The sequence below is a fragment of the Trachypithecus francoisi genome, unplaced genomic scaffold, assembly GCF_009764315.1.
Source record: "Trachypithecus francoisi isolate TF-2019V2 unplaced genomic scaffold, Tfra_2.0 Lachesis_group2, whole genome shotgun sequence".
In the NCBI taxonomy this organism is placed as follows: domain Eukaryota; kingdom Metazoa; phylum Chordata; class Mammalia; order Primates; family Cercopithecidae; genus Trachypithecus; species Trachypithecus francoisi.
The window spans coordinates 178,643,758-178,787,936 of record NW_022681465.1 but is presented as its reverse complement, the minus strand read 5'-3'; the positions used below and the strand labels follow the sequence as shown (position 1 = coordinate 178,787,936).

The 144,179-nt window shown below is 38.4% G+C and overlaps 1 long non-coding RNA gene across 1 annotated transcript; it reads left to right on the top strand.

Annotated features, from left to right (window-relative positions):
- The first annotated feature begins 130,727 nt into the window (after positions 1-130,727).
- Positions 130,728-133,420, top strand: LOC117064635. The gene is made up of 3 exons (XR_004429571.1): positions 130,728-130,738; positions 131,542-131,543; positions 133,282-133,420. It is a non-coding gene; the product is annotated as an uncharacterized LOC117064635 (long non-coding RNA).
- The last annotated feature ends 10,759 nt before the right edge of the window (positions 133,421-144,179 follow it).

Genomic DNA, 144,179 nt, shown 5'->3' with positions numbered 1-144,179 from the left:
TTCATTTCTCACACGAAGACTTATGCACAAATATACCTGGCAGCTTTAGTCATCGGAGTTTCAGACTGGAAACAACCCAAATGTCCATCAACAGCTGAGGGTTTGTGGTATACCCACGTCACTGAATACGACTAAGTAATAAAAGGAGCAACGTTCTGATACAACAGAATGGATGAGTCTCAAAGATGTTCTGCTCTGTTAGAGAAGCCAGACACAAAAGAATATATACTGTATGATTCCACAGATGTGAAATTCTAGAAAAAATAAAGCTAATATCTAGAGACAGAAAGCAGATCAGTGACTGCCTGAGACTCAAGGTGTGGCTGGGGCTTGTGGGAATTGTTGACTGCAAGGGGCGTGTGGGAATTTTTAAGGTGATGGAAATGTTTTAGGCCTTAATTTTAGTGATGGCTGCACAGGTGTATAAATTTGTCAAAACTCATCAAACTGTACACATTATGGTTCCATTTTATCATGTGCACATTTTGCCTCTGTAAAGTTGGTAATTTCCTCCCTTTAGTGAGCATCCATTTATGAATCTTCCCTGAATGACTGTTTATAATTCCACAAACTTCTACATAGGATTACCAAGGCAGTTTGGCCAAGGGTATTTGAATACTACAATGTGTTTCTCAGATATTTTCTTTTTGTTATTAAAAACAAACATCAGAGCTGGATGCGGGGTCTCATGCTGTAATCACAGCACTTCGGCAGACTGAGGCAGTAGGATCGCTTGAGTCCAGGAGTTTGAGGTTACAGTGAGCTATGATTGCACTCCAGCCTGGGTAACAGAGTTAGACCCTTTCTCAAAAGGAAAGGAAAGGGAAGAGAAGAGGAGGAGAGGGAAGGGGAGGGGGAATACGGAACAAACATCAATGAGTTAAATTTATGGTATTACAGATGTTTAATCAGAATCCAGTGAATTGTGGCTTGGCTGGAAGATCTTCAGGCAAGACCCTATCAGAACTCAATAGTGAGACAAAGACGAATTTTCCTAACATTTTAGTGCATTTTTTACCCTACAGAGTCAAGAGAATGACTGGTTTCTACAACAGAAAATAGATGAACCCCCAACACTTGGGGAGTCATTTAATACTACACTAAAAGAATCCAGGGGAATATACCACAGGAAACATTGCTGGGAGATAAGGAGGGCTTCTCCAGCTCTAATTTCTATTATTGAATAAAAGGAAGACAGGGATGCCCATTAAATAATTGGAATGGCTGTCTCAGCTTGCATTCCCATTGTAAAACCAAATTTATAGAATGGAAACTTCATATAGTATTTTCTTTGACTCATCCAACAAGCACACTGAAGACATTTTAATAGAAACTCATCATGATAATACTATTTTTTCTCTGTTTCTTTGCATTTTCCCCATTCTTATTTTTAATTTTTCAAGACAGTGGATTTTACTGGTTTTGTAAAAAGGATATAAACATTATAAGAAGTTAAATAATAAAGAAAAGGAAAGGAAATGGAATCACTCAAAGCCTGTTCAGTTACAAATAATGTTCTTAATATTTAGTGAACTTTATTCTAGAAATATTTTAACAGGTATATTTAGAAAAGATAGTTATACATTATTTATTTATTTATTAATTATTTTTCTTTTTGACACAGGATCTCACTCTGTCACCCAGGTAGGAGTGCAGTGGCATGATCATGGCTCACTGCAGCCTCAACTTCCTGGGCTCAAGCAATCCTCCCACCTTAACTTTCTGAGTAGCTGGGACTACAGGTGTGCACCACCACACCTGGCTAATTTTTGTAATTTTTCTAGAGATGGGGTTTTGCCATGTTGCCCAGGCTGGTCTTGAACTCCTGACCTCAAGCAATCTGCCCATCTCAGCCTCCCAAAGTGCTGGGATTACAGATATGAGCCACTGTGCCCTGCCGTTAGATAGAAATAATTTAGAAAAGTGAGATCATGTGATACATGCTAGTTTATTTTTTATTTTTTTCATGAAATTTAAATACTCTACAAGATACATGTCAGTTTAGGTCAAATATACCAAATAAAACTTTTCTTGACTTCACTTGATTTTACAAAAGAGACAGTAAATTTAAACTGAAGGAATTGCTGAAATCCAGTAAATATTTTTTATGCTGTAAGAGATTTGTTTTTTTCCTAAGAGATATGCTACAGTTAAGAAAAAAGATATAGAAACATTAAGATGTGAATGTATGTGCCCGCCTGTGTGTGTACGTGCCTGTGGTGTGTATGACGTTGTTTGCTTGTGCGCCTGTTTTGCATGTGCATGTATGTGCCAGTGTGCATCTGTTTTCCTTTGTGTGTCTGTGCATGTGTGTATGCAGGTGTGTGTGCAGGTGTGTTTGTTTGTAAAAATGACTCTTTGGAGCTGGAATTTTTAAAAATTTACATAAATTGCAAATGTCTATCTTGCAAGAGGAAGTCTTGAGTCAAAGTGTATTTCCCTTGGAAATCTGTAGACATCATTAGAATTTCTTTCTGATTATTGCTTTGAAGAAATCTGGGAGTAATCTGATTTTTTTTCACTTTATATGACTTTATTGGTGTAAGTGTCTGTATGGTTTTGAAGTATATTTTGTGCTTATTAACCTCATCGATATATATTTCAATGTTGATCATTCAGTATTTTCTGCAGCAGATGGCATAACCTTTTGAGTTGCAGATTCAAATCTTTTTTGATTTTAGGAAAAATACTAACATTATTTGATGTGTCAGTATTGACTTTGATAGGCGGTCTTTGTTATATTACAGGAGTTTTCTCCTATACTATTTTACTTGAAATTTTTATCTAAAATGACTATTGGGTTTAATACAATTTTTTCTTTAATTTGATAGTGTCTTATATTGATAAATTTCCTAAAGAAACTATCTTTGCATTCCTCTAAGAAAATACAACTTGGTCATGGTGTATTATTATTTCTATATACTGATGGATTTAATTTGTTAATACCTTGTTTTCAATTTTTGTAACTATATTAATGAGTGAAATTTGCATATGTTAATCAATACTGGTAGTGATGTTGTACTAACTTTATCAATAACTGTCCCTTCTTTACTGTGGTCTGAAATTATTATACTATATCAAAAGCATAATTATTATAGAAACGATCTGTTTTATAAAGTTTTATTTTAACATATTTACAAAGCCCATCCAGAAACCTACGTGGGACAAGTGTCTTTTTAATATAGCAGATTTGAAAAATTGCTTTGAAAATACCTAGTATGTTTATTGGTCCTTTCAGATTTTCTACCTTTTCTTGAACCAATATTGGCACCTTATATTGTGCTAGGAATTCATCTATTTCTTCCAGCTTTCCAAAAAATATTGATATAGAATTGCAGATGATATTCTCTTAGAAGTCTTTTAATCTCTTCTATACTTTATATCACCCTTTTCATACCTAATATTGTTAACTTTCGTTTTTCCCTTTTTGTTAATCAGGATTCCCAGGGTTGATCGATTTTACCTTTCTTTTTAGGAGCATGTTTTTATTTATTTAATCCTTTCTATTGTTCGTATTTTCTCTTTCATTAAATTTATATTTTAGCTTAATTTCCTCCTACTTGTTTGCTTTCTTTTTGCTTATTTTATAGCTCTAACTTCAATGTATTATTTTACATATTAAAATTATACCTTTTTAAATACATTTTTTCTTATCTATTCTAGTCTCACACTTGAATAATGAACACAAATTTTGATTATGTTAGATATGGTTTATGTGTAGTTTTTCTTTGTAATATTTTTACTTTTGTCTTTTTTTCAAATTCTACAGACAATTTTCATCCACTCATCATAACTCATAATTTCTCATTTGAACAACTGAATAATCTCTTCTGTGAACTTTTAAAAGCTTTCTGTATTTTTTAAGGCTATGCACTACTATTACTTTGGATTCTTTTAGTATTTCTTTTTCCTGTTTCAGTACCCCCCTCCCCCACTTCCCCTTTTTCTTTGGTGTTGAAATCGGTCTCTATAGGAACATTCTTCATTTCTCCAGGATGTTGTTCATATCCTTAGATCTCAGCAATTAATGACACATTCAGTAGCAGGGTGCTTGATGGCTGTAAACTTCTCTTTGAGGAAATTTGTATTCCATTCTAGGGATGGATGGGTGAGGGGTTTGCCCACTCCCTTGTCTTACTCAAGACTGCATAGGATTTTGCTGGTAAATGTCGGAGTTTATAGTTAGTGAGTCTGTGTTCTTTCCCACTGAATCTCTAGAGAGCAATGGAGAAAGCAGTTGAATGGACTTTCACTGTTTCCTTTCTAGTGGAAAAGCTGAAAAGAAAGTAGTAGTGGGGAGAAGGGAGAGAAGCTTGAGATCTGCCAACCATTTCATCAGTCCTTGAATTACTGAGAAATCTGGATTCATTGCAGAATAAAAAGACAGACAATTTATACTGGAAGAAAATAACTTATTGGGATAGATTTTGTTATACTTTGAAGTCTCTGAAAGCTATGGCCCAATTTATATTTATATTTTTGTCAGTTAAATATTTCTTCATATGATCAAGGTTGTGTTTATTCATCTTTGGCATCTGGCTCATTGCTTCTGCTAGTGGAGATTTAGTGGGTGACTTGTGTGATCTGTTTCAAGATAAATAACTAAAAGTCTATATTTGTTTCTGGAGGTAAACAAGTTGAATTCTTCAACTGAGCAGCCTTGAGTAGCCATCGAGCTGCAGGCAAATTGAACACATAGCTGATCCCTGAGACCAAGTGGGAGAGGGTGGGTGTGCCATTGTCACTCGGCTCCAGATCCACTTGTCTATACTCTGCTTCCTAATACTGGGGCTGTGATTCTGCAAAAACATATTTCTCTTTTTCCTGCTGGTTTTCTGTGAGGTCTGCTGATAGGAGGCAGTAGAGAGCAGACTAGAAGGCTGGAGGAGGGAGAAGGTCATACTGTCCAGTTTGTTTCCTGTTGTTAACAGCATGTTTCTAGCAATGCCCCTTCTTCTTAGCAATGCGGTTGGTTCAAGTCTCCAGCTTTTATTTTCACATTCTCAGAACCAGCCTCATTGCATGCCCTCAGATGTAGTAGCACTAGCCAGGGAGCACTGAGGTCTGAGGTGTAAGAAGTAAACTTGGCATTATTCATATGCACATGACATGTATTTTAAGTAAAGTTTATCACAGTTTGAGATCAATAATTTATCTTACATGGAAGTGAGTAGAAAACTCTAAAACAAAAATTAAATTAGTAAATATTAAGGGAAAAGGGTGAAGGGGGTTGTTGGATTCTGATATTAACATTCCTCTCTTTGGATGTTGTTCAGCTGGTCGTGGAACACACACACAAGCAACTCAAGCTTTTAATACATTTGTTTGCTGATAGCTGCTAACAACTGTACTGTTAGATTTCTTGGGTGTTATTTTATTATATTAAGAAACAAATGCAACATTATAGCTGAAAATGAGTACAACATACAGAGTGAGAGGAAGAGGTGGATCTAGATTCAGAGACAAAGTGCTTTGCCTTTGATGATAAAGTACTCGCCATCCTGTAACCCACATCCACGATGCCAGTGAGAGATCAGTGGAGGCACAAGAATCTTGGTCCCTCATGTGCTTGGGAGTTTACATTATTGTTGTTATTTTAAAAAATAGTTTAAGCATTATTCTTTACAAGTCAATTCCTTTTTTCATCTTTCTTTATGTGTGAATACTACAAGTCCACAAACCTGGACTTTGCCTAGTGCTTTTCCCTAATGACTGGGTACAGCTTATAATCACAGTGACGTTTGTCAGATGACAGCTTAAGGTTTTTATATAATTGGTGCATCTTGTTCTTCAGTATCTAGACTATTGTTGTGTTATCTAGTAGTATCTAGGCTACTGTTGTGTTCAAGTGTTTCAACTTGGAAATTCTTCAGTTTTGTACACCAACAAACATAAGTGTATATATATATATATATGTTTATTTAATGACCATTTGATGACTTTTCCAATTAATTTCCTTTCTACTTCTTTATACATTGCTATAATCTCATTTTCCTATAGAACATGGTATTTGCAGGATTCTTTAGAATAATTTCAATGTATTTCTTTGTAAATTAAACTTGGTGAAATTGATTATAAAATGTTCACTTTAACAAAAAACATCCAAATTCAATCTATGCCATTATAGAAAGGACCATTCTGTGTTAGTTTCTTGGATCAACTTGAAGAGTACAAACTGACTGCCATCATTTGGCTAACCAGGTTTTTTTGTGTGGCTTATTCAGTGATGTCAACATATTGGCTTACCTCTAGGTCTTGTTCCATTTCAGAGCCTGTTTCTGCGTACTGACTCATCTAAATAGCTCAGGCCATGTGATTACACTTGACATTTTTGGAAGACATGTTTTGACTAATCCCTACTCATGGAGAATGTCTTGCTTATATGGATTTATTCCTCAACTAATGCAACAAATGTGGTCAATTACTGCCATGTGCCAGGCACTAGGTGAAGTTCTGAGCAGCAGTCAACACTATAGATAGAATTCCTATGCCCATGGAGCTAACATTCTAGTGGAGAGGGATAAACGAGAAAGTAGTAAAAAGCATACTAAAAAGGTGAATGGTAATTGTAATACTTGCTTGGAAGGAAAATAGGGTCATGTGATAAAAACTGTGTGAGGGCAAGAAGTGGTCTGGGACATCTCTTTGAAGAGATGTCATTTGAGCTGACGCCTGAAAATAAGGAAATCAGTCATGTTGAAAACCCTGAAGGAAGAATGTTCTTATGTAGGCTGAAGAAAGAGCAAGCACTAAGGCACTGAGGCAGGGTAAGAGCTTGGGATGCTCCAACAACAGGAAGTAGGGTAGGAAGGTGGAGTAGAGGGAGAACAGTAAATCACAGTAAATAATAAATGTAAAGATTGTTTAGAAAGATACTGAATATTATCTGTGGTAACCATGAGGTGAGAGCAAAGATATCATCAAGAGAATGAGGCAGGGAACAATACTTTTCATCTTATGATATAGAGCTAATATTTTGTTATACAATTCCTTATGTAATTTCTCAGGGAGAATAGGACATATTTTCATAGACTTCAGTTCTATTAAATGACAGAAGGTGAGAATAGCTTGAAATGTGGTAATTTAATGTTCTAAAATAATGTTGGTAAAATTGACTTTAGCGTCTTAATTTCAAAACAACAAAAATTGTTCTATGAATACATTGATAAATAAATGCCATTCAATTGATGATATTAAACGAGATTTGGGGATATTCTGGAATGGTGAAATGGTGAAAATATGATGTGACACTTACTTAGTAGCTGGGTGACCTTGGACTTTAATTCTTCAATTTGGGGGGGAAAAAAGTCACTCATTCGTATAAATATGCATAATGCCTTCTATTTGGATACCTTTTCTTTAAAGGCCCTTAGTGAAAGTTATATGTTATCTCATTTCATAACTCATGAATATATATATAAGATGGAGAGAAATAGTCTCTCTCTATGTTTCAAGAGGAGGAATTAAAGGATTTACTGTCTTATTGACTTAACCAAGTTAAAGACACTATGGTAGACACAAATCTTATTGTATCCACCTGATCTTATCAAACTTCAGTTTTATCACTAAATTTTAAATTACTTAATTATTTTAATGGGTGCAGAGATTTAACTGATACAGAAATCCAGGTGAGAAATTTAAATTTTTCTTTGTTTTAAACTTGATAACAAAGTTTAAATAATGACACTAGATGATTGCTATTTCTGAGGTACTTACTTTATTCAAAGATTTAATCTTTTCTTTCTTAATAGGATAATTAGATTTGTAAATATAAAATATGAGATATCCTTTAGTCTAGTCAAGTTCAAGTTTTTCTGTTTCTAGTTGTTGCCTTATGGGAAACTTGGTTTTCCAGTATGGCAACACCTCTTTCTGAAGTCAGTGAAATCACATGGGACTTGATCTCTTGTGGGCTTGTTCATTCTGCTGTTGGCCTTTAAGAAACATCCCCACTGGCACTGCATAGCCTTGAGTGCCAGAGCCTTGCCTTATTCTGCGGAGATCTCCCTCTGTCCATGCTATTCCTCTCAACTCCTTTGGCTTCTCAACTAAGGCTTGTTTTATGAATGCATTCATATTTATTCAGTGCCCTGTTACCTTGACAGATGCTCCAGTTTCTTTCCTTCTGCCACACTCTTACCACCTGCCCCAGCTCTCATCCTTTTCTTTCCTCAGATCTAATGGTAACTTTTATCTCATGGCGTCTTCCAGTGATTGGGTAAAGGGAGTAGGAGTTCTCAGTACAGTAGCAAAGCTAGTCATTTATTCCTTAAATACTTATAGGTTCTTACCACATATTAAACATTCTGGGTCATTTAATGGCACATGAAACAAAGACAGTCTCTGCTGTCTGAGAGCCTGTAGATAATTGGGAAACCATACATTGAACAAGCACACACATAACATATATCATTACAAAGTATATGGGTGGGTGGAGGAGAGGATTACTCCAGAGGGAATAGCACAGATAACAGCTCTGAAGTGGGGTGGAGTATGACTTGGCCTAGAACAAGGACAGAGGCCAAGAAAGTGTGAGCAAGGGAGAGAGCTGTGTTGTGCTATAGATTGCCCCTGCATCCATTTCACCTCACTGTCAGCGAAGCAAACCTGGATCCGTAAGCAAGGAGGTACTGAAGAAGGGTCAGGTACCCTGTCCAATGTAGTGTGGCATTCTTGGTGAGCCCTTACCTGTGGCCCTACCATGCCTTTGTTTTCTGTGTGTGTGAGGCTTAACACAAATCTCCAACATGGGTATATCTGGTTTGTTTTGTACCTCAAGCACCAGTTCCATCTCTCCACTGCCTTGTTTGCCACCTTGATAGCCCAATTCTCCACATGTTGCTCTATCAGCCCAACCCACTTTCTGGACTCTCTTGGCTATGACCTTGTTTTTCTATACTCCTCTCACATATTTGTGTATTTCTTCTCTAGCTTGGCACCCTCGTGAACTGCCCTCAGAAGAGTACCACTCTCCCTCTAGATTGTTTCAAATGACATTTTGATATTGTCAGGAGAACCCTGACACTAACCTCACTCCAACTTTCCTGACATGTTACAAAGATAAACTCTCTCTCCCTCTCTCTCTCTCTCTTTCTCTCTCTCTCTCTCTATATATATCTGTCTGTTATCTATCTATCTATCTATCTATCTATCTATCTATCTATCTATCTATCTTTTTTCCTATCCATCCAGCTATCTATCTCCTACTGAGAACTTAGGCAGGTTACTTAACCTGTCTGGGCCTCAATTCTGCCATCTATAAAAAAGTGATAATTGTCATACCTCATGAAGCTTTTAGGAGTCAAAAAAAAGCATGTTATGTATTCAGTGAATTGAAGGTACGTGACAGGCATTTATCAAGGTATTTTTTTAAGGACTGGTCATTTGATAGGTTGTGTTTTGATTCCTGCTTTCCTTGCTCAACCAGGTATTCTTTAAAATAAGATTTTTATTTGTATTTTTTAAACTTTTATTTTAGGCTTGGGGTAAATGTGCAGATTTGTTATACAGGTAAACTGAATGTCATGAGGGTTTAGAGTACAGATTATTTCATCACCCAAGTGATAAGCATACTACCTGATAGGTAGTTTTTTAATCCTCATCATCTTCCTTCCCTCCACCTTCGAGTAGGCCGCAGTGTCTATTGTTCCCTTCTTTGTGTCCATGTGTGCCCAATGTTTAGCTCACACTTACAGATAAGAATATGTGGTATTTGGTTTTCTATTTCTGTGTTTGTTTGCTTAGGATAATGGCCTCTAACACCATACATGTTGGAGTTTCAAAGGGCATTCTCTCATTCTTTTTTATGGCTCTGTAGTATTCCATGGTGTGTATGTACCATATTTTCTTTATCCAGTCTACCACTGATGGGCATTTAGGTTGATTCCATGTCTTTGCTATTGTGAATAGTGCTGCAGTGAACATTTGTGTGCATGTGTCTTTATGAAAAAAAGAAAATGATATAAGTCACAAATGTGGATCTCTATAAATAAATGAAGAGTTTTAGAGATGGAATAAAGGTAAAATAAAATGTTTATTTTTCTTAATCATATCTGATCTAGTAGATAACTGTTCAAAATAATTCTAGCAATAATGTATTGGGGAAGTATAGCTGAGGGGTAAGGGAAAGAATGACAGCCATATTACAAGGGATTGGAGGATGAAATTGTGAATACTCTGTTATAAGGTACCACCCATGCAGTATTATTTGAAAGTGAACTTAGCTTACTTGCAAATGTATAATGCAAACTCTTGGGCAATGACTAGAACCAAACCAAGCCAAACAAAAAAGAAAGAAAAAGCAGTAAACATAATTCAAATGATTTAATTTTATTTGATACTCATATGTGAAAAATAGTTTTAAATTTAAACTTGAGTCCTTATAAGAGTGAGTCTACATTGGGTTGTGGGAATATGAGGCACCCAGCTTTGGAGGGCTGGGGTCTTGTCTGCACAGTTCTCTTAGTGTGCTGTGCTGGTGTTACTTAACCCAGCTGGGCTGTGTTTCCTCATTCACCCATACAGATATAGCATTACCTGCTTCACAGTGCTGTTGTCTGGCTTAAGTGAAATAACAGATATTTAAGGGTTTTGGAATTCTAGTACTCATTTCAATTCCCTTTTTCATTTTACAACCTTTTTTTTTAGGTCCGCTTGGTGCAGAATTGAGTTCAATTTCTATATATCCTTGTTAACTTTCTGTCTCATTGATCTGTCTAATGTTGACAGTGGGGTGTTAAAGTCTCCCACTATTATTGTGTGGGAGTCTAAGTCTCTTTGTAAGTCTCTAAGGACTTGTTTTATGAATCTGGCTGCTCCTGTATTGGGTGCATATATATTTAGGATAATTAGTTCTTCTTGTTGAATTGATCCCTTTACCATTATGTAATGGCCTTCTTTGTCCTTTTGATCTTTGTTGGTTTAAAGATTCAATGCCATCCCCATTAAGCTACCAATGACTTTCTTCACAGAATTGGAAAAAACTACTTTAAAGTTCATATGGAACCAAAAAAGAGCCCGCATTGCCAAGACAATCATAAGTCAAAAGAACAAAGCTGGAGGCATCATGCTACCTGACTTCAAACTATACTACAAAGCTACAGTAACCAAAACAGCATGGTACTGGTACCAAAACAGAGATATAGACCAATGGAACAGAACAGAGCCCTCAGAAATAATACCACACATCTACAACCATCTGATCTTTGACAAACCTGAGAGAAACAAGAAATGGGGAAAGGATTCCCTATTTAATAAATGGTGCTGGGAAAACTGACTAGCCATAAGTAGAAAGCTGAAACTGGAACCTTTCCTTACGCCTTATACAAAACTTAATTCAAGATGGATTAGAGACTTAAATGTTAGACCTAAAACCATAAAAACCCTAGAAGAAAACCTAGGCAATACCATTCAGGACATAGGCATGGGCAAGGACTTCATGTCTAAAACACCAAAAGCAATGGCAACACAAGCCAAAATGGACAAATGGGATCTAATTAAACTAAAGAGCTTCTGCACAGCAAAAGAAACTACCATCAGAGTGAACAGGCAACCTACGGAATGGGAGAACATTTTTGCAATCTACTCATCTGACAAAGGGCTAATATCCAGAACCTACAAAGAACTCAAACAAATTTACAAGAAAAAAACAACCCCATCAAAAAGTGGGCAAAGGAAATGAACAGACACTTCTCAAAAGAAGACATTTATGCAGCCAACAGACACATGAAAAAATGCTCATCATCACTAGCCATCAGAGAAATGCAAATCAAAACCACAATGAGATACCATCTTACACTAGTTAGAATGGCAATCATTAAAAAGTCAGGAAACAACAGGTGCCTGAGAGGATGTGGAGAAATAGGAACACTTTTACACTGTTGGTGGGACTGTAAACTAATTCAACCATTGTGGAAGACAGTGTGGCGATTCTGCAAGGATCTAGAACTAGAAATACCATTTGATCCAGCCATCCCATGACCGGGTATATACCCAAAGGATTATAAATCATGCTGCTATAAAGACACATGCACACATATGTTTATTGCGGCACTATTCACAATAGCAAAGACTTGGAACCAACCCAAATATCCATCAATGACAGACTGGATTAAGAAAATGTGGCATATATACACCATGGAATACTATGCAGCCATAAAAAAGGATGAGTTCATATCCTTTGTAGGGACATGGATGCAGCTGGAAGCCATCATTCTCAGCAAACTATTGTAGGAACAGAAAAGCAAACACCTGGCCGGGCGCGGTGGCTCAAGCCTGTAATCCCAGCACTTTGGGAGTCCGAGACGGGCGGATCACGAGGTCAGGAGATCGAAACCATCCTGGGTAACACCGTGAAACCCCGTCTCTACTAAAAAATACAAAAAACTAGCCGGGCGTGGTGGCGGCGCCTGTGGTCCCAGCTACTCGGGAGGCTGAGGCAGGAGAATGGCGGGAACCCGGGAGGCGGAGCTTGCAGTGAGCTGAGATCCGGCCACTGCACTCCAGCCCGGGCGGCAGAGCGAGACTCCGCCTCAAAAAAAAAAAAAAAAAAAAAAGAAATGCAAACACCGCATGTTCTCACTCATAGGTGGGAACTGAACAATGAGATCACTTGGACACAGGAAGGGGAACATCACACACGGGGGCCTGTTGTGGGGTGGGGGGAGGGGGAGGGATAGCATTAGGAGATATACCTAATGTAAATGACGAGTTAATGGGTGCAGCACACCAACATGGCACATGTATACATATGTAACAAACCCGCACATTGTGCACATGTATACTAGAACATAAAGTATAATAATTTAAAAAAAGTGTTTTTTCAGGCAATGGAAAGACCTTAATAAATAAGCACTAAACTTTATATCGTAAGTGTGCTAAGCAAATGTTAGTTTTTACCTTTAGAATGCTAAATATGGAAGCAATTTTAATGAGAGAAATGGAATATTTTGTCTGGAGGGTTTTTGTCATCCTTTACCCCCTGAGCTTTAGGTTATAAATACTAAGGCTCCTGGGGTCTAATATGCTACTTGTTGGCTTTACTTTAAAAGTGTTGCTTCTCATTTCCTCATGAAATATGTGATGAGAGTTCACATGGGCTCTAAAATATGTATTCACTGAGATTTCAAGGGTAAATTCTTCATTTCTCAAAGTGAATCGGTAATAACTATACTAGTTGTTTGGTTTGGTTTGGTTTCAACTGTTAATGGAAATAAAATCTTCCAAGGAGTACATATTAGTCGTAAACACACAGTCACCCTACCCCGTTAGATACGTACTTTGTTTCTTGATTATGGTGGTGACATCACTACGACATTCGGGTCCTTGCGGAAGATTCAAATTTGCATTTCCAAGCACTGACTATAAGCAGAAGGGACCATTCATTCAGAAGCTCACAGACTGCACCTAGAAGGCAGGGCACTGAGAGGGTGAAGGAGGACATGGTTTGGTAGGTAGGTTAAACTTGTTGCTTATCTAGTCAGTTTTAAAGTCAGAGCTCATGCTGCCCGCAACCATTACATTTCTTTCATCTCTGTCTTTTCAGTGAAGAAAATTAGGTAGGGTGTGACCTGGAGCAGGGCAGAGCTGATCTGCTGTTGCTATCAGATGTGAGCACACAGAGAACTGCCAAAGGAGGGAAGTCTAGAGATACCAGGAGATGATGCCGGTATTTTAGTCATAGTGTCAATGAAGGAATTTGATGTTATATGAAGGAAATGTGTATATGAAGCTGGCCCCACTCAAAAGCCAGGGGGTATTAAGGTATACTGAAGGAAATATTGTGAAAAATTGGGGAATGTCTATGGCCAATCTCATGGCTTTGAACAGAGTTCAAAGTGAACACAGATATGGAGCCTGTGAGAGTGAAAAGAGAGGGAAGATTTTAAATAATTCTATTTTGTAATTCTAAAGTTAAGAAGCTGTTGATGTTATTTTTAACGACATAGACACCTCATTTTATAAAATGCTAATGTGACTGAATTAAGTCCATGGGTTTTTTTTTTTTTTTTTTCGAGACAGAGTCTCACTCTGTCGCCCAGGCAAGAGTGCAGTGGCCTGATTTTGGCTCACTGCAAGCTCCACCTCCCAGGTTCACGCCATTCTCCTGCCTCAGCCTCCTGAGTAGCTGGGACTACAGGTGCCTGCCACCACACCCAGCTAAGTTTTTACATTTTGAGTAGAGACGGGTTTCACTGTATTAGCCAGATGATCTTGATCTCCTGACCTCGTGATCCACTCACCCAGGCCTCCCAAAGTGCCTACAGAGGGATTACAGGCCTGAGCCACCCTGCTCAGCCAAGTCTATGGTTTTTAATGTGCAATGACTTAAAGTTATAGGCATTGACTATAGGATAAACTAACAGCCAGAGTCAGGTAATTAAGAAGTAATTATAAAGCCCTGTTTAGGATAGTTTCTAAAATCAGTGCATGGAAACATGGTGTTCGTGGGATACATTCAACTTTTTGTTAACAGGGAAAGCATCCCATGTCATAAATGCAGACCTAAATGCTGGAGCATGGAGTAGTTAAAACTCTGCCCAAGGGCTGCGGGTCTGTAACGATTACAAAATTCCCTGGGTCCACACCATGATCCTACATGCTGGCTTCCTGATAAGATAATCTCCACAGTTTTTAAAGCAGCCTCCCATCCAACAGGAGAATTATCTGGACACAAGACGTAACCAGACTCAAGACATAGTCTCCTCTATTGACGATACGTCAACTTCCAAGGTGCAGAGTTCTTCTCTAGGCTTCAATGACAAGATTTTCTTCTGGGGGCAAACAGGAGTTCAAGGTCAGCTTATGTAGTTAGGCTCCTGTTGCTTCTTTACATCTGAATACTTGAAATATAAAATGGATTCAAGCAGCCAGTGGCAGGCAGCTGGTGCCTGTCCTCTTCCATGTGGTTTTCTCTTGGTGTGCTCTGATTCCGTGGGGACGAGGGGACAGCTTGCCCACTGGCTTCTCTGGGGCTTTCCTTCTCACTCCTCCCAGGAAATCATTATACTTCTGTCAATTAAAAGTAGTTTCAAAACCTTTTTAAAACCTATTCTGCTATTTTTTTTTTCCACCAAGACCCGAATAACCTCAAGTTGTCAAGCTGGCCAATGCTTTGTCATCCTCCTCTCATAATGCCTTCTTGCTTTCCTGTTTCTCCTCTCCTTTTAATCTCTTGTCAAAACTCAGGTCTGCCAATCAATTCCTCTCGAACTTATTCTGTCAGTCAGCTTTCTTCGTTAGTCTGGATGAAATCTAATTTGCGTTTGAATGTACATCTTGTAGAACTTGTATTTTTATACCCTCCCCACTATTCTTTTATAAACCAGATCTTGGAAAAGTCAATTATCTATACCAACTCAGTTATCTATTTACAGCCTAAATTAATATGAACCAATATGCTGAATCATAATTGTTTTTTAAAAAAATGATATATCAGTAGTTTGGTGGAATATTTTCTTTCCATCATGCCAGTTCAGGATTCTAATGAAGGCTTGGATTTATTTTTCCTGAACTGTAATCTACAGCTTTAATTACAAGTGAATCCTGTATCATTTTCTACTTGTGGCACAGTGATATTTGCTGTCTGCAGCAGCAGTAAAACCACAGGGGAATTTTTCTCTGTTTTGAACAGCAGCAAGATTAGGAAAGGAACCCATATGCTTCCCATATTTCAGGAAAAATAAAGAGAGACATTTTACTAGACCAAGTTTTTATATCAACATTGGTACAGTGTTGACTATAAAGAATTTTTGTAGTATTTTAAAGTTATTTTCTTTCTCAAATAATGTTAGAGAATATATCACGCACTCAGGAAGCTACCGTCTGTCTTCTCTGACTTTGTGAGCTGTGTTGGTTGCTCAGCTGTTCTCAACAACAGGTGATCACTCTCAGGTGACCTTAACAACATTCCCTCGCATATAAAGTCTTCGGTGGCATGGGAAATTGGCAACTAAGAGACTATTCATGGCGTAATGACCTTTCTGGTCATAGAGTGGAAAGAGCAAAAGACTGAGAAGGTAGGAAATGGAGTCCTTTATTGCACCTGTCACTAAAAAACTGTGTGACCTTGGGCAAGACATTCAGCTTTCTTGAGCCATGGGTTTCATATCTGTAAGAGATTCAAAATTCTCTAGAATTTCAAAATTGTTATGACATTCATTAGAAAGAGTTGATTTTGTTCTTCAGATCATGTACAGAGGATCTTTTGTTGAGTAGAAGACGTCAAAATGGCCTCATCTACTTTCCAATAGAAATGCCTTTCTAAATATATGCTGCCCAAATTTTGGTGAACTCTTTCCCTGTGTCAGACTGCTCCATTCTTTAAATCTTATTGAGAATGAAATTTATTTCTTAATAAGTGCAATGTCTAAACAATATTTAAATATTACCATATGGCTTTCAGCCTCTATCTCAGGTGGAGGGTTTCAATGCTCCCAGCCTGTAGCTCGGCCTCTACAGGGGATTTTCTGATTATGAATCCCAGTGGTCTGTTTTTATGATCTTTTCTGGGCATGAGAAGGCAGAATTGGTAGTTCAAAGTTAAAGTCTGTTTCCCTCCCCCTGCACTTAAACCCATTAGGCAAACACCATCCAAGACAGTCTTATTGACAAGCAAGGGGAATTCACTTCTCTCTAAATAGAGTAAGGGGAAAAATATTCACTAGGGCAATAATTTCAAACTTTTTTTCTCACATATTCAGTAAAAGAATTCTAAACATTTATGTAACTCCTTTCCCACCAACATGTTTAAGTTGACAACTCTTTTCTTTGATCTATTTATATAGTTGAAAAGAATTAGAATTTCTGGTGCCCTGTAAATGTTACATAGCTCTCTTAAATGTTTTTAGTGGAATCTAAATGCCTTAGAGATTTGATACTCTTCTTACAAGATTTATAAGAACTTTTCTTGTAAAGAAATTTTATATCACTCCATTTTTTCTCAGACTTGTGTTTTTATCATTTCCTTCAGAAAACTTTATCCCAATGTAATGTATTTTATGCTTTTATTGATCACTCTACTACATGTCTCTGCAACAAAAATATTTATATAATATTAAATTGTTTTTATAGTTTGCTCTTGCCGTGATATTCTTTTTAAATGATTAAAAATAAACTCTTCTGGACTGAGTTACTGTGATAATGTTTGTTTCTACATAATTAATCAAAATAGAATAAAAGATTAACAATTTTGATGAGTGACTTTAAACATAAAAGGTAAAATATTTTTAAGAAAATTTATCTCCTAATAAAATGAATGGGACCTTTTTGCTCAGTTAGTTTATGAATCCATAGACAAATACTGCTCATTACTAGAATAAAATAGGGCTATCACTTTAATTTATATTTTTATTTTCTCTATATAAGCCTCAAAAGTCATGTTTTCATGAATAAGTATGTAGGAATGCAAAGTTTTGTTATAGCAATGACACTGAATTTTTGAACTCCTAAATTATGAATCCAAATTACATAGTTACATATTATCAACAATCAGTTTTAATAACATACCAGCTGATAACCTGGTTAGGTCCTCCTTCAACTTCATCAAAATTAAGGAATGGAAAAGCACCTAATTTCCCAGTGGTTTGGTTATTCAGCCTTTAGAGCTTTCCTCCAAGAGCTTCTGTTTCAGAGCTCTGGGGTCTCCAGGACTAAGTGATTATAATGCATTCTTTTAAATGTAAATTTGATCATATGATACTCACATTTAACATCCTTAAGCTTCTCAGTGGCCCTTTAAAGTGTGTGCTCAGACCAACAGTTGTAGCATATGCACCTGGGAACTTGTTAGAAATGCAAGTGATCATAAATAATGCTACAGTGAACATGGTAGTGCAGCTATCTCTTTGATATACCTATCTCAATTTCTTTAGATATATACCCAGAAGTGGGATTGCTGAATCACATAGTAGTTCTATTTTCAATTTTTTGAGGAACTTCTGTACTGTTTTCCATGGTGGCTATACTAATTTGCTTGCCCACCAACAGTGTACCAGAGTTCCTTTTTCTCCACATCCTTACCAGCATTTGTTATCTTTTGTTTTTCTGATAAAAGCCATACTTACAGGTGGGAGGTAATATCTCATTATGATTTTAATTTGCATTTCCCTGATCACCTTTTCATATACCTGCTGGCTGTTTGTATGTCTTCTTTTGAGAAATATCTATTCAAGTCCTTTACCTATTTTTAAATTGAATTATTTGTTTCTTGCTATTGAGTTATTTGAGCTTCTTATATATTTTGGACACTAACTCTCTGTGATATGTATGATTTGCAAATATTTTCTCCCATTCCATAGGTTGTCTCTTCATTCTGTTGGTTATTTCTCTAGCTGTGTGGAAGCTTTGGCGTTTGATACAATCCCATTTATCTATTTTTGCTGCTGTTGTCTGTGCTTTTGGGGTCATATCCAAGAAATCTTTGCCCAGCCCCATATCAAGAAGTTTTCCTGCTATATTTTCTTCTAGTAGTTTTATAGTTTGAAGTTAAGGTTTAAGTCTTTAATCCACACATTCTGAGTTGATTATGGTATATGAGGTGAGATAAAGTCCCAATTTCATTGTTATGCATGCGGATACCTAGCTTTCCCAGTGTTATTTATTAAAGAGACTGTCCTTTTCCTATTGTGTGATCTTGGCACACTTGTTGAACAACAGCTGACTATAAATGTGTAGATTAATTTATGGGCTGTCTATTCTGTTCCATTGATCTGTGTGTCTATTTTTGTGCCAGTATGATGCTGTTTTTGTTACTATAGCTTTGTAGTATAGTTTGTAGTCAGGTCTTGTGACACATCCAGATTTGTTCTTTTTGCTCAAAATTGTTTTGGGTATTTGGGATGTTTTGTGTTTCCATAAGAATTTTAGGATTGTTTTTTCTACTTCTGTGAAAACTGTCATTGGAATTTTGATAGCATTTACACTGAAGCTATAGATCACTTTGAGTAGTACTCACAATAGCCAAGATATGAAACCAACCTGAGTGTCCATTAACGAATGAACAAATAAAGAAAAAGTAGTATCTGTACATAGTGGAATATTATTCAGCCTTATAAAAGAAGGAAATCCTGTCATTTGTGGCAACATAGATGAATTTGGAGGACTTATTAAAATAATCCAAACACAGAAAAACAAATACTGCATGATCTCACTTATACGTAGAATGTAAAATAATTAAACTCATAGAAACCCAGAATAGAATAGCAATTATGGGAGGTGGGGGGTGGGGGAGGGGGTGGGGAATGGGAAGATACTGATTAAGGGTACAAAGTTTCAGTTAGAAAGACTAAGCTCTGGAGATTTAGTGTACAACATGGTGACTATAATTAATAATATATAGTACACTAGAATATTGCTAAGGGACTTTATTTTAAATGTTCTTTTTATAAAAATGGTAAGTATGTGAGGTGTGGAATATGTTAATTAGTTTGATTTAATCATTGCATAATGTATACATATATCAAAACATCACATTATACACCATAAATATATGAAATTTATCATTTATCAATTAAAAATAAATAACTAGAGATGAAAATGATCTAGCTCAACCCCAGGTTTATGAAATCAGAATTTCTGGGAGTGGGACCCAGCAATGTGTGTTGACAAGCCCCCGAGGTGATTCTAATGCACAGGTATGCCTGAGAACCAGGGACTTTCGAGATAGAGTTCAAACTTGGGAACCTGGTATATAAGAATCTTCCCTGTCTGAATGTTGCCAGTCTCCCTAGGAATGAACTTGTTACTTTAGTCGTACTAATAGAGTATCCACTCTTCAGTCTCTCTTTTACAACAATAAGAATTTAGGTTTGTTACAAAATAATGCAAAGTCAGACTTTTTCCATGTTATTGCAGTTTTATATATCCACTCTTCTAGTGGTTTTCAAACTTTATTGAGTAAGAGTCTTTTGGAAAAACTGATTTTAAATGCAAATTCCTTAAGTCAGCTCCAGAGATTCTGATTAAGTCTGGGTGAAGCTCAGAAATGTATTTTAAAAACACCGCAGCTGGTTTCTGACTGTAGGCAAAACCACCACTCAGAATCACCGCTTAAAACCAATGAAGGGTGGAGCAAATTTAGCTCCTCATTCTTGAAGACCACGTGGGCACCTCTGCGAGTCAGTTTAAGAGACAACATCTGTGTACCACTCGCTCCCTGCGTGGGCAGAATACTAAGCCTAAAAAGATATCCTTCAGTATTCTAATAATTTGTGAAAATGCATGGTCATTCAAGAATATTGTCTGAACTTTATTTTATATGCATTATTTTAAAGCAACAGGGGAAAACATATGTGAAAAATACATTAAAAGTCAGGCAAGGTAAGGTCTAATTTAAATTTTTTTTTTTTGAAGGAAAAAAGATCTTTCTATTAAACTGTGTAAGAATTAACTTTAGGTAGTGAGAGTTGGTTCTTAAAGTCAACACTGGTTTGTTTTGGAAAGAAATTAATGAGGCTGTGGTAAGGACTAAAGCTCTTTATTTTTATTTTTGGCATATCCACTTGTCCCAGCATGCCTTCTGCACTGAATTACCTTGTTATCTTGGTCAAAACGAATTATTCATATATATGTAGGTCTATTTCTGAACTCTTTTTCACTGATCTATGTGCCAAATCTTTCCCGATGCCAAACTGTCTTGATTAATGTAGCTTTTTCATAATTCAGATAGTGTAAGTCCTTCAACTATGTGTGTGTGTTTTATTTTTCCAAAATTGTTTTGGCTATTCTAAGTCCTTTACATTTTCACATACATTTTGGAATCAACTTTTAAATTTCACAAAAAAAGCTTCCTGGGACTTTGATTGAAATGTTGAATCCACAGATCCATTTGTGGAGAATTGAACACTATGCTGAATCTCTCAATTCATGAACATAATATATCTCTCTATTTATTTAGGTCTTTAAAATTTCTTATAGAAATCTTTGCTTTTCAGGTATAAAGTTTTCATATATTTTGTTAAATAGAATCTCAAGTATTTCTTGTTTATTTTTTAAAAATGATCTTGCTTGTATTATAAACAGTATTTAAAAATTTTCCATTTTTAATCAATTTTTGCTAAAGTGTAGAAATACAATTGTTTTTTTGTATTGGTTTAGCATCTTGTGACTTTGCTAAACTCACATAATAGATGGAGAGAAAGTTTTTGTAGACTTATTGGTATTTCCATATGTCTTTATTTTTTCTTGCCTTATTACATTTACTGGAACCTCTAATACAATGTTAAATAGAAATGGTAAAAGCAGGCATCATCTTCTTCCTGCTCTTAGGGAAAGCATGTTCAGTCTTTTGCCATTAATTATGTTATTAACTGTAGTTTTTAAAAGTCAGTCTTTATGAAATAGAGGCAGTTCCTTTTCTATTCTTAGTTTGCTGAGAGATTTTTTTTTTTACCACAATGGGTATAAAATTTTGCCAAATACTTTTTCTGCATCTATTGAGAGGTTTCCATTGGTTTTACATTGTATATATATTTTATATTGGTGTTGATGATCTAGCAGCTTTGTTCGGGTAAGAGAAATCACTTTCTGATATGAGGGGAAATTTTAAAAACTGAGTTATCATTTATGATCTAAAAAAAGACCTACATGTTACATAGTATTTCTCTCTGATATGCTTCATGGCTTTGAAATATATTTATGCCAATGCTTTCCATTAGGAATCAATGAGATTGGCGTATCTAAATTTAGTGCTGGCATTCTTCTAGGCAAAGTAATGAACTGCAGTTTTTCTCTGCAGGAAAGGAAAGGAGAATTTAACTTGATTGAGAATTTGCTGTTCTTAGGTAGGCTCTTTGCATATAGTTTATCATTTATATTTGTTCATACAACATACCTGGTATCTAGGAAACAGCTTCAGTTTTCAAATGAGGAGGCAGACTAAGAAATGTACTTACTCATAAAATGAATCAAATTTATGCATTTTTTACTTTTAAAAACAATGTTAAAACATGATACATTATTTGACAAAATGAAGAAGTGAATCCCTTATCATCTCAGCACTCTTGTGCAGTCACTACTTTTAGAAATTGATGTTGATTTTTCTGTCTAAACATCTACAGTACCAATATGCAGAGCCATTTTAAGTGCTTATGTATAATCTTTTAATACCTACCATTTAATTTAGTGTGTGTAGGGGAGAAGTGTAGGTAAAATGTCTGGTACAATATGCACCAATAAATGACAGCTATCATTATCAGTATTATTGCCATTTTGTGTCTTGATCATAATAGGGTCTTCTCAAGGATGTAGACAATGTTCTCTACATCTTTTGTAATCTCCAATAGTAGTCATTTTAGTGCTGAACACCAGGAGCTAAGGGTTGTTTTTCATTGTTTGTTTGTTTGTTTTTTGTTGTTTTTGAGACGGAGTCTTGCTCTATTGCTCAGGCTGGAGTGCAGTGGCACAATCTCTGCTCACTGCAACCTCTGCCTCCCAGGTTCAAGTGATTCTCCTGCCTCGGCTTCCTGAGTAGCTACAGGCACGTGCCACCATACCTGGCCAATATTTTGTATTTTTTTTTAGTAGAGATGGGATTTTACCATGTTGGCCAGGCTGGTCTTGAACTCCTGACCTCAGGTGATCCTCCCACCTCGGCCTCCTAAAGTGCTGGGATTATAGGCGTGAGCCACTGCTCCCAGCCTGAGGTAAGGGTTTTTAAGAAATAATTGTTGGCTCATTGGCTAGTTGGTGAACTAGCCCAGGACCTTTGTTTGGCAGAGCAGGAACACAATCTGTCCAGGCTTGGCATGGAGGAGAAATGAGAAAGACTGAAATACTCTGTTGATAGCAACAAGCAGAATTTTGGAGCACATGACATTGCCTCTTGCTTAGAATATTTAGTTGCAGGACAGAGGAAATGCTCAGTTACTTGTAGAAACAGAGCATTATAGTTTGCGGCTTAGTGCAGAATATTGGGTGCATAATATATTCTAAAGGTTTAATTGACAATTTAAAAAACATATTCTCCATTTTAAAAACGTCATTTAGAGATAAAAGAGAAAAGTCCTTGTTAAAAAAAATCAGTTATTCTAGATTGTTATATTCTTCTTTCCTTACCTTTTCCAAAGTATTGATTCATATATTAGCACTTTTGCAAATAAAATTAAAATACATTTAGTTCTTCCATGATTTTAATGACTCTGTAAAATTTCCATTAATATCAGTGATAAACTACATGATGGATATTAGGATCAATAGTCCAAAAAAAGATTAGGTTCAGGGTCTAAGTATATCACATTATATGTTATGCAACTTCTTTAACATTTTGATTTTGTTAAAATTGTGGTTAATGATAAACATAAACATTTTTACTGGATACATTGCACTGGAGGGAAAATGAGCTTATATGGGTAATGCAGCAGGCTGCAGAATGTATACAGACAGAGAGTAGTGGAAATTATTCTGTTTCTTGTTATCAGAGAATATATGGCCTTATCTCTTGAGCTTTTTATATCAGCTGAAAGAGACATTTCTCTTCCCTATCCTCCAAATTATTATCCTAGCCCAGGCTTACTACCCCATTTCACATTTTCTCAGCTCTGGATCCTTTAAAAATATATAAATTATTCTTAGCCTGATGTTATATTTAATTTTGCAGCTACTTTATAGTACTTCCTGTTACTAGGCACATGTAGTAATAACTGCAACCATACTTAATTGACTGCCTATGCCAGGTTTGATGTTCAATGTTTAATTCACCTTAAAACGGTTTTCAAGTGAACTTACTCCCATTTTATAAATGAGGACACTGAGACTGAGAAACTTTAAATAACGTCCTCAAGCCAAGTGGTAGATGAATGATTTGAACCCAGACTTTAATGTGTCTACTCTCATTCAGATATATTCATTTGAGTATATTTCAGATGAGATCTTGGTGGGTCTCTGTGCTCTTGTATATTAAATTAAAGTTGAACAATATGATTTCCAAGATTTTTCCAAGTCTTGATAATTTATAAATTTTATGAATTCTAAGATTAATCACAATCTTGCAAAGAAATATGATTCTTGGCATCCATATTCTTGATTTAGATACACTCCATCCAGGTGGGTTATCTTTAAAATAAAAAGGGCTTTACTCATATGTGGATATGTATATATGTGTACATACAAATATAGGTAGATGTGATATCTTCTTTAGTGTTCAGTATTTACAAGCTTAACCAAGATTTTAGAAGTTGTGAGGTATAAAATCCCCTAGAAATATGCCACCAACAGGTTTCTTCGAAAATACAGAAAATGTTTTGATTATTGTGTGGTAATTGACATTACAGAAATTAGGTGTCTTTCCCAAGTGATTGAACAAATAGATGTACTGTCATTAATGATTATTTCTATTAACTGGATTGATAGTCTTTTCTAAGGGCCCACATTTAGATACTCTAATAAAAAAACTAATTTATTTCAACAAATCATTATTAAGTGAATCTCAAGTTTTCTAGAATTTGTGTTAAATAGAATCACGAACTATTGAGTTTACTTTGGTGGAGGAAGGCAATGTATCCTGGGAACTGAAGACTTTATTAATTTTGAGAAGTAGGTTGGTGAGCAAAGCCACATTTAATCTGGAATAACTTCTGTAGTCAATGAAACAGAAAATACAAATCCTGTTTCTGAGGAAAGTATATTCAGTGATGACTCAGACGAATGCTGGGGCCTGATAAGAGGGCTCCTTCAGGTTTTTAATTGAAATGTGACTACAACAAGGAGTTAACAGAAATCACCTCGATTTCCAGATAAATGCACAAATCCAATGTCATTGAAAGGCGATAAGACAGATTTCCAGAATGGGGATTTGAAAAGTTCCTCCCATCCTGCTTATTCTGAAATAGGGAACCTCCAATGCAACCTTGTTTATCTGACAACTGAATTTTTAATGGGTATCTGGGTGTCTTTGGCAGTAAAGTAGGATTATTTCCATTTCCTCAGACTTTTTTAAGCCCCTTTTCTCCCTGTAGCTAGATAAATGCAAAGTAATAAGATAATAATATCAACAGCTAGTATAAGGGCTTTCATGTTAGTTACTTGACTGGAACACTCACCTCGAAGGTTGCTTGGTTTCCTGTTGTGCTAAGCCATGTGTCTTTCTAAGCAAGATCGTAATACTGACAATCATCTCACCTTTACCCATATGCCTCAGGGCAGATGTTGCACAGCATAATATGTACGTGGGGAAGGAAGTAGAATGGGTGTCCCTCCTACTTCATTCCCCAGAAATCCAGCTTCTTAAATTTGATGCAAATCAGAACTACATGTTTGTATAGTATTCTGACACCTCCTCTCTTCAGTGTGGCTTAAACATTTGCTCCTCTTCTGATCAGTCATTGTATGCAGGCTGCCCCAGAAAGGAGCCCCAGGTAAGGAGCTCTTTCCAGCTGAAGCAGTTTCTGGAGAGACTTGATAGTTGGGAGCTGGCAGCCATAGTGCTTCCTCAGAGGTTCTCCTCCCTCAGCCATGTGGCTTTGAGGATCTGGGGAGCACACCCCAGTGTTCAGTTCCCCATGTGATGGTGGGGCTCCAGAGCCATTATTTGGGCTGAGCTTCGAGATGGGAGAAGTAGGTGACAAGGATTTATTTTTTTTTCTGCAATTTTACGAGAAAAATCTGGAGGGGCTCTTATATACTAATGTGTTTCAGTCCTATTTTGAGGTAAAATGGTAGAGCTGCTTTTCTGTTTCCTGAATGTCTGATTGCATATTGTCCTTTTATAACTTATTTACTTTTTAAAGTTTAACACTGATGTTTGTTTTAACCTGGGTTTACCTGTATGAATATATTGAGGAAATGCAGACACTTGTGCTGGACATCCCTCTATCCCCAGGGATATTCTGAGGCCTTTATGAAGATACTTGGAAGATCCTAGAACAATTTCTCATAGACTCATCATTAAGCCATCTGCAGCAGAAACTCCTAAAGGAGTTTAAATGTTGATTCTCAGGCTCACTTCATCACTAAAACATAATAAGAGTGGTGGACCAATAGATACTTACAGTTTCTAGGCCAGAGAATTGGCGTTTAGCGGATTTTCTGGGCGAATCCTATATGCAATAAAATTTAAAAATATCAGGCCTAGAGACATTATTATGTTCTTTAGGCATTCCTGGCTGGGCACTGTGACTCATGCCTGTAATCCCAGGACTGTGGGAGGCTGAGATGGGTAAACATCACTTGAGCCCAGGAGTGCAAGGCTGCAGTGAGCAGTGATTGCCACTGCACTCCAGCCTGGGTGACAACAACAAAAAGATATTCATGAAATATGCACAATTAATAGTGATGAAAGTGTGTTAGTCTACCCTTTCCAAGGGCCCAGACAATTTTTCATAGATCATGCAAACTTGCCTTTTTATCACTGACTTCTTTTTAAGGGTTTAGTAAATAATCATTTAAGTAAGTGAAGATATTAATTAGATGGTTTTATCTAAAGCATTTTTGAAACTTTGCTGTCTTGAGCAAACTTGTAGTAAAATCTCCATCTTTAATTATTCAAATATTCTTGGAGATGAACTGGAAAAATATCAAAGAAAGCACACAGCAAAAATAATTCTACACCCGCCATTAAAATTTTCCCACTTACAGGGTTTCAAATTTTTTAATTGTAGACTAGTGATGTGTCTCATCAAGGGTATAATGGTATAATATTTTTTAACTTACTTATTGTAAATATGCCAGATTGCACATTAGAATTGCCTTTAGACAGCTAATTCTTTAAGTCATAGTCTCTAGAGGATGAATATTGGAGATCACTCCTCTTAGGCTTGTGGAAGTCAAAACAAAATGTAGAAATGAATTTCTAAATGTAACATTTTATTTGGGAAGAAAAAAATTGCCCTTTGGGGCATACACCCAGACTGGATGGTCTTTAGTATGTCTGAAAAACAAAGAGGAGTTTGGAAGTTTTATAAAAAAAGAGAAATATTACCTACTGCTTTTCCAGAAAGTTAATTGGCCCTAGTGAAGTGTTGAGGAGGAGGCAAGCTCTGACTGATGAATAATAGCAGTGGGTAAAACTAGTCTTACAAGTAACTGCAGATAGTTTCAGAAGCCATTAGAGGGATACAACTGGTTTCAGGTTATAGCAAACAGTTCTTTGTTTTTTTTTTTGGGAAGGAGGCTTGCAGAGGATTACATTCTTGGAGCAATGTTACCTGCCCTGTGTGCTTTGACCCCTGGATTCTCGACTGTGTTTTAGTTGGGTGTGACAAGAATGACCCACTTTCTATGATCAACTTTCACAGCCTCGTTCTACCTGATTTACAAAGATTTACAAGATTTTGTCACTGTTGAGGAGCCATTTTAGTTAATTCTACCAATACACAAAGTTCATAAAAAGAGAGCCTTTTGTAACAATGCTGAAAAATGTATCAGGGAGTTGGGTTCAAGCACAAAGATGGAAAAATGCATTTATATTAGCCCTTCCATCTCTTTCAGTTTAAAATATTTCCGTTTGGCAAAGAGATGATACAGGAGATAGAAATAAATTATTTAGGCAGATAGTGAGGGCAAAAGAGTCCTTGGCAGAACTTCCCTTCTAACAAAAAGCAGCCCAAGAAATCACTTTTTTTCTAACAAAGAGCAGCCTGGAAGATCAGGCTTCAAACACAGATGAAGAAGCTGAAAGCTTGCACGTGGGGGATGCTGGCAGCTGCACAGATAGAAAGGGCTACCTGGGGCTAGACATGTTCACCGTGGAGGCTCCACCTTCCCTGTTTTGTTAGCACATGCACAATAGGAAAGAGATAAGCAACATGGAGTAGTTCAGACAGAGGACCCACCTGTATAATAAAAGACTGAGGTGGGAGCTGCCAGAGAGTCACATCCTCTGCAGATGGCACAGCTGGTCCTAACTGGTTTTTCACGCCCTATGTAGATCAGGTTCCATCTTCCCACTAGCTGTCTATAAAAACCCTTGCATGTTACCGCAGATTGGCAACCCATTTTTCCAGGATCCCTCTCTGTAGCAGAGAGTTATTCTCTTTTTTTCGCCTATTACATTTCTGCTCTAAACCTCACCCTTTGTGTATGTTCGCATACTTGACCTCCATGACTATGAGACCAAGAACCTCAGGTGTCACCCCTGACAATGAAGCTGCTTCATAGATGATTTTAATTCATTATAAGCTTCAAAAATGGAGCATTTTCTACAGTTGTCACCACGATTTATACCATATAAACTTGTTATCATTGTTTATTGTGACCAGACTTTCATGTATGGTAGGTTTGTCTTCATTAATGGTTAAGGAACACATTTTAGATGAGAATTTGTCAAAGTATGGCCAGAAAGGCTTTTTAAAGAAATTAATATAGTGCTTCTGAACCTTGCATTCCCATGAATTACAGAATTCATACAAATCCACAATTAGGTGCCTTTCATGAATGCCACCATTCATTTGCCAACCTCTTATCCTTTGTCTCTATTTGCCAATATAATATCTACTCTTGGAGTCACAGGGTCTTAACTGTCCAGCTAGTTGACTATATTTTCACTGTATAGTTTGGAAGGAGTATAGGATTACATAGTACAATGTTTTCTTGTAGGGTTTTGGAAACCCACTCTATATTTAGAGCTGCTCTGGGAAAAATTAAATCAATTTTCATAGCACTTATTAATGAAATTGTCAAGATATTATGTTTCATGATTTTGGTTGCTATACTTTTGCCATTTTATTGCTTGGCATTACTTATTTACAAGGGAAGATTAAAATGTTGAAATTTAAACCAATTATGAATGCTGGCTTAAAAAACATGAAAAGCACTTATAAGGGTGGATTTAACATCATGACAAATTTTCTGTATATTGAAACTTTCGTGTTGTCTCTGCCATTGATTATTGTGGGTAGAGTGCTGGCTATAGTAAGTATTCAAAATCTTCAAAATATTGTAGGATCTATAGATCCTACAACTTCTTAAGTTCCACAGTTTTAACTTTATGTGATTTCTCACCTTCAGTAAATTATGAGGGAGCCCTTTGGAAATGCTTTTTACTTTGTTTAAATATTTAATTGACAAATAAAAGTTGTATATATTTATGGAGTATAGCATGATGTTTTGATACATGTGTACATTGTGGAATGGCTAAATCAAACTAATTAACATATCCATTACCTCATATACTTTTGTGTTTGTATGGGAACATTTAAAATCTACTCTCTTGGCAATTTTCAAGTATGTAACACTTTTTTTTTTAAACCGTTGTTAAGTGTGTATTTCAGCAGCATTCAGTACATTCACATTATTGTTTAATCATTATCATTATCCAGACATTTTTCACCATACCATACCAAAACTCTGTACCTGTTAAACAATAACTCCCCATTTCAATTTCCCCTGCAACCCCTAGTAATCTATATTCTATTTTGTCTCTATGAATTTGACAATCTAGGCATTTCAGATAAGTGGAATCATATAGTATTTGTTCTTTTGCATCTTGCTATTTCACTTAGCATAAGTTTTCAAAGTTGATCCACATTGTAGCACGTTAGGTGTACAATACATGTTATTAACTGTAGTCAGTATTGTGTACTATAGATCGCAACTAATCCTCGTAACTGAAATTTTGTATCATTTGACCAATACCTCCCCAATTCTTCCCACTTCCCCCCAGCCCCAGCTGCCCACTGTCCTACTCTCAGCTGCTAGAAGTTCAATTTTTTAAATTCCCCATATAAGTAAGATTATGTAGCCTTTGTCTTTCTGTGCATTTGATTTTGAGAATTCAATGAATATTCACTGTTATTTTCTATGTCCTTTGCCACTGTTGAATATGTTTACTGGCCTCCATTATTAAAATAGAATTTATAGTGCTTAAAAATTAATATGACTATTATGATTTTTCTCTTTGATATTTTCTGCATGTAGAATATGACTTAAATTTGAATGTTAAAGCATGCTGAATTGGTTAATCACTATGAACCTATTAACCCATTGGTTCAACAAATATTTGTTGAGCACTTAATATTGTATGCTTCGGGTGCTTTAGGTATGCAAAGATGAAATATTAAAGAATGGAATACAGTGTGCAGAGGCAGAATAATAATCCATGTTGGGAGAAGTTATACCCCAGGAAAAAGAAGAATTTCCATGGAGAATGCCTCTTTCAAAGGCACAAAAGATAATACAAACTTAAAAAGCAAAAGATCAAACATAATATAACAAGATAACAGAAAGAGAGGGAAGGGGAGATGATGGTGCCAGATGAACAAATTGAGGATAATAACTACATCACTTACAAACTAAACAATTAATTAAGAATATGGGCAGGGCGTGGTGACTCATACCTGTAATCCCAACACTTTGGGAGGCTAAGGCAGGTGGATCACCTGAGGTCAGGAGTTCAAGACCAGCCTGGCCAACGTGGTGAAACCTCTTCTCCACTAAAAATACAAACATTAGCCAGGTATGATGGCAAGTGCCTGTAATCCCAGTTACCCAGGAGGCTGAGGTGGCAGAATTGCTTGAACCTAGGAGGCAGAGGTTGCAGTGAGTCGAGATTGCACCACTGCACTCCAGCCTGGGCGACAGAGTGAGATTCCATTGCAAACAAAAACAATAACAAAATAAACAAAAAACCAAAACAGAAAACAGTATGCAAAAGAAGAGAGCTGACGTAGCAGAAAATAATCATTATCAGGGAGGCCAGCTTTGAAAAGTTGTATAGTATTGAGAGGTGAAGCCCTCTGGGCTTCTGGATAGGGTGGGGACTTGGGGAACTTTTCTGTCTAGTTAAAGGATTGTAAACACACCAGTCAGCGCTCTGTGTCTAGCTAAAGGTTTGTAAATGCACCAACCAGCACTCTGTAAAAACGCAACAATCAGTACTCTTGTGTCTAGCTACAGGTTTGTAAATGCACCAATCAGTACTCTGTAAAAACGGACCAATCAGCACTCTGTAATCTGTAAAATGGACCAATCAGCGCTCTGTAAAATGGGCCAATCAGCAGGACGTGGGCGGGGCCAAATAAGGCAATAAAAGCTGGCCACCAAAGCCAGCAGGGGCAACGGCGTGGGGGCCTGTTGCAAGGTGTGCAAGGTTTCTTCTTGTGCTCTTCATAATGAATCTAGCTGCTGCTGGCTCTTCGGGCCTGCATTACGTTTATGAGCCGTAACACTGCCAAGGTCTGTGGTTTCATGCTGGAAGTCAGCCAGGCCACAAACCCAGTGGAAGGAACAAACGGCTCTCGGGTGCGCCACCTTTAAGAGCTGTAACACTCACTGCGAAGGTGTGTGGCTTCACTCCTGAAGTTAGACGAGACCACAAACCCACCAGAAGGAAGAAACTCTGGGTACAGCTGAACATCTGAAGGAACAAATGCCGGACACACCATCTTTAAGAACGATAGCACTCACCATGAGGGTCTGTGGCTTCAATTCTTGAAGTCAGGGAGACCAAGAACCCACTGGAAGGAACCAGTTCTGGACACTGTATTGTATTAGTCCATTTTCACATTGCTACAAAGAAGTATCGGAGACTAGGAAATTTATTTGTAAAAGGAGGTTTAATTGGCTCAGGGTTCTGCAGGCTGTACAGGAAACTCGATGCTGGCATCTGCTAGGCTTCTGTGGAGGCCTCAGGAAACGTACAGTCCTGACAAAGAGGGGACAGGCACATCTATCACATGGCCAGAGCAAGGGGAGAGGTGCTACACACTTTAAAATGGCCAGATATCACAAGAACTCATTAATTTTCTTGAAGACAATACCGAGAAAAGATGGTGCTAAACCGTTGAAAAATCTGCCCCCGTGATCCAGTCACCGCCCACCAGGCCTACCTCCAACATTTGGGACTACATTTCAGTATGAGATTTGGGTGGGGATACACATCCTAACTATATCAAGTATTTGAAATGGAAAGAAACAACAAAAAAAGTCGTGGAATGCTGCAGTAACAATCTATCATATGAAAAACTGTTCCCGAATCAAATAACAGACCAAATGGAAAAACAAACACTCAAAGATGTAATTGAATAAATCTTTTCCGAAATAAAGGAAGACTTGTATTATTGTACTGAAGTTTTTAATTTAATTTAAAATTTATCAGCATAGACAATATGGAGTTATTTATGTACCTGTTGCCTGTCAGTGCCGCAGTGAATGATGTACAGTCCAGACGTTATGTCTGAAGGATCTCACTCCAGAGGCATCTATCGCCAGCGCTTTGGCTTATCACAACTTGATCAACATCTGGAACTTTTCTAATTAGCATATTGAGTGTCAGAAAAGGGTTTTCATGGAGCACTTAGCAGCTAATGAGTTAAAATGTGGAAAGTTAAAAATGGGCTCTCATTGGTGAAATTAAAAATATTCAAGGTATGTGGGATGGTTAAAATATTTTAAAACACTCTTTACACTTAGGTGAACAGCGTATAAGACTCTAGTAAGTCCCATATTCTCTACCTTTGAGGATAACACACAAAGCTTTATCTGTAAACATTCTGGTGTTTAGGCATTGAAAGAAGATTCTTCATTGCCTGATGATAACCATATGGCTAAAAGGATCCCGTCTCTAAAATATTGTACTATCTTCTTTAAGTAAACCGTCTATGTGTGGTTGGGTCACTTAAAAGTACAGAGCACTGGGATTTCATGTACCTCAAAAGACTGAAATGTTGACTGAAATGTTTTATGCTGGCTTGTTATTTAAACGTCTGTAAGAGTGGCCTGAACCCTACCTTTGTTAAAATCTGCTAGCGAAGTTGGAGAAGAATAGCTAATTATTGCTCACTCCAAATATGTGGGAGGCGACTGTTATACATCAAAATAAGAATTGTCATGACAAACTTGACTTAGACCAACACACAACAATTTAAAACTATAAACTAAAAAGTTATATTCTATTCTGGAAAAAAATGATCCAGGATGATCAGCTTCTGAATGTGTCCTAGTGAAATTGCCGAACTACAAGAATAAATAATTCCTTGGGAATCTTGGGAAAAAATTCAGGACACCCAGAAGGCAATAGATGAGACTGGCAATAATCATGAGAAGAAAAAATGAAAGCAATGTCTACAGAATTTAAAAAAAAATAGAATGATACAATACTTTTATACATGGTGTAATACTTTTTGGTACAACATTTTTTACTCAGCCAAGTTGTCATTTACATAGAAATGAAACAGTAAGACATTCTTGTATATGCCAAGAATTCAGGGAGTAGTACCCATGAGGCTGGGGGGCAAAAAACTTGATGATTTTTCTGGTGATCTAGAGAGGTATCAAAATAAGAATTAGCTCAGAAAATGGAAAACCATTGTAGAAAAGTGTTGGTATTGGACATCAAATTTATTTAAATTTATACCTAGTACTAAGCATCAGTTATAATTATGGTAGCAGAAATTAGTTTAAATGTCGTAAATATTGAAAGAAAGACTTCACAATGGGTTGAGACAAATATACCTGAAATTTTTAACATAAACAACGTGCAAAAGACAAAGAGATAATTTTATTAAATAGAAAAATTTCTATGATGAATACTTCTTACACATGTATAAATTAAATATTACAGAAAAAGCTATAAAAGCAAAACAGGCAGAAGTAGTAGATAGGAAATTGATGGGCACTGAAGTTGATTCCACGTTTTTTACCTGTTGTGAATAGTACTGCAGTAAGAACAAGAATGCAGGTATCTTGTTGGAATATTGATTGCCTTTCTTTTGGATATATAGCCAATAGTGGAATCGCAGGATCATATGACAAGTCTATTTTTATTTTTTTGAGGAACTGCAATTCTGTTTTCCATAGTAGCTATACTAATTTTCTTTTTTTTTTATGATTTTTTTTTTTTTTTTGATGGAGTCTCGCTCTGTCACCCAGGTTGGAGGATGATCTTGGCTCACTGCAACCTCTGTCTCCTGGGTTCAAGCAATTCTCCTGCCTCAGCCTCCCGAGTAGTTGGGATTACAGGCACCCACCACCATGCCTGGCTAATTTTTTTGTGTTTTTAGTAGAGACGAGGTTTTGCGGTGTTAGCCAGGATGGTCTGGATCTCCTGACCTCGTGATCTGCCCGCCTCAGCCTCCGAAAGTGCTAAGATTACAGGCGTGAGCCACCACTCCCAGCTGTAGCTGTGCCAATTTCTATTCCCACCAATTGTGTATGAGGGTTCCCCGTTCTTTATATCCTTGCAGCAACCATTGTCTCTTTTTGATAAAAGCCATTTTAACAGTAGTAAAATGGTGCCTCACTGTAGTTTTTATTTATATTTTTCTGATGATTAGTGCTATTGAGCTTTTATTCATATACCTATTGGCCATTTGTATGTCTTCTTTGGAGAAATGTTGATTCAGATATTTATCCATTTTTCAATCGGATTAATTTTTTTTCTTTTTCTATTGAGTTGTTTGAGCCCTTTTTATATTCTGGTTATTAATCCCTTGTCACATGGGTAGTTTGCAAATCTTTTCTCCCATTCTGTGGGTTGTGTCTTCACTTTGTTGATTGTTTCCTTTGCTGTGCAGTGTTTTTAGCCTGATGTGATCTAATTTGCCCATTTTTACTTTGGTTGCTTGTGCTTTTGGGGTCTTACTCAATAAATCTTTGCCCAGGCCAATGTCCTGGAATATTTTCCCAATGTTTCCTTTTAGTAGTTTCATAGTTTCAGGACTTAGATTTAAGTCCATAATCTTTTTTTATTTGATTGTTGTATATAATGAGAGATGGGGTCTAGTTTCATTTTTCTGCATATGATTAGCCAATTTTCCCAGCACCGTTAATTGAAAAGACTACCCTTTACCCCATTGTATGTTCTTGGCAACTTTGCCAAAAATGACATTTGCACTGCAAATGTCTGGATTTATATCTGAGTTCTCTTTTATGTTCCATTGGTCTATATGCCTCTTTATATGCCAGTACCATGCTGATTTGGTTACTATAATTTTGTTGTATGTTTTGAAGTCAGGTTTGTTCCTTTTGCTCAGGATCACTTTGACTGTCCAGGGTCTTTTGTGATTCCATATAAATTTTAGAATTTTTTTTCTATTTCTGTGAAGAATGTCATTGGTATTTTGATAGAGATTGCATGGAATCTATACTATAGATTGCTTTGGGTACTATAGACAATGTAAAAGTATTCTTACAATTCACAAGCATGGAGTACCCTCTCATTTTTTGTGTCTGCTTGTTTCTTTCATCAGTGTTTTATAACTTTTCTTGTATAATTTTTTTACTTCTTTAAATGTATTCCTTGGTATTTTATATTCATTGTAGCTATTGCAAATGAGATTGCTTTCTTGACTTCTTTTTTGGATTGTTTGCTGTTGGCATAAAATTCTGCTAATGTATATTGATCTTATATCCTGAAAATTTACTGAATTTGATTATCAGTTCTAAGAGTTTTTTTGGTGGAATCTTTTGGTTTTTCTAAATATAAAATCACATCATCTGTGAATAAGGCCAGTCTGACTTCTTTCTTTCCAATGCGAGGAACTGTTATTTCTTTCTCCTCCTTAATTGCTCTGTTCGGGACTTGCAGTATTATGTTGATTAAAAGTGGTGAAAGGGGGCATCTTTGTCTTGTTCCATATCTTACGGGAAAGGATTTTGATTTTTTCCCCATTCAATACATTGTTAGCTGTGGATTTGGCATACATGGTCTTTATTATTCTGAGGTATCTTCTTTGTATACATAGTTTGTTTAGGGGTTTTTAAATAAATGGATGGTAAATTTTGTCAGATGTTTTTCACCATCTGTTGAAATGATCATATGGTTTCTGTTCTTGGTTCTGTTAATGTATCATGTTTATTGATTTGCATGTGTTGAACTATCCTTGCATCTCTGGGATGAATCCCACTTAATCATGGTGAATTATCTTTTTTATGTGTTATTGAATTTGGTTTGCTAATATTCTGTTGAGGATTTTTGCATTTATGTCCATCAGTGGTATGACCTGTAGTGTTCTTTTTCTGTTGTGTCCTTGTCTGGTTTTGGTATCAGGATAATGCTGGACTTGTAGAATGAGTCTGGAAATATTCCCTCCTCTTCCACTTTTTTTTGACAAGTTTGAGTAGAATTGGTATTAGTTCCTCTAAATGTTACTAATGTTACTATTTGTCACTATCAATTGAACAGTGAATTCCTCAGGTCCTGGGCTCTTCTTTGATGGGAGAATTTTTATGGCTTTGATCTTGGTACTTGTTCAGGTTTTCTATTTATTCATGGTTCAATCTTGGTAGATTTTAAGTGTCCATGAATTTATTTCTTCTAGGTTTTCCAATTTGTTTGCACACAGTCTCTCATTTTTGTGTGTGTATCTAACAATTCTTAGTTGTCTTAGTTGTTATGTCTCCTTTTTTGTTTCTGAGTTTCTTTATTTGGGTTTTCTCCCCTTTTTTTTTAACTTAGTCTAGCCAAAGGTTTGTTGATTTTGTTTATTTTTTCAAAAAATCATTTTTTTGTTTGATCATCTGTATTTTTATTTAAATTAATTAATTTATTATGTTTTGTAGAGATGGACTCTTACTTTGTTGCTTAGGCTGTTTTTGACCTCCTGGGCTCAAGTGATCCTCCTGTCTCAGCCTCCCAAAGTGCTGGGATTACAGGCATGAGCTGTTGCATCTGGCCCTCTGTACTTTTTGTAGTCTCAGTTTTATTGTTTTTGCTCCAATCTTTATTATTTCTTTCCTTCTGCTAATTTTGAATTTGGTTATTCTTGTTTTTCTAGTTCCTTGAGTAGCATCATCAGGTTGCTTATTTGAGGTCTTTCTACTTTTTTGATGTAAGCATTTTTTCTATAAACTTCCCTCTTTGGCTTGTATCCTGTTGATTTTTGTGTGTTGTATTTCCATTTTCATTTGTTTCAAGAAATTTTTAAATTTCTTTCTTAATTTTTTCATTGACCTATTGGTCATTCAGGAGCAAGTTGTTAATTTCCACATGTTTGTGCAGTTTCCAAGGTTCTTCTTGTTATTGATTTCTAATTTTATTATATTGTGGTTAGAAAAGATACTTGATATGATTTCTAATTTTTAAAATTTGTTGAGACTTGTTTTGTGACCTAAGATATAGTCTATGCTGGACAATGTCTCATGTGCTGATGAAAAGAATGTGTATTTTCTGGCCTGCATAGTCTTCATGGAGAAGTCTGTTGCCAGACAAGTTAGAGCTTTTTTATGTTATTTGCTTCTGCCTCTTGTTGCTTTTAGGATCCTCTCTTTGTCTTTCACTTGTAAGAGTTGAATTATTATGTACCTTGCCTTTAGGTAGCCTTGTTTGGATCAAATCTGTTTGGTTTTCTCTGACCTCCCTGTACCTGCATATTCATATGTTTTTCAAGTTTAGAAAAGTTTTCTGTTATTTGAATAAGCTTCCTATTCCTTGTTCTTGCTCGACTGTGTCTTGAATACTAAGAATCTTTAGGTTTGGTGTTTTGAAGTAATTTTCTATAAATTGTGCGTGATTTTCATTTCTTTTCATTATTTTGTTCTCTTCTGACTCTGAATTTTCAAATAGCCTGTCTTCTAGCTCACTGATTCTGTTTTCTGCTTGATTTATTATGCTGTTGAAAGTCTCTAATGTATTTTCAGGTCAGCAAATGTATTTCTCAGTTCTAAGATTTCTGTTTGATTTTTGAAAATTATTTCCAGTTTTTGTTGAATTTCTCTGATAAATTCCTGAATTGGCTTTCTGTGTTATCTGGGAGATCACCAAGTTTCCTTAAAACTACTATTTTAAAGTACTGGTCAGAGAGCTTACATATTGCTGTGTCATTAGGATCAGTCACTAGTTCCTGGTTTTGTCTGTTTGGGAAGGTCATAGTCCCTAGTTTGCTGGTGTTTCTTATGGATGTACATCTATGTCTTCATTTTGAAGGATTATTTATTTCAGTCTTTTGCTTCTGGCTTCTTTTGGTTTTTGTTAAATATCCTCACTTAGAGATTCTTTGCGATTTATCTGTTGAACAACTTTCTTTTCCCCCGGCTGCTTTTTTATTTTTGACAGTGTCCCTCTGTTGCCCAGGCTGGAGTGAAATGGTACGACCTTGGATCACTGCAACCTCCACCTCCCGGGTTCAAGCAATTCTCCTGCCTCTGCCTCACAAGTGGCTGGGATTACAGGCACCTGCCACCATGCCTGGCTAATTTTTTGTATTTTTAGTAGAGACAGGGTTTCACCATTTTAGCCAGGCTGGTCTTGAACTCCTGACCTCGTGATCCACCCACCTCGGCCCCCCAGAGTGCTGGGATTACAGGCATAAGCCACTGCACCCAGTCCCTGCTGCTTCCTTTTGGACACTAGATGGTGCCTTATGCCCAGGTTTGCCTCAACTCTATTAAAATATCAGAGTGCTACCTGTCCCAAATGAGGGAGGTCCCAAAGGGGATATCTGGGCAGTGTGGGAAAGCTGGGTAGGGGTTTGTGCCTAAGGGACCCGTGGGACATACCTCCTATAGCATGGTGGTACTGAACAGGTGCTTTGACTTGGCAACTCCTTTGGTTGAGCTACAGTGCAGAGTTTCCAGGGCAGGGGAATGATATTTCAGCATCCCCCCATTGTCTCTGACTGTCCTCAGAGATATTTCTCCTTTCAGGTACTCACGATGCTTCCAATGGGTTGATGCAGGGACAGGTCCCCTGCCAGGGAACCCTAGATGATCAGAAAACTGGTTGTCCACCTCAACCTTATTTTTCCTAGTGTAGAAACCATGAGTTGGGGGAAATTTTCTGTGTGCTTGGTGCTGGGAAGATTGGGAGGAGGGGTGTCACATATATGGAAGTTCAATTGTTTTAGTGTCTCCTCAGGGTTTTTTCATTTTTCTGTGCCCACCAGGAACTGTCTCATCCTCATATTTGAGTTCCAGGACATTGCTGGTGGTCATCTTAGTGGTGTATATTTGTTTCTGGTTTTCTGGGGTTGGGGGAGAGGAGGGAAGCCAGCTTGTTTCTTGGCCACCATTTTGGAAATAGAAACAATTTTTAAAAACAAGGTGGAGAACTTTACCTACCATTTGTCAACATTGAAAATAGAACATAGTGATTAAGGCAATGTAATAGGATAAATAGGCCCGGCGCGGTGGCTCAAGCCTGTAATCCCAGCACTTTGGGAGGCCGAGATGGGCGGATCACGAGGTCAGGAGATCGAGACCATCCTGGCTAACACAGTGAAACCCCGTCTCTACTAAAAAATACAAAAAATTAGCCGGGCGAGGTGGCGGCGCCTGTAGTCCCAGCTACTCGGGAGGCTGAGGCAGGAGAATGGCGGGAACCCGGGAGGCGGAGCTTGCAGTGAGCTGAGATCCGGCCACTGCGCTCCAGCCCTGGCGACAGAGCGAGACTCTGTTTCCAAAAAATAAAAAATAAACAAAAAAAATAAGATAAATAGGACACTGAAAAGAATATAAAGTATAGAAACAGCTATATGCAAATATGAAAACTTGGTAGACTATATGGCATTGCTGAACTATTCAAGAGATAATATTCAGACAATTGGTTACTTATGGGAAGAAAAGACCTATATGTTTATCTTATATGCTACCAATAAATAGATATATTTCAGATAGATTGAAGCCTAAATGAGTAAAAGAAAACAACACACATTTGTAAGAATATACAGGAGGATATTTTTTATATCAGGTGAATTACTTTTTAACAAGATGCTAATATCATAAATTATGAAGAAAAAGATAAACATTTTTGGCTGTACTGAGAGTCAAATTTCTTACAACAAAGAAAATCACAAAGTGAAAATTTAAGTTATTTGCTACGGCTTACCATCCACAATATGTAAATAACTATTTTAAATGAAGAAAAAGACAATTCAATAGCGAAAGGGCAGTATAAGAAAGAGCAGATCTCCAAAACGCTGACTCAATGACTGATAAACCTATCAAAAATGTTCGACCTCACTACTACTCTAGGGAATAGAAATTAAAACAACTACCAAATATAATTTCACACGTTTTGAGTTGGCAAAAAATTTGAAATCACGAAAAAACCTAATGTGAGTGATGGTATGAAGAAATAATTTGCTCACACTGCTGGGGGAAATTTAAATTGTTAAAATTCTTTTAATGAGGAATTTGTCAAAATCCAATGAAGTTAAGATCTATATATCTTATAATGTAGCAATTTTCTGTTTAACTAAATACCTCAAGAAAGACGGGTACATGTAACTACCTGGATATTGTAAGAATGTTTATTGCTACATTATTTGTAACAGCAAAATAATTAGAAGCTACTAAAATGTTTGTCAGTAGGATAAATAAATGGTCATCTATTACAAGAGTGGAGCACTGAAATAAATGAACCACAGCTACTTTTATCAACATGGGTAAAACTCTAAAAATATAGTACAGTATAAAAAACAAGCTATTGGAGAATTATTATATTACTGTACTATTTACTTAAAGTTAAAAAAACCCACATATAAAGGGTGTATAAATAATACTACTTGTTTATGGATATACATATAAAGCAAAAATATAGAAACATGGGCTGGAGGGATACATACAATCTTCAGTATAGTGATTAATTTTAGAAAGAGAAGACATGGAATAGGATAAGGGAGGCTTAATAGGCTGTGGATATGGCTTTTTGCAGCTATTTTTTAAAAAAAGTTTTAAAAACATAGCACTTTTGTCCCATTATTAGAATTTGGGTGGTGGATATATGAATGTTTATTTTTTGTTTATGATGAAATAGTTTTGTATCAGCTGTTAAGACACATAAAAAAGAATAATAGTCTTGCAAATGCTGATATTACACAATAATTACATGCTGAGGCAAAAGGTCCAAAGCATCTTTTTCTCCAAAAAACATCAAACTGCCTCAACATTGTATATTAATGCTTTTCCTGCTAATTTAATGTGCCACTTAATTTGCATGTTATGTTCTTATCTATATTCTCTGTTTGTTTTATTGTTATCTTTGTTGCTATGCCAACATCACAATTTCAGTGACTAGAGGGTAATAGTATATGTCGATATTTGGTAGAAGAAGTTCCCATCACTTTTCTTTTCAAAAACCTTTTAACAATTCTTGCATATTTGCTTTGCCAGTTGACCTTTTAAAATAACTTCCTTATATTATCACCAATATATATGTACTGGAAGGAAGATTTTGATTGCAAACGTCATTGAGTTTTTATATAGAATTTGGGGAATTTTTTATTTTTACAATAATGAATTTTATCACTTAGCAATCTGGTTCAGGCATACTTAGATACATGCCTATTTAGATTATGAGAGTTCAACTTTATGAGGTTTTTTAAAGTAATAACCCAATTTTGGCTTGTGAGATGTTTCTTCACATTTATGAAGAATAATTTGGATTTCGTGCATACAGAACGTGCATATCTTCCGTAAGTGGGAGCTTCCCTCTGGTGATCTTCACAGATGTATTATTGGCACCTATTCCTTTAACTTTTTCTCCCAAAGTGTTGTGGCTTATTTTTTGCCATGTATATTTTTTTTATTGATCTCTTCTGTTTTTATTTTTATGCTTGAAGGTCTTGGCAGGAAAGTACAAAAGGTAAACATTGAGTATCTTATATATGCTTTGGTAACTACTGAAATAATTTTGTGCAATTAATTTCAGTGTTAATTATATCTATTGATACAGAGAATTTGCCCATGAGAGATTTTTCAGAAATGAATAATTCTCTTAAGGTAGAGGAGGACTGAATCTCTACATTTTGCATTTTTCGTTACGTATCATGCATTACATTTATGAATATTCTTGCATAGATTTGTGCTGCATTTATTATTAGCTTATTCTTATCCCTTTTCATTTAAAATGTTTCTAGGGGCACCATAGTATAGCAGTTATGAATTTGGGCTTGAGTAAGACGGACCTGGGCCCAAATCAGCCTTGCCATTTTCTAACCGCTAAGTAATAAGCACATTATTTAATCTTTCTGAACCTTCTTTATCACATGTGTAAGAAAAACCAACTTCCTACAGTTGTTGTGAGATTCATTGATAAAAATGAATATAAGAAAGCACAGTGCCTGAAGAATAGTAATTATTTTATACTCTTTGGCTGCTATAATAATATTATTATTTAGTTGATATTATTGCAGATTTAATTAAGAGGGAAAGACTGAAAATATAACTAACGGGTAGGCAAATATTTGATGAAACAATTTTTTAGGCTCTTTCAGGGAGTAAGGGGGTGAAAAGAGTTATCCTTAAAAATAAAGAGGCATATATTTTCTTTTGAGAATGCAAGGAGGATAACAAGGTATGAGAAACAGGAAAAGCAAGAAGTCTAAATGTAAAGATAGTCATATCAGATAATGTGGATGTTCTTTCATTTTCCATCATGAAAGAAACAAGTAATCCACTAACAAAGAATGTGTAAGTGTGGAATTTGGGGAGCAAGTAGTTCCTTTATTCGTCCATCCATCCATCCATTCATCCATCCATTTATCTACTCAATTTCTTATTCTTTTGTGGCAACATGTTTTATCTGTTTATGTGGTAGGTAAAGTATGAAGTGCTTTATATTATTGTATAATTAATATTTTGAAATTTCAAAATATCTTTATGAAGTAGTTTTTTTTTAAGGCTGGCTGAAGTCAAATCAAATCAAATATTGCTTAATCATTTTTTCCTGCCCTGCCATCCTTTCTTCATTTACCAGGAAAACAATACCTTTAAATTAATTGTTCTTTCCTAAAGTGTCATCTTTCTATAACACCCACAAAATCCATATCAGCTCCACTTTACTGTTGTTGGCCTTATCCTCAGAGTTACAACACTTAGTACAATGAATGACAAGAAAGCCCAACTTCCTAAGTTAGCACTAATACTATGGTTGGAACTGTCATCAAACAGCTACTGGGTCAACCAGTAGGGGAACTCTGGGTTCTACCAATTCCTCTAACTGAGGTATACAGATGTAGTAAAAGGTCATATGGTTAACAATTTAGCTGCAGCTATCTAACTCCTATTACTCTGCCCTTAAGCCTTCTCCTAAACTGCCAAGAGCTAATTTTTAATTAGTCCAGTCTTTAAAAGTTTTAGTTTGAGCCTACTCTGCGCTAGCTTCTTCAGATAGGAAAACATGGAAAGTAAATAATATTGAGTGTTTAACTTGGACTAGGGACTTTTCTAAGTGTGGCAGCTGGAAAGCTGTCAAGTAATCAGCACTAAAAGAATATCGGTGACAGGAGAGAGATACAAGATTCATGGGGATATAATGCAGGGTGTTGTTCAGAGTGACCTTCGCAGAAAAGATGCCTCTAAAGAGCATATTGGAAAAATGTTACTGAGGAGCAGTCAAGCCTTTTGATAACATGACTTGGTGATGGACTGAGTAATTTCTTGACTTTCTGCATCAGTATTCCAAATATGCAGTGGGAAAAAATAGAGGCTTCAACAGAGTCAAGGATAGGGCAGTTCTTGGCACCAAAGAAGAAGTAATTGACTTATGAGGTTGCTATTCTTGCACATATGCCTACAGAAATGCAAGCAGACCATCTACAAAGCAAGTGGTCTTGAAACTAACAGAATCAATAGATATTTTGTCTCAAACTTGTCGTCTTTCTGAGTTCTTATGATAGCTGACTAACTTGTCGTCTTTCTGAGTTCTTATGATAGCTGACTATCCTTAAGTATTGGACTCTCAAGCAGACCATTTTGCAAAAGAGCCCTTACCTGTCATCATTGGGAAAAAGATGTTCATTGGGTTATCAGTAAGGGTTTCAAGTTGGAATGATGGTATGTTAATATTAGCATAATTAAGGAGGGTTTTAAAAAGAGGTATATTTACAAGATATGGCCAAGGGTAGGTAAATCACCACTAGGACTAAAAGAACAAGAGAAAGGAGTTGCCACTGGAATCCCAAAAAGAGACTCAAAGAGTCTACCTCGAGAAGAGTTATGACTTTCAGTTGTTATCCCACAGAAAGGAACAAAAATGATTATCCCAACCTCACCTTCCTCCTTGTATATTATCTTCTGCTGGGACTCTCTAAACCAAACCTGACTAGGAGCAAAGAGTAAGGGAGACCATTAACTCAGCCTTCTAGAGCAGAAAATGGGATGGAGAAGGGTGGAGAAAGGATATGAAGGGGCTAACAAAAGATATATGGTACAAAAGCAGGACCTATCAATAATGGAGTCTTGCTTGGATAGTCTTTAAGTTTTGTTTGGCACCCCAGGCAGTTTACTTGAAAGAAAGTGCTCAAGCGGACAGATTGGAATCAAAGACCGAGAAACCTCCTTGGTTGAGTCACCTTTTTAGAGCTTCTTTTGGAAGGCTGGAACAATTCTGACTCAACTCAGCTGGTGAAAGGAGATGGTCAGTGTGCTGACCTGTATGAAGCCAAAAGGGATGAAATCAAGTCAATCTTTTTGAAGAAAAAACAGTTAACATATGGTTATGCAAAAACCCTTGGTTCAAATGAAGTCTCACCTCAGGCTTCAGGTCTTCACACAGGAAGGTGCGGCTTCTCTGGATGAAGTGTCTGTAGAATGAAGGGGAAGGGGAACATGGAGGCCTCCAAGAACTCTTGAACTCTTGGGCTAGAGCTCTGACAGCACAGTTTTGGAATAGCTGGTCTTTTTTAAAGGCTCTGTTCATGTACCCAGGGAAACCAAAACCTGGTGAGCAGAAGTGTATTGTCCACAGTCACCCAGGGAGCTAGTGGCCACTCTATTGCCGAAGCCAAGTCTCTTCACCCTTAGTCTCATGTTCTTTCCGTCTTCTCCTGGTGAGCATCATAGCCTGGACTGTTTTTTCCTTACATTGCACATATTCTGTGTGCACAGGCTGTTTCCTCTGGAATATATTTACTTATGGTGCTGAGGCAGGAGAGCCGCCCATGCTGTTTGCTCATAGACATCAAGGGTGCATAGATCCCCTGCTTTCTGGAAGTTGTGGCACTCTATGTGGGTGGTTAATGTAGGCATGGCAGCCTTTGATGTGGCATCCTTTCAGTCTGATGTGGTTTATTATACTTGCCACATTTTTCCTCACAGTAATTCTCTTAATTGTGTTTTCCAAGTCCTGACTGACTATGACATTAGCTATCATTTTGTCATCTTAATTTTTCAGATTTTGTCTTTAAGGAAGCTGCTTCTGCAATTTTCTGATGCTGCTCCAGAGGGCTAGATGGAGCCCTGATCATGTAGGTGCACAGCGAGGCTCTGCCCACCCTAAGATTTAGTGTGTGGCCTCCTAAATGTAGTGGACGTGGCTTCTCTATATCCTCACACTTAGAAATAATTCTTTCAAAAGTAAAACGTTTAAATTTCAAACAAACCCAACTTTAAACAAACTGATATATTTTTAGAGTGACACTTTTGTAGTAAATTCTTGTAATTTTATGTTGCATTGGCATCCACTTTGAACATAAGTTGAACTTTCTCATACCAGAAGCAGGACTTAGTCACTTTTGACAGTTTCCATTTCTCCACCTTCTCCCAGTTTCCCCAGATGTCTGTTTTAGACAACTGCCTCCTTGTGACCACTCTCCACGGGACAGCTGCTGCAACCTACTTGACTCACTCCACTGACCTCTGTAACCCATATGGACTGTGCAGGTATGCCCTGGTGGGCATCCCTGAGACACAGCGTGACCTCACAGAACTTGTGCCTGCTTGCTTTAAACTCACCAATTAGCACTCCCCTTAAGAAACCTGCTTGGGCCACATTCTGAACCCCAATATAGACTTTGGTCCACAGGCTTCTTTTATTCTGTCTCTCTGACTCTTCACTCACTGGTGGAGTGTACATGTCCCAGACAGCTTCCACTTCATACTGGCTCTTCTCTGTGGGATCCGTAAGGAATCAACTGCTCTGGCTATTTCATGTGTTTTGTGGAGTTGCCTCCTCTGTGTCTGAGCTGACTGACGTACCAAAGCCAACTTCCTTCCCTGTCGGGGCTCTCCTAGAGGATGACTATCTTAGTAGAAGGAAACTAGACACAGATCAAATAAGAGCCTCAGGGTGTCTGCCAGTATAATCAAGTTTCTATTAACAGAAGCCTCAAGACCAAATTAGAGAAAAGAAATACAATACCTTTTTTATAAAAACTAAATTTGGTGATACAATTATTTGTACTTTGTACTATCTTCAAGACTCAAAAAGATTTTTATTGTTTAAAAAATATTTTATGTTTAAGATATACTTTATTAAGATAATATCTTAATAAGTAAAAAATTTAAAAAGATAATTTCTTTAATTCAAAGTCTTTTATATTTTTGTGTCTGTAGTTGAAAAATAAAGCTAATAGGTTTCTTTCTTACCCATAGAATCTCTCTCAGCATTGTATTCATCCAACCAGGTCTCTGTGCAAAGATGACACAAAAAAATCATTCCTGTGATGCCTCCTACTCTATCTTCTAAAAAGGGAATCCCCCAGTGAATTTCAACTTCTTTGTTTTATATATTTCATCCTCTCTTCCCTAGGAAGACAGATAAAGTGGCCAGGGTCATCTTGCAGGTCGTATTTCTAACCTTCTGCAATTCTTTCTTTTTTTTTTTTTGAGACGGAGTCTCGCTCTGTCCCCAGGCTGGAGTGCAGTGGCCGGATCTCAGCTCACTGCAAGCTCCGCGTCCCGGGTTCCCGCCATTCTCCCGCCTCAGCCTCCCGAGTAGCTGGGACTACAGGCGCCGCCACCTCGCCCGGCTAGTTTTTTGTATTTTTTTTTTAGTGGAGATGGGGTTTCACTGTGTTAGCCAGGATGGTCTCGATCTCCTGACCTCGTGATCCGCCCGCCTCGGCCTCCCAAAGTGCTGGGATTACAGGCTTGAGCCAGCGCGCCCGGCCCACCTTCTGCAGTTCTGATGGTTCTTTGAAGAAAAGGTCAGAGTGCTACTGAACATAGAGCAGGAAGTCCTAACCTTCAGAAGAAGCAAATTTTTAGGTGTGTCTTCAAAGACAAATAAGAGTTCTGTGGAAGATTGAAGAACAGAGATGTACAGATTTGTAAAGAACACTCCAGGTCGGGATCAGTAAATGTGAAGACGCTTATAAATCATCATAATAAACAGTCACACATCCTCTCTGGTGGAGAACCAGCTCCCTGGTTCTCAACATACTTTCTTCCTTTGGCCCCTCCCTTTCTTGCTTCCTTTATCCCTTTCTCTTCCTACTCCCATTTCTTCTGCAGGTTCTCTTCCCTCTGCTCACTTCTTAATGGCTGCTTATTCTTAGGGCTTTGTCTTTGGACCTATTTGTTCCTCAATTTAACTTGTAGCTTTTGCTATCCACTCCATGGATTTAATTACTTTCTATTTGCTAACTGCATATAGAGAGTTGGTTTTTATTAGTGTATAGATAATAATAATTAAATCCATAGTCTTCTAAGAATCATAGCAAAGAAGCTTACTTTGTTGTCTGAAATATTTTTTATTTTTTTGAAAGAGTATTTTTGTAAATTTGTCCACTGTGGTATTTTACCCATTTATTTTCTTTTTCAACAAATATTTTTTGAGTGCTTATTAGATATCCAACACTGTGGTGGGTGCCAAGGCTATAATAGTACAAGGGGACGGGAGATCGAATAGCAAGGGGAATCTGACAGACTATTAGTCAAGATGAACTAAATTGTATTCTGGTAAAAAATATAAATCCCAAAGTTTCCGTGACTTAATGCAACAAGAGTTGGTTTCTCATTCACGCTATAGTCTTACAACTCCACCATCCTAAAATCATTTGCTTTCAGCCAGAAGAACAAGAGAGAGAACATGGAGAATTTAGTTGCACTACTTCAGACATGGGTGATGTCATCGCTGCCAGCCAGCAGAGCAAACTAGTCACAAAGCCCTATCCTCCAGCAAGAAAGACTGGAAAAATATGGAGGAGACATGGGGTGGCACCACTGTTTGGTCCACATCCACTGCAGTGATCAGGAGCTCCTTCTCTGAGAAAGAGGCATTTATTTAAGCTAAGACATTAAATAAGAGAGAGGCTAGCTGGGTAAGGAACATGTGGAAAAGCATTTCAGGCAGAGGGAACTGCATGTGGAGACTGAAGGGAGAGAGACGGGCACATTTGAGGGATTGCAAGATGACCATTGTGGCTATAATGGGTGGGGAAAACTCAGGTTAGAACATGGGCAGAAGCCAGATTGTTCAGGACCAGGTCAGTCAGGGAATGTTAAATATTTTGGGTTGTCTATACTAAATGTATAGAAATTCATTTAGAAATGTTAAGCAAGGGTGTGACATTGAGCCCTTTGTGTTTTAAATGATTACTCTGACTATAAAGTGAAGAATTTATTGGAGAAGATATAAATAGGTCTGGGAGACCAGTTAGGAGGTTTTTGGAAATCCAGGAGAGAGGTGATGGTAGCTGGGATAAACAAAGGAACAATGAAAGTGGAGAGAAATAGATGTGTTTAAGTGATTTAGGAAATAGAACTAACAGACAAGCGAGGGATTGGATATGGAGGGTGTAGGAAACAGGATATTGATAACACGATTTTTCCTATAAGAGCAACTCCTGAGCTGGGAAATAGGAAGCACAACAAGGAGTTTTGTTCAGTGTAGGGGTGAGCAGTGGGGGGGTGAGCAATCATGTATCTAGTCTTAGAGCAAGAACTGGGGTTGCTTGTTTGATATCTAAGTGGAGATGTTGATGAGTGAATTAGATATACTTTATGGAGCTTCAAATAAAAGCCTGGACTGGATTGATACATTGTAACTCCTTGATTTATAGGTACTAATTAAAACCATAGAAGGGACTGGGAGTGCCTCAAGTAGAAGAAAAGACAGCTCAACACATCCTGAGAAAAAGAGGGAGAGGTTAGGAAGAGTTGGAGAAGTGAGCAAAAGAGTGGGAAAAATAACTAGAGAGGGGAAAGGAAAACCCAAAGAGTGTAAGGCCATGTAGGAGAAGGGTCTTCCCTTATGCTTCGAATAAGGATTTCTTTGGTGAAGGTTGATGAGGCATCAAGTTAAGATGAGGGCAGAAAATGTCATTAGATTAGGCCCATGGAGGTTCTCAATGACCTGAACAGAACAAGAGTAGCTTTGGTAGACAACTCTGTTACCAACTTTGAAGTTAACTTTCAGCTGTGTTTGGCTTAATTTCTCTGAGCAACTTCTTAACAACTGGATTTTGTTAAAAAAACAAACAAAACTAAATGTTTTAAAAAGTTTTCTGTAGAGCAGAACACTGATTAATAGAACAGAAATTTAACTATTTCAGCACACAGCAGATTGGTACAACTGATATAGGTTTCCAAAGTTGAATTTGGTGAAGAACATTTTTTTTAAAGTTTAAAGATCAGTATGCCATTGGAACAATTGTGATATAAAAGTGAAACTCTGTATCTTCTTAGTATGCTTTTTACTGGTGCCAAACTATTATTTCCAGTTTGCTTTTTATTCAAAATTAGAAAGTACAGGAAACCAGAGAGGCTAGAGCTATAGAAATTATCAAAGGGATGAATTAGAGGAATGGTTCTATGAGGGAAAATTAATGATGCTGTCCAGCCTGTGAGAGAAAATGAGAAGGAGCACCTCATAATCTTTTAGTCAGGGCTGTAAGGAGGCACAGAGATCATGCTGACTAGTGGCTCTTCATATCATGGAGGGCCAAAGGGAAAAGAATTGGGCTAGAATTTCTGTAAGAGATCATTGGTTTGATGATAAGAGCCTTTTAAACGTCAATGATTAAAAAGCTGTAGAAGGTTATGAAGCAAAGTGGGAGATTTCCTATCTTACAACATGTGTAGCAGAAGAGTTGGCAGTCATTTGGGGTTCTGTCATTCTTAGTGGGGTTTTCTGGGAACGGGAAGCCATCACACATCTGTCAGGGACCTCGCTGATAAGGGAAAGAAGCCAGAGGCGCCTGAAAAGGGCTGCTGAGTGTTCCCCACCTTTTCCTGGTAGTATTCCTCAGCCATGCCCATAGGATGTTTCAAGAACCAGAAGGACTTCCTGGTCTTCTTTAAACCCTTTGGGAGGTCTGGGATTTGGGTGCTTTTGCTTATGTCCTATTTAATAAAGTTAAATACGCTGAATTGGCCGGGCGCGGTGGCTCAAGCCTGTCATCCCAGCACTTTGGGAGGCCGAGACGGGCGGATCACGAGGTCAGGAGATCGAGACCATCCTGGCTAACACAGTGAAACCCCGTCTCTACTAAAAATACAAAAAAAAAACTAGCCGGGCGAGGTGGCGGCGCCTGTAGTCCCAGCTGCTTGGGAGGCTGAGGCAGGAGAATGGCGGGAACCCGGGAGGCGGAGCTTGCAGTGAGCTGAGATCCGGCCACTGCACTCCAGCCCGGGCGACAGAGCGAGACTCCGTCTCAAAAAAAAAAAAAAAAAGATACACTGAATTGTATTAGGACCTTATCTTACAAACCAACATATTTCCTTCTGTAAGAACCTCCCTAGCATACCCTGCTAATATACCTACCCTCCTTAATATCTTCAACTTTTCAAGCACTTTTGCGTGACTACTTCCCTTTACTATGCAAATAACAGGAATTTGAGCCTGCAGCTCATGTGAGCCTGGGAAATCTACTCCTGTTCCAATGACTTCTGAAGATCCCAGGGAATGCTCACATGTCTTAGTTGTGCTGAAATGGGCTCCTCTTGCCATTTCTTTGGCTGCCTCCAGAAACCACCTCCATATTATTGAGCTGCTTCCCTGCTCCCCTTCACGCTATGTATGGATACAGACCTTCCTTTAAATGTTACCCACTCAGTGGACACAAAGTATTTTAAGCAGACTTGGCTAAGTTTTAGTGCAGCAAGAAGGAGTGGGAGAGGTGACTTACACTGCAGAAAAGGAAAACAAACCTGGTTATACACGTTGCTTCTGGAATCTATACATGCACAACATATGGCCCTCCTACTGACTCTTTCCTTCTTGACTCTGGCCTGCCACCTTATTGCTGGAGGTCATTGACCTTCCCAGAATCCCCTTTCTCATTTCCACTTTCCTGAGTCAGGGCCCCAACCCTTTTCCTCACCACTTTTATGAAGAACCAATAAACTTGTCACATTATTTTTGCAGAGTAATTTGAGTTTAGGTACTTGTTGACTAAATTCATAGCATTTGCTTTCTTTGCACAATGGCCAACGATTTTCTTTGCAGAGTTGAAGCACATTCAAGTTCTTTGTTTCATATTTTTCATCAGTAGGGCCCTGGCCTTTAAAATGACCTTATAATTTTGAGATGATAAATCATTCTTACAGGCTTCTAAGGTCCCAAACCAAATTATTAAGCATATGTATGGTCAAAGTACTTGAACTTTCCATTTCCAGAGTCTGTTTCTGCCAATTTCAGATAGTGGAAAATTTGTTTCTAAGAAAATACATGTGTGCGTGAACTCCCAGAGTTTAAATAAAGTCTATCCCCCTTACATTGATATTCTCGATATTGCATAATCTACCTTACAGTGGTACTTAGCAGAGGAGTGTATGCAGACAGAAGCAAATTCATAGAAAGAATTTCTAGAAGAACTTGGGGAGAGGTTAAAGGGAGTGAACTTCACTCCCAGTCTGCAACATCATCAATCCTGAAGTCCTATTAATGTTGCCTCCTTAATGTCTATCTGTTCTGCAGTTACCGGCTTAAAGTCAGTATGTGCTAGTTTTGTATTTGTAGCTCCTAACAAAGACTGATAAATAAAAGATACTCCTCCAAAGGTTGTTGCATGACTGGATGGATGGAGGAATAAAAGAGAAGGAACTAGTGATGCTGGAAATGTGAAGGTAGAATCCTAAGCAGGCAGGACCAGAGCAGTTGCCTTTTCCTCAGTGGAAAGCTGGAAGGGAGAATGGAAGGTAAGTGTAGAGTCAAAAGAGCACAGTAAGATTGAAAAATGTAAAATACAAAACCTGCAATAGATTTTTACAGATCAGTTAGGCAGAAAAGGGGAAGTGTGACTGAAGTTCCTGTATAAGGATAGAAGGTTTTTATTTATTTACAAGCTAATTTGAGCCATTGGCAGGGTGAGGAAATAAATAATAATCAGCACCATTTTGTCTTAGACACTCACTTGTACCTAATTTAATACCAAGTGTGTCATGACCATCTTATTTAGTTTTTATATCAACTCTACATGGGTAGATTTACCTCATTTTACAATTGGAGAAATTGAGCCTTGGAGAAATTAACTAACTTGCCCAGGATTGCATGTACAGGAGGGAGTTAGGATTTGAACTCAGACCTATCTGACTCTAGATATTGACTGTTAGCCTCTGTAGTACTGTTGCATATAAATACTGATAATATATTGTATCTCCATCTTAGTGTGGCTTGGTTATCATGTTTGGAAGGAGGAAACAGCATGAAGGCAGGAGTGCAAGTTTAAAGAAAAATAAAAAAGGCAGGAAGAAGGGACTCTAGGCAACCTCCACTTACTTCACAACTTTACCTAGAGTTGCTGTAATTATTCTGGGGAATGAGCTAAGTTTTAAAATGCTAACTAGACACTAGGTAAACATTTAATTTTCTCCCAAATCTATTTTATAGTTGAAGGAGCTCAGGCTCTGATAACAAACTAGTACTTTGTATAGATTTACATCGCTAATACCTTAAAACTGGAGTCAACCCCAGACCTGTCAATCTCAAGGCCACACTCTTGCCATAACTCCATAGCAACCCTTTGTGCAATAGCAAGCATTCATCATAGGTAGATTAATAATATTTTATAGTAAAAGAATCACATAGAGCTCAAGTAACTCAAATCCTTCGTTTGGTATTAAGAAAATGGGATTTTAAAGAAGCAGATTGATGTGGAAGTGATCATACCAGTGGTCAATGAAAACACTGCTTTTTGCTCAGCTTTCCTGGCTTTCATAATCTTCTTTTTGCCTCTAGAATTAACTGTCTTTTAAAATTTCAGATGCATTCTTTGACCAAGGTTAGATCCATATCTGTATACCAACAGAGCATGAGGGTGAGTCTGCTGTTTTCTTTGGGCAACTCTTTCTTTTAGCGAAAGCACTTCACAAATTCTGTGCCTCGGGCACTGATCCATTTTCTTTGGTGGTGCCCAGGTATGTAGAATTAGATATTTTTACGTGCTTGCTGGCTCTCTGTTAAAGCTTTTGAATGAAGTCTGCCTGTTAGTTGTTTAAAAATGAGGGCTAATTATTTTTCTTTCTGCAGCCACAGACACCACAGTGATGGTGTATTTGCATTCAAATATTGGACATGCACTATGTACTAAATATTTGAATTCATCGAAGCAAAGTATGTATCCCTGGGATACCTAATATCTTCTGAATTGTAAAATTCAGGGGTTTTATAAAGCAAAAGGAACACTGATGAAATTAAACTAACTTGGGAATAATAGGCTGCTCTTCAAGGTTGGTCTTCTGTGTCTAAATTATATATGTATTATCGTTCCTCACTTGCATGAACAATAGGGAAGTTCCTTATTGTGAGATGCAATAATTTTATATAATTGTAGCAGCTTCAGCAGTTTTGAAGGAGGTTTCCCTGGCAAAACATAATCTCAGGGAAAACAAATTATGTTGATTTACTAGCAATTCTGCAAATGGGTTGTCTGGGGGAATCAGGGGAAGTCTTTTTATGAAGCACAAAGAAACTGCTCACTGTTTGACATTTTAAATTGCTTGCTCGGAATATGCAAAACTGCAGACGTCTAATTGCATGTTGTCTCCTCTGAGGAGCCACCATTTTTCTTTGGAGACTGTGTGATGATTAAGGGGGAGAAATGATACTCATTTCCCAAGTCACAGAGGTCAGGGCAGGGGGTGTAACATCCAGGAAAAAGCAAAGCGGAGCAAATCGGTAGTGAGTTCCTGTTTAAAACTGCTCTAGTAGCTCCACATTTTACTGAAATTCGATTATTTGAATGTTGTCACCACATGAGCAGCATGAAAAGGGAAAGCACTTGCCAACCTAAAAAATGACAATAGCATTTCTCAGATGGCCAGTTGTCATGAGTCCCTGAAGCAGACCAGGGAGCTGCTTTCCTGACAAGTCACCTACATACTGTAGATGCCCACAGAAGATGCAGAATGGCTAGGTCTTGTGGCTTCCAAGGGTAAAAATGCTGTTTGTGCTAAAAATAAAAATGAAAGTATAAGGATGCGGGGCCATTGCGTGCTCTCTCTCTCTCTCTCTCTCTCTAACTAAATCTTTAAGAAAACTTGACTTTCTTCTGGGAATTTCTGACCTGGGATCATGGAGTACTTGTCATAAACTTGTGCTTTCTTTATTTTTTTTTTTTTTTTTGAGACGGAGTCTTGCTCTGTCGCCCGGGCTGGAGTGCAGTGGCCGGATCTCAGCTCACTGCAAGCTCCGCCTCCCGGGTTCCTGCCATTCTCCTGCCTCAGCCTCCCGAGTAGCTGGGACTACAGGCGCCCGCCACCTCGCCCGGCTAGTTTTTTTTTTCTATTTTTTGGAGAGACGGGGTTTCACCGTGTTAGCCAGGATGGTCTCGATCTCCTGACCTCGTGATCCGCCCGTCTCGGCCTCCCAAAGTGCTGGGATTACAGGCTTGAGCCACCGCGCCCGGCCTCTTTATTTCTTTAAACATAAACATGGCTTTTTTTTTTCTTTCTCTTTCCACTAAATATTTTAAACTCTATATGTGTCACTCATGTGAAACTTATAATACTTGCTGTTTTATCACACTCTTGTTTTATGCCAGTTTGCCAGGTCAGAAAATTATAGAAAGTAGAGTCATCATTTGAAATATCTTTCATCTCCTGCCTTGCCTAGCAGAAAGTTCACAATAAACGTTGCTAAATGGATAAATAGATGCATCTCTGACAACCTCTGGACTTTTTCTCCCTGGATGTTTCCCAATGCTTATAGCATGTGTCGAGGGCAAATGCTCACAATTTCACTTCCTCCTAGATGTGTTGGGTGATGGGCATGGGGGCCTCTGCTTTGTTCCTTCCATCTCCTTACTGGTTTCCTCTCCCAGGACTTACATAGTGAAGAGGAATCTCAAGGCTGGCTTCCAGACCTGGGGCTGTGTGCACATCATTTTAAGTTTAGAAACTCAGTCAGAAAATTTTTTTTTCACTGCTCAGACAGTACAAACTATGTGTATTATATCTTTAGTGAGTTTTCTTAATGGGAAATGTAACTGTCCTCAGTTTCAAAGAATTAGGCCCCTTTTTCACGACCCTTTATTTATTATTTTTTTCACAAGAGTCTTGCTGGAACAATGAGCTGTCTTTAGTTTTTCTGGAGCTAATATTACTCTTTTACCCTTAAAATTTTAAATATAGTGTGGCTATCATAGTTTTTGGCAATCTCTCTGTGAGATAGATTTAAGGCTAATATTCAGAATGCCAATTTGTATTCATTTTTATTCTTAAGAAAATATAGTCTTATATTTATAAATACATCTTATAATGAAATCACAACCCTCTCAAATTCTACATGCAATCTGTGTGTACTCCTATTTGAGATCAGAGTCATTCGATCATATTTTTACTTTAAATTCTAAAACAGAATTTTACTAAGTTTATGATAGTGCAGAAAGATCTCAAACATTGCTAAATGAATAAATGGATGTATTTATTGATTTAGAAGTAGGAATAACTTGAACAACAGACTATAGAGGTAGAGGTGAAGATCAGGCTGGGTAAACCTGCCACCAAAAAGAGGGAAATGAAGATGTAAGCTTAAGAAAAAAGAGAAGGGAGGACTGAATAGAGAACAGGAGGTAGGATGATTATTTGTGGAAACTGATTCAGGCTGTGTGCTTAGGACAAATCAGGAATTTGCAGCAAGCGTAGGGTGTGTGATCTGAGAAAGGGGAGAAATTAGTTTGCCTACGTTAGATAACTCCTGAAGCATGCAGTTCGAATGGAACCTGGCATCCTGTCAGGTACTTGGATGTTAAAAATGCTTCAGAGTCATTGAAACTCTTCATTTTCCAAATGTAAGCAAGGGCTGAACACACTCTATTCAAATAATTCTATAAACTAAAGCACATAAAACTCCCAAAAAGTAAATATTCATCCTTGAAGATGAGCTCATGTTTAAAAATTACAAATTACATAAGTGAGATCTAGCAGATGCAACAAACGGAATAATTAGTATTTTAAGATCTAAACATTTTTCCAAATTTTTATTGTGTTAACGTACACATAACATAAAATTTACATCTTAACTATATTTAAGTGTACAATTCAGTGGTATTAAATACATTTATAATGTTTGTTGTGTAACCATCCACACCATCCATCTCTGTAACTTTCCATCTCATAAAATGAAACACTATATTACCCTTTAAACAGTAACTCCCCATTTCCCCCTCACCCCAGCCTCTGACAACCATCTTTCTACTGATTTTTCTATGATTTTGATTACTATAACTACCTCATGTAAGTGAAATCATAGAGTATTTGTTTTTTCACTTGGCACAATGTCCTTACGGCTTATCCATGTTGTAGCATATGTAAGAATTTCCTTCCTTTTTAAGACTAAATAAAATTCCGTTGTGTGTAGATACCATATTTTGCTTATCCATACATCTGTTGATGGACACTTACGTTGTTTCCACACTTTAGTATTGTGAATAATGCTACTTAAACATGGTTGTACACATATTCCTTTGAGAGTCTGTTTTAAATATGGGGAGTATATACTCAGAAGTGTAACTACTGGATTATATGGTAACTCTGTTTTTAATTTTTTGAGGAATTACCATACTGTTTTCTACAGCAGGTGTACCAATTTACATTCCCACCAAGAGGGCACATGGGATTCAATTTCTTCACATCCTTGTCAACACTTGTTATTTTCTGTTTTCTTGATAGTAGCCATCCTAATAGGTGACAGGTGGTATCTCATTGTAGTTTTGATTTGTCTTCTCTTGATGATTAGTGATGTTGAGCAACTTTTCATGTGCTAATTGGCCATTAGTACACCTTCTTTAAAGAACTGTCTATTCAAGTCCTTTGCCCTTGGTGTATAATTATTTATAGTACTCTTTGTAAATCCTTTATATTTCTGTAGACTTAGTAGTAATGTTCCCATTTCCACATTTTCATTTTCTAATTTTAGCAATTTGAGTCTTTTCTCTTTTCTCTTTTTTCTTGGTTAAACTAGCTAAAAATTTGTCAATTTTGTTGATCTTTATACAAAACCAAGTTTTGATTGATTTTTCTCTGTTTTTTTTTTAAATTCCCTGTTTCATTTATCTTTTATCTAAATCTTTATTATGATGATGATGATTTAAATTTGTTTTGCTCTTCTTTTTCTAGTTTCTTCAGTCTAAAGTAAGATTATTGATATGGTATGACTGTGTCCCCACACAAATCTCATCTTTTATTGTGTTTCCATAATCCTCATGTGTCACTGGAGCGACCCAGTAGGAGGCAGTGTAACCACGGGGGTGGTTACTCTCATGCTGTTCTCATGATAGTGAGTTCTCATGAGATCTGATGGTTTTCTTATATAAGGGGTTTTCCCCTTTGTGCTCAGCACTTCTTCTTCCTGCTGCCATGTGCAGATGTTTGCTTCCCCTTCTGCCATGATCATAAGTTTCCTGAGGCTTCCCCACCCCTCTGGAACTGTGAGCCAATTAAATCTCTTTCCTATATGAATTACCCAATAAAATGGTACTATCACAGAGAGTGGGGCATTGTTGTAGAGGCCCAGAAATGTGGGAGTGACTTTGGAACTGGGTAATAGGCAGAGGTTGGGGCCATTTGGAGGGGTCAGAAGAAGCAGGAAAATGTGGAAAAGTTTGGAACTTCCTAAAGACTTATTAAATGGCTTTGACCAAAATGCTGATAGTGATATGGACAGCAAAGTCCAGGTTGAGGTAGTCTCAGATGGAGATGAGGAACTTGTTGAAAACTGGAGTAAAGGTCACTTTTGCTATACAAAGAGACTGGCAGCATTTTACCCCTGCCCTAGCAATCTGTGGCACTTTGAACTTGAGAGAGATGATTTAGGGTATCTGGTGGAAGAAATTTCTAAGCAGCAAAGTGTTCAAGAGTAAGCAGAGCATAAAAGTTCTGAAAATTTGCAGGCTGACAATGTGATAGAAAAAAAAAAAACATTTTCTGGGGGACAAATTCAAGCCGGCTACAGAAATTTTCATAAGTAATGAGGAGCCAAATGTTAATCACCAACACAATGGGGAAAATGTCTCCAATGCATGTCAGAGACCTTCACAGCAGCCACTTCCATCACAGACCAGGGAGCCTAGTGGGGGAAAAGTGGTTTCCTGTGCCAGGTCAAGAGCCCCCTTGCTCTATGCAGCCTCAGGTCATGGGGTCCTGCATTCTGGCTGCTTCAGCTCCAGCGTGGCTAAAAGGGGCCAACATACAGCTCAGGCTGTTGCTTTGGAGTGTGCAAGCCCCAAGCCTTGGCAGCTTGCACCTGATGTTGAACTTGTGGGTGCACAGAAGTTAAGAATTGAGGTTTGGGAGACTCCGTCTAGATTTCAGAGGATGTATGAAAACACCTGAATATCTAGGCAGAAGTTTGCTACAGGGGTAGAGCCCTCATGGAAAACCTCTTCTAGGACAGTGCAGAAGGAAAATCTAGTCAGAGCCCCCACACAGAGTCCTCACTGAGACACTGCCTGGTAGAGCTGTGAGAAGAAGGCTACCATCCTTTGGACCCCAGAATGGTAGATCCACTGACAGCTTTCACTGTGCACCTGGAAATCCACAGACACTCAATGCCAGTCCAAGAAATCAGCCAGGGGTGAGGCTGTACCCTGCGAAGCCACAGAGATGAAGCTGCCCAAGGCCATGTGATACACCTCTTGCATCAGCATGACCTGTAGGTGAGACATGGAGTCAAAAGATACTATTTCGGACCTTGTAGATTTAAATACTACTTCACTGGATTTTGGACTTGCATGGGACCTGTAGGCTCTTGTTTTGGCTAACTTCTCTTATTTGGAATGGGTGTATTTACCAAATGCCTGACCCCCCTTGTATCTAGGAAATAACTAACTTGCTTTTGATTTTACAGGCTCATAGGTGGAAAGGACTTGCCTTGTCTCAGATGAGACTTTGGACTTGGACTTTTGAGTTAATGCTGGAATGAGTTAAGATTTTGGGGGACTGTTGGAAGGGCCTGATTGTGTTTTAAAATGTGAGGACATTAGATTTGTGAGGGGCCAGGGGCAGAATGATACGGTTTGGCTGTGTCCTCATGCAAATCTCATCTTGAATTGTGGTTCCCATAATCCCCACATATTGTGTGAGGGACCCAGTGGGAGGTCATTTAATCATTGGGGTGGTTACCCTCAGGCTGTTCTTGTGTTAGTGTGGGAGTTGTCATGACATCTGATGGTGTTATTATACAAGGGGCTTTGCCCCCTTTGTTCAGCACTTCTTCCTGCCACCATATGAAGAAGGACATGTTTGCTTCCCCTTCTGCCATCATTGTAAGTTTCCTGATGCCTCCTCAGCCCTGCCGAACTGAATCAGTTAAACCTCTTTTCTTTATAAATTACCCAGTCTCAGGCAGTTCTTTATAGCAGTATGACAACAGACTAATACAATTATTGATTTGAGATTGTTCTTATTTTATAAGCATTCATAGCTATAAATTTCCCCCTTAGCACTACTTTTACTATGTTTCATATTTGGTATGTTGTGTTTTCATTTTCATTTGTCTCTAACTACTTTCTAGTTTCCATTGTAATATCCTATTTGATCCATTGGTTGTTTAAGAGTGTGTTGTTTAATATCCATAAATTTGTAAATTTTCCATTTTTCTTTCTGTCATTGATTTTGAACTTCATCCTGTTGTGTTTGAAGAATATACTTTGTATGATAGCTATCATTTCAAATCTATTGAGACTTAATTTGTGGCCTGACACATGATGCATCCTGGGACATGTCCCATGTACACTTGAGAAAAGTGTGTATTCTGTCATCATTGAGTAGGGTGTTCTGTATATGTCTATCAGATCTAGTTGCTTTGTTATGTTATTTAAGTCCAATATGTCCTTATCTTCTGTCTGGTTATCTATTAAGAATGGCGTGATATGGTTTGACTCTGTGTCCCCACCCAAATCTCATCTCAAATTATAATCCCCATGTGTTGAGGGAGGGACTTGCAATCTCATATGTCGAGGGAGGGAGGTGATTGAATCGCAGGGGCAGTTTCCACCATGCTGTTCTAGTAATAGTGAGCGAGTTCTCATGAGATCTTATGGTTTTATAAGTGTTTGGAAGTTCCTCCTTCTGTCTCTCTCTCCTGCTGCCTTATGAAGAAAGTACTTGCTTCCCCTTCATCTTCCACCATGATTGGAATTTTCCTGAGGCCTCCCCAGCCATGTGGAACTGTGAGTCAATTAAATAAACCTCTTTCCTATGTAAATAATCCAGTCTTGTGTATTTCTTCATGACAGTGTGAAAATGGACTAATACAGTAAATTGGTACCAGGAGTGGGGCAATAGTATAAACAAACTTGAAAATATGTAAGCAGCTTTGGAACTGGGCAATGGGCAGAGGTTGGAATAGTTTGGAGGGCTCAGAAGAAGACAAGAAGATGTGGGAATGTTTGGAGCTTCCTAGAGACTTGTTGAAATGGTTTTGTCCAAAATGCTGATAGTGACATGGACAATGAATGTTCTTCTTTGTCTCTTGTAATCTTTTTAAATTTAAAGTCTATTTTGTCTGATATTAGTATAGCTACCCTGCTTGCTTTTCTCTCTTTCTTTCTCTTTCTTTTTCTCTTTCTTTTTCTCTTTCTTTTCTCTTTCTTTCTTTCTTCTCTCTCTCTCTCTCTCTCTCCCTCTCTCTCTCTCCCTCTCCCTCTCTCTCTCTCTCTCTCTCTCTCTCTCTCTCTTTCTTTCTTCTTTCTCTGTCACCCAGATTGAGGTGCACTGGCATCATCTTGGCTCACTGCAACCTCTTTTTCTCATGTTCAAGCAATTCTCATGTCTCAGCTTCTCAAGTAGCTGGAATTACAAGCAAGTGCCAACATACCTGGCTAATTTTTGTATTTTTGGTAGAGATGGGGTTTGGCCAGGCTGGTCTCAAACTCCTGGCCTCAAGTAGGCCAGCTACCTTGGTCTACCAAAGTGCTGGGATTATAGGTGTGAGCAACCATGCCCAACCTTGCTTTCTTTTAAATATTATTTGCATGGGATTTTTTTTTTTTAATCTTTCCGTTTTTAACTTGTTTGTGTCTTTGGATCTAAAGTGAATCTTTTATAGAGAGCACGTAATTGCATCCTCTGTTTTTATCCATTCTGCTATTTGTCTTTTATCTGTCTTTTGATTGTAAATGTCTTTTAAGCCATTTACACTTTAAATAATTACTGATAAAAGACTTACTTCTGTCATTCTGTTGTTTTTAATATGCTTTATACTTTTTGTCCTTCATTTCCTGCATTGCTATCTTCTTTTGTGTTAAGTTGATTTTGTTTTTGTATTAAAATGTTTAAATTCTTTCTTATTTCCCTTTTTACATAATCTCTCATCATCTTTCTTAGCAGTTACCATGGATATTACATTTAACATCCTAAAGCTATAACACTCCAATTTAAATTTATATCAGTTTAACTTCTTTTTTTTTTTTTTTTTTGAGACGGAGTCTCGCTCTGCCACCCAGGCTGGAGTGCTGTGGCCAGATCTCAGCTCACTGCAAGCTCCGCCTCCCGGGTTCACGCCATTCTCCTGCCTCAGCCTCCCGAGTAGCTGGGACTACAGGCGCCCGCCACCTCGCCCGGCTAATTTTTTTGTATTTTTTAGTAGAGACGGGGTTTCACCGTGTTAGCCAGGATGGTCTCGATCTCCTGACCTCATGATCCACCCGTCTCGGCCTCCCAAAGTGCTGGGATTACAGGCTTGAGCCACCACGCCCGGCCCAGTTTAACTTCAATAACATACAAAGACTCTACTTCTTAATAGCTACGTTTCTACTCCTTTTAGTTGTTGATATTACAAAATTAAATCCTTATACATATATATCCAAAGGCATAGACTAGTAATTTTTAAAGACCATTAGTCTCTTAAATTACATGGAAAACAAAATGTGCATTACAAGCCAAAATGAAAATAACAGCAGCTTTTAGACTAATAACTATTTTTAAAAAATGTATTAGTCTCTTAAATTATGGAGAAAACAAAAAATTGAGTTACAAACCATTGTTACAATAATATTAGCCTTTATAGTTGCTGATGTATTTATGTTTATTTCTTCATATGGCTTTCAATTGCTGTCTAGTGTCCTTTCATTTTGCCCTGCAAAATACCATTGAGCATTTACTGCAGAGCAGGTCTAGTGGTAATGTACTCCTTCAGCTTTTGTTTTTCTGGGGATGTCTTAATTTCTTCCTTGCTTTTGAAGGACAGTGTTGTTGGATATATGATTTTTGGTTGACAGGTTTTTTTTGTTTTTTTCCTTTTAGCACTATGAATATATTGGCTCACTGCCTTCTGGTCTCCCAAGTTTCTGGTAAGAAATCTGCTAATTATCTTGTTAAGGATCCCTTGTATGTGATGAGTCACTTCTCTCTAGCTGCTTTCAGGACTCTGTTTGTCTTTCTCTTTCAAAAGTTTGATTGTAATGTATCTCAGTATGGCTCTCTTTGCATTCATCTTATTTAGCGTTCATTAAGCTTCTTAAATTTTTATATGCATGCCTTCCATTAAACTTGGAAAGTTTTCAGCCATTATTTCTTCTAATATTCTCTCTTCCCACTTCTCTCTTCTCCTTCTGGAATACCCAAAATGCATATGTTGGACGGCTTGATGGCTTCCCACACGTTCTTTAGGCTTTGTTCACTTCCATTGTCCTATCTTCAGGTTTGCTGATTATTTCTTCTGACTGCTCAAATCTGCCTTTCACTCCCTCTAGTGAAATTTTTATTTGTTATTGTAGTTTTCATCTTAGAATTTATTTTTGGTTTCTTTTCAGTTTTTTTATCTCTTTGTTGATATTTCCATTTTGTTTATACATAATTTTGGTATCTTGAGACTTTGCTGAAGTTGCTTATCAGCTTAAGGAGATTTTGGGCTGAGATGATGGGGTTTTCTAAATATACAATCATGTCATCTGCAAACAGGGACAATTTGACTTCTTCTTTTCCTAACCCTTATTTCTTTCTCTTGCCTGATTACCCTAGCCAGAACTTCCAACACTATGTTGAATAGGAGTGGTGAGAGAGGTCATCCCTGTCTTGTGCCAGTTTTCAAAGGGAATACTTCCAGTTTTTGCCCATTCAGTATGACATTGGCTGTGGGTTTGTCATAAATAGCTCTTATTATTTTGAGATACGTTCCATCAATACCTAGTTTATTGAGAGTTTTTAGCATGAAGGGCTGTTGAATTTTGTCAAAGGACTTTTCTGCATCTGTTGAGATAATCATGTGGTTTTTGTCTTTGGTTCTGTTTATATGCTGGATTACGTTTATTGATTTGCATATGTTGAACCAGCCTTGCATCCCAGGGATGAAGCCCACTTGATCAAGGTAGATAAGCTTTTTGATGTGCTATTGGATTCAGTTTGCCAGTATTTTATTGAGGATTTTTGCATCGATGTTCATCAGGGATATTGGTCTAAAATTCTCTTTTTTTGTTGTGTCTCTGCCAGGCTTTGGTATCAGGATGATGTTGGCCTCATAAAATGAGTTAGGGAGGATTCCCTCTTTTTCTATTGATTGCAATAGTTTCAGAAGGAATGGTACCAGCTCCTCCTTGTACCTCTGGTAGAATTCAGCTGTGAATCCATCCGGTCCTGGACTTTTTTTGGTTGGTAGGCTATTAATTATTGCATCAATTTCAGAGCCTGCTATTGGTCTATTCAGGGATTCAACTTCTTCCTGGTTTAGTCTTGGGAGAGTGTACGTGTCCAGGAAATTATCCATTTCTTCTAGATTTTCTAGTTTATTTGCGTAGAGGTGTTTATAATATTCTCTGATGGTAGTTTGTATTTCTGTGGGGTTGGTGGTGATATCCCCTTTATCATTTTTTATTGCGTCTACTTGATTCCTCTCTCTTTTCTTCTTTATTAGTCTTGCTAGCGGTCTATCAATTTTGTTGATCTTTTCAAAAAACCAACTCCTGGATTCATTGATTTTTTGGAGGGTGTTTTGTGTCTCTATCTCCTTCAGTTCTGCTCTGATCTTAGTTATTTCTTCCTTCTGCTAGCTTTTGAATGTGTTTGCTCTTGCTCCTCTAGTTCTTTTAATTGTGATGTTAGAGTGTCCATTTTAGATCTTTCCAGCTTTCTCTTGTGGGCATTTAGTGCTATAAATTTCCATCTACACACTGCTTTAAATGTGTCCCAGAGATTCTGGTATGTTGTATCTTTGTTCTCATTGGTTTCAAAGAACATCTTTATTTCTGCCTTCATTTCTTTATGTACCCAGTAGTCATTCAGGAGCAGGTTATTCAGTTTCCATGTAGTTGAGCGGTTTTGATTGAGTTTCTTAGTCCTGAGTTCTAGTTTGATTGCGCTGTGGTCTGAGAGACAGTTTGTTATAATTTCTGTTCTTGTACATTTGCTGAGGAGTGCTTTACTTCCCATTATGTGGTCAATTTTGGAATAAGTGTGATGTGGTGCTGAGAAGAATGTACATTCTGTTGATTTGGTGTGGAGAGTTCTGTAGATGTCGATTAGGTCCACTTGGTGCGGAGTTGAGTTCAATTCCTGGATATCCTTGTTAACTTTCTGTCTTATTGATCTGTCTAATGTTGACAGTGGGGTGTTGAAGTCTCCCATTATTATCGTTTGAGAGTCTAAGTCTCTTTGTAAGTCTCTAAGGACTTGCTTTATGAATCTGGGTGCTCCTGTATTGGGTACATATATATTTGGGACAGTTAGCTCTTCCTGTTGAATTGATCCCTTTACCATTATGTAATGGCCTTCTTTGTCTCTTTTGATCTTTGATGGTTTCAAGTCTGTTTTATCAGAGACTAGGATTGCAACCTCTGCTTTTTTTTTGTTCTCCATTTGCTTGGTAAATCTTCCTCCATCCCTTTATTTTGAGCCTATGTGTGTCTCTGCATGTCAGATGGGTCTCCTGAATACAGCAAACTGATGGGTCTTGACTCTTTATCTAATTTGCCAGTCTGTGTCTTTTAATTGGACCATTTAGTCCATTTACATTTAAGGTTAATATTGTTGTCTGTGAACTTGATCTTGTCATTATGATATTAGCTGGTTATTTCGCTTGTTAGTTGATGCAGTTTCTTCCTAGCATCAGTGGTCTTTACATTTTAGCATGTTTTTGTGATGGTTGGTACCGGTTGTTCCTTTCCATGTTTAGTGCTCCTTTCAGGGTCTCTTGTAGGGCGGGGCTGGTGGTGATGAAATCTCTAAGCATTTGCTTGGCTGTAAAGGATTTTATTTCTCCTTCACTTATGAAACTTACTTTGGCTGGATATGAAATTCTGGGTTGAAAATTCTTTTCTTTAAGAATGTTGAATATTGGCCCCCACTCTCTTCTGGCATGTAGAGTTTCTGCTGAGAGATCTGCTATTAGTCTGATGGGCTTCCCTTTGTGGGTAACTCGACCTTTCTCTCTGGTTGCCCTTAGCAGTTTTTCCTTCATTTCAACTTTGGTGAATCTGACAATTGTGTGTCTTGGAGTTGCTCTTCTCGAGGAGTATCTTTGTGGCGTTCTCTGTATTTCCTGAATTTGAATGTTGGCCTGCCCCACTAGGTTGGGGAAGTTCTCCTGGATGATATCCTGAAGAGTATTTTCCAACTTGGTTCCATTTTCCCCCTCACTTTTAGGCACCCCAATCAGATGTAGATTTGGTCTTTTCACATAATCCCATACTTCTTGGAGGCTTTGTTCATTTCTTTTTCCTGTTTTATCTTTAGACTTCTCTTCTCACTTCATTTCATTCATTTGATCCTCAATCGCTGAAACTCTTTCTTCCAGTTGATCGAGTCATTTACTGAAGCTTGTGCATTTGTCACGTATTTCTCGTGTCATGGTTTTTATCTCTGTCAGTTCGTTTATGGCCTTCTCTGCATTGATTATTCTAGTTATCCATTCTTCCATTCTTTTTTCAAGATTTTTAGTTTCTTTGTGCTGGGTATGTAATTCCTCCTTTAGCTCTGAGAAGTTTGATCAACTGAAGCCTTCTTCTCTCAACTCGTAAAAGTCATTCTCCGTCCAGCTTTGATCTGTTGCTGGTGAGCTGCATTCCTTTGGAGGGGGAGATGCACTCTTATTTTTTGAATTTCCAGCTTTTCTGCCCTGCTTTTTCCCCATCTTGGTGGTTTTATCTGCCTTTGGTCTTTGATGATGGTGACGTACTGATGGTGTTTTGGTGTGGGTATCCTTCCTGTTTGTTAGTTTTCCTTCTAACAGTCAGGCCTCTCAGGTGTAGGTCTGTTGGAGATTGCTTGAGGTCCACTCCAGACCCTGTTTGCCTGGGTATCAGCAGCAGAGGTTGCAGAAGATAGAATATTGCTGAACAGTGAGTGTACCTGTCTGATTCTTGATTTGGAAGCTTTGTCTCAGGGGTGTACCCTGCCGTGTGAGGTGTGGGCTGTTGGTCTGCACCTAGTGGGGGATGTCTCCCAGTCAGGCTACTCAGGGGTCAGGGACCCACTTGAGCAGGCAGTCTGTCCGTTCTCAGATCTCAACGTCCGTGTTGTGAGATCCACTGCTCTCTTCAAAGCTGTCAGACAGAGTCGTTTGCATCTGCAGAGGTTTCTGCTGCTTTTTGTTTAGCTGTGCCCTGTCCCCAGAGGTGGAGTCTACAGAGACAGGCGGCCTCCTTGATCTGCTGTGAGTTCCACCCAGTTTGAGCTTCCTGGAGGCTTTGTTTACCTACTTAAGCCTCAGCAATGGCGGGCGCCCCTCCTCAGCCTCACTGCTGCCTTGCAGTTAGATCTCAGACTGCTGTGCTAGCAATGAGGGAGGCTCCGTGGGCGTGGGACCCTCCTGGCCAGGTGTGGGATATAATATCCTGGTGTGCCGTTAGCTAAGACCCTTGGTAAAGTGCAGTATTGGGGTGGGAGTTACCCGATTTTCCAGGTGTTGTGTGTCTCAGTTCCCCTGACTAGGAAAAGGGATTCCCTTCCCCCTTGCACTTCCCAGGTGAGGCGATGCCTCGCCCTGCTTCAGCTCTCGCTGGTCGGGCTGCAGCAGCTGACCAGCACCGATTGTCCGGCACTCCCTAGTGAGATGAACTGGGTACCTCAGTTGAAAATGCAGAAATCACCCGTCTTCTGTGTCACTTGTGCTGGGAGCTGGAGACTGGAGCTGTTCCTATTTGGCCATCTTGCTCCGCCCAGCTCACTATAGTTTTTGTTTACTTTTTGTTATTGTAAGCTATCCATATGCCAAAAATCAGCATTAGGTATAAATTAAGGTCTTCTTCGGTCTTTAATGAGGTTTCATCTTTCCCTGAGCATATACAGTTTTTTAATTTATAAATGCAAGTATTTTTGAATGTTCTAGTCTTTAATGTCTGGCTATGAAAAGGGGGAAAAGAGAAAAATAAAAGGAGGAAGGAAAAGGACACTGGCCCTTTGTACCCCTTGGAAGTCACTTCAGCCAGAGGGGAGGGGCTTACAACAATGTGACAGGGAAGAAGCAACAACAGTGGCTACCGCCTTCTTTCTTTTTTTTCCTCTGGTCAGAAGCAGCAATCAGTGGTGAGAACACAGATTCCTAGTACTTATAGGATAGGATGCTTTTTGCCCACCGTGGTTCCCGTAGGCTGTGTGCAAGCTGCTCCAAGAGCAACCGTGCACAGCTGCCTGCTAAGGAACTAGGGGTGGATCATGGGTAGTTGCTACTGTGTAAAGAGCTGTAATTGATTCTAAAATTTACTTTGGCTGCACATGGTGACTCATGCCTGTAATCCCAGTATTTTGGGAGGCCGAGGTGGGCAGATCATTTGAGGTCAGGAATTCGAGACTAGCCTGGCCAACATGGTGAAACCCCATTTCTACTAAAAACAAATTAGTTGACATAGTGGCACACCCCTGTAATCCCAGCTACTCGGGAGGGTGAGGCAGGAGAATCACTTGAACGCGGGAGACAGAGGTTGCAGTGAGCTGAGATGGCGCCATTGCACTCCAGCCTGGGCAACAAGAGTGAAACTCCTTCTCAAAGAAAAAAAAAATTGCTTTACTGTCTAAGCCTTCCCCTGAAAGTTTCAAGCCTTCAACAGACTCCAGATTCCAAGATAGTTACACTAGACAGATTCTGACAGTGAAATTGTTGTTTTGTTGGGAAGACAGATCCCTGGTGCTTTCTATCCTACCATTTTCCTAGAATACTCTCCTGAAACCAAACATTTTAAATTAGAAAGAATCTGTAATATTAGAATATTTAAAATTATTATAGAGATAAAAGAATAAGTAGAAAATAAAATGCAACAACAAAATAATGTGAAAAAGTGCTGGGCAGATTAGAAAAATGAACCAAATAGTGTTCTAGGAATGAAAAATGCAGTACTTCAAGTTAATAGCGTAAGAGATGGGTTAATAGATGACTAGGTAGAGAAGAAGAGAGAATTTGTTGAACTAAATTATTGATTTAAGGAAAATTCCTAGGGTATCTGACAGATAAGATGGAAAGATTAAAGATCAGTTAATAGATAAAAGTGTTAGAATAAGCAGTATAACATATGCCATAAGGAGAATGGAGAAGAGGTAATATTTGAAGAAGTAATACTTTGTTACAAATGAAGATAGATGTGGGTTTGCAGATTAAAGAAACATCCCAATGTATTCCACATAGAATTTAAAAATCAAAAAACCACTCCCTACTTGTTATCTAGTATTATCCTCTTCATCACAAACCTCATATTTCTAACATATCCCTGGTATTATAAGTAATGTACTATGAATAAAACATGAACTAAAACAGACCCATACTTGGGTAGTTCAGATTTGTCATTATCATATTCACCATCTTCCTTAATGTTATCAGCAATAACCTGTATCACGGACAAGAAACTGAGCTAAGCATTTTGAGTGCATTACTTCATTTTCTAGTAAACTCCTATTTTATAGTTTTGCTAGACCAAGTGGAAGACAGCATGCTATGTCTTCTTTTGAATAAAATAAGGGAACCAAAATTAATTTTTCCATAAAATTTTCTGTCTTTTCTGACATTCTTGGAGAATATCTTTTTAAAAAATGTTTATTGCAAGTCAAATGGATGATCATTCCTAGATTAATTTGTTAATTCAGTAGACATTTATTGGTTGCCTACTCTATACTCTAAGGTATGTAAGCACTGTAATGTTTGAAGGGTGTGTCACTCATAGTTTGTGTGTATCAATACAACCTGACATTTAGTGGCTCAAAATAATGTCTATCTACTCCTAATTCTGTAAGTTGGCAAGATATGTAATCTTGTAAATTGTCAAGATATATAATATGTAAATTGTCCCCACTTGGGACAATTAATTCCTGCTCCACATTGTGATGGCTGGACTCACATATGAATTTGGACTCCAGCTGGGCTGTCTGGGATGGCGGGAACAGCAGAGACCCCACACTACATGCTCTTGTGTTCTTCACGAAGCCATCTGAATTTTTTCACGTAGTGATGGGAAAGTTCCCAGCAGCAAGAAAATGTAAGCCCGAATGGGCAAGCCCATTTCAAGCCTCCGTTGCATCACATTTGCTAATGTTGCACTGGCCAAAGTGAGTCACCTGGTCAAGCTCATAGTCTATATGTATGTGGTTAGGGGGAGCAGCAGCTACCCAGTGGTCATGGATGCAGGAAAACATGATTGCTGGAGTATTTACTATGATGATTTACCTCAAGGATGATTAGAATTTTAACTGAAGTTCATGCCTTAATCAAAAATTATATGAAGAAAATTTATATTATATGAAGAAAATTTTTATATAAAGAAAATTTATGTCTCACTATCCCTTTAAAATTATAAGCCTCAGTCATTTTTTAGATCATGATAGTCCATCCGATGTATTTACTAGGTAGATTTAGTTTCTATGGGTAGCCAACCTGAAGTCTTCAGGCCTCCATGAATATGACTTCTAAGAATCTGCCCATTTTAGCTGGGTGAATGGGTCTCCTCCAGTCCCTCAGTGTGTTCCTTTGGAGAGCTTGCCTGAGAGGCAGTGAATTATTACTTCTGTGGAAAGATCGAGTGATGAACCTTCCATTCATATCTCACTGCCACGGGCAAAGGATTTCTTGACCTCTTTAGAAGCTGGAAGAAAGATGATGCCCCTAGTACTTTGGACAGTTCAGCCTGCAAAAATAGAATTAATCATTACTTTTGGGTCCTCTCCTGAAACAGCTCCTTTATCATCATCCGTCTTTTTCTAGAAGAGATTTTAAATTCCACTTTGTTAAAGAAAGAATACCGTGGCTCCTTTTTGTAAGGAGAGGGATAAGAGTTTTGAGAGGGCATCTTTTTGTAGGGGAGGGTGAAGAGATTTTTAAACACCCACAGGTATAGTTGTGAAGGTCCTAAGGTTGTGAGGATTCTCATGTCTTCAGAAAATTATCACTTGTACAGACTGTAGTGGACTTTTGTTACTAACAATTATTGTTCCTTTACTTCTTCCCTACAACTCCAGATTTCCATGTGGGAATTTATATATTTACTGGAAAGCTGGTTCTATCACTGGCTTCAGAGCAAGAGCCTGAGACCACAATCAGACAATCAGTGAAATTTTTTCTTCTCGTCTCAGTTCAGATGTGGGCAGGTAACCTAATCTAGTATAACTGAATTGAATTTGTAGGAATATAGGGAAAAATCTTATTTCCTTTCCTGCAAGATGAGGAGGAAAAAGCCATCTTTCTCAGAACGACAAAAGGGGCCGGCCCTAGGTGAAGAAAACCATACCGAAGGCAGAGCAGCAAGACGGGAAGAGATCAGGTCCAAGGTGACATTAGTGAGCTGCTGAGTCAAACTTTACCTGAATCAACTTTTCAGTTATATGAACCAATGAATTCCCTTTAAAAAATTATCTAGTTAGACTATATTATATGTAATCTAAATCATCACTTTATATTTGCAAGGTCTGGAAAAGTTATAAACTGAACTAATAAACTGTTAAATAAATCTTGGGTTGGAAAATATACTTTCATAGTGAAAAGTTAAAAGCTATGTGCAAAGCAGCAGTTCATAACAAGTAACTATGGATAGTGCAAATTTAGATTAATTTATCATTTGCCAAAGCCCATGATTTTTTCTAGGAAGGCTCATTGATCATGGCCACTGGGCTTGGACAGGAGGAAAGGAAGGGAAGGAATTTCTCTTTGCTTGTAGGCTAGCCCATGCTCACTCCCAGACCCTCCTGGCTTTCTCTTCCTCTGTATGGGGGTAGAGACCCCTTTAACCCTCTCAAGGATTGACTGCATGCTAATCTATCCTCCTTTGCTCCACCATCCGACTACCTTGTGAAGGTCCCTGTTGCAGCTTCGGGATTTTTTTATTCACCTTCCCAGTGCTACTCAAGTTAGCTCTTACCATAAATTGTCGTCACCATTGCTACTCCCACTGGTATTACCCTTGTAAGTTCCTCAAAGAAACCTGAAGCTGGAAGGCCAGGCTTTCACTTCCCCTCCAATCTCTTGTCCATAGCCTGTCCTCCTTATCTTTCCACATTTTCTTTGTCCTAAAGCAGAGTCTCATGTGAAAGCATGCACACACTCCAGCATGTAGGTCCCAGTTTTATTCACACACGTTGCAACAGCTGCCCTTGCCTGTTCCTTAGGCCAAAGAGTATACAGAGTGGTGGTTTCACAGAAAGCTGGATCGAAGGAGAGGTCCAAGCAGGACCTGGAATTGGAATTAGGATCATTTGAGCAGGAGTTTCAGGGTCCCTGTGCCTACAAGCATTATATAGAAGGGGAAGCACAGACTCCACTTGGTCCCTGTCTCTGTGGGAAGGCATGTGGTAGAGGAAGATGAGTGGCCCTCTAAAGCACAGGGCCAAGCAAGGGGAGCTCCTCTCCTCTCCTCTCCTCTCCTCTCCTCTTTTTTCCTTTTGTAAAGTTCCAGGGTACATGTACAGGACGTGCAGGTTTGTTACACAGGTAAATGTGTGCCATGGTAGTTTGTTGCACCTATCAACCCATCACCTAGGTATTAAGCCCAGCATGCATTAGCTCTTTTCCCTAATGCTCTCCCTGCCACCACCTCCACCACCCTCCCGGACAGGCCCCAGTGAGTGCTGTTCCCCTCCCTGTGTCCATATGTTCTCATTGCTCAGCTCCCACTTGTGAGAACCTGCAGAGTTTTGTTCCCAGGTCTTAGAGGAATGCTAGTTTTAAGGTAAAATTTTGTGCACTACCCTCTCCCTGTTCCTCCAGTTTCCTTTTCATTGCCACCAGTTGTCTTGTTCCTCTTTGTTTTACCTTAGCAGTGTTTTTTCCTTTCTCCATGTCCCCTTGTCATTACTCTATTTCCCCTTCTATTTTATACACCACAGATGTCTGGCTGCATATTCTCTTCCTTTTGGACTTGCCATTGTGGAATTTCTAAAACGATTATGTTTCGTAGCATGTTCATAATAATCATTAAAATATCACTTTCCTTTACTCTCCATGTCTATCTGTAGTTGAGATAAATGCTATTTAGCCTATGCCCCAGGAATTCGATCTTCATTGCAATGCAGAGGGAGACATGTAGCAGGTGCCCATTGCTGTGTTGTGTGCAATGGTGGGGAGGTGGAAGCAGTTTGGAAGTCTCTTACTGGCAGAGTAGCCAGCCAAATTATGGTGGGTATACACCAGGGGATGCTATGCATTACTTAAAAGTCATAGAACAGGCTGGATGTGGTGGCTCACACCTGTAATCCCAGCACTTTGGAAGGCCGAGGTGGGTGGATCACCTGAGGTCAGTGTTGGAGACCCACCTAGCCAACACAAAGAAACCCCATCTCTACTAAAAAAATACAAAAATTAGCTGGGTGTGGTGCATGCCTATAATCCCAGTTACTTGGGAGGCTGAAGCAGGAGAATCACTTGAAACCAGGAGGCAGAGGTTGCAGTGAGTTGCCATTGTGCCACTGCACTCCAGCCTGGGTGACAGAGTGAGACTCTGTCTCAAAAAAAAAAAAAAAAATTCATAGAATAGGTATTCATATACCAACATATATGGTTGTATAAAAGCATGTGGATGCATGACAAAAATTGCAAATACATTAATACCACTTATGTAAATAAAATATTCTAAAAACAATTTATAAAAATAAGAACAATAGAGAAACCTCATATGGACTTATGATAATATGCAATGGACTATAGGCACGATTAATTCAACTCTCAGTACTTGAAATACAAAAAAGAACATATTTTGTGGTTGAGAATCTTCATGAAGTCATTGACTTCTTATGGCCTCAGCCCACCAGCCAGGGGTGATGACTACAGTTTCTTGCTGTTACACACTCCTGAGGACTCCTGTGCCCTTGATCTTTCTCTATACCCTGGGTCAAGTCATGAGGGAAAGAGGCAAGATTATACCCTGCTGACCAGTCAACTAGCTCTTTCTTGAGGTCTCTGGGATGACTTTGCCATCCTTGCCTAAAATACAAAGTCAACTTGTAGATCTCATTTCTGCAGTGTCGGGGCCTCAGGTCATTGGCTCAGAGAGTTCCTTTTCTCACTGGTTTGAAAATGAAAATAAAAGTTGCTTTGTGCTTCCCTTCTTCCCTTCTCTTTTCCACTTTAGCAGTTCCCACACTAAAATTAAATTAAAATGGAATGACAAATGGAACTAAAGTAGCAGACAACTGACATAGACCAGAGTTGGCTTATGGTTTTGGTCAATGTTTACCAAGGTGGTGTGGGTGGGAGTGTCCATTGAATTGTCAAGAGAAATAAATTTCTATTTACTTCTTAGCCTTAATTTTTAAATTTTCTGAATTTTTTATATTAATTAAGGGTACAAGCTAAGGGATAGTTGGAGACCACTAGTTTCAGATGACATTTGTTGTACTGAAACTTAGGATTTTGAAATAGTCATCCAGCACTGGTCTAGCATAGAGGAAAATCTCATAGTTCTCCACAAGCCTTTTGGGGATGATTTATACTTTTTTGGGAGGTTCGTGGGAAAGAGTTACCTACTTGCTCAAAAACATTTAATGTTTTGCTATTGTCTGAAATGTCAACTGTTAGTCCCAGAACATTTCCCCTTGGTCCTGTAACATTTCTCAACAGGGGTAGGGGGTGCTGTTGGAGTTTTGGGATGAATAATTCTCCCTAACATGGGACTTCCTGGGTATGGTAGGAGGTTTTGCATCCCTGACCTTCACCCACAAAAAGTCAAGGGTGTTTACCCTTTCATAGCGATAACTCCAAATTCCCCTGAGCATTTCCTTAGGGCCCTGGAGAGGTCATTTCCTTCCCCTTTAAGAACAATTTATCCTGACGTTTTGCCTGCCTTTTCACAATCATCCATTCTTCCTGCACCTCTACTGTGATGCCTTCCCTGACTGTACCAACCCACAAAGAGCTCTCCCTCCTGTGAATGTCCAGTATAATTTACTTGGTACTGATATATTATCTTCTAGTATCTATCATATTATTATTATATAATAAAATATGCATTATGATATAATATATATTATATCATATGTTGTGTTATATATTATCTATGTTATTATTTAGTACACATACACTTTTGAAAGTTTTATGTTTCTATATATTTCTACTTTCCAAATTAATTTATAAGTCAGAATACCTGAGTGTTGGGGGAGGGGAAACAGAAGGCTTTCATGATGTTTCCTGATCAATGCCTCCCTCTTAATAGGCTTCTAAAAAAGCTTAGATTCTAGGAAAGCTTGGAATAATTGGCCCCAAGCAATTTAGGAAGGACAGTGAAAATTTCATTGTGGATTGAAAACTTTACATTTAGGAACTTGAGTTTAGCTTTGAACCATTTTGGTAGAGTGAACTTCAATAAATAATTGTTGGATAAATGAATTAAAAGTTGTAGCAACCAACTAGTTTGGAATTTGATAAAAACAGCTTCCCTTCCTTGCTATGGTAATGGGAAAATTTCCATTTTCCATTTCTCCATGACAAGAAAGTGAGAGTATTCTCTGCTATAATGTCTATGTTTTAACACCGAAAATCACCCAGGACTTTGGTAGCATTTTTACTAACACCAAAAACTCTTTTTCCTAATTTGATAACTGAGGAGAAAGAAAGAGATAATTTAAATAAGTGTGGTTTCTTTATTTTTTTTCTTTCAGGAGCATCCTGGAGGAATTTGGCCTTGCTTTAAATGACCTTTCTACCACTTTATCCTTGTTACTTTGATTCTAATAGCCAATTAAATTTGCATGTGGAAAAAGTCTATGGAGAGCTTCTGGTTGAAAGAACAGAAATGCTAGGGAACATTTAATAAGTTGTCAGCGTATAAATCATCAGAGATCAGGCCTTGGCAGCTTGTTAAGCTTAGAGAAGAGAATCAGGAAGATTTCCCGAGTAAAGAGACCTTCATACCTGTATTTGAGTTGATAAAAGTGCGGCAACGCAGGTAGGGTTCTTGTTCCAATTCCAGCAGCCTTTGGGTTTGAACTGAGAGGCCAATGAGAGGGAGAAAGTGCCAGGTTGCTAGGAGGACCCAGTAATTTTCTGGGTTAGTTCCAAACAGTGAAAACACATCAAAAGTCACGTATTTTAAGAAGCTGGCCCTTGACACAGATAAAAAAAAGTCTTTTTGTAATGAACTCACGATGCATTTAATTTGTTCTATTAAGATAGATGCATCACTAGTGGAAATCATGCTAACAGCCTGGGCCAACTGAGCTGAAACTGGACTGGCAGCAAAATTCTCTGCAGTGTGTGTATGGGTGCAAAACGGTTTGAATTCAGGAAGCAAGGTGGTGTCAGGTGTGCTCCATTCCCAGTTCTCTCCTTTTCTAATCTGTCCCAGCCACACTGACTGCTTTGCTGCTTCTCAGTGTCCCAGCTATGCCTTTGCACTTTATATTTTCTCTGCCTTGATGTCATTTCCCTGGGTAATCACATGGCTCACCCACTCGCTTCCTTCTGGTCTTTACTCAACACTTTTTCGTAAGGCCATCCTGGGACACTCCATCTAAAATTGCCATTCTCTCTCCCATTATTTCCTATCCTTCTTCCCTGCTTTACTTGTCTCCTAAGCTCTTATGATTATTTAACAGATTACATAATGTACTCATTAATCTTTTTTCTCCATCCTAGGTTCTAAAACACAGAATATGAGTTCTGTAAAGGGAGGTTTTGTCTGCTTTGTTCATTGCCGTGTCCTCAACACCTGGAGTTGGGTGTGTAGTAAGTTCTTAACAAATATTAGTTGAAGGAGTTGAATGACTGGCCTCCTTCGGCCCAGGCAGCTTGCCCGTGGCCTAGTTTTTGCTCCACAGGCCTGGAGCTCAGCCCCCGCTCCTCCAGTCACATGCTTTCACCAAGTCCATCTCCTGGGCTTTCTGCTCACCAGCCTTTCCTCTTTGAAGTAAGATGCATGTTCTTTGAGTCTTCAGCCTCTCTCACCTCTGTCTCAAGTCAGCACACAGCCTTTCAAAGAATTTTTGCTGCCGGTAACTATGTAGAAACAGACAGAGTTAGCTAAAATAACAGTGGGGAAGTTACCAGTTGCAATGAATCTCACAAAGTACAATATTTTGTTTTCAGCAAAATTTAAAGGATGTAGGCTTGCATCTGGTCTTCTGTCTTCCTATATTTCCTAATTAAAAGAGTCTAAAAAGGATCTTTGTCTTTTTAGCTGTATTGTCTTTCTACTTTCTTTTTGCTTAAAGTCCTCCAAAGTCAGCTTCCCATTCTTCTCCATTCTACACAGTCCCTGGAAAAATCCTCATCATCTTGTTAGGTGAGAACACTAGGGGGAATCACCTCTGGGAAAACTCCAGATTATGGTCTCCAGAGTGAAACCCACCTCCTCACCCCTGCCCTTCTACCCCATCTTCTCTGAGCCAGTGATTTGATTTCGAAGAATTTGGTTTACAAATGCACTCCAACTTACGGATGTGGCTGATTTCACAAGGATATTTATGGCAGAGTTACTTGCAGTAGGAAAAACCTAGAAATAATCTAAATGTCCATCAGGAGGAACTTCATAAATTATGGTACATTATAGAATTCAGCAGGCCTGTTTAAAATCATCAGGTACATTTTCAAGAAATATTTAAATATCTACTCTTGTATAGGTAGGGAATAGCTCTGGAAAGACAGAGTGCTGGTTGGAGGGTGCGGAGGGACTGTTAGTTCACTGTATACTTCTTTTATTCAGGTTTTCTTTTGTGTGCTTCAAGACACTTTTGTAAATTTCTTAATAGTGGTTTGTACATGCTTTATTAGGTTTACTTTTAAGTGCCTAAGACTTTTTTCTTCTATTGTGATTATTTTTTTCCTTTATCTTTTTGTATTGACATGCTAGTGTATAAGAATGCATTGCATAAATTTGGTTGATCTTGATTTCAGAACCTTTGCTAAGCCCTACTCTTAAATCCAATAGATTAATTCTAATGGAATACATGATTTTCTTATATCCAGATTCTCTCGAATTTTCTACATAGCCAATCATATTGTTTGTAAATGACAATTTAGTCTCTTTTTGTTCAATCCTTCTTTTTCTTTGCTACATATTTCTTTTCCATTTTTTGGTTAAATTAATCAAGTGTTCTGTATTCCCCATCCCCATTCCCCATTTTTTCCTTTGCTGGTTTGAAAGTAGTTATCTCTAAGTTACTAACATGCATGCTTCATTATATAATTTCTAATATAATCTAAAGTTATTCTGCCACAAACAGTAGGAATTCAGAGGCAGTAGCAGAAGGAAGGGAACTTCCATCAAAGAGATGGGCTTTGTAGAATAAAAATAATTTGGCTTTTCCACATAGGTTCTTAAGCAACATTTAGGAGAATCATAGTCTCTATTTTGGAGGGAAGATATTGCAAAAAGAGAACTGGTCCGTGAAAAAGTGCCTCTGGACATACAGAAGGAAGTCAGAAAACCAAATAAAGCAACTAAGAGCTCAAATTCTATTTCCTCCAACTCTTCCAGCCACACTGGAATTCCTCTTATTTCAATTCCTATTTTACTAAGGGCTACAGTTAAGCCCTTCATTGACTTCTCATTGTCTTTAATATATAAATTTTTCTCTGGAACTTCTTGAAATTAGGAAACCTGTTCTGAATTTCTGTAATGTTCAGGATACAAAATCAGAATCTGTGGAATCAGGTAGTGTGTATCTTTCCTTTGAGAAGAGAACTGTGAAATGAGATGGTGGGAGTCTTTTCTCATTTAGCCCCGAGTAGAAGCCAATTACGGATATTGAGGTTTGCAAGAAAAGCAATCACCTTGAGCTAAAATCTCTGTGTATTCAGGTACTGTGCTTTAAATTACCTTCATGTACTCTGATAAGAACGGTGAAGGTTAAAGGGTGTTTTTGACTTGGCAAGCTCAACTTGAATTGTATTAATTGATTAATTAGGCCAAAGAGGTCCTAGATAAGATTAAATTAGTCGCTTATCAGAAATCGGAGACTTTCTCCGTGGTGTTTTCCTGACATTCAATGCAAAGAACACTCTTAAGGTCAAACTGTTTTATTACAGCAACAGGGCTGTCTTAACTGGAGAACTGTAGTCCCTTAACCACAAGGCTTGTCTTAAACCCAAAAATTTGTAGAACATATTATAGAGATTTACTTGAAATGATAAAGTATGTTTATTAGAAGGACTAGTATCATGTCACAAAACACAGATGTCATATTACACTTAAGCTGCAAATAAGCTACCTCACTAGTTTTTTTCTCTTTCCTTTCTTTATTCTCCTAATATGTAAATATGTTCCATGAAAATCTGGGAGGAGAGAAATTAGTTCTGTTTGTTCTTCTCTCCTGCAGCTGCTAGTATTGAAATAAAGATGCCCCTGTCTGTTTCTGATCCTAATCCAACTCCAAGCTTTGTTTCTTCCAAATCCTCATGGTAGGCACATGGCAGGTGTTCAATTCATACCTGTTGATTGACTGAATTGAAATTGATTAACTCTCTTTAATACGAAACCTGGATATCAGCAGGTATTTTCTTGTGGTGTTTTACATGAAAATGTGCCTGCCCCCTGCATTTGGAGTAATCATTGCTGCTGGACACAAATTCTGAGGCGTGTGGTGAGGATACAGTTTCTTTCTCCTGAATGTACACTGGGTAAGGTTCCATGGTTCTAATTAAACTCTCTTTCTTAAGTTTAAATTAAAGTGAATTAAGGTAGTGACAAGCATTGAGGAGTTAATAACTTATGGGCTTTTTTTTGGTTGTTTTTAACATGAAATTTTCGCCAATAATCTTATGGAAAAGAATGTCACTGAAGTAGAGGTGGCTGCCACCTCTGCTCTTCAGATTCTTGTTTGTTTCCTTCGGGGTGACATTTGGTGTGGCTCAGAGTCATTGCTGTCAGCAGGATCTTCCAGGCAGCAGGGTATCGTCTGACTTGTTTTGTCCACAAGCTATTCTATGCCCCCACCAAGGCTGACAGCAAATATACTTCTAGCTGAATAATAAGTGGGGGGCAGGTGACAGGCTGACATTCTTCAGAATTTCTACAGTAACCAGTCAAGCTGCTGTGCCTTGGGCCTGTTCAACCTGGAGCAAAACATTTAAGAAGACTACAGAAGCCCAAATCCTGGCCCAAATGTATCAGAAAAGCTTGATTTCAGGACAGGCAGGCAGTGTAAAGATTCTCCCCCCAAAAAACTGCTTTTGTGAATTGTGTATACAACAGCAGCCAGTGTCCACTACTGAAATGGAAATGTGAAGAAATCAATTTGTTTCTGTTTAGAAAATCTCTTGTCTTTAGATTTTAAAAATTAAGCTGGGAAATAAAAGGTATACTTATTTTTTCAAGCAGTAGATTGAATTAGAGGGTTAGGTTGTAAACCCAAGGAAAGATGATTCATTGATTTGGAGGGAATTAAATAGAATTTATCAATGAGATACAAATTACTTAAAATCATCTATGAAATCATTATATGAATCATAGATATGAATAATCATATATATGGTTTTGATGGAGGAGGGATGGATAAGGAAGGCACCAGGTGAAGAGAGTGTGCCACTTGTTAAGGGAGGAGCAGCTAGTGATTAATGCCACCTGCCTTACACTGCAGTCTGAGAATTCATTTGACCCTCAAGCAACATGGGTTTGAATGGCATGGGTCCACTTATACCTGGATCTTTTTCAATAAATACAGTTGGCTGATGTGGAATACTGGAAGATTTTACATCTGCAAACAAACATGTGTTGAAAATACAGTCTTTCCGGTATGCAAATCCTGTGTATGTGGAGGGCCAACTTTTTGTATTCACAGTTTCTTTAGGGCCGACTGCCAGGACTTGAACATGCATGGGTTGTGGTGTCTTCAGAGGGGAGAGGGTGTCCTGGAACCAACCCCTGGCAGATACTGAGGGATGACTGTGCTATCCATCACATGGGAGGTGACTAGCCTGTGCCTCTTCCATTTCTTGGTGTTCTTTGTAAATTTTGGGTGGAGAGACTATGCAGCAAGAAGGCTCTGAGAAGTTCTTGGCGGGTTGATGGAGGATCAGAGGGGCCCCAGGACAGGCACCGCAAGAGAAAGAAAGGGGAAATCATTGGCAACATCATGTATCAGCAGAACTTCTTTGGAGTGAACAATAGTTTTTTTTGTTGTTGTTGTTTGTTTTTCAGTTTTCTTTTTGTAAAATGGGTTTATTTAAACAACACAGCCAGGCACACTGGGTTGCACCTGTAATCCCAGCTACTCGGGAGGCTGAGGTGAGAAGATAGCTTGAACCCAGGAATTTGAGACCTGCCTGGGTGACATAGTGAGAGTCTACCTCTACAAATAATAATAATAAAAAAAACAAAACAAATTTTAAACAATCCAGAGGAGTTTATCATTTTAAAAGATGGGAGATATTAAATATGTTTATGTGCTGGGACTGATTCAGTAGAGGAGAAGAAATTGATGATTCAGGAGAGGGGCAATCTTTAGAACTTTGCCCTTGAGGAGGATAGGATCTAGTGTACAGCTGGACAAACTTGCTTGAGATAGGAGTATGGCCAGTTCATCGGTAGAGGCAGGAAGTGTACTAGTCAGGGTCATGCTTATTAGATACTGTAAAATAATAGTTTATGTTTTGCCCGTTTCGTAGTCCAGTGCTCTTCAGGCAGCTCTTCTGGGCAGCACCCCTCCAAGAGGTGATTCTAGAAGTAGGGCTCCTTCCGTGGTGTGCAGCTTCCATACTGGAATCTTTCACTTCCAACCAAGTGATTGAATAGAGAGACTCAAGAATCTCAAGGGAGATTTTAGGGGCCAGTTGTAAAAACACCTTATATTACTTTCCCTCACCTTCCTTTGGTTAATTTTAATGCCCTAACCCAATGACAAGAAAGGCTAACAAATGCAGTTTTCCTGGGTGCTCAGAGAGGAAAGAGATAATTAATGGGCTTTAGCCGGTTTCTGTCACAGGAAGGAAGGCAGAACACATGGATGCAAATCATCTTTCGTTAGTAGATACAGTTGTGAGAACATGTGGAAGTTCTCTTTATTTCTTAAATAAATGGGAAGCAAGGAATAGAGAGGCAGGAGAGGTAAAGGTCTGAGAAAAGAGGGAATGGTGTAAAATGGTTATCTAAGAGGATGGAGAATAAACAGCTCAGGGAAATGTAGTAGAATATCTTTGAGGGAACGGTAGTCAGGCACTGGGGGGTTGGCTTGCAGTTGCTGTTGGTCATTGGAGCCAATGGTGGAGAGATGGATGGAAACTGAAGCCCCCCAGGTACATATACACTTGTCTGTCACTCTGTCTGACAGATACGACCTTCAGAAAGTACTGCTCACTGCTGAATTTCTGCCTCCTAATTATCACACAAGTCCCTTTTTTGACTAACTCTGACCCAAAGCCCATGGGAAAGGAATTCTGGGAAATGTAGTTCCTGGCCTCAGTCACAGTGACAACAAAGCACAATCCAATATACTTGACTCACAATCCAATATACTTTGTTTTTCACCAAAGCTCCTATCACTACCTGAAATATTATACATTTACTTTGTTTTTAAAAAAAATTTTATTATAGAATTTAACTTTATGAAGATAGTGATTTGCCTTGTCCTCTGCTGTTATCCCAAGCACAAAGTATTTGTTGAATGAATGAATGAGGTTTTTGGATATCCTTCTAGATGCTGATATATATATATATATATATGCACATAGCACACACATATAGATACAGGCATAAAATTTTACAAAAATAGAATTATACTCTACACTTAAACCTCTGTAATATTTTTGGTTTTTCACTTATTGTAAAGTCATAGACATCTTAGTAGTAACAATAACTACTGATCACTGTCACATTTAAAAATTGTTATAAAGAATTCCTTCATGTCTATAGCAACCTAATTAGTTAATTACTAATGCAATTGTTAATAAGTACATTACTGCAATGAATTGTTCCTTGACTGGTAGACATTGTGCTAGTCTGGCTGTAGAGTAACAAGGCAGGCATGATGAAAAGGATAGAATGGTCTTGATTGAATTGTTTAAAATAAAATCAATACAGTATGACTTTTCTAATATGATCTCAGATTCATTAATCTATTGTGAACACAGCGTGGGCTTTTCCCTAGCCCTGTAGGGAGAGTGCTCTTCTAGGGGTCACTCTGGGTTAGGGATGAGGGTGGATAGAATATGGGATATACTCCCCAGAAGGTCTTTATTAAAGGCTAGACTAGACAGAGAAGATGGGATGACTTGTATTTACTGAGTGATATGGTCTAAAACTCATGAGACTGAAAACTCGATGTGCTCAAACCCATAAAACCTCAGATTCCTATGTGCTTTATTCCTATAAATTTTCTTCATTCCCCCACTAAAAGGATATGAGAAGAATGAAACAATAAGAGATGAAGCTTATGTTTGGCCCAAGTGTTTCAGAGTAATCACTTGGAGCCCAATTATACACAGGCTTAAATTGAGGAATTGATTGTCCAAGTGAGCCTAAGGAGGAAATAGGCACAGTGCTCTGAATTTGAGAAGAGAAAGGGCAGAATCTCTATATTTATTATTGATATATCACGGACATCCCTCAAAATCAAGAATTTACAACCTTTACAGTGCATCCAAACCACCTATACCTCACCATAGACCAATTAAATCCAATGTCTGGGAAGGGAGCCCAGACATTGGCCTTTGCAAAATCTAAATAGAGAGAGCATGAAATTCACAAACGGATGCATTTCTTCAATCTCAATCTGTGCTTTGAGTCAGAGAGTCTAGGGGCTGTGACTACATGAGGCAGGGGAGAGCTGGTTTTGAAATACGCAGTCAGATGGTGTCAGTGGCAGCTATAGCAGAAACCTGGCCAGAGCCTCATCATCAGTCACTAGTCAGGACCAGGGGATTGTTCTCACCTGGCAAAGCTGAAGCCTGGAGGCTGAATCATGGAGAACAGGTTCCCACAGTGTGGTGTGCCTCTGGGCTTATTGTGACCACCACTCACCTTGGCTTTGGTGATTCCGTCTCAGTTTACGTGCTCTGCTTTCTGTACAGATGGTGTCTGAGGCTTCAATTTGCAAACATTTCTGGCATATAATACATTATGTGGAGAGTACTTATTCCCTAGATGGAAGCCACTGACAGATCTTGTAATGAATTTGCAGAAGTGTTAGTATTTGCGTGTCCCCCACACAAAGGCTGTCCTAACCCTTTGTTTCACTTTGCTTTCCCTGTGTGGGAAATATGGTGCTATAGAGTTTGAACCCATTTCAATAAAAAATTGAGATTATGAAAATTAAAAACAATACTTGATATGTTCGTGAAAAAGACATGGAATGAAACATGCCAATTGTTAACATTTGGCATATTTGGGTGGGAAGCAAGGATGAGATGGGAGAGGGGTAATTAGTTAAATTTTTTTGAATTGTGTTAATAGTCATGAAGAACACATTAATTCTGTAATTTTATATTGTGAAAAAGGTTTTAAAAATATAAAATTATAGAGGTTTAAATCTCTTGTGTTCAATGCAAAACATAAGTGACAGGAGGGCTTCTTAAAGTAATTATGGACTCTTGCCACCGAAGTCACTCCAAAACCATTGTTCTTTCACTCATTCCTTCAGCATCTATTAACTGAGTCACTCTCATGTCCAGGTACTATCCTGGCCTTGTTCTCGGTGCTGGTACAGCAGCACAAAGTGCAAAGTCTCTGTTTTCTTTTGTGGATTAGACAGATATTAAATAAATAATACTGGCTGGTAGTAAGTAGTAGCAATGAAGAAAGCTAAAGCAGAGTATAGGGACAGGGAATGGGAATGTTGGTCAGTGCCAACGTCACTGAGAAGGCAACATTTCATTAGATACTTTAATCAAGCAAAAGACCCAACCATGAAAGACTAGGGAAATAAAGTTCCAAGCAAAGGGAACAACACGTTCAAAGACTAGCAAGAAGGCAGGGCAGCTCAAAAGGAGAGGAAGGAGAGAAGGTCAGGAACTAGTCATGGTCCAGATGATAGAGGTCTCATTGTCTGGTGGTGAAGACTTGCGGCTTTATTCTGAATGTAATGAGGGTCAGTTGTTGAGGCTTATGAGCAGAGAAGCAACATCATACAATTTACATTTTAAAAGGATTACTCCATATGTCATGTGAATAGACTATTTTGGGGAAAAATGTAGAAGTCAGGGGTCAAATACTAGTCTATTTTATTAGTCCAGACAAAGACTCTAGGAGAACATTGACCTCTTTAACTTTTTCTCCAATACCTGCTGTTGTTTTGGGACTACCCTTTGTTGTCCTTGGACACAGGGAAGACAAATTAAAAGGGAAGCCCCTCTGAGGCCGTGGGGTGGACTGAGTGAAGGTCTGCAACTGAAATAGGTTGCCTAAAAGTCTGAGCCACTTGATCATGTAATTTATTCTTGCCTTCTGGACCTGCTCATGCTGGCTCACAAGTAATTGTGTTACTTTTACCATGGAATGCTGCTGACCTTATGCCTCAGTACCTCAGATAGCATGAAGCTTACAATGGGAAGCTCAAGTTGTACAGTTAGTGGTGTCCAGTGCTTGGGCACAGAGTCTCTGTTGGGGTCTATTAGCTTTTCAGATGCTCTTTTTTGAATGGTGAATAGATCTCTGCTAAAAAGACATCTCTGTGCTCTACAGTCCCAAGGATTTATACTGCAAATATCCTACTGGGGCTTACCAGAGAGTATATAGTAACTCCATCAACCATAGGTATCTCTAAGACATTCGTTTCTGTTGGATTATACAGCCCAAGAGAATACAGCTGCTGTGTCACAGCTTAGATCTGTTGCAGAATGTTCTTTCGATTTGGACTCTATAAGAAACTAATAGCCTATAGTCACCTGATCAATAAGTGGGAACAGTTTTTCTAAGTTCAGCATATATTACCTCCCAAACCCTGAGCCTCAGTGCCATGCCTTTTTTTTTTTTAATAGTAGGAGGCATAAGGTATGATAATTTGTATTTTACTTTGTAGAGAATTCTCCAGGCCACGGAACTCTGAAAACTTTGCTGATGTGACAGTTCTCTGATTTAAGGTTTGTTGCCACTTCTCTGGCATGCATCTGTCTTAGAAGAGCATCTTGAGTACTTGTTACTTTCTGCTGTCAAGTCCAATTAGCATGATGTTGTCCATGTAGTAAGCCAGCATGATGTATTGCCATGGATGGCTGTCAGGATGATTGAATTCCTTAAGGACTATACTTTGGAGGAGAATGGGAGAGTAAGCATAGCTTTGAGCTAAGAAAGGGATTGTGGAATGCTTTTCTGGCAACATAGAGTTGGTCTTCATACTTTTGGGGGATTAGATATGGACATCTCGGGGGGTAACATTATTCTGCCTTTCACAACCTTAATCCAGAGGCTTCCTGCTAAGAGCGTTCCATAGGTAAGGACTCACTTACTCCTAGCAAATATTACTAGTCTGTCTACCAGGGAGATGGTCATTAACATGATTCTAAGCAGATTAGTCTGAGCCACTTGTCCTCTTTTCCTTTGGTGACTGGGAGAGAAATAGAGAATAGACCAGGCACCCTAACTCCTTCTTCCCTAGATCAATTGGCTTTACCTCATAGGAACCAAAAACTCTGTGGCTTAGTCATCATTTGTGGCATCTAACATCTTTTTATTACTTTCATTACTTCCATTCTATAGGTGTCTATTATATTTATTAACCTATCTGTCAGCTCCCCATTTATCCAGCCATCCCTTCACCCATTCTTACATCTACATAAATTTAGTCCTGTAAATTGCTTAGGACAAAAACCTTAGCTCAAATACTAAGCATAAACTATTCATAAACCTGAGGAAATACCATCTGTAAAGACAGTGAGGACATTGTGCAGAGAAGATGAACAGGGAAGAGAGAGGTCAAGAACTCCTCCTGGGAGGAACTCTGGAAGCTGGGACTGGCAGCTTCTTGGCCATTACTTTGTAAGTCAAAATGTGCCTCAGGGAGGGGATGAAAGCGAGCCACCCAAGAAGGAGAGGTGCTCACCTCAGAATTCTCTGAGGAGCACACCCACTCCTCTACCACATTCCTATGAGCATGGAGAATCACCATTTGTAAGTCTCTAACTGATCATTTAAGAGCCACCGAAACTGGGCTTTGCATTCTCTTTTTCTTTCTTTGTCTTTCTTTTATTATTGCTGTTTTTTTAAGGTAAATATAGATGTCAGTGAGATGAAATAAGCAACCTTTCTAGAAGGTTTTTCTCTACATTTTATTTTTATTCTTTTGCCAATTTTCTTTGAGAAAAAATTGTTTATTACTAAAGAAATAATTTAAAAATTCTGTAAGAAATTTTGAAACGAAAACATTACATATTGGTTCCAGTCTCCTTTAAAAGTTAATTTTAATTATGGAATATTTCGGCCAGGCGCGGTGGCTCATGCCTGCAATCCCAGCACTTTGGGAGGCCAAGACGGGCGGATTGCGAGGTCGGGAGATCGAGACCACCCTGGCTAACACGGTGAAACCCCGATCTACTGAAAATACAAGGCGCCTGTAGTCCCAGCTACTCGGGAGGCTGAGGCAGGAGAATGGCGTAAACCCGGGAGTCGGAGCTTGCAGTGAGTGGAGATCACACCACTGCACTCCAGCCTGGGCGACAGAGCCAGACTCCATCTCAAAAAAAAAAAAAAAAAAAAAAAATTATGGAATATTTCAGACATACTGAAAAGTCAAAAAAGTGTATACCATATATCCATCACTAAGACTAAACAGATCTCAAACTGTTTCTGTATGTACTTCAAGTTTCTCTCTTTTATTTTTACTTTTTTGGAAATAAAGCATTACAGATGGATTGAAAACCTAATCTTACTTCCCTTTCTTCTCTTACTCTAGAGGTTTGATTTTTCTTTCTCAGGCATGTGTGAATAATTTTATCATACATGTATGTATTCATGAATACTATCCTTTGGTTGCTTGCTTTCTGTATCTCATACCACGTTTTTGAAGTCTATTCACGTTAACTCCGCATCTGGTTTTCAAATTTTTATAGCTATATATTACAGAGTTTCAGTGTATACCTGAATTAGTTCCTTTGTTCTCTGGTTGATAGACGTTTAGATTTTTTTCAGTTTTTTCTCTTATATACAGTAGTGTGATGAACATAAAGAGACTCTTTGTGAATATTTGTGAAAATTTTCCTAGTATAGACAACAGAAGTAGAATTTCTGGTTATTGTGGATCATTATACATACATTCGACTTTGCTAGATATTCTCCAATTCCTCTTCAAGGGGTTTCACCAATTTACACTCCATCCACAGAATAAAGGCGTTCTTGTTATGAATCTGGTTATGATGTAGTTTGTACTAATCCAGGTACGATGGTGAAATTGGCCAGATTTGCTACCAGTTGCCACTTTTTGGGGAATTCTCATTCTCTAGGCATGTCTAGTTTTAAAGTGCCCAAAACACTCTGGGGATGATCTTAAAAATTTTCCTACTTTTTTACATATCAATCACTGGGTTTGCTAGACATTTCAATATTTTGCTACTCTGATGGATGTAAATTGTATTTCATTCTGCTATTTTCATTCATTTTAATAGTTGCATAGAACTTTTAATGCATAGAATTTCTCTAACAGTGAGGTTATTCTCTTTTAATACATTCATTAGCCTTTTGGATTTTGTCTTCTGTGATTTCTCAGTTCTTATCCATTATACATTTTTCTCTTGGATTGTTTTCTCTTGGATCGTATTTATTATTAATGCCTTCTTGCAGTCTGTGACTTGCCTTTTTGCTTTGTTTATTGTATTAAAGTTTTAAATTTTAATGTTGTCAACTTAATAATTTTCTTATGGTTTTTGACTTGTCTTTTATTTAAGAAATTAATTTTTACCCTGAAGTCATAAATATATTCTCCAGAATCTTAAAGATTAGCTTTTTATGTTTAGAACATTATGTGGAGTTAATTTTTATGCACAAGCTGGAGATCTACTCTTGTATGGGTTGCCAAAATCTTCAGCAACATTTATTGAGTAGTGTATTTTTTTGCCATTTGATTTATAAATACCTACTGTCTCATGTACCATCTCCCATATGTATGTGGGCTCTCTGAGCCAATATCACATTGCTTAAATTAGTATATAGTCTCATAGTAAGTTGATATCTATAAAAAAAAAATCCTCCTTTATTCTTTTTCTTAAAAATAGTCTTGGGCATTCTTGGCCTACTGAGTGAGTTTGAGGATCTATTTGTCAAGTCTCCTTAAAAACTTTATTGTGATTTTGATTGAAATAATATTGAATATGCTAATAGATTTCCTAATTTTAGGTGACCCTTAAATTCTCGGGACAATCTTTGTCTCATCACATTGTATTATTCTTTTTGGGTATTGCTGTATTCAATTCGCCAATGTTTTATGTAGAATTTTTACTTGTGTCTTCACAAATAACGTTGCCTTTCTTTTTCTCTATTGTTCTTGCCTGATTTCTGTATTAAGGTAATAGTAGTCTCATTAAATGAGTTACAGAGATCATCCTCTTATTCTATTGTCTAGAACAGGGGTTGGCAAACTATGGCCAGCTCACCAAATCTGCAATATTGACTGTTTTTGTAAATAGAATTTTGTTGGATAACAGTAATACCCATTTGTCTGTATATTGTCTATGGCTGCTTTTGTGCTACAACACAGAATTGCATAAGCAATTGTATGTCCTATGCGTGAAAACAAAGAAAATGCAGTAAACCCCAAATAAGTAGAAGGAACACAATAATAAAGTTGGCTTCAACTTTCAACAACTTTCAACTGTTTCTGAAACTTGGTAGATCTTGCTTATGAAATCATCTGGTTCTAGTGTATGTATATGTGTTGAGTAGATTTTTAACTGCAGTTTCAATTTGTATGGTTTTATATCTGTTAGATACTCTATTTATCCTTGAAAGTTTGGCTTTCAAAGTTGAAAGCCAAATAAAACTAAATAATGTTGAAAGCCAACACCGATAAAATGCCAAAAAAAGAAAAAATGGAGAATAGTAACAGAGTCAAATGCTACTGCTTGGAAAATATTAATTAAAAAAATTAACTACTAGCAAGATCAAACACAAAAATTAGGGAAAAAGTAACATGACTGAAAATGGAAAATGGAACATAATTAATCCTACAGTTCAGGGATACAAAAATCACAATAGTATATAAACAATTGTATCTCAATCAAATTTTAAAACTTGAATAAAACAGACATTTTACTAACAAAGTGAAGGTTACTGAAAGTATTAGTTTTGACTAAAGAATAAATAGATTATGTCTAATTATATCTAATAGGTATAAAATCATAACAAAATTGAAACTGTAGTTAAAAATCTACTCAATACTACATACATACCCTAGAACCAGGTAATCTTATAAGCAAGACCTCCCAAGCTTCAGAACAATCTTTTTTGTTTTTGTTTTGAGATGGAGTCTCACTCTGTTGCCCAGGCTGGAGTGCAGTGGCATGATCTCAGCTCATTGCAACCTCAGCCTCCCAGGTTAAAGTGACTCTCCTGCCTCAGCCTCCCAGATAGCTGGGATTACAGGCGCACACCACCATGCCTGACTGATTTTTTGTATTTTTTAAAATAGAGACAGGGTTTCACTGTGTTAGCCAGGATGGTGTCGATCTCCTGACCTTGTGATCCTCCCACCTCGGTCTCCCAAAGTGCTGGGATTACAGGCATGAGCCACCGCACCTGGCCCCAGAAACAGTGTTATATAATGTGTTATCGTCTAGAGGTTGGTAAGCTGAGGATATCATTGTCCAAATGTCCTTTTTAAGATTATTAAATTCTAAGCTCAAAGCTTCTTGGACAGTATTGCTTGTATCAAATTAACTCCAAGCCTATGTGGGACACAGGCTCAGGACTTCAACTTTTTATGGAGCCGTCCCCTTCTATGCCCTACCAAAATTCGGGTTGAGATAGGCTTATTGTCACTGCCCTGTGAGGCTGAGTAGATTCTTCCTAGTCCATCTTTTCACTGGGATTAGAGGCCTTTCAAGAGGTGAATTCTAACACTCCACCTTGCTTTGGCTCAACACTTATCTCTTGTCTCCCTTTTCTCTTGTTTCTGAGATATTCACCTTTCACTTCACTCAGAATATCTGCTACATCACCTCACACATATATTCTCTCTTTAGTTTTGGAAACTAGGAAATCACCACAGTGAGCTGAATTGTGCCTCCCCAAACTCCGCAGGACATATGGTGAAGTCCTAAACCCCAGTACCTTAGAATGGGATTGTGTTGGGAGACAATGTCTTTAAAGAGATACGTCTATAAAAATGAGGCCATTAGGGTGGGCCCTGATTCAATGTGACTGGTGTCTTTGTAAGAACAGGAAGTTTGGTCTGGGCGCAGTGGCTCACACCTGTAATCTCAACACTTTGGGAGGCCGAGGCGGGCAGATCACGAAGTCAGGAGATTGAGACCATCTTGGACAACATGGTGAAACCCTGTCTCTACTAAAAATACAAAGATTAGCTGGGCATGATGGTGCACACCTGTAGGCCCAGCTACTTGGGAGGCTGAGGCAGGAGAATCACTTCAACCCGGGAGGCGGGGGTTGCAGTGAGCCAAGATTGCACCACTATACTCCAGCCTGGTGATAGAGTGAGACTCTGTCTCAAAAACAAATGAACGAACAAACAAACCAACCCAGGAAGTTTGGACACAGACATGTACAGAGGGAAGATAATGTGAAGACAGGGAGAAGATGGCCATCTACAAGATAAGGAGAGACCTCGGAAGAAACCGTCCCTGCTGTCACCCTGATCTTGGACTTCTAGGCTCCAGAACTCTGACAGAGTAAATTTCTGTGTTTAAGCCACTTGGTTGGTGGTATTTTGTTGTAAGCTCTAGCAAACTAATACAGTCACATATTTTCTTCTTGTGAGGTTCACTTTATATTTAAAACCATATTTGATATATTCTACACATTTCTAACTTTTTGTAGCTAGACGGTTTTCTGGTTAGCTGAAAAACATATTATGGAAACCTAAGACTCAGACTCATTTCCAGCAGCCACATTGTGCCTTCTGGACTCTGCCAGTCTTCATTAAAGGTATCCCCTGGTGTTTAACCATGACTGCTAGACCAGAGGTCAAGCGTCCCAGGTTTTTGTCACAGCTTTCCATCAACTAGCTGAAAACTAATTAATTACTTCTTCTCAGCTTCAGGGCTTTCATCTCTAAAAGAATGGCTTTTGGCTGGTCGTGGTGGCTCATGCCTGTCATCCTAGCACTTTGGGAGGCCAAGGAGGGGCGAATCACCTGAGGTCAGGGGTTCAAGACCAGCCTGGCCAACATGGTGAAACCCTGTCTCTATTAAAAATACAAAAATTAGCCAGGCATGGTGGCACATGCCTGTAATCCCAGCTACTCGGGAGGCTGAGGCAGGAGAATTGCTTGAACCTGGGAGGCAGAGGTTGTAGTGAGCCGAGATTGTGTCACTGAACTCCAGCCTGGGTGACATAGCGAGACTCTGTCTCAGAAAAAAAAAAAGAAAGAAAAAGAGTGACTTTCAAGCAATTCTAAATCTCTGCCTCTTCAGGGCCCCCTCAGGAGCTGCAGAGATGTGAGTGAGGAGAAGGCCATGCTGGTGGATCCTGGACCCTCTGTCTACTTCAACAAGCAGCAGCCCTTCTTGTGTCTTTGCGATCTGAAAAATCTCCCATGTGGATGCAGCCCTGTGGGACTAAAACAACCTTAAATACACTTTTTAAAGACAACGTTTCTAGTTTCTGTAGCATTGTCATAGTCTGTTATTTTCCATCCATGGCCTAAGGCCTGACCTTGCTCAGCCACCCCTTTTAGTGTGGTCCACTGTCTCTAGATAAAACAGAAAGAACCACACCCCTGCAGCCAAGGGATCCGGAGGTCTTTTCAGGAGTTGGTGGCGGAGCCTGACCCAGGACAGGAACCTCTTGGTCTTCCACCCTGTCTTCTCAAGCCAGGGCTTTGTCACAGCAGGGCATACACGTGTGTGGGGCCATTGTCTGCATGACATTTGTGAGCATAATACCCTGAACTTGCACAGAACTTTCTTGTAAACTGTGGAAAGAATTATACTTTTGCTGATTCATTTGAAGCACTGTCTACCTTTTTTTTCCTGCTACTTTCTTCCCATTTTCTTGCACTTGTGTCAGCTGACGGGACACCTGTCAACTGTTTAAGGAGTTGCTGTGAGGAAATGCTGTCTGAGTACACTCAGGGAAGGGAGACTGCATAATAACACTTGAGGGACAGTCACCATAGTCTGTGTGTTTCTCCTCACATCTGCAGCCATGACTTCTGAAAAGGACACTCATCACGCACCAAGGCCCGATCTGTAGCCCTTCTGTGTCCCTGAGTCCTGCGAGGCCCCTTTGGATCAGTATCTGACAGAAGTGCAGGCGTAGACAGCCTGCAAGAAGCAAATTCTTATTTTACTGCATTTCCTCAGAGCAAAGCCTTTTGATATTTGCACAGTATCAAAAACAAACAAACAAACAAAAAAACCTCATGGGCCTCTTTTCAGTTTTGAACATTAAAAAAAATAAAAAATACTAGTCTCTTTCCTTTAATACCAGCCTCAATCTCCTTTTAATTGCCCTAATTTCTTCTTCAATAAATGCTCAGCTCCTAATCGCCTTTGGCAATTTTCTGCTGGAGAGTTTCCTGTAATTTTTGCTTTCCTGCAGTTGTTTCACAGTAGTTACGGGGAATTGTTCCCCTTATATCTTTGTTGTGACATGGAGTTTGCCTCTTTCTGTCAGAATACCAGGACCTGGTTAAGAGTTTTGTCTGATATGTTATATATATATATGTGTGTGTGTGTGTGTGTGTGTGTATATATATGTATATGTATATATATACACATATATATGTATATGTGCATATATATATATATATATATATATATAAAGCCTGCTACATTTATGCCATGAGTTTACTTGGAGTCAGACTGCTAGATAACCATTACTTCATGCTTATATCTACTCACCATTCATAGACATCACTTTTAAATGATTTTACCCCTATTAAGAATCTGAATTAACTTCAATAAGGTTCAGGAGTATCAAATAAAAATATTTTACATTTATTTGTAAATGCTTTTTAAATAATCTTTTATGGAGTCTGTGAAAACAGAAGTAACATTAGCAATCAAAGTCTTTATGGCATATTTCTTACTCTTTTTGGTAAAATCCCCTGGATTTTCATTTTGGGACCCGTCTCTCCCCTATTCTCAATTCAGGTGGTTTAGGTGGCTCCAGAGATGGAGAGAGAGAGCTCAGAAAAGGACAGTGAATATGTTCTTTCTCCCTGGTCTCACTAGTTAGCTCAAAGATAGCTGCAAGATTCTTGCTCTAATTAAGAGAGAAATTTCTTCTCATACCTAAGTGTGAACCGGAGAGAAGACAGCGTTGAAACTGCTGGCAGTCATCTTGCCACAAGTTCGAGCCTGCTGATGAAGCCAATGTAGAGTAGAACTGAGCCAAGAAATGGGAAGAGACCAGGTCCTGGTGATGGATCAAACCCTGCCAGTTGTACTCCTGGACTTTTTAGTTACACAAGACAAGAAACAACTCTCCTCCTTCCCTCCCCAACACACACACACACACACTCACACACACAGACACACACTCTCACACACACTCACACACACACACACACACTCACACACACACACACACACACACACACTCTCACACACACACACACACACTCACACACACTCACACACACTCACACTCACACACACACACACACACACTCACACACACACACTCACACACTCACACTCACACTCACACACACACTCACACACACACACTCACACACTCACACACACACACACACACACACACACACACAGACACACACAGACACACACACACACACACACACCACACACACTCACACACACACACACTCTCACACACACACTCTCTCACACACACACTCTCTCTCTCTCTCTCACTGTATTGTTTTGTTAAGCCATTTCGATTTGAGTTTTTCCCTACCTGCAACTGCAAGGTTCTAACCTCATCATTTGATAGACAAGGAAACTCAAACTCAGAGAGAGGAAGTGACTTGATCAAGAACATTCAGTGTGTAGATTAGTGAAAGAACCAGGACTAGAATCCAGGTCTTGACTCCGACCATAATTTTTACCGTAGTCTTAGCTATATGCATGTGTAAGTGGTTTTGGAAGCCAAAATAGATTGGAGACACTGGTAGAGGAATGGTGATAATTTAGTATATGGTTGGGAACATTAAAAATGAGTCGTGAAAGTAACTATCAACTTATTAGGATGCTGAAGTCAAAATAGTATTTTAGAAATAGGTAAACAATCATCTAGATAAATCAGACTTGCACTAAAAATAGAACCGTAAGTACAAAGATAGTGGAAAAATACATGTTAGTTAATTCCAGCACGTGTAGGTATAAGAGAGTGTGATGGTTAATACTGAGGTACAACTTGATTGAAGGATACAAAGTATTGATCCCCTGGGTGTGTTTGTGAGGTTGTTGCCAAAGGAGATTCACATTTGAGTAAGTGTGCTGGGGAAGGCAGACCCACACTTAATCTGGTGGGCAAAATCTAATCAACTGCCAGCAAATGTAAAGCAGGCAGAATAAGCGTGAAGGAGCTAGACAGGCCTAACCTCCCAGCCTACATCTTTCTCCCCTGCAGGCTGCTTCCTGCCTTCACACATTGGACTCCAAGTTCTTCAGTTTTGAGACTCAGACTGACTTTTCCTTGCTCCTCAGGCTTGCAGACAGCCTATTGTGGGTCTTTGTGATCATGTAAGGTAATACTTAATAAACTCCCCTTTATCTATACAGCTATCTACCTATCCTATTAGTTCTGTTTCTCTAGAGAACCCTAACACAGAGAGTAAGCATCTTGTTCTTTGCAACATAGAAAACACAGGAAGCATAACATTTGCATATTTGGAAGTAAACTAGCTAGCATTATGATTGTCACCAAAGAAGTACTGCTGAATGCCACATATGATCACAGAATTAGAAACACTGAAGAACCATCCCTCTCTAACAACCCTGCTCTCCCCAGTCCAACACACACACACCTGTACTAACATACATACAAGGAAGAGGAGAGTATTCTTCAAGGGTACTCACTGGAAACCTGAATAAACTAAAAAGAGAAAACAAAGGAGATGGGGTTAATTCTATTTAAACATGTAAACACAAACTATATAGAATTTATAAATTAAGCTAATTCTGAAAAGTATAAAGTATGTTTTATTATTCTACCTTGCTATGCAGGTAGGAGTTAGGTTCAGAGTTAGAATTCTCACACTTTCAGGAGTTCCATTTCAGAATATAGCACCATAGGCCCCTAATCCCTGGGCCCTGGCTCCCTGGCTCCAGCATCCCTCACTTGCAGCTCAGCCTGTGGCACATGCACCTTGCTATCTCATCCCCAGCTCTCTTAGCTCAGGAGGGTCCTCTCACACACATGTGAACACCCAGCCTGTGTATCTAAGCTGTGTTTTCTAAACCCCTAGAAAGAGCCACCCTTGAACTACCACTCAGACCTAGGGGAGTCCATCTTAAGGCATGGTTTCTCCTTAAAGTGACAGTCCTGAGGGAGAAGTCTATGTAGTCCCTGGAAGCAGGGTGGGGGAGAAGGATTTCTGGATCTAGTATAAGAGGAATATGGTCTAGAAGGAAGGGGGGTTCAGACCTGGGGGCACTTCCCCTTGGCCCACAGTGTCTTAGTTCAGAGGAGAGGGACTTGACCAGAGTGAGGAGTCCCTCTTGCCTAAGCCTTTGGGTGGTGATGGCTTTGCCTCCTCTACTCCTCTACTGTCTGTTTTTGCAAGTATTTAGTTCTTAGGGCAATAGGGAGCATTTAGCACTTGCCAACTGAATTGAAATTGTGGCAATACCAACAGCCTGCTGTTATAACTGAACCTCTCTCCTATTTTTAAGGGTCACGAAAGGATATACTGGGATTGGAAGGTAGACTGATGTCTCTGATGCTTTCTGCTGCTTTTTGTTTGTTACAATCTCTTCTCCTTCTAAAATATTTGTGGTTAAATCACTGGACTGGATGCATCCTTCCAAGGTCTCCTTACTCTGACAGTGCCTCACCTAACTACCCTGAACATTGACTTCTTTTGGCTGCTCATCCTCACCTTGGAACTATTTTCTCACCCTTCCCTCATGCTTACCTCTCTGGTCTGTCTTTTCTGTGGCCATTGACTTCCCTTTGGCTGCCTTTGGAATAACCTTTGGGTTGCAGTGGTAGTATGTTTTCCTTGGGACTGCGTGCACATCTACACTGTTCCACATCTTATCATGCTCAGAGAATGATACTGGCTATCACCCTGCAGTCCCCCCACTCCCACCCGTGTCAGCCCCGGAAACCCCTACCCAGGTCCACTTTTCTAATTAGCCTTTAGCTTGGTTCAGTCTTCTTACTGGAGCATAAAATATGGATTTACAGATACAGACACATATGCACATAGAAAAGACTTAGGAGTCTTCTCCAAGACTATGTAAGCATTCTTTGGCCCAAATCTTATATTTGATAGAAGAGGATGTGATCCCCATTGAGACTATGGTCACACAGTTCACTGGTGACATGACTGGGACTGGTACCCAGGCCTTCTGAACCTTACTTCATGGTCCTTCCCATTTTGCCACAGTGACTCCCATCATCCTGTAGCAGATTTTTCCTCCGCTGCCACCTGTCATTACTGGAGCTAACACGGTATAAGAAAACCCCTTTCAAGCACAGTATTTCTCTTTTTATTTTCTATTAGCTCAGGTTTCTCCTGTTCTATGTTTATCCTCATAGTAACTTCTAGTCTATGCATACTAAAACAGATCTGTGACTTGCTCCGTATTTGATTCTTTTTCTTCTTAACTCCAACCGTCTGAGAACAAAAATATATAACTTAAAAATTTTAAATTTCAGAAGCTAGTCTGTGAGTCTAAGATGGACAACTTAGAGGGAAACCTAAGGTTAAAGTTTTCACTTCTCATTGGCCTCAGAAAGTGGAAACACGGTGAAAAAGGTGAATGGATGTTTATTTCTCTAGGTCATTCACTAACAATGCTAAGATCATCTAAGGCTAAGGATATTTTTTGTGTACCTTTAATCAACATTGCAACACATACCAACACATATGTCTACATGCACACACATGAACTAATAGAAATTACTTATAATATTTTATTGAACAATCAAATCTTCTTTGCAAAGTAACATGTGTTCCAGGACTAGGAGCAATTCATAGCACATAGATAATAGTTTCTAATGAAATTCAATTCCTCCATGTGTGTGTCTACATGTTACAATATTGGAAAGAGCACATGAAAACGTCCTTAGTATTCAATGATTTTAATACGTAATTTCTTCAGATCAATCAATCAGAAAATGTTATCTTTGCTTCCTACATGGCTCAGTATCAATAGTAGTTGTTCACATTCCATAGACTTTATGAGATCTTTTTTTCTGTCCTTATGGGACTTACAGCCTGGTTCACTCATATCTCTATGTCCTTTTCAGATACATAATAGGTATTGAACAAATAAAACCAGTAAACAAACACATGATAAATTCAACTAATAAACCTAGTAAATGAATCAGATGAACTATTTACAGCCAACATTGTACATCAGTTGCTAAACTCATTAGTGAAGCAGTCAATGTAAAGAGAATTAATGTAATTTCCAAATTTAGATAGAGTACGGGTGGAAGAATTAAGACAGGCTAATTTTTTCTTTTATATTGTCTAATTCTGAGAAAATTGGTTGAAAAACTGATGAACCTTATTTCAAAGCTTCTTAGTTACATTTGTGTAACCAAGACATAATTTGTTTCTTTGTAGAATTTCATTAAATATCAGAAACATGAGTGGATATGCAATCTATCGTTGATATAGCATCTGTTTACTAGTAAATCTTTATGTTCTGCTGCTTTTACCAAAAGGAATCCTGCAATTTACTGTGCACCTGTGTTTTACATATATTTTTAAATTTAATCATCACAATGGCCCTACTGGGGGTCAGGGTAATTATTATTTTCATCTTTGATACGTGGAAACTTCAATTAGGGTGGTTCAATTAGGCTGTGTTGGGTCACAGAACTAAAAGGTGCTACAGGTCAGACTTGCAGCTTGATCTGTCTTACTGCCAGGTACCTGCGTCATGCCAGTGCTACCTCTCTAAAAGGATGAAGTGTGTGATACTTTCAGGCAATAGTCTTGTAACACTTCATTTACTTAACTTCCCTGTCAATAATTCAACTTCACTATAGAATCCTCTGTTGAGCCTTCCTTTGAAAAGAGAAGAAAAACCTGGGTATAAATTAGGTGTAATGTTTCCTCTTCATATAGTGCTCAAGTACCTGGAAATGTTCTTTAAACCAAAAAGTTTTCAGTAAAGCCCATCTTCTGGAATGCTGAAGCTTTCTGAAAGGTCCACAGTAAAAAGAGCTAAACCTTTAATCAAGATTCTGTCCTGAATTATTGGTAAAACAGTGACCCTTACATGCCTAACAATAAATATAGCTAATATTAATGATAATTATACCAGGCATCATACTTGACATTTTATATGATAATAGCCATAGCAGCATTGTTTGAATACTTATTAGGTGAAGGATGCTATATTTTGCATAAATTATCTCCCATTCTGTTTTTTTAAATAACTTTCTATGAGGTAGAAATGTTGTGTTCATTTTACATATGAGAAAACTGATCTTCAGAGAGGTTAAGTTGCCTAAGATCACATAGCTAGTTAGTAGCAGAGCCTAGTATTGATTTTCTGCCTAACTAGGTGATTTTTCTGAACTTGAACATAACAACTAGTAGACTGTGATTGTCTCCATTAAGGGAATAGTCTTGTTGAACGTTTTTCACTAGAGTGAAAGCTCATGAAATTAGTTCCCTCCCATATAATTTGTTTGCTTGTTTGTTTGTTTGTTTGTTTGTTTGTTTTGAGATGGAGTCTCACTCTGTCACCCAGACTGGAGTGCAGTGGTTCATGTCAGCTCACTGCAACCTCTGCCTCCTGGGTTCAAGTGATTCTTCTGCCTTAGCTCCCTGCATTGCTGGGATTACAGCCTCACACCACCATACCAAGCTAGTTTTTGTTTTTTTTTTTCAGAAGATACGGGGTTTCACCATGTTGTCAAGGCTGATCTCGAAATCCTGACCTCAAGTGATCCGTTCACCTCTGCTTCCCAAAGTGCAGGGATTACAGGTGTGAGCCACTGTGTCCAGCCCCTCCAAAATAATTTCTGCATGAATAGAGCATGCTTCCTATGCAAAAAGCTCTATTCCTGCAAAGGACTTTGGAGGATATAGTCAGACATTGACTTTACTTTGGAAGAGATTGCAGCCTGCACAGCAGAGATTGGACAAGCACACAAGAACCACTTTACAATGTCGATAGGACTGTGTAGGGGACTGAGACAGATGCAATGGGAGTCCAAAGAAAGGTCTTACTCAACTTGGTATCTCTGTGTTAGTCTGTTTTCATACTGCTATAGGGAACTACCTGAGAGTAGGTAATTTATGAAGAAAAGAGGTTTAATTGAGTCACAATTCCACTGGTTGTACTGGAAGTCTAGCTGGGAGGCCTCAGGAAACTTACAATCATGGCAGAAGGTGAAGGGGAGGTGAGCACGTTCTTCACATGGCAGTAGGAGAAAGAGAAGAGTGAGCAGGGAAGTGTCATACACTTTTTTTTTTTTTTTTGACAGAGTCTCGCTCTGTCGCCCCGGCTGGCGTGTGGTGGCACGATCTTGGCTCACTGCAACCTCCACCTCCCAAGTTCAAGCAGTTCTCTGCCTCAGCCTCCAGAGTAACTGGGATTATAGGTGGCCACCACCACCCCTGGCTAATTTTTTGTATTTTTAGTAGAGACAGAGCTTCACCATCTTGGTCAGGCTGGTCTTGAACGCTTGACCTTGTGATCCATCCGCCTCGGCCTCCCAAAGTGCTGCAATTACAGGCATGAGCCACCGCACCCAGCCAGAAGTGTCATGCACTTTTATACCATCAGATCTCATGAGAGCTCACTAACATGAAAACAGCATGGGGGAAATCTACCCTCATGATACAATCACCTCCCGCTAGGTCCCTCCCCCAACATTGAGAATTATAATTCAGCATGAGATTTGGGGGGGACACAAAGCCAAACTCTATCAATCTCTCACCAGTATTTAGCAAAAAGAGAATTTTAAATATTTTTTGATGAGTAAAATGAAGTGGCAAAAGCTGTAAAAACTATTATAAGATTCTTATTTTTCTGGATAAATGAAAGAATGCCAAAAGCTATACAAACCAGTTTTCTTAAAACTAAAAAAAAATGAGAGATTCTAAAAAAAGAAAGGAAAAAGAATTTAAAAAAAGGAGAAAAGCAGATAGAATGGTGGGGAAGGGCAATGGAGATAATAGCAATTTACTGCAGTTTTAGAAGCAACAAAGATAACAGAAACATAGTTAATGCTTATTTGCTTTCTGAAGAAAATCCCTCAATTGCTCTCTGAATGGCCTAATTTCTGTGAACAGTAGGTGGAAGCCTTAGTGTTTCCTTACGTTACTCTAAAGCTTGACTGTAGCTTTTGAGAAAAGGCCAGGCTGTTTGGGAACCGGAAACTGTAGATCTTCACAAACTGCCCCACAATAGCCATTACTACTTTCTTTTCCCTTTCAACTAACAAATATCCACTTACTTATACATAATTTCATTGTCAATCCCCTATAATTCAAAGGATTTTAAGAATGGCAACAAAGAGAGAATGAAGCTGAGTCTGTAGCTGTCTGCCATAAGTTCTGGGAGAGGTAGGTAAAGACCATGTTGTAGCAGGTAGAGTCATCTTTCTACTTGGAATTTGGATTGACACAATTAAACCCATACATATGTGCCTACATGTGTGCAAATATATATCTATAATCTTTGTATATTTAACTCTGTATACCTACTTTATATACTAAGGGTTCCCAAGGTTTATTGATTTCTAGTTCCATAACACCCAAGTTACTACTATAAATTGTTTTGTCTCATTTTTCATAAAAATTTTCCATTTCTAAAAGCTAGAATTTTACACACTTCTGTGTACAAAAACTGCTTGCTAGTGATGTTCAGAGCCTTTGGACGATGGTCAGTCCCTATAATAGCTTTAGTGATGGATGATTGCTCTTTGACTATTTATTTAATTGTATTCTGCCTTGACTTCACATTGAAAATAATTATTTTGTTGTTTAACTCTTTGCTGATATTAGCAGCATTTTCATGATGTGGCCTTATTATTTGTATTGCAAGATATCTATATTGTGGTTATTTTGGATGAGGGTGAGTGAATTTTCAAGTTCTTACCAGTTAAAACCCATTTTACCCTTTAAATACAACCAGGGCAGCATGAAGGCAAATCTATAATAGTGTGGGCCCTGGAGCTTATAAAGGTTGGGTGCCATTTTTAAGCAAACCTGTGCAGAAATACCTTAATTTTGCAATTTACAAGAGCATATAATCATAAGAACATATTACAAAGGGCCTTCTCTCTCAAAAGGACTGGTGGAAGTGAGAACATAAGCTTTCTTAGCTTCGTGGTGAAATTTGCCTCTGGTTAGCACTTATCACACTATCTTCAAAATGCTTCTTTATATTTCTGTTGTTCTCACTTAACTCCACACCCTAAGGGCCAGAGGTCATGTCTTTTTAATCTGTGTATATCTAAGATGCTTTAAAAAATGCTCATTAAACCCTTCAGATTTAAAAAGTGCTCATTAAACCAATCTGAAGGGTTTAATGAGCATTTCTTAAAGCATCTTAGATATACACCAGAACAGGCAGTCTGGAGATTCTCACACATTGTCCTGCAGAAACAGGTCAAAGATCTTCAGTAATGTGCAGGAATCCTCACTTGTCAATCTCATGGCGTTTCTTTCCTGACAACTTAAGTCATGATCTTTCACTGTGAGGCATCGGGGGTAAACTTAACAGTGATTATTGTCATGGCAATAGTTAACAATAATGCAGAAGTCAATTATAAGGATGCTTTCAAAGTAATTGTTAGGCGTATAAGGAATAACTGTGTCACTGGGCTTTTAGTTGATCTATGCTGATGAATTTATTAGGAGGAGTGCAAAAGAAAGAAAAGAAGGACATTGTGAAGCAGGATCACTAAGCACTGGTTACCAACTTGTCTAAACACAGTGAGATAGAAAATACCCATACACACAACAAATTACATGAAATAGGTTTATTGCTTACAGATGGGCAGCAAGGGATAATGGAATCCTAGGATTTATTGCAAGCAGGTCTCCCAAGGCGCAGGAAAAGCTGCCTGGAGTGGATGGAGTCCCGACTGTGCATGTCTCACCTGCACCACAGATGAGGGACCCAGAAAGCAGCTCCCCCTGCATTTCATAGCCCAGGGTGATGTGACACATTGTGCTAAAATGTCAAAAGATAGCCTGTTTGTTCTAGGAGGGACTGGAACAGAACACAGGCTATTCCAGCCAGTCCCCACCATCTCAGGATGCTACATTCCCAGCACATTCTATAGTTCTTGAGAACTGCAAACGCGAAGTCCAGCGGGAGAGCTGGATTTGACCAAGGCTGCTTGGAGAATTTTCCTGCAGAAGTGATTTACAAAGAGCGAGTTTTGCTCACATATAGTCACCTTTAGCTAAAGTGAAAAACCCAATGGATTGCTGAAGACAAGAGCAGCCATGGAAGTCAAAGCATGTGTGCTGCCACAGCTGCATATAAAGGGCTTCATTTTCCAGCATCTTCGATAAGTTCATCTCACTTTCTGGGTGGGGCGGGGGACGGGGGATAAACCTAGGTCAAAAATCTGCAAAGTAAAAGAAATATTTCACTTCAGAAAAATCATACTGGCTGTATCCTGAGATTATAAGTGCTCTAACCTTACCAGGTATACATATTTCTGCTCATTAATTGATCAGTAAGTTATTGAGGGAAGCAGATGTGAGGCAAATCAAGAGCACTTGTCTACATTACTGGGCTATTTAAAGGACTCTGAGAATGAAACTTCCTGAGAACATCTGGCAACACCATAGTAGGTGATGGAGGTTCACAAAGCTTCTAGATTCGTGAATAAAATCCTACCTACATGCTGGAAAAAGGGTCTATCTCAAATCCACAGGGACAGAAGCTCCTGCATCCAGAACCCTTCCCACTCTTGCCCCATCTCTCCATCTCGCTGTTAGTTTGTAGCCTCGGTTCTGTGAGCCACTCTAGCAAATTAATGAATATGAGAAGGCGCTCCTGGGAGCCTCCAATTTGTAGGCAAGTCACACAGAAGTTGTGGGTAACAGGGGAACTTACTGTGATTGGTATCTGAAGCAAAGGGCAGTTTTGTGGGATTAAACCCTTAATCTGTGGAGTCTGTGCAAACTCCTGTTAGTGTCAGAATTGAACTGAATTGTAGGATCCCAACTGGTGTTGGAGAAAACTTGGTGGGAGAAAACACCCTCACACATTTGGTGTCAGAAGTGAAGTACTGAGGTTGTGTGAGAGATGAGGAAGGGAAAGTGTTTTTATTGCACAGTTTGTTAATTTCTTCCTATATAACAGTCAGGATCTATAACAGACTTTACAACCAATTAAACTCCAAAACATATCAGAATATATTTTGTTTCAAAGTGTAACTAAAACTCAATTTTGCTGAGGAGCTTTCACAACATTTCAATATAAATACTTAAAGGGAATCTCTCTCTTTATCCTTTATTGCAGAGTTAAGAATTCTTCCCTGAAGTAAAGCCTTTCTGTTTAAGATGATCATGGGTCTTTAGTATACACAGTCAAGTTTTTCAATGTTGACCATAGAATACTAGAAAGTCATAATGCCTTCTTCAGTAATGGACTGAATAGGCTGAAAGAACATAAGATTGATTTATTATTATTATTATTATTATTATTTTTTTTGAGACAGAGTCTTGCTCTTTCACCCAGGCTGGAGTGCAATGATGTGATCTCAGCTAACTGCAACCTCCACCTTCTGGGTTCAAGCAGTTCTCCCACCTCAGCCTCCAGAGTAGCTGAGATTATAGGTAAGCACCACCACCACGCCTGGCTAATTTTTGTAGAGACGAGATTTTACCATGTTGGCCAGGCTGGTCTTGATGTGCCCTGCCAAAGATTGATTGGTTGTTAGTAACTCTACTGATTCTGTTTTAAATTGTCACCAGCTAGCCCCACAATGAACAATTAGCTTTTTTGTTTTTTTTTTTATTTTTTATTTTTGATACAGAGTCTTATTCTTGTCGCCCAGGCTAGAAGGCAGTGGTGCGATCTCGGCTCACTGCAACCTCCGCCTCCTTGGTGTAAGGGATTCTCATGCCTCAGCTTCCTGAGTAGCTGGGATTGCAGGCATCCGCCACCACACCCAGCTAATTTTTGTACTTTTAGTAGAGACAGGGTTTTACCATGCTGGCCAGGCTGGTCTCAAACTCCTGACCTTAGGTGATCCACCTGCCTTGGACTCCCAAAGTGCTGGCATTACAGGCGTGAGCCACTGCGCCCAGCCATATTTGGCTTTTAAAATCCTGCTTGATTTTCCCATATAACATTTATGAGAGAAATGAAAAACATACTAGATGAAATGATCTTAAACTGTAAATATTCCTAAAGGCACTGGGTTAATAACTCTGTTTACTCGGGTACTTCTAATACAGAAGACACATGCTCTCCTTCCAAATATAATTGTTATCTAATTGTGAGAGGTAAAATGCTGGGAAGAGCTCTCTGCAGGAAAGGCCTAACTCAGCAAGTCTGGGTTGCCCCAAATCTGCACAATCCAAAGGAATGCATGTCATTAGGACTGACCCTTGGCCAGCATCTGGGATATGACCTTTAAGCCCTTGGAATATTCTACCTGATAAGCATGTTTCTGTGTGCTGAGTCCTGGGTCATGTGATACCAGTTTGATCAGGTAATTTATGCTCACAACATGATTAATGGTGAACACATATTTTTGCTCTGAGAGGCTTGAGTCAGAATAGCTGAGGTCAGTCATGCAGGTGCTGCATGTCTGTATAGCTGACTCCCAGTAAAAACCATGGTCATCACAGCTTTAGTAAGATTCTGTGGCTGATAACACTTCACAAAAGTTGCCATAGATAAGGGAGGAAAGACTTTCATTATACCCTATTAGGGTCTGGGTCTGGGTCTGAGAATTAAACTTACTAAAGATACATTATTAACAAGAGAAGCATACAATTTTTTGTGTTAATATTTTTATGTGTATGTAGAGGCCTTCATATAAAAGAAATGAAAATTCAAAGAAGCAGATAGGCCTTTTTATCAAAGAGCAATACATTGTGGAGATGTGTAAATGAGGTTGAGCAAGAGGCGATAAGTTGTAGGAAGGTGGCTAGGAAAACTAATAGAAGTTAAGGCTTATTTTAGTAGGTTTGTTTATATACATTCATACTGGTATTGATTCCCCATCTCTGGTGATAGGGAGGACACATTTCTCATGGAAAATTTATGCACTGCTTTCAGGTATAAAGGGTGAGGTCAGAGAGTCCTTTCTGAAGCAAATTGTTTAGCTTCTTCCAAATAATCAATATGGCTAAATGGCATATTTTGAGGTGGCATATTCTGATCCCCTTTATACACGTTGTTGCTCATAGAATTGTGTTCATGTTGGTGCTTGGGGGGTGGCTGGCAAGATGGTTGAACAGGAAGAGCTCTGGTCTGCAGCTCCCGGCAAGATCAACGCAGAAGGGGGTTGATTTCTGCATTTCCAACTGAGGTGCCCAGCTCATCTCGTTGGGACTGATTAGACAGTGGGTGCAGCCCACGGAGGGTGAGCCGAAGCTGGGTAGGGCATCGCCTTACCCCGGAAGTGCAAGGGGTCAGGGAACTCCCTCCCCTAGCCAAGGGAAGCTGTGAGGGACTGTGCCTTGAGGAATGGTGCATTGCAGCCCAGATACTACGCTCTTCCCAAAGTCTTCAAAATCCGCAGACCAGGAGATTCCCTTGGGCACCTACACCACCAGGGCCCTGGGTTTCAAGCACAAAACTGGGCAGCCATTTGGACAGACTCTGAGCTAGCTGCATGAGTTTTTTCTCATACCCCAGTGGTGCCTGGAATGCCAGCAAGACAGAACCATTCACTCCTCTGAAAAGAGGGCTGAAGCCACGGGGGCAAATGGTCTAGCTCAGTGGATCCCACCCCCATGGAGCCCAGCAAGCTAAGATCAATTGGCTAGAAATTCTCGCTGTCAGCACAGCAGTCTGAAGTCAACCTGGGATGCTCAAGCTTGGTTGGGGGAGAGGTGTCTGCCATCACTGGGGCTTGAGTAGATGGTTTTACTCTCACAGTGTAAACAAAGCCCCCAGGAAGTGCCAACTGGATGGAGCCCACCACAGCTCTGCAAAGCCCCTGTAGCCAGACTGCCTCTCTGGCTTCCTCCTCTCTGTGCAGAGCATCTCTGAAAGAAAGGCAGCAGCCCCAGTCAGGGGCTTATAGATAAAATTCCCATCGCCCTGGGACAGAGCACCTGGGGGAAGGGGTGGCTATGAATGCAGCTTCAGCAGAGTTAAACTTTCTTGCCTGCCAGCTCTGCAGAGAGCAGAGCTCCCAGCACAGTGCTCGAACTCTGCTAAGGGAAAGACTGCCTCCTCAAGTGGGTCCCTGACTCCCGTGCCTCCTGACTGGGAGACAACTTGAAGCAGGGGTTGACAGACACTTCATACAGGAGAGCTCTGGCTGGCATCTGGTGGGTGCCCCTCTGGGATGAAGCTTCCAGAGGAAGGAACAGGCAGCAGTCTTTGCTGTTCTGCAGCCTCTGCTAGTGATACTCAGGCAAACAGGGTCTGGAGCCGACTTCCAGCAAACTCCAGCAGACCTGCAGCAGAGGGGCCTGACTGTTAGAAGGAAAACTAATGAACAGAAAGGAATAGTGTAAACATTAACAAAAAATAAACATCCACACAAACATCCCATCCGAAGGCCACCGACATCAAAGACTAGAGGTAGATAAATCAACAAAGATGAGGAAAAACCAGCACAAAAAGGCTGAAAATTCCAAAAACCAGAATGCCTCTTCTCCTCCAAATGATTACAACTCCTCACCAGCAAGGGAACAAAACTGGAAGGAGAATGAGTTTGATGAATTGACAGGAGTAGGCTTCAGAAGGTGGGTAATAACAAACGCCTCCGAGCTAAAGGAGCATGTTCTAACCCAATGCAAGGAAGCTAAGAATGTGGAAAAAAGATTAGACGAATTGCTAACTAGAATAACCAGTTTAGAGAAGAACATAAATGACTGATGGAGCTGAGAAATACAGCATGAGAACTTCATGAAGCATACACAAGTATCAATAGCCAAATCAACCAAGTGGAAGAAAGGATATCAGAGATTCAAGATCAACTTAATGAAGTAAAGCATGAAGAAACAATTAGAGAAAAAAGAATGAAAAGGAATGACCAAAGCCTCCAAGAAATATGGGACTTTGTGAAAAGACCAAATCTACATTTTCCCTACGATTCCCTATTTAATGAATGGTGTTGGGAAAACTGGTAGCCATATACAGAAAGCTGTACCCTTTCCTTACACCTTATATAAAAATTAACTCCAGATGGGGTAAAGACTTAAATGTAAGGCCTAAAACCATAAAAACCCTAGAAGAGAACCTAGGCAATACCATTCAGGACATAGGCACGGGCAAGGACTTCATGTCTAAAACACCAAAAGCAATGGCAAGAAAAGCCAAAATTGACAAATGGGATCTAATTAAACTACAGAGCTTCTGCACAGCAAAGAAAACTACCATCAGAGTGAACAGGCAACCTACAGAATGGGAGAAAATTTTTGCTATCTATCCATCTGACAAAGGGCGAATATTCAGAATCTACAAGGAACTTAAACAGATTTGCAAGAAAAAATCAATCCCATCAGAAAGCGGGCAAAGGATATGAACAGACACTTCTGAAAAGAAGACATTTATGCAGCCTATATATATATATAGAGAGAGAGAGAGAGAGAGCGCCAATGTGTGTGTGTGTGTGTGTGTGTGTGTGTGTATATAGCTCATCACTGGCCATTAGAGAAATGCAAATCAAAACCACAATGAGATACCATCTCACGCCAGTTAGAATGGTAATCATTAAAAAGTCAGGAAACAACAGATGCTGGAGAGGATGTGGAGAAACAGGAATGCTTTTGTACTGTTGGTGGGAGTGTAAATTAGTTCAACCATTGTGGAAGACAGTGTGGCGATTCCTCAAGGATCTAGAACTAGAAATACCATTTTTTATGTATTTATAAATATAGTAGAATGATTGATAATCATTCTACTATAAAGACACATGCACGTGTATGTTTATTGTGTCACTATTCACAATAGCAAAGACTTGGAACCAATTCAAATGTCCATCAGTGATAGACTGGATAAAGAAAATGTGGCACATACACACCATGGAATACTATGCACCCATAAAAAATGATGAGTTAGGGCTGGGTGCAGTGGTTCATGGCTGTAATCCCAGCACTTTGAGATCAGCCAAGGCAGGCTGATCATGAGGTCAGGAGTTGGAGACCAGCCTGACCAACATGGTGAAACCCTGTCTCTACTAAAAATACAAAAATTAGCTAGGTGTGGTGGTGTGTGCCTGTGATCCCAACTACTCAGGAGGCTGAGGCAGGAGAATCGCTTGAACCTGGGAGGCAGAGGTTACAGTGAGCTGAGGTTGCTTCAGTGCCTTCCAGCCTGGGTGACAGAGTAAGACTCCATCTCAAAAACAACCAGCCAACCAACCAACCAAACAAACAAACAAAAAAGAATGTCTTTATGTCCTTTGCAGGGACATGGATGAAGCTGGAAACCATTATTTTCAGCAAACTAACACAGGAACAGAAAACCAAACACCGCATGTTCTCACTCATAAGTGGGAGCTGAACAATGAGAACACATGGACACAGGGAGGGGAACATCACACACAGGGGCTTGTCGGGGCGTGTGGGGCTAGAGGGGGGCTAGCATGAAATACCTAATGTAGATGACAGGTTGATGGGTGCAGCAAAGCACCAGGGCATGTGTAAACCTATGTAACAAATCTGCCTGTTCTGCACATGTATCCCCTAACTTAAAGTACAATTAAAGAAAAAAAGAGGAGCTCAAAATAAATGACATTTTGATTAGTCTTTTAATAAAGAAACATTAAAAAATGAATTATGTTCATGTAACTCTCTAGGAGTGTAGGAGAATGTGTCACACAATTACTCTATGGAGAATTGAGGGTGTCCTTCTGGAAGAGGACGTATGGAAAATCGTGTCTGCTTTCTTCTGGGCATTGTTCCTTGTTCCTTTCCCTTGGCTAATTTTCAATTTGTATCTGTTTGTTGTAATAACCCAAAACCATGAGTATAACAGCATTTCTGAGTCCTACTGTCTTTATAGCTAATCACTGAGTCGAGGGTAGTCTTGTGGATCCCTGATAAATGTTCTAAAATTTAAAACAACACTAGAGTTTTGATCAGATGTTGGCTGTCAGAAAAAAAATGTCAAAAAATTTACCAGCGCTTTTTGAAATGCTTAGATTTTCCATTTCTCAATGAAACTTGTTTGATCATGACTATTCCAGCTAATGGAGCAGTGTGATGTAGAGGAAGGAGCCACTGAGGGTATGAGGGGTGTTAGACTGGATCATCATTCTTCAAAGTGTGTTCCTTGGAATGCCTGGGAGGAGAGCAATTTTCCAGTAAAATTTAATTTGCCTCCTTCCAAATATGGTTCCCTGGACAATTTAGCAAATAGCATTCCTTTTTTGGAGATTCACAAAGCACATTAGCATTGAGGATTGCTACAGTAAAGAAATCTGCCTAACATTGTTTTATCCAGTATTGCCTAAAATTATTGGACCACTGAAAACTCTCCATTTTGCTATTACTAAAAGAAAAGCAAACCCCTAACAACTTTTAACTACTCCTAGAAATAGTGTTCCATAAAAAAATACTTTGGGAAAACTTGATTTCTAAGATAGCCTTGCTGTTCTTACCCTTTATAATGTTTGAATTAAATTAACTTTAGGGAATAATCTATTCGTGCATAGCAATGTGTTGGACACTGTACAGAAGAGGTCAAATAAAAGTGCATTTACTTTTTTTAAGACTTAAGGATATTAACAGAAAAATATGTGACAGCATTTACAACTAATAGTTGGTAATTACAGGCAAAAAAATAAATTCAGGTAATAAGCAAGATATTTGCAACATGTGCACAATTAGCATGCAATGGGTTATTCTAGATAAGAAAGAATGAGAGGATTCTAGTTGGATGTGTAGGGTGTCAGTGGAAATATTGAAAGTTAAGTGACAGAAGCCAACGTAAGTGAGGAAACTGTGAGGGGTGATTAGGAAGTATCTTAAAGCAAAAATTCAACAATTATATTTTGTACCTTAAGAAGATGGTATGATGGCCTTTGAAGTGGGATGTGAGGGCATTGCACTGGGCAAGAAGTATTTGAATCCGAGTAATAATGTGTAGTTCTTAAAGAGGTAGCCCAAAGAAGAAAATGTAATGTATCAATTAGGACCATCCTGTCCTGAGCTGGAAAATTAATTGTGGTTATAGAGGAAGAGATGGATGCACACAACATGATGGGACAGATTGTATGTGAAAAATCATTGAGGTGAAAGAGTCAGAGATGGCCAGGAGAGATCCACTGGGAAAAGACCCCATATTTCCTGATGTCAGCCAAGAGCCACCCTTTGAAGCAGGCCCTTCTGAAGGACTGCCCTGGGTGCTACTAGCCTAACATTTCCTGCAGAGGGAGTATAGGAGGTTATTTTCAATGCAGCTATCTGAGAGGAGAAAGTATGATGGAGTAAAACTAGAATGATTCAAAGGGATGGGAGAGAAAGAGAGAGAGGAGATAAACAAGGCAATTTTCTATTAAAATTCAATGGGGTGGCTGATGCTATTTGGCTGATTTTTAAAATTAGCAGTCCTTGATAGTTATGGAAGTTTTTTCTTACACCTTTCATGGTACAAGCCACGCACAAAGAGAGAATAAAAATACAATTAGGCACTCTGAACATAGGAAACTTTGATTTCCTAGGAGTTCTCTGCTTTTAGAAGTATTTTTTAGGGGGTCATTTGCCTAGTACTGAGTAATTTTGGACTGGTTATCTGCCAAAATCAATTTTTTAGCTACTGTACTTCCGTAGTTACCTTCGCTAGACAGAAATATTTACCAGTTGCTTTATACTTCCCAGTTTTTTCCCCTTTCTACTGAACACATATGCCCTGTTGTTTTTCCATGTCTATTCCCTGCTGGATTTAAGTTCTCTTGGGGCAAGGATTATGTCTGTCATTTTCATATTTTTGTAGCACAGTGCCCAACAATCAAAGGTATATTTAAATAGCGAGTTGAATGAAATTGACACAGTTATATTGTATATATTTTATAAAAATCAAAAATTAAATTCTTTATTATTATAATAACCCAAAAGCTATTCAGTTTTCAATTTTTCCTTATAAGCCATTAGTATGTTTAACATCTGACAGAATTTTATGCATGGACAGGAATAGTTGCTATCACTAAGTTGATTAAAAATATTTTTCTTAATATTTAAACAATATTTAAACTCTAACCCATTTACACTCACTAACTTTATAAATCATATTTCCTTAAACCTTGAATACTGATCACAAAATTAGTCAAAAATTGCCTAAACACTTCAATAAAATTACAATTCCCAGAGGTCAATTTCTCTTAAATGTTTTATTCACTTTAGAACACATGTAATTATGGAAATAATTTTAGAGGGTACAACCAAACCCACTCTTACAACTATTTGAAAATATCAAGACTATGGCACTCTGGGTAACTGACTTCTTTATTATTTGTATATCTATTCTCATAGCTAACATTACTTACAGTTAACTTATATCCGACCTTGAGGAAAGCAGTATACTCTATGAGAGCTGAAGTTGCACTTTCTAGGTTGATGCTTGGTGGGACACAGAATCTGGTCGTTATAGTCATTGTTTAATCAAAATTCATAGAGTGGAACCCAGGTGCTAGATGTAGCACTAATAAAGGAACAAACTGTAATTGGATTTAAAACAAACTTATCTTACAAAGGTTTCTTCTATCAGCAGAATAAATGTAATATATAAAATATATGCTAAATAATATTTTATATGAATTATAAGTAAAAAATGTAAATTTTAAATTATTGGCATACATATTATAATTTATCTTCTTGTGCAATGCAGTTTTAAATAGCCTTTAACTTGTATGTAGAATTATTAAAATTACACAGTTTGTATTTTGCAGCTCAAACATGCATCTGTATACAAATAATTATGACATTTGGATGACGTTTTACAGTTTATGGAGAACTTTCATGTATATTCCTTTATATAAAAGTAAGATATTAGCTACTATCACCATTATATAGATGATCCAACAGGGATTCTGATAATATATCACATGCTTACTGAGTCCATCAAGATTATCTTATTTAAGGTCATCTTTTTCATTTGTTCTCTATTTCTATCTATTGAATTATATTGCTATTACAAATACTTTGAAATCTATAAGACTGCAGTCAGTTTTCACATCATTCATCACTTAATCCAATGATGTTTCCTATGTGGTATCAGAAGGCTTTGGGCTTTCCCCAATAAGAAGCAGTAGTGTAGTTTGTAAGGGTGCTGTGCACCCCAGTTTATAGCTCTTCCCCCTCACTGACTATAAAACCTTAAGTCACTTAAGTTGGGGATAACAATAGCATATAGCTTAGAGAGTTTTCATGAAGATTAAATGAGGCACTACAAGTCAAGTACCCAAATCAATGCTGGCTATAGCATATAATCAGTGCGGAAACAAGCTATTGTAATTTTCCTCTTTGGGGGGCTTATTTTGTTGCTCATTAGCACTTGTTTGGCAGAAGAAAGACTAGGAAAAAGAAATAGATTCAGTATTTGTTAATTTCGTACTTTTCAAAAGTCTGGAGAAAGATTTCATTTGGGGACTGATTAAAAGAATATGATAATTTTTCAATAGTTTAAAACTAAATTTTCTTGGTTGAAACTCCACAGGTCAGTCAGTTTCATACATCCCAAAGTCACTCGTTGTACCTCTAGTTTTTCTGGTAGCTAATTTACCTCTCAGGAATAGAAGCATTACCTCCTTTGGAGACCCTGAGTGGTAGAAAGATTACAAAGAACGTGTTAGTGAAAATCTCTCATCCCTGGGAAAGAAGTCAGCCTTTGGGTTCCAGCTTTAGAGTGAATGGTTAAGTTGTCTCTTTGTGACTTTGGGGAATTTAGAAAGAAACACAGGCCAAAAAAACCAAAATATTCCTGAACCTAGAGCCATAAATCCTAAAATCCACCCTTAGAGATAGATTATTGCCTCAAAGCCTTGACTTTTATAATGCAGTTACCCTGGGGAGCTGTGCCACTTTTAAATGGCTAATTTACCCTATAGTGCAATTAGTTTCTGAGCTTGTTTGGAGTTTACAGTGGGGAATGAGTTTATAGTAGGTAAGGATCCAAAATAGGAAATGGACAGTAGAAGGGGAGCAGAAGACAGATTTTTACCCTGAGGGAAGAGAGTCAATGTGGGGGAAAGCTCACAAGGCCAGGACTCAGCAGACCTGGGTTCTGCTCTTGCGCTGCCACCAAATAGTTGAACAGCCTTGGGAGGCTGAAGGGCCAAGTCTTTGAGGAGCTGCCCTGCTCTGATATTCTCTGATTCTCTGTCATCACTGTGTCATTATATTTAGGCTGGTCACTGCTGTCACTCGGTCCCTAAATGAAGAAGAAGAGATAGATCTGTATACAGCACCCCTGACATAAGTGACTCCATCTTAGGAAAAGACTCCATCTTACATTTCAAAGGCATCGAGCCACTAGAGTCCAGATGTTCACCTAATCAATAAAGAAAATACATAACCAGGTAAGAGTGTAGCCCCTTACTATCACTCCTTATCAGAGGATTCAAGGGCCATAAAGTGAACAGGTCTTCACCAGGTAGATGTGGCCATCTCCATAGAGACCATCTTGCTGTCCCTCATGATTAGCACCTGATATCTGCTGCCAAAGCCTCTGCCCAAATCAAGGACTCTTCCTTGCAAGATGTTGACAACCTTCCAGCTTAGCGCAAGACTCTCTGCTTGTCCACCTCACTCTCCTTGGACTGGTTTATTAGCCCCTTTTCCTATCCCCTTTCCTCTTGATGTTAAATGCTACTTTGGTATGGAATGTTTAAGCTAAATATTTATATGTTGCTTAGGTACAGTACTATATATGGTTTGGAGTAGTGACTGACCTGTGGAGTGGAGTGAGCCTGTGTACCCACAGCTCTGACTGCAAATTGAATAGACAGTACCAAGGAGAATTGCCATCTTGGGAACGCCACATAGCTCTTGGCTATTATGATTGAAATAGCATAAGCAAAAGTCTGATCTTGTGGAAAGACACAAACATGCATAGACCTAGTTTATGTCTGACCTTGTGAAGCTCACAACAAGATCTCAAGAGAACCTAGTTTCAAATTTTCCTAAATATTTAGGTAAGTTAGTTTGACATACCTAGTTTCTATTGATCTTAAAGTATAATCCTAAAGTATGGCTTTATATTTACAGGGCGATCTATTACTCCCCATCTCTGGGCTGATGTTGGCTAACCCACAATTTCTAGTTTTACAGCACTTCAGATGATCTCCAGGTTTTCAGAGTATGCGTCTCTCAAAAATTCTGAAAACAAATATGATAATATTCAGTTTTGTGTTTTAAAATTATTGTTGTGTTAGTGATAACGAACTCCAGTTTCAGATGGGTCTTCAACTTGTTTTCTTCAGTCTCTCCTGAGCAGATATGGATTGTTCTTGGATGTTCTCTTTGGTCCTATAGCTGTTCGGGGGCATTTTAGGGATGTGCCATGATATTTAATAGATAAAGAACAGACCTAGGACTTGTGGATGGGTGAGACATTGCTCCCTCTGAATGGTAACTTGCTGATGCAAGGGAGGATTACATATATGTATGAATGAGAGAGGATTTATTAGAAGAATTGGGTTACATGATAATGGAGTCTGAATTCTAAGTGCCACAACAGGCTATCTGCAAGCTTAAGAACCAGAGAAACCAATAGTGTAGCTCGGCCCAAGTCAGAAATCTGGAGAACCAAGGAACTCCGTGAACTCCACAGTGTAACTCTCAGTTTGAGGCCGAAGGCCAAGAGCCCTGGGAGGCTACTAGTACAAATCCTAAAGTCCAAAGGCTGACGAAGAACATGGAGGTTTTATGGCCAAGGACAAGAGAAGGGCATCTCACTCCAGAAGAAAGAAGAGAGAGATAGAGACAGAGAAGGGGGGGCGGGGAATTTGCTCTTCTTCTGCCTTTTTGTTCTATTGGGGCCCCCAGCTGATTGAATGGTGTTCACCCACATTGGAGGTGGAGCTTCCTCACTCAGTTCACTGACTCACACACCAGTCTCCTCTCAAAACACCCTCACAGATACACAAAGAAACAATACTTCACCAGCCATCTAAGCATGCCTCTGTGCAGTCAAGTTGACACCTAAAATTAACCATCACAGGTCTGACAACACCTTTGCTTGGCCTTATTTCCCTGTCTTCCCAGGATTCTCCCTTTCTTCTACTCACACTAATATCCTCCCCCCAAATCCTCTTTATTTTGTCTCTGAAAACCTTTCATCTTTTCTTTAGAGTAGACCTTCATGCTCCATTAAAACTAGAGCTGAGCTCATTAGTAACCAAAAACCTATTCCCTTTCCCCCTTTCTTGGAGGCAGAAATGACAGAGCACTTATGTTTTAGGCCCTCTTTCCCTGGGTTCAGTGCTCCTAATAAGGAAGGAAAAAGTAAGCACTCTTATTAAAGTGGTTGAAATTCAAAATTTTTTTACTCACTACCTTAAGGAGTCATAAAAGGTGGGGAGAACTAATGGGTTGTTAAAATATTTTAAATGTTGAGAAGTATTGCTCAACAATCTACTTTATTCTTTTTGTAGTTCTGATATTTCTCTATACAAGCTAGGAGTGATTTCTATCTCCTAAGAACTGTCAGAAGAAAAAAGAGGCTGCATTCCTCAACTACCCAAAACATATTACCTATATTTAGTTCAACAAACATTTATTAAGCCACGCTAAAGCTAGACTGTGCTGTAGAAATGAAAAATTCAGAGGTAAATAGGACATAGTGTTTGTCCTGAAGAAGCTTAGTCTAGAAGACAAAATAGATTCTAAAGATACATGCAGCATGAAGAATATGGAATACAGGTGGGAAACATTATCTCTTACTTTGTGAGTGAGAAAGGACTCCATGAAAGGAGGTGGCATCTGAACGACTGAAGGACGCATGAGATTTTGATAACTGGAGATATCTGTTTCTACTTAGGAGATGCTGTGATTGTCTCCTCTATGTTCATCCCACACACCTTCTATTTGGGTGGTAACAATGGAGTCTGAAGGGGATTGATCCTATCCTTGATCTCTCAATATGCTCTTATTGGGCCAACTTAGTGTAACCCTGTTCCCTTTTTAATTAATTCTGGTAACCCAGACTTAAATCATTTTGCTGGACCACAGATACCAGTTGAATTTGCATAAATCTCAGACATTTTTTGGAATTTCAGGACATTTATCCTGCATTACCTTTAGATGATAGTTACTCTAATGTACTGCTGTAGAGCAGGAAGATATAGATGTTACATATAACTGGGAAGCAAGCCTAAGGGCAAAGCTGACAGACAGTGGAAAGAAAGGCAGAAAAATGAACCTTAGTACGCCTCTAACCCATACAGGAAACTTGAAATACTTTAACATCTTTTGATTAAATCAGTAGATAAATTTACTTAACTATTTAGGCCCATTCAAACTAGGATTTCTGTACTTGGAACTAAAAGTAAATGGTACAAAACAGGGAAGAGGTTGGTATTTCATAGTTTAGGTTCAAGAAACATTATAATAAACAAAGGCCAGGAGATGAGTTGTGTCACAATTTGGGGGTACCAGGGTCAGGAATGGCAGACTAAATTTGGGGATTAGAATTATACAACTAAATAGAAATGTAAAGATCATTTATTTAGCACCTTCCTTTGTCATATGAGGAAAGGGAGGGTCAGAGATCGTGAATGACTTTTCTTGCATAGGATGAGGTAGTGGCAAGGTTGGTCACAGAAGTCACCAATCTGTTTCCTAGACCCCATCTACCTCCTCACATGTTTATCATCAGGGTGCCCACATCCAGACCAGTCTATCTGGTAGACTGGTAGCTCCTCCTCAATGTTCCACATTTTTTTTTCATATTAAATTAGGACAGAGCTCATCACTTTTGTCCAAACATTTGCTCTTCCTTCTATGTTCTTCTTCAGTTGCTTAAGATAGAAATGTGCTTTTTTTTCTTCTCATCGAAAGATTCTTCTTGTGTGATCCATGCACGTATCTTCCCCTAACACCTATATCCTCATAACTCCCAAATATGGAGTCTTAAACCCATGATTTTAGAAGCTTGTGTACAACTTCCATTTTTCACTGGAAGATCGCAGAAATGTATGAAACTGAACATATTCTAAATGCAATAACTACCTTCCCATTTGTAAAGAGCAATTATAGCAGACAAGTGGATCCACTTGACAGATATCTGGGATTCATTCTTAGTACCTTTTCTCTCTTAACTAACCTCTCCATTCCCATTATCCTGTTGATCAATACAATCTCCTTTAAATTTTTAGAATCTGTTCCTTTTTACCCACCCACAGACTTTGCCTTTATTTGGATCATAAACATTTTTTGCCTAAATTAGAAATAGAAGCAGTTGGTCACCTTGCCTCCAGTCTTGCATTGCTTAGTCTGTCCCTTCCACAACCATCAGAGATCTTCCTAAAGGGATATTTTGGGTAACACTGTAGTGGCTCTGGATACTGATTTTCTCTTCCCATAAGGGTGTTGTTTGCTTGGTCATTTGTTTATTTGTTTATGACTTGGCTGAAGTCTATTTCCCTTACAGTGCTTGCCCTCTAATGTTTCTGATCAGATTTTTGTCCCCTTGTTTTTATATTTTATCTTGGCTACCTAGGGCCCAGAATGAGCCTTTTATTGGTCAAAGGTTATATGTAAGCCCCTGTAACTAGCTGAGTTTTTAATGTTTCCTGATGTGTGTGTCTTGCTGCTATACAATTCAGGGGATTTATGTTGGTTTTATTTGTTTTGCACCCATAGTTAGCCTGGAAATAGTAGCTTGGAGATTCCCCTTCTGATTGCCTTGAGAGGTCACAACTTGGACATGCACACAGTCTTCCAGACTGCCAAGAATGACTGTGCTGTTATTTTTAATCCTGGCTTTCTAAGAATTGCCCTAGGTAAGGTAACTTATTGTTTGATCACTATGTAGTCAGAAGTTGTGACTAAGCTCCTTGTGCCAAGGAGAATTCCTCCCAGTGTTGGTGGGTCTATGTGTGACTTACGGTGTTTTTCCAGTCTGTCCCACCTGCCGTGACTCCTCTTGAGTAGGAGCAGCCAAGCACATATGCACAGCCTTTTCTGACACCAAGAGTTAGCACCCAGCAGGGCTCTCCTGGCTTTCTCTTCATCCAGCTCTCTCCACTAAATTGGCCACTCTGCCATTTTGTTTGTATCCTGGAGCTACCATAATTGCTCTTCACCAAGTTCTCCATTGCTTCTGACAGTGCCCTTAGGCATGGAACTCTGCACTTTCTGTTCTGAATAAGTCAGCCACGTCAGGCAGAGCTGCAGAAGTTCTATTCTTATGGCCTTCCTTTCCCCCTGGGAGCAAAGTTCTGCTTTGTTGGAGTGACACTCTGCTCTTTGACTGGGTACTGGGAAGGAGGGCAGCCCTTGCTCTTTGCAGCTTCCCTTCCCTACATGGGAACTCTGTTTTACAAATGAATGGGAGTGTGGGTGATCGGGGGCCCAGCATTCTCTGTCTGTCCTGACTGGATTAGAGCATCTGCCCTACAAGTCGAGGCTGGATGAGGGAGGAGATTCTCCATCCTCTTGGACTGGAATAGAACTCCGACATGGGATCAGGGTGAAGAAAACCACTAACAGTCTTCTTCTTCCAGGCTAAAATCATAGCCACAGACTACTGGGAGCTGAGGGAAAGAACTCTCTCACCATCCCTGTTTCTCCCATCTTCTTGGCTACACAAACATGGGGTCGCTCTTTTAGAACATGGAACTGGGTGTGAGTGGAAATGAAGTGAGTCTTGGCTCAAATGTCACAGACTCACTGTTCTTGCTGAGATAAAGTAGATTTTCTTGAATGAGTATTTCTCCATTTGCCATATGCCCTTAGGACATTTTCTAGAACCTCTAAAAGATTGAATTATGTATATATTTCAATAGTTAAACTGTCTTACTTGGAACGAGCCCCCTAATTTTCATACTATATCATTCTGGATGTGCCATTCTTAATTTTTAAATATCCCCAGAGTCCTCAAAAAATGAGAATAATCCAACTTCTGAGAGACGCTGGTTGGCATTCCATAGGCACTCAATCCCTCCTCAAATGAATGAACAAGTAAATGGATGGGAACTGATGGATTCTGTAAGAAGGATTGAAGGACAGTGAACAACTTTAGGAGGATGTTGCCACAGTTGAGCATATTATGGTCTCTCCTTCTGCTCATTTCTCCTCCTCCCTATTTGTACAGAGAATTTAGAAATTCAGGCAACTTAGGAATATTGAGTTTTCATAATTGTATAATCTTTGATCACTAGAAACAGAGGCTCCTCTTCCCAAGGGGCAAGGGTTAGAAGGATGGATTCCTTGTAAGTATACCACTGCCTCCCAACTCTTACCTCAATTCCCTAAGCTTGTTGTGTGCAGCAGCAATGACATTATCCATGTATTCACAGATTCCACCCTGTGTTCCCCAGAAAGCAACAGAGTTGGAACCGTGAATGTAATGAAAGCAAGCCAAAACGCCCTCCTAAACCTGAAAATTACAATTCTTTGGGGGAACTTCGTGCCTTTGTGGTGATATATTAACTCTGTCCTGGCAGAGATGAAGGGAAGGGTGGATGTCAAAATGGGCCCATTGAAGTTTACAAAAATTTCCTTTCAGAAAAACATTCGACTGGTCTGTACCTCTATTTAATATGTCTTGTTCCATTTCATGAGTATCCTTGATTGATGCAATGGGGAAAATGTGTGATTTATGAATGATTTTCACTAACAAGAACTGCCAAATTATCCTATGGCAGTCTGTTATAAGGCATAGCGAATCATTCATTTCCTCGTGATACCAGTCTTAGGTGTCGAGGGACACCCATATAGGATAAAATTAGACTGAAGTTACTGCTGAAAAACATTCAACGCTTTTATCACTCCCACCCCATCCCCTGCTAATTGCTTGTCATTGTTGCTTATGAATATTGGAGATTAAGAGTAAGTGGACAAGAGCCACGTGTGTAAGTTATCTTTTATTTTTAGAATCAAAATATTCCTTTTTCAGGACTGTAATATTTCACACTCTATTATTTATTTCAGTTATTTACCTGGAAACCCGAGCCTGCTCGTTGCCCCTTTATATCTGTTTTCCCTCTTTTTCCTAGTACTGGCATTTCAGCTGGCTGTATGGCCATCTAGAGTGCAGACAACATTTCTTAGCCTCCTTGCAGTAGGTAAGGCCATATGACTCAGTTTGGGCGAATGAGATGTAAAAGGTAAAAGTGTCACGTGTGACTTCTGGGAAATGTCCCGAAAGAGAGAAGCAGGCTCATCTATGTTCTTTTCTCTTTCCTGCTGCTGGAATGACTTTTTTTTTTTTTTTTTTTTTTTTTTGAGATGGAGTCTTGCTCTGTCACCCAGGCTGGAGTGCAGTGGCGTGATCTTGGCTCACTGCAAGCTTTGCCTCCCAGGTTCACACCATTCTCCTGCCTCAGCCTCCTGAGTAACTGGGACTACAGGCACTTGCCACCACGCGCCCGGGTAATTTTTGTGTTTTTAATAGAGACAGAGTTTCACCGCGTTAGCCAAGATGGTCTCGATCTCCTGACCTCTTGATTCACCCACCTTAGCCTCCCAAAATGCTGGGATTACAGGCGTGAGCCACCATGCCCAGCTGGAATGACTTTATGATGGCTGGTTCTTAAAGAGTTACCTTAACACATGGTGGAATAAAAGTTATAGAATCCTTGGTCGGTGACAACTTTGTGGAACTGCTATGCAGCCCTGGCTGCCCACCTCTGGGCATTTTAAATTTTGAAATAAAATTATGTTTTTAAGCCAATATTGAATTCCCTTTACTTGTATGCAGCAATGGGTCTAATACTAAGTGAATCTAATTTATACATCAGAAAATCAACTTTTAGTTAGAAAGTAATAAGCTTAGTGTTAAGCTACATCTGAAAAAGTACTCTGCCTTTCTCTGATGAGTGTGGATAATCAAAACTCACAATGACATACTTCCTTTTTTTAAAGAAATTGAGGTACAATTGAGATACAATTTACAACTGAACATACTTAAATTATAAAATTTATTAAAGTTTGACTTACATAAATACCTGTGAAACTATAATCTCAATTAAGATAATAAATATATCCACCACACCCAAAGTTTCCTCCTGTTTCTTTGTAATATCTTCCTTCTGCCTCTTTCTGCTTCCTTGTTTCCATTCACACTCTGCAACTCCAGGCAGGCAGTGATCTGCTTTCTGTCACTATAGATTATTGCTGAGTTATTTTTATTGCTGAGTAGTATCACACTGTAATAATATATCACAATTTGTTCATTCAGTTGTTGATATAGATTGTTTTCAGTTTGGGGATATTACAAATAAAGCTGATATGAACTCTTAAGTACAAGTGTTTGTGAAAGTATCTGACTTTACTGCTTTTCGGTAAATAACCAGGAGTGGAATTATCTGGTCTGTTAACATTTTAACAGGAAGCGTGACACAAACAAAGTGGCAGAATAAGACTATTCAACCCTCATCTTCCTACAGAAACATTGATTGTAAAAACCACTCACAGATGAGAGTAACTCTTTGTGAGTCTGAGAGTTCAGTGAAGAAAATCCAGCCCCCCTTTGAAGAAAAAACCCAAGAATAAATGCATTGAAGAAGGTTAGAAGAACAGTTTCACATTACCTGTATCACTCTTCCCCTAACCTGGCACAGCTCAGTGCCAAGAGAGATCCCTCAAGCCTGCCATTTCTTCTATGGAGGAGAGTGAAAGTATAGTGAATGCTGGATTTCTACAGCCATGAGGGACACTGCCCAAGAGGCCCATTTCCTTCTCACCTCATCCTGAACATGGAGGAATTTGGCATGGCTGAATAGTCTGGAGGCAGCTAGGAGCAGAGAAAATGGGGGTTTTCATAACAACTTGGGTGAGAAACTCAACAAAGAGTCATGGTTTCTAGTAACTATCTCATGAACACTACCAAGAGGCAAGCTCTCTAACGTCAAAGGATACATCATCTGTAGACACTTTCAACTAGCCCATATGTTCCCTCAGCACTCCATGTGCCCCCCGCCCCACTCTCACTGTGACTGGTGCCCTACATCCACTCCTACAGACCATGTGTGCAGACTTCTGCAGATCACGCACAGACACATGCTGACAGCTGGCTCAACTCTGCTGGTTTGAGAGAAAGCCCTTAACCTTAATTACTTCAAGGGACTGCCCTAGGGAAGATAAATGGGGGACCATCAGTGCCCAGCCTGGCATTGCAGGATCAAGAAAAGACATACAATACTAAGACTCCCCTGTCCCCAGCTAAGAAGCAATGAAAGAAATGTAGCCCCTCAATCTTGGACTTCCCAGCCTCCAGTAGTGTGAGCCAAATAAACTTCTGTTCATTATAAATTATCAGTTTCAGGAATGATGATGTTTTAGCAATGCAAAATGAACAAAGACAAAATCCTATGAGATTCATAGGAAATCATCAAGCAAAATTATATGTGTATATGAGAATCTTAGAAGAAGAAGGAAGGAAGGGACACAAAGCTTATTTTTAAAAAATGGCTGAAAATTTCCCAAATCTTGGGAAAGATATGGACATTTAGGTTCATGAAGTTCAAAGGTCCTGAAGCAGAATCTACCCAAAAAGATTACACAGAGACATATATCAAACTACCAAAGTCAAAGAAAAATAATTTTGAAAGCAACAAGCAAAAAGCAACTTGTCCCATAAGAAATACCTACAAGGCTATCAGTAGATTTTTTTAGCAGAAAGCAGGCCAGAAGAGAGTGGGATGATACATAGGAAGTGCAGAAAGGAAAAAGACATCCAGCCAACAATACTGTACTTGGAAAAGCTGTCCATCAGAAATGAAGGAGAGACAAATGCATGTCCATACAAACTCAGAAACGAAGGAGAGGTAAATGCCTGTCCATACAAACAGAAACTGAGGAATTCATTACTGTACTTGGAAAAGCTGTCCATCAGAAACGAAGGAGAGACAAATGCATGTCCATACAAACTCAGAAACGAAGGAGAGGTAAATGCCTGTCCATACAAACAGAAACTGAGGGAATTCATTACTGTACTTGGAAAAGCTGTCCATCAGAAATGAAGGAGAGATAAATGCATGTCCATACAAACAGAAACTGAGGGAATTCATCACCACTACACCTGCCTTACAAAATATTATTAAGTTCAAATAAAATAATGCTAATTAGTAACATAAAAACAAATGAAAGTATAAAATGCACTGTTAAAGTAAATATGTATCAGGTTGAGTAAATTCCCTGCTCTGCTAGTTGGTTGAAATTTTTAAATCAGAAATGCACATTGGATTTTGTCACGTTTTCTCTTTTGTTTTGAGATGGAGTCTTGCTCTGTCGCCCAGGCTGGAGTGCAGTGGCTGCAATCTTGGCTCACTGCAAGCTCCACCTCCCAGGTTCACACCATTCTCTCGCCTCAGCCTCCGGAGTAGCTGGGACTGCAGGCGCCCACCACCACACCCCGCTATTTTTTTGTATTTTTTAGTAGAGGCGGGGTTTCTCCATGTTAGTCAAGATGGTCTCGATCTCCTGACTTCGTGATCCGCCTGCCTCGGCCTCCCAAAGTGCTGGGATTACAGGTGTGAGCCACCGCGCCCGGCCAGATTTTGTCACATTCTATATCTGCCTCTATGAGATGATCATTTGGCCTTTCTCCTTTGGTTTCTCAATTTGTTGAAATGTGTTATTTCTAAATGTTAAACCAACTTTGCATTGCTAGGACAAAATTTACCCTGCCATGTTATATTATCCTTCTTATTAGTGAATTCAATTTGCTAAAACTTAGTAAGAAATGTTTTTTCTTTCATGAGCTATATTGGTTTATAATTTTCTTATTTTGTAATGCCTTTAACTATCAGTACAATTTTTGCTTTATAGCATGAGTAAGAATATATTCCCTTCTCTTTAGTATTCTGGAATCATTTGTGTAGAATCATTGCTATTTCTTTGTTAAGTATTTAGTAGAATTTGCCAGTGATGCCATCTAGATATGAAGATTTGTGTGTGTGTGGAAAATATTTTAAGTAAAAATTCAACTTCTTTAATAAGATATAGAGCTATTGAAATTATCTATTTCTTTTTGGGTGAGCTTGGATATTTTGGGTCTTTCAAGAAATGTATCCATTTCATTTAGTCAAATTCATTGGCATAAAATAATTAATATATTCTTATTATTTTCACATCAGTAAAATCATAATGATGTCGCATGTCATATTTCTGATATTGATAATTTCTATTTTCTTCTATTTGTTTCATTTATTTTCTCAGTTGTTTTCTGTTTTCTATTTATTGATTTCTACTCTAATCTTTATTATTTCTTCTGTTTATTTTGTGTTTAATTTGCTCCTCTTTTTCTAATTTCTTAAGGTAGAAGCTGTGGTAATTGATGTGGTAATTCTCTTTTTTCTAATACAGATGTTTAGTGATATAAATTTTAGTACTGCTTTTGTGACATTCATTATTTTTGAAATGTGTTATTTTCATTTTGTTCAAAGCAACTGCTAACTTCTTTTTTGATTTTGTCTTTAACTTATAGATTATCTAGAAATGCGTTAGTTAATTTCTAATTATTTAGGGATTTCCCAAATACCTTTCTGTTGTTGATTTGTAACTTAATTCCATTGTGGTTCAAAAACATCCTGTGTAAAATTTTAATCCTTTTAACTATATTGAGGATTATTTTATCGACCAGAATATAGTCTGTTTTCTGAAACTGTTCCACGTGTACTTGAAAAGACTGTGTATTTTGATATTTTGGGTGTTGTGCTCCGTGAATGTCCATTAGGTCTCGCTGGCTAATAGTGTTGCTCATGCCCATTAGGTCTCGCTGGCTAATAGTGTTGCTCATGCCCATTAGGTCTCGCTGGCTAATAGTGTTGCTCGAATTTTCTGTGTCTTTACCAATTTTCTGTCTATTCGTTGGATCAATTATTGCAAAATGAATGTTGAAACCTGTACATGTAATTTTGGTTTAATCTGTTTCTCGTTGTAGTTTTGTACACTTTCCTTCATGCATTTTGCAGTTCTGCTATTAGGTGCATGAATATATAGGATTATTATGCCTTTTTAATGTATTAACCCTTTTGCTGTTATAAAATGAACCTCTTGTTTTCCTGGTAATTTTTTTCCTTGACACTTATTTTGCCTGATATGAATATAGACTTTATTATTTTGATGAGTGTTAGCATGATATATATTTTTTCTTACTTTCATTTTTAACAAATTAGTGTCTTTTTTTTTTTTCTTTTTCTTTTTTTAGATGGAATCTCGCTCTGTCACCTAGGCTGGAGTGCAGTGGCACGATCTCGGCTCACTGCAAGCTCCACTTCCTGGGATCACCATTCTGCTGCCTCAGCCTCCCGAGTAGCTGGGACTATAGGCGCCCACCACCACATCTGGCTAATTTTTTGTATTTTTAGTAGAGACAGGGTTTCACCATGTTAGCCAGGATGGTCTCAATCTCCTGACATTTTGATCTGCCCACCTCAGCCTCCCAAAGTGCTGGGATTACAGGTGTGAGCCACTGCGCCCAGCCAACCAATTAATGCCTTGTTCATTCTTCCAGCTTCATAAACATATGCAATATAATTAATGTTTACTTTTTCTTATCTATTTAAGGCTATCATTCTATAATTTTTAAATCAGCTTTATTTCACTCCTTATTATAAGTGATATTTTCCTGCCTCTTTGCATGCATCATAATTTTTAAGTGGATGCCATACATTCTGAATCTTACCTTGTTAGGTGTTGGTACTTCTTATATTCTTATAAATACTATTGAACTTTGTTCTGTGATGCAGTCTGTTTACGTGGAAACAGTTTGATCATTTTAGGTATTGCATTAAAACTTTGTTAGGTAGTGTAAAAGCTGCATTTAGCTTAGGGCACATTTTACTCTACTGCTAAGGCAAGACCCTTATGGGGTATTCTACCTATTGACCCATGTATTAAGAGATTTTTCACTCTGGCTGATAGGAACAGGAATTATATATGTTCACATTTGAACTGCAGGGAGGAACAGGAATTATATATGTTCACATTTCAAACACAGGGATTATTTCTACTCATTCTTTTAGGTGCTTTCTTTTCTGAACTTGGGTTGGTTCCTTACACAGTGCTTATCTGATCAGTGCTTAACTGAATACTCAAGAAAGACTGCAAATTTTTGGAGTCATCTGGCTATGCATCTCTCTCCTGTCTGGCACTCTCCCCTGCAAATTCAAACCAACTTGTCTCCTTGAACTCCTAACTTCACCTGAACTCAGGGAGACTACTAGGCTCTGCCTCCTCTCTATCAGCAAGGTCCTTTAGGAAGGAAATGTTGAGACAAAGCTAGGATTACAAGAGACTTATTAGTAGATATAAACCTTGAAAGATAATAATGGAGAAACAGCAGAATTGTAGTAAAGGTTTCAGACTGCATGAAGATATGACATCTAAAAAGGAAAGTGGAGTGGAAGCAGGATTGGGCAATGAGAGCTTTAAACCACAAGACAGGTCTAATGAGGTTTCAGCCAATTCAGTCATGATCTCTAAAGCGAAGACTGCCTGTTAGAGGAGTCTCACACTTGAAAGAAGTGGCCAGACCCATTCTTTCTTTGTCTTGGGGCTACTTGGGAAGAACATGGTCTGGCTGAAAAGTTGAAGTAGAACGTAAAAATACTTAGAACTATAGACTTTGGAGATAAATAAGCAAATCAATTTTCTAAGGGAGACCAAAACAGCATACCTCCACAACCACCATAGTTGCATTTTATTGAAGTAATTTTAGCCTTTCTTGGTGGAAAATGATCACTAAAACTAAATATCTACTTTGTTGTATCATACCCTATGTTCTGTATTGATTAAACCAACAATTATCCAATAAGAATTTATTGGGTGCTTGCTACATCCTTAACACTGTTCTAGGCAGTGGGAATATAGTGTTGAATAGACATTGTACCTCCTCTCATGGAGCTTGCATTCAACTGGGAATGTACTCAGTTGAGGCATGAAGTTTTGACTTTAGGTGTTATTCACCTAGCAAGGCATACATACTAAGCTTGAGATTTCTGGGGACTTAAACCTACTCAGCAGAAGAGGTCCCTAGGCGGACTCCAGGATATATTAACAGCAAGCACACACTACTTCCTCCTCCCTCATTCTGCTGCTCCCAGCCTCAACTGAAGAGCTGCCTCTGAAAAAATGTTCAAGCTCACCCGAAACCCAGGACTTACCTTCCTGGATAGTGAAGGAAAGCATTCTGGCATTGACTGATGTAAGCTTGGCTTCCTCTGAGAATCTGTACTTTTGGTCTTGGAACAAAGCCTAGGTCCTGTTCCACAGACTGTGACCTGGCTTCATAACAGGGTTCAAATGCCAGTATGTTCAGAGCCCAACTTGGGCTGAGGCTGCTCACATTCCCTGATAGGTATTCATTTTGTAATGTTAAGCTGCTAGTGCTTTTAATTTCATTCCAAAAGGTAAAAATTTATCAATTTTATTTCCCTGGCTCAATCACAACCACACACAAAATCTGCAGTTTAACAGAACTGTTCCCATTTGTTTTAAAAAGGATTATTGTGGGACTAACTAGGAATTGTAGGCAAGAAAATTTTATTAAAATGTGTAGCATGAATAAGTGCTTTGTAATTCAATATTGCTTTTAGTTTTCCAATTAATTTGCTATAAAGCAAGGTGTAAATAGAACTGGCCATTTGAGAGGACATAGTTCTTTAAGAATTGGAAGCTATTTTTGAAAGCTAAACATGTAAGTCATTACGATAAAAATCAGCTTTTGAGGGACAGGATATTTTGAGACTAATTTCCACTGATGATAGCTAATCAAGTCTAACAGGTTTGTTCCTCTCTTCATGCTTTAAAACTTCTCTCTCTCACTCAGCCACTAACCTAGTTGGAAAGAGATGTCCGTGAATGATCAAAGCTGTACTAATTCAATTTTCTACCAACATTTAGTTTCATATCATTTAGGGGCAGAGGGAATATAGTTTGACAACATTTGGGAGCTACAGATAATCTGAGCTCTGTGGAGACGCAGTGCTCTCAGATCCTGATCTTTGGCAGAATCAGCAATTGATGAGGGCCCGGAATATTCAGCGGGAAAGACTTCTACTCTGATCAGGTTATTTGCCTTCCACTCCCCCTCAAGCCCCAAGCAACAATGTCAACATTGATTTGCTCCTTTTGTACACCGGTTTTGGGCAATGCTGAGTTGCAGTTTAGTATACAGAAGAAGACTGAGCCCCCTGAATCTCAAACCTATGAAGAAATTTCAGTCACCATTCAAATTGCTGAGACAGAGGAATATATTTTCTGTCATCCAGATCTCTCCTTGTAGTTTGACATGATGTGTATTATTTTAGTGTATTTGTTTATGAGGAAAACAGATTTCAGGGTTTTTAACAGGTCTTCAGCAGGAAGACAGCCTTTTATTATATCAATACAATAAAATGCAGCAAATTTTAGCAGCTCTATGAATTCTATTAGCCAGAGCACATGATAGAGAAATCCAATGTGGTGTGGATGGGGTAGGGTGAGTGTGGAAGGTTTTACTTGAAGATGAGATATTTTAAATAGGAGTTAGGGCATTGTTGGTTGGTGGTGAGAGAGGTTCAGGTAGAGGGAACGCTCTACTATGTTAAGTGATAGAAAGCATGACATTTTTTGAGGAGCTAAAAAACAACACAGCTGTGAATGAAGAGAATAGTGCAAGGTGAAGAAGCAAGGTAAAGCCAGAGAGGTAGGAAGCAGATCATACAGGATTTTTCAATCTAGATTAAGATTTTGGCTTGAATCTTTTCTTCCTCCCTACCCACCCCCACCCCTGCAAAGTATTTTCGTTAAATGATTCACTGCTGTAAGCACTTGATATGTATTAAGTTATTTATTTCCCACAATAATCTAATGAGATATATATTATTATCTTTCCCATTTTACAATTAAGAAAACAGGTCAAGAAGGTTGAATAACTTGTTCAGAGTCACATGGCTACTGAGTGGTGGAGCTGGGCTTTCAATTTCGGTAGTATGCTTCCGAGAACAACAGGATGCAGTAAAGGATTTTAGTAGAGGAGAGATGCCATAAGTTCCGTTCTTAAAGAGATTACTCTAGCCAAAATGTGGAGAAGGGATCTGGTAAGAGTAGGTGGACCAGTCAGGTGTGTATTGTAGTATTCTAGATAAGAGATGATGGTGCCAACAGTGTGGCTGTGACAGAGGATATGGAGACATGAGTAATTAAGAGATTCTTAAGACTTCTACATGACAGGACCTGGTGACTGGAGGTGCCAAGGATGATACCTGTAATACTGGCAAAAGCAAGCAAGTGGATCATGGTGCTATTTGATAAGTAGGGCACACTGAAAAAGGAGGTTGTTTGAAGGAGAAGATCATCAGTTCTGTTTTTCATGTGTTGACATTTGAAGGTAGAAATGTGGAACAGGTGTTATAGTGGGTGGACATGGAGAAGATGGGTGAGGTCTCAGCTGGATATAGGAACTTGGGATTCATCCTCCTGTAGATAATAGAGATATTAGCTAAAGTCATTGAAGGAAATGAAATTGCTTAAAGAGAGTGTAGACTGAGAAGAGAAAAAGGCCAAGGACACAAGAATTGAGTGGAAAAGTAAAACAAAAATCTATTTATACATTGGATAAATCCATAGAGTTGCCTTTTATACCACAATCTATTTTCTGAATTAAGAAATACTGACTAGGATTTGTGAGAACCAGGTTTGTAATGAGAATGTTAATTTAAATCTTGGATGCATGGCACCTTAAAAAGCAAATAGGTCCCAGTGGTCCTTGCTGTGGTCATGCACTGAATGCCTTGCTTGTTGGTCTTATCTATGATGTTTCTTGTCATTGCAGAATGAGGATTAATTGTACTCACTATTCTGGAGTAGCTATGGCTGATACAGATCACCACAGATTAATGCCCCATATCACAAAGGACAGATTTTTTATTTGTTTGTTTTCCTTTCTCTTACATCAAAGGCTCCGTATTCTCTGGAAAATGTCTTCCATTCAAAATGTGAAATGTTGTATGTTGTGAAATACTGTATTTACTACATCTTGAAAAGTATACTGTGTAAACATGGGCAAACTTCTTATTGTGTACACACATGTAAATGTGTAGGAGGTTTGGGAAGCAGATGACAACAGATGGGGACATGCTCTGGCATATTAATCAGCATCATTCTGTATAGGCACTCACAGAGACTCGATAAATACTTTCAGATTTGATTAATAGATTGGAAGATATGATTGTTGTGTATTCTACAATCACATTTGCCATCCATTCATTAATTCATTGGCCATCATTCATTAATCCACTTAGTAAAAAAATACCATGTTATAGACATTTCTCTGAAGTTTGACCATTGCTCAAATATGATGTATGTATGACACACTTAAGCAGAAATAAATCTTGAATATGTTGAAATATACACTCACTTGTATTGCTAAAGTGATAAAGATTAACAGTTGGTAAAGCTATGGTACAAATACTTTTAAAAAGTGTCAATATCTACTAAAGTTATATGCATTCCTTATGATGTATCTGTTCTGTTAGGTATCAACAGAAATGTATGCATATGTTCATCAGAATATGTTCATATTAGCACTATTCATTGTGGCCATTGAAATGGAAAACTACCCCAATGGCTATCAGTACTTGAAAGGATAAATGAAATATGAGAATGAGAATGAACAACCTACACATATGTAGACAATTATTTTTTGACAAAGAGACTGAAAGATATTTCAATGAGGAAAGACCTGTCTTTTCAACAAATAAAGACATATCAACTAGATATTAGAAGTTGGGTACTGGAAAATAATCTTATACAATTCCCCAAAAATAATTTGAGACTGATCATAGACCCAAACATAGAAACCAAAACCGCAAAACTACTAGAAGAAAAGAAGAGGAAGATTTTTTCATGCCCTTAGGAAAATTTTTCTTACCTAAGACATGAAAGCACTAACCATAAAATAAATGTTAAATTGGATTTAAAACTATAGTCTGCTATCAAAAAATACTGTAAGAAAATTTAAAAATGAGTCAGACTGGGAGAAAATATTCTGTCTACATATTGACGAAGGATTTAGATTCCTAAAATATAAAAACTCCTACAATTTAGAAATTTTAAATGCAAACAACCTAATTAAAAATGGGCAAGAGACATCAACATTTTGCGAAAGAAAACAAGTTCGTGAAAAGGTACCTAACATCAATAATCACAGTGGAAAGGCACATTAAATCTACAGTGGGATGCCACTTCACACTCATTAGAATGGCTACAGATTAAAAGACTGCTAACATGAAGTGTGAGAGGAAGTGAAACAATCGGACCTCTCATACATTGTTGGTGGGAGTGCAAAATATACAACCACTTTGGAGTACAGTTTGGCCGTTTCTAATAAAAATCAAAAGTACATTTCACTTCTTTCTTTTTTTGTAGAATTGGTCACAGTCTCCACAATCATGTTAGATCGGAGTCATGATTATCGTTCTTCTTGCAGTGTTCTGGATCTTAAAGGGAAGCATCCAGAACTAATCTATTAAGTATAATTTTGATTGTATTTTTTTTTGGATACAACCTTTATCAATTTATTATATTTTTCCAGCTAAACATTTATTTCTTTTTGTTAAAACTTTTATTTTAGGTTCAGAGGTACATATGAAATTTTGTTGTATAGCTAAACTCATGTCACAGGGGATTGATGCACAGATTATTTTGTCACCCAGGTACTAAGCCAATACCCAAGAGTTATTTTTTTATCCTCTCTTTCTTCTCAACTTTCACCATCAAGTATGCCCCAGTGTCTGTTGTTCCCCTCTTTGTATCTATGATTTCTCATTACTTAGCTCTTACTTACAAGTGAGAACGTGTGGTATTTGGTTTTCTGTTTCTGTGTTGGTTTGCTAAGGATAATGGCCTCCAACTCCATTCATGTTCCCACAAATGTCATGATCTTGTTCTTTATGGCTGAATAGTATTTCATGGTGTATGTGTACCACATTTTCTTTATCCAATCTGTCATGGATGAGCATTCAGGTTGATTCTATGTGTTAACTATTGTGAATAGTGCTGCAATGAACACATGCGTGCATGTATCTTTATAACAGAATGATTTATATTCCTTTGGGTATGTACCTAGTAATGAGATTGCTGGGTCAAATGGTATTTCTGCCTCTAAGTCTTTGAGAAATTGCCACACTGTCTTCTACAATGTTTGAGCTAATTTACACACCCAGCAATAGTGTAAAAGTGTTCCTTCTTCTCTGCAACCTTGCCAGTATCTATTATTTTTTTGACTCTTTCATAATAGCCATTCTGGCTAGTGTGAGATGTTATCTCATTATGGTTTTGATTTGCGTTTCTCTGATTACCAGTGAGACTGAGCTATTCTTCATATGTTTGCTGGTCACATGTAAGTCTTCTTTTGAAAAGTTTCTCTTCATGTCCTTTGCCCACTGGGTTATTTAACTTTTCTTGTAAATTTATTTAATTTCCTTATAGATGCTGGTTATTGGAACTTTGTCAGATCAACAGCCTAGGCAATAACACTCTGGACATAGGAACGCGCAAAGATTTTATGACAAAGACACAAAAGCAATTGCAACAAAATCAAAAATTGACAAATGGGATCTAATTAAACGTAAGAGCTTCTGCACAGCAAAAGAAACTATCAACAAAGGAAACAACCTTCAGAATGGGAGAAATCATATGCAAACCTTTATTAATTTAAAGGTGTTCCCTTCTTACCTTACTTTGCTGAGACCTAAAAAATTTTAAATTATTATGAGTACATAATAGTTGTACATATTTGTGGGGTGCATGTGATGTTTTGATGCAAGCATCCAGTGTATAATGATCAAATCAGGGTAATTGGGAGTATCTATCAACTCAAGCTTTTATTATTTCTTTGTGTTAGGAATATTTCGATTCCACTATTTTACTTCTTTTAAAATATACAATAAATTATTGGTAGCTATAGTCACCCTATTGTGCTGTCAACTACTAGTACTTATTCATTGTAACTAATTGTATTTTTATACCCACTAACTATCCCTTCTTTATCCCCCCACTAACCTTCTACCTCTGATAACTTTTGTCAAAAATAGGTTCACTATAAATGCATGGATTTATTTTCTGGGTTTTCTATTCTGTTTAATTTTCTATGTTTCTGTTTTTATGCTAGTACTATGCTGCTTTGGTTACTACAGCTTTGTAGTGTAATTTGAAGTGAGGTGGAGTAATGCCTCTGGTTTTGTTCTTTTTGGTCAGGATGACTTTGGCTATTCTGGATCTTTGAAACTTTTGATCTTTTTTAAGGATTGAACACATTTTATCTAATATATATTCTAAATCAATAAAGTCGTTATAGGATTTTCTCCTCTTATCTACCAAAGTGGTGAAGTACATATAAAAATTTTCCTGAGTTCAACTCTCTTTACACTCTTGGAATAAACCCAACTTGATCAGAATATATCACTATTTTAATTAAAAGTAAAATTCCATTAATGTGGTTAATATTTTATTTATGATATTTGTATGCATATTCATAAGTAAAATATGAAAGGATTTGAAGGAAATTTGAAGGAAAAAGATAAACTGTTATTTGCAAATGATATTATTATATACTGGGAACAACTAAAAAAAATCAACATGAATTAAGTAGAGAGTTTGGCAGAGTTGCTGAATATAAGATCCTCCTATAAGAAATGTTTAAAAATGGCATCAAAACTATAAGTATATTGGAATTAACTTTCTAAAAAGAAACATCTCTACGTAGAAATTTAAAACTAAAGGACGAAGAGGTATTCTGATAAGATAAATTAATATAAATGTCAATTTTCACCCAATGACTCTATAAATTCAAAACAATCCATTAAAAGTCCAAGTGGAGCTATTGAGAAGTCTGATAAACTTATTCTAAAATTTATATGCAAATAACCAAGTTAATTATTAGAAAGAAGAAAAATTATAAGGAGAAACCAGATCTTTCCCAATCAATACTCTCGTGATTTCCTATGCCTGTCATACTTTAATCTCTTAATCCAGTCATCTTCGAAGCTGAGGATAAATGTCACCTCAGGACCCTGCGATGATTGTGTTAACTGCACAAATTGTTTGTAGAGCTTGTGTGTTTGAACAATGTCAAATCTGGGCACCTTAAGAACAGCATAACAGTGATTTTCAGGGAACAAGGGAGATAACCTTAAAAGTCTGGCTGCCTGTGGGCCAGGCAGGACAGAGCCATATTTCTCTTATTACCGAAAACAGGTAAGAGAAGTATCACTGAATTCTTCCCCCAGTAAGGAATATTAATAATTAACAGCCCTGGGAAAAGAATGCATTTCCAGAGGAGGCCTCTGAAATGGCCACCCTGGGAGTGTCTGCCTTTATGCTGATGTAGATAGGGATAAACACACCCTAGTCTCCTGCAGTGCGCCCAGGCTTGCTGGGATTAGGAAATTCCAGCCTGGCAAATTCTAGTCAGACCACTTCTCTGCTCTTGAACCCTGTTAAAACGTTTATCAATGACAATGTGTACACAGTGGTACTTGGAAGTTCATTAGTGATTCTAGTCTCACCCTGACCTTGTGATCTTGCCCTGACCTCCTGCCTTGTGATCTTTTGTTGCCCTTAAAGCATGTGATGTCTGTGAACCACACCCTATTCATACACTCCCTCCCCTTTTGAAAATCACTAATAAAAACTTGCTGGTTTTGTGGCTTGGGGGGCATCATGGAACCTGCTAACATGTGAGGTCTCCCCCAGACACCCAGCTTTAAAATTTCTCTCTTTTGTACTCTTTCCCTTTATTTCTCAGACTGGCCAACGCTTAGGGAAATAGAAAAAACCTACATGAAATATTGGGGGCTGGTTTCCCCCGATAAAGAAGAAACAGACCAACAAAAGAGAATATAGAATTCAGATTCAGAATACAGTTCCCAGGCCTGAAATCTTCTAGCCTGAGTCTCCCCCTCTCTGGTTCTTCCTCCAGGAGCTGCTATTTTTTTCTGCACATCCATGCTGTTCTCTTGCGGTTTCCTAGGCTACACATCCTTCCACAGTATCTTTATGTCTGTTTCTAACCTTCTTTGCCTATGAGCTCTTGTTTGGTGATATCCATTAGAGTTTTGCTTGCTTACAATAGGCCTTAGAAAATGTCTGCCATTCATGTTAGCCTGGACCTGCAACTCTCTAACCTTAATGCTTATATGATCTAAGGATCTGTGAGAACTAAGGTAGAGCACACCTCAGAATTGTTCCATCCTAGAGGCAAAGAAAGTGGGGGCATTTATCTACCAACCCAATCCATGATTTGATGAGGTATGAGTCCCTCCTTTCCTCACTACATTTTTTGATCTGCCCCTTCTGTAGTCTAAGGCAAACTGCCTCTGCCAGAGAAAGTCCTTGGGCAGAGAGTCAGAGATACTTGCTGTAAAATTCTGTTGGCTAATATGGAAAGCCTTGGCACCATAACATCTGCTGTGGTACATTACTGCCATCATTTTTTTGTTTTTGTTTTTGTTTTTGTATATGTACTCTAGAGAGCCTGGTAGAATCCTAGGGGTGAAGAAGCTGATTGGAAAAACTAACTATAGCTATATTTGGGTGGTGGTGTTCTATTCCTGTTCCTCAGAACTCTCTGGAAATGAGTGGAGTTTGGGCTAATTGCCTCTAAGCTTCAACAATTCACGTTTAAAGTAGAATCTAGTTTTTCCTCATGGAAATGCCTCATGATTGAGGACCATATACTCTAGAGGAGTTATCTCTTCCCTATTCTGAGGCTGAGGTATTTATAATACTTAGCCATTGAGAAAACTCTTGCTTGTCTCCCCCTTTTAGAGATAAATTTCCTACCCAGTTGCTAATATCTTTGTCCCACATGGAGAAAAGGAAAAGCACATCATTCTGACTTCTGAGAGAACCACTAGCCTCTTAGTTGCTCCCTTTGATCAGGATGAGTCCCTGAGTTTCCTCTTGGGAACCCGTACCCAAGACAACAGCCCCATTTTGCAAGCAAACAACTTGGTGATAAAGCCCCAGCAGTTGTATCCAGTTGAAGGCAGGGCAAATAGTGGAAAAAACATTAGAGCCTGAAGAGCAGGATTGAAGACTCCATTTGGTCTCTTATTAGTTGTCTAATATCAGACATATAATCCCTCCCTGAGCATCAGTTTCCCCTTGTATTTAAAATTCAGGTTAACCTAATTCACAGGGCTATTTTGAGAATTAAATAGAATAAAAATAAATAATATATATGAAAATATCCTGTAAACTGTCAATGCCAATGCCATAGAAAATGTTATTGGTACAATCATAAGAAAAAAATCTCTTCTTATAGGAAATAGATTTTACTTGTTCAGGGAGTTTATCAGTCATTGGTTTTGACCCTTTATAGGGGAATTGTGAGACATGCTAAATTGAATTTGTATTCAATGTATTATATGAGACCTTAGGGACAGTGGTAGTACAATTTATATTATAAATGTACATTGGATTTTCAGGATTTTAAGAAAACAATTCCTTGTCTCTTTAATTGCAACCTCCTCTACTCTTTGTAAAATCATTATACAATTTTACATATACTATTTTTTAAAGTATTATGCTATTAGACAAAAAATATATTTAAGTGACAGGAAATCCTTATCAAGTCATCAAGAGTTGGAAAGTGATACTTCAGAAAGCCCTTCTCATGCAGGTTAAGTAAGAAATGCATTTCCAACCTGCCAAAGAGATGGAAACAGGCTGCACAAGGAACTCAGTTCATTCTGTGAATGGGTGGACATAGCCGGGTCAGCAAACCCAAAGGAGTAGGAGCAACCAGGACTGAAAAAGAAAGGACTGCTCACTCTGGAGCAGCAGTGGTATAGTCTGATGTTAAAGATCTTCCTAGAACTATGACCAAGAGATTCTGAAAAAATATTTAGGCAAATGCTGGTAGGGAAGAAGAAAGCTCATTGATTCTTTGAATATATATTTGAGTATAATATGAATCAGGTAGGAATATAGGTGTTAGGCAAGCCATTTGTGGAGGAGGTGGGCCTTGCGGTATGTCTTGAAGATGGTGGGAATTGAAAAGGCCAAGGAGAGAAATGAGGGATTTAGAGGCAAGGGGGACAATGCACTAAAACTAGATTCCTGAGTGAGCATAGTGTGAAGACAAGGGGGATGGCCTTGGAAGATGTTCAGGATGTTTGTTGAGGGTGATGGGAGATTAGATTGGTGTTGCTGGTTGCTTTCCTGGAAAGCAGACCCTGAGACAGAGATATGCATGCAAGACATTTACAGGTGAGTGCTCTTAGAATCAACATCTGTAGGGAAATGAAGGCAGGAGGACTGGACAGAGAGAGAATCTGGGCTGTAGTGTAGCTGCAGCCAATCACCTCAGGAAGCTCTGAATTTAGGATGGCCCTGAAGAATTGCTGCACATCACTTTTTCATTGTGTGGCTTGCCCTGGTGAAGAGAGCATGGCTATTAACAAGGTGTCTCTCTTCAGTTAAAGGCAAGTGCCTGGAGTGGGTACTCAGATGCCAGGTGTCAGCCTTCCACAGTGTCAACAGTATGAGAATAAACCCCTTAAAGGGTTGGTGGGAATCAGGTGGTGTACCACAGTGCTTACTCCATTGGATAATTAGGATAACTTCAGATGATAAGGAGTCTGGATGCAAGGCTATGTGTGACTAAGGTGAGGAGGGTGAGGTATTTGCCTCAGGCACAAAACTTAAGGGAAACTCCAAAACAACTCATTAATAAAGATAACTAACATTTTAATGCAATATTTTAAAAAAGCAAAGTCAATGCAAAAACACTCACGATGAACAAGATTTTAAATAAAGACTGGATCAATAGTACTAACTTTTCCTTTGCCTCAGGCTCCAATATGGCTTGGCAGAACAACACCTGAAGGTTGTAACATTTATTCTGCAGGAAACAGGAAACCATTGGAAGTTTTCCTCTTTCCATTTTCCTATAATAGCTATACTATTATAACACTAAATTTGTTTTAATTGCCAAAAAGTTTTTTACTCAAAATCTTACAAATAGGACTCTTGTTTGCAAGAGACAGAAAAACTAGTTAAAACAGCTTGGCCAATAACTACAGGTAATGTACTGACCTACACAGAAATCAGGAGCAGTTTGATCCAGTGGCTTAAGCTATACTGTTAGTGATCAGTTTCCCTCCATCATAAAGGTATTCATTCTTCTACTGGCTTTCTTCATTATAAACGATATGGACAGCATTCCTGAGTCTCTCATTCTCAATCAACCAAGTCCAGAGGAAAAGAAATTGCATTTCTTTCTTCAAAACCTCAGCAAAATTATCTGATTGGAGTATAAATTCAACCATGAGTCTATCCCTGTGACCAGGTGAACGGGATATGATGATTGACTTATTCCAACAACACGTACTTCCCTAACTGTGAGAGAGGTCGTTCTATACAACTGGGGTATTTCTACCAAAACAATAAATACATAAATAAATAAATAAAAGATGGAGTTTTTGCTAGGGAGCTTACTGCACATGAACATACATTTGTCTCTTTCTGTTCAATCCATGTCCATACAAGTACATGTGTAACTGAAGTGTTGCAATAATTTATTTAATAATACCATGTAGCACCTTTATTTTTAAAAACATCTAAGTAGTATAAGAATACTATTAAAAGCAAGTAAGAGGGGATATAAAGTACCCATTCCACTCACTCCTACTTCTCCTGTTCTCCAGGAGAAAATGTTTTACTCCTCAGAGATACCCATTGTTATATGTTTTTAAATTTATTTATAAGTTGCTTTTTTTTAAAAAAAATATACACGTCGTACATATATTTGTTATTTATGTGTTTTCAGAAAAAGGCCGTATAATATATAGATCACATTTTTCTTCAACTTTCTTTAAAATTACACTTATTGTATAGTTACTTTTACTTTCAGTGACCAAAACTTGTATTTTTCACTTAGCAATATTCTTGAGTATTGGTCAATATTAGCACCTACATGAGTTTTTTTTTTTTTTTTTTTTTTAAAGTTACTGCCTGGTATTCCATAGTATGGTTCATGTTTTAAGAATATTTGGACCGGGCGCGGTGGCTCAAGCCTGTAATCCCAGCACTTTGGGAGGCCGAGACGGGTGGATCACGAGGTCAGGAGATCGAGACCATCCTGGCTAACATGATGAAACCCCCTCTCTACTAAAAAATACAAAAAACTAGCCGGGCGAGGTGGCGGCGCCTGTAGTCCCAGCTACTCGGGAGGCTGAGGCAGGAGAATGGCATGAACCCGGGAGGCAGAGTTTGCAGTGAGCTGAGATCCGGCCACTGCACTCCAGCCTGGGCGACAGAGCGAGGCTCCGTTTCAAAAAAAAAGAAAGAATATTTGATTTAAGAAAATTCATTTGATAGATATTTAGTTTGTTTTCAGTTCTTTATTACTACAAACCATGATTCAATGAACATCATAGTATGTGTTTTCCTACACACAGGAGAATAATACCAAGCAAAGACAAATCTAGAAATTAAATTTTTTTTAAATAAATGAATTTGGTTCAAAAAAGAATCTTAATTCTACTTTTTTCTCTATAGATTATTAAATGCATCAATATTTTGTTACAGTATATGCTTTTCCTAATAGTTTGAAATGGTAACCTTTTCATAAGTTATTTTTTCATATAAAATTGTGGCTGCTTCTAGATTGTCAAGATCATTACTCTATTTGTTTAATCTAGGATTAGTATTACAATACTTTACTCTGACTACCTTTTAATATAGTTTATATCTGGTATAAAACACAGATATATTTGAGTATAAAATATGCAATCTGTTATTATGTTTTCAGAATAGTTTCACAACTCTAGCTCATTTAGCATTCTTTACAAATTTTAGAATCAGCTTGTCAAACTTCATATAAAATCCTTCTGAGATGGCATTGATTTTAAGACTAATTTGGACAAAATTATCATTTATTCAAGTCTTCTTTTATGTATCTCAAAAAAGCCTTATTCTTTTCTCTATAAAGACCTTGCATGTTGTTTATGATGCTTAATTCTAATTACATTATGGTTGTTTTTATTTTAAACAAGATAGCTTTCTTCTTATACATTTTCTAACTGATTTTGCTAATGTAATGGACATTAATTTTCATAAGTGACCTTGTAACCACCTACTCTGCTAAACTCTTTTCTAGTATAACCCATCATGTGGTTCCTCATTGCCTCTTCTTTAAGAGTTGATATTCTCCAATCTTCCTGGATGTTTCTCTGTCCCTATGGAGACATAGACCTTCTCCAAAATAATCTCTCATAGTCACTCATCCCACCTGATGGCAGACACTGTTTGCCTAGTCCAACTGGGAGTGAGGGAGAAATGTGGGGTGGCTTCTCACCAGGATAATTCTGCTGCAGCATGCCAACTAAGCATTGTCAGTTGCCCTTGATCAATTGTCTTTTAATTTCCCCCCCACATTTCTTGTCCATCAAGGGTTCTACTTATTTGTATACAGAATAATGTACATGGTATAATCTATGGTACATGGTACAAGGTATAATCTAGAACATTTATAGGGAGAGGAAATTTATATATAGAAATATAAATATAGAGGAGTGAGACTGTAGCAAATGTTGAAATAGAAGACCATTTTCCCCAAGTGAAGTTCCTTACCATTTATTAAATCCTCCATCTTTTCATAAAGTATATTTTTCTTTTCATAAAGTATATTTTCAAGTCTTACTGGCATTTTGATTGAAATTTTATATATGTAGATTAATTTAGGTGGAACTTATATATTTTAATATTGTATTCCTAGCTATGGACATGATATATCTCACCATTTATTCATGTATTCTTTTATTTTCTTTAGTAAATTTTTACATCTGTCTTCATAAATTTTTCATACATTTCTTTCCTGGCTTAATCCTAGGTACTTTATTATTCACGTTTCAATGTGAATGAGTTTTTTAAGAAAGACAACATTTTCTAATTGATGATTGCCATGATGTAGAAAGGTCATTATTTCTTTCCCATTCTTTTTTCTTTCTGTGGTTCAGTTTGGATCATTCTATTAACCTATTTTCAAATTTGCTGATCCTTCTTATGTTAGATACATCTATTGTTAAACCTATCTATTGAATCCTTAATTTCAGTATTACATTTTTTAGTTCTAGGATGTCCATCTTATTCAGCTAACTCCAGTATCTGGATTATCTATGAGTTTGCGTTTATTGGCTATTTTTTCTCTTCATATTTGTCCTATGGATTCTGTGTCTTGGCATGCCTAGTAATTTGTTATTGAACGCAGGACTTTGTTTCTTTAAGAAAAAATGGTAGAGACACCACAAAATGCCATTTTCCATCAGAGAGAATGTTCACTTTTCCTCTGCCTGGAAAAGAGAGTATGGAGATGATTCCCTTGATTCAACTAGGGACTAAATCTGGGTCAAGCCTGAGCTGCAGTTTAGGGAAGAGCCGGTCTACCTGTCTTTCCCCTTTCCAAGGCTGTGGCTCCTCTTGGCTTTCATTGGAGAATGTAGCAGTTATTTGTCTTAGGAATGAGAGACTGATGGGATCTGTACTCTACTTTTTAAAGGTTTTAGGTTTATCTCTTTTTCCTTCCTTCCATGAAACTGCAAAATTCGACAAATATTCTGTTATTTGAGGTCTCTAAAGTCTCCAGTTTTGTCACTCAGGCCCCATGTAACTCTGCTATGGGCCGAACCTGGATTCTTACCCTTTATGTTAACCCAGATTAGCACATTCTCCCTACCAAAAAAACAGTTTCAGTTCATTAATACCAATTACTTACTCCCTCCAGGGATTTTTTAACTCTCTAGGGCTCTTGTACTTGTCAGGTATTTTTCTAAAGCACCAAGAGAGTGCAGAAACTTCCATTTTGCCTTTCAGAAATTTCCCTTTTTTTTTTTTTTAGTCCTCCTGATCAACACAGCTTTGGAATTCTGACATTGAGAGGGAAATCATCTATGTGTTTGAAGTCTCTTAAGTTTACAATTTCATCTTTACTTCCCTGCATGAGGACCAAAAGCTCTGTTGGTTTCTCTGTCCCACATCAGTGGCCCTATGCTTGGGACAAGCCCAGATTCTCACATCTAGCCACGTTCAGAATAGGTCGCTACCCCCATTTGATCTTCAGTTCATCTTCTTCCCTCTAGAATTTTAGTTTCCATAGTTCCAATTGCTTTCAAAAGTCTGGATTTTATAATTACTTATCGTATCTTACTCAGAAGTAGAAATGTCAGGCCATTTATTTTTGTAAGTGGACCATGATTATAGCACAGTGGTTTTATTACTGTGCCATTATATTCACTCACATTGCCAAGGTTTCCCAGGATTGCTGAAATCTCAGGTTTTATAGGGAAACCAGACCTGTAGGAGTAAACTTGTGCTGGGAAGCTGGTCAGTGTCCCTGAGTGTATTTTCGTGGTTGGGCCTTGGCCCATTAGAATTCACTTTTGGCAGTAGATAAACTACTGGTCCTTTTATATGATCACATTTTAATTTGTGAGCTTTCAGAACTAATTCATTTAGTGATCGCCAAATGTAGGTATTCAAGTTTTAAGTGTAGTTGGATGGTAGACTTTCTGAGCCCTTGTGCACTTGAATTGTTTTTTCTGTTGCCTTTATATATGAATGACCACATTATTTGGTATCAAGCTCCTGAATAACAAGCTCTTTTTCTCCACTGAAGGACTCTAGAGATAATGTTTCAAAGTTTTCAGGTGTTTCATATTTCAGACACCACACTTTAGTTTTTTCTTCCCAGGTGGGTAGTCTATTCTTTTCTTCCTAGACATTTTCTGTTCTAACAGTTTATATCTTTTGGGTTCAGATTTTTTTTTTTCATTTTTGGCTTTTTGGGTTTGGAGGAATATCTTACTTTTTAAATTAAAGATGTCGAGTTTGGCTGGATGTGATGGCTCACTGCCTACAATCCTAGAGCTTTGGGTGGCTGAAGAGGAGGATTGTTTAAGGCCAGGAGTTCGAGACCAACTTGGGCAACAAAGTGAGACCTTGTCTCTACAAAAAAAAAGTTTTTAAATAACTGGGTATGGTGGTGCATGCCGCTTGTAGTGAGCCATAATTATGCTATTGTACTTCAGACTGGGTGATAGAGCAAGACCCTCTCTCTCTCTTAAAAAAATACATGTTTACTATCGAAGTTTTTTAGCATAAATAAAGTAATATAAAAAGTTATAAAAGTGACCCCAAATTATGACACCCTGAAGTAACAGGTGTTAATATCTGCTGATCACCATTTCAGACAGAATTAAAAATATATGCAAATATGTAGATTAACAAATAAATAAAAATACATAAACATTTCATAAGAATAGCATCAGAATAAATGTTGTTGTTATTATTATTATTATTATTTTGCTACAGAGTCTTGCTCTGTCCCCAGGCTGGAGTGCAGTGGCCTGATCTCG